Below are 122,748 nucleotides of genomic sequence, written 5' to 3' on the forward strand. Positions count from 1 at the left end.
TAATAATTGATGCTATCTAAAATACTTTAAATGAATCCACTGTATTGGCTCCTGACTGTTTAAAAAGGTGATTGTATTTTGTGTTATGTATTTCTTTTGTGATTGCATAATTAGTTTTCTTTCATATTAATTAATATGCCAAAGTTTATTAAATTGAGCTACATGGCATACAGTATCCTGCAGGTAACACACAGTTGGTAAGTCAGTTCTTTCAAGTTGTTGACATAGCAAACCCAGAAAATAAATAATCAATCAATCAATCAATCAAATGTATTTTATTTAGCGCCTTTCATGCCAAGGCATCCCAAAGCGCTGCACAGTAAAAACAAGTGCAGTATACAATATAAAAATAAAAACATTAATATTAAAACATTCAAAGTAAGTACTTACATATTAAAAACAATCTAAAAACAATCCAATGCACAATACAATATAACAGCGCATGTAAACAGTCTGATACACAAAACAACAATATAACCATGTATGTAAATAGTCTGATACACAAAACAACAATATAACAGCACATGTAAACAGTCTGATACACAAAACAATCCAGTACGCAATACAACAATATAACAGAGCATGTAAACAGTCTGATACACAAAACAATCCAGTACACAATACAACAATACAACAGAGCATGTGAACAGTCTGATACACAAAACAATTCAATACACCACCCCAGTCTACAAATAGGCCTTTGTGTAAAAATGTGTTTTAAATTTAGATTTTAATGTAATTAATGAATCAGCACTATGAATTTCTAAAGGGAGAGCATTCCACAACACTGGTGCATAACGACTAAAAGCTCTTCCACCAAGAGAACTATGCTTAACCACTGTAGACACCAGTATATTTTACTAGAAGCCAATGTAACTGGGCAAGAACTCGTGTAATGTGTTCAGATCTTTTTGTTCCTGTCAGAATATGTGCTGTTGCATTCTGTGCTGTAAACGATTGATAAGCTTACAGGGCAGACCATCCAGGAGGGCATTACAATAGTCGAAACGGGACAAATCAAACACATTAATTAAAATTTCAGCATCAGATTCAGCAAGATAGACTCGAGCAATGTTCCGCAGATTATAATAAGCAGACTTAACTACAGCTGAGACATGAGGCTGGAAGCTAAGGGTTGATTCCAACAAAACTCCAAGACTTTTCACAGTTTATGAAGAGCTGATAGAGGGGCTGCTTAGGGTCAGTAATAGTAGTGTTTTGTTTAGTACTGTTTTGGAGCCAGTCACTAGCAATTCAGTTTTCTTTGCATTTAGCTCTAAAAAAAACTTTCAGACATCCAAGTCCCTATTTTGTTAAGACAAGTCGACAGTGTGGAGTTTGTGGTTGGATCATCAGAACTTATTTTAAAGTAAATCTGGGTGTCATTGGTATAAGAGTGCAAATCTAACCCATGTTGTCTAATCACATTGTCCAGCGGAAGCATATGCAAATTAAAAAGCAAAGGACGAGCTCAGGGCTTTGAGGAACCCCAGAACCTACAGGAGTATTGGCTGAATGTGATCTTCCAAAGGACCCAGAATGATATTGAGAGGTTAAATAAGACCACAGCCAAGAGAGTACTGTACCAGTGATGCCAATATGATGTGATCAAGGTGATCAAGAAGGATTTTATGGTTGATAGCATCAAAAGCAGCAGATATAGCCAAGAAGACTATCCCAGATAACAATCCATCATCTGCATTCAGCAGGATATCATTTACATTTTTTACAAAGGTTATTAGCAGAAAGATGCACAGACACCTGAGCAACAACCACTTTTTCCAAAACCTTTGCAAGGAAAGGTAAGCTAGAGATTGGACGATAATTTGACAAGACAGCAGGGTCCAATGTAGGTTTTTTTAAGAACTGGTGTTACAGTTGCCAACTTTAGGATAAAGGGAACAATTCCAGATGCTAAAGAAAGATTAACAATGTTACATATCACAGGAGCGAGCTCATCTGCAGACTGATGAACAATATTAGTTGGCCAGGGATCAAGAGAACACAAAGTTGAACAAGCTTTACGGATAATATCAATAGTCTCAGTTTTAGCAAAATGTGAGAGTTTTAGAAGCTACTACAAATTTGACATCCACGTCCCCTGTATCTCCTGTAGAGGGAGTAAGATAATTCCTTCTTGTAACGATCTTGTCAGTGAAAAAGTTTACTAAATCATACAATTGAGTACTGAAACAGCTGCATCACATTTTGGAGTTATAAGATGATTCGATTAATAAATTTAGATTAATATTCTGGGGTTTCCTTGTCCCTCAGCTGTAATAGCAGAAAAATAATTGGACCTAGCAGAGTTTAGAGCAAGTGTGCAACCAAAAAGGTGTTGTTTCCATATTTCTTTGTGAACAAAAAGACCAAACACTTCCATTGGCGCTCCAGTTTTCTGCAGAGCCCTAATCTCATAATTAAACCAAAGAGTATAATGTCATTTTGTACCAGTTCGAGTTTTAAGTGGGGCGACATGGTCAATTATGTTTGTCAGAGTCAGATTGTAAAGTGCAACTGCATCATCAACATTACTTTGGACTGAACTTACAATGGTGAAGAGGCAAGACATAAAGGCCACTGGATCTAAGAGACTCTTGGTACGAAAAATAATTTCCTTAGTTATTTTAGGTTGGTCAAAGGAAGATTAATTTTTGCAGTAATTAGACATGATCAGATATAGTTATATCTTGTAACATGAAATCTGAAAGTTCAAACCTTGAAAGATAAAAAAAAAAATATCTAAAATATGTCCGTGAGCATGTCTGGGAGACTTAATCGCTTGGGAGAACCCAAATGAATCAAGAATAGTCTTCAGTTCTACAGCAGTAGTGGAAGAGGAGTCCATATGAATATTGAATTCACCAAAATGAGCAGTTTCTTAGAATCAGTAAACAACATAGAAAAAAAATCATTTATCTCAGAAAAGAAAGAAGGATTGTGTTTGGGTGGCTGATAGGCAGTACACAGAGTTAGCAACAATGGTGCAGGAAATCTAACTGCAAGGTGTTCAAATAAAGAAAAGTCTTTCAGCGGCAAAACCTTAGCATTGAAGTGAGATTTATAGATAACAGCTATACCTCTTCCTTTCCCAACGCGACTTCTCATAAAATGTATACCCTGAGGGGTAGTTACATACAGTGAACCAAGATTAGCAGATTCATTTTTCGGTGAGACTCATCAAGTCTCTTATTATCTGCAGTTAATTAGTTTAAAAAACCTGTATGCTTCTAAGGGACATGTTTGTTTTATGAGTCTTGGTTGCTTGTCTGCTAATTTGGATTTTTACACTGGAATTTGGTCATTATGTCACATCTCAGTAAAAAGATAATGTCCCAGGTGCACTCATTAAAATTGATTGACATTAACCGTAAGACGCAAGGGCCCTATAGAATTTAAAGTAACAGTTCCGGGACTTTAACTTGTAATCATGTAAGTCACACAGTTATTCAGTTCCATTCTTGCAGAGACCAACCATTATAAGTAGACTAATAGAGGGTAGCTTGAGTGATTTTACTACTTCTGATGAATATAATAATGAGCAGCAAAGCGCAATCCAAGCTCCCATTTGCTACTACAGTATAAACAATCATAAGTAAACCACAGCATACTACAGTATGTGTACATACAGTACAGCAGCTGTGCTGATATATATGTCGTATAATATATATATATATATATTATATATATATAATTATATATTAATAAATATATATATATATTATATATACAAACACATACACATACATGCATACTTTGGAATACACTATAAAATGACTTGGGCCCTTGTTGTGGGTACTGAACATTTTAGAGCCTAAGGGTTGAATTCATTAAGCTTTAATATACTGATCATTTCAGTGCATTCCTGTGTATTTACTGACATGTTAATGCTTTGTGAGTATGATCCTTAGTGTAGTAGTGTAAGTAAAAAGCTATGGATTTGAGCTGTGAATTTCAGCTGTGGCCTTTTACCGACAGTATGTACTGTAAAGACTAACTTCCTTCTGAAACCTGTGTAAAACCAGCGTCTCATCATGATGCAACATCACCCATTCCAATTCACAATACAATCTGCATTCACACATTACACAGACGGTCAGAAATTGCATATATGTATCCCATTTATTCCCATTTACTGTATACATTTACCAAAATTATTTGCCACTGTTATAATGAAAACGATTAAATTAACCATGTCTATGCTGCCTAATGTATCTCTCACATCCTCAAAAACGCTTGCTCAGTGAGCCAAATGTAAGAGTTACGTCATAATTAAAAACATGTTTTAAAAAAAAACAAACAAACATTGGATTGACGTTTTTTCACTAGAGACCGATCATCTAGAAGCTTTTACAGATAATATGTGGTCATTATGTTACAGTGATAAAATACCGTCTATGTGACACAGTTGTTAGATCTAACTTACAACCTGCTTGAATGCTAGCGCTGGCCTCCCCCTCTAAGATTTTACATATGGCAAGAAACATAATTCAAAACTATCTTGATCTCTGCATCAAGTACCTTCACTTCCTGTGCAGCTTATTCATAAAATTGACCATAATTAGCAGTCTGATGAGAAATTAAAAGAATAAATACATGTAACCCATTATCAGAGTATCATCCAATTTAGCTTCACTATACCTAGTAAGAAAGAAAACAAAAACATTTATTAGTTCTACATTTAGGCAATAACAAATATTTTCATTCAAAGTCTATAGTATGCAAATAACTGTTGTGTTATTATACTGAAGATTTTTTTAAGCAGCAACAGATTAGCTTTTTTTAAAAATCATAATGTAGATCACACCAATAGCAAGTGTTCAGCTCACACCAGAAATAAAAGCTTAACATAAATGGATGATGAGGTCACGTGTAACAAGGACAATACCTCACACACAAATGAGACCCTAACTTAGAGCAACCCTAATAAACTATGAATTACACAATAATAAAGGGCCAACCAATTCATCTGAAGGATCGGGAAAGACAAAGAAGTACATAGTTGAAGTGTTGTTGTAGTTGTTTGCCCAATATTAAATGTTAATAGCAAAATATCAAAAAAAAAATGTTGACAATGAATTAATAACCAATTAATTGAATCACTTGAGGGCAGTAGCATCTTTTTTTTTTTATTACAAAATATGCACATGATTTTACGTACCAGCGTTTTAAACTCTCAAGCTCAACTCTTTCCTTTTTTCTTACCTGTCTAGTCATTGCAGATTTTATTGTCAGGTTAGAACTCACAAACATACCTGCATTTGGCAATATCAAGTAGTGTGGTTGTGTGTTTTCAGTGATTCTGTAATCTGGTTTAATTGAGTGTAATAGAACTATTGTCTTCATAGCCTGTATAGATAGTAAATAGATGTAGCTGTTTGCTGGTATATACAATGTTTACTCTGTTTATAGGAAAACAGGATTTTGCCAAGCGACAGCAGTAGTGGTTAATGACTGCATGTCTGGTCTGCATTGTCACTATTGGAGATACTGTATAAAAAATATACACACACACACACACACACACACACACACACACACACCACACCACACAATTCTATACAGATATTATCACTCTAATATCTTTGGATATATTTACAATGATATATATATATATATCTATATTATATAGTGGAGCAAAAAGTTTTTGATCCCGAAATGTGTCTGTACATAAATGTTACTAACAAAAACACATGTGTCATATTGAGGAGAACATATTTTACAGTTGTTTTGTAATACTGAGAGAAAATGCTGTGGTAGCACTGTGGCAGCAGGAGGAGATAAAAGACTGAGCTTTAGGGCTTACATAAGAACCAGCCCTGTGCTGAGAACCCCACTGTCCAATGAGAAGAGAGATAAGTAAAATCTGTTGTAGCTTTCTTTCACTTTCAATCAACGTTATCCTCTTTGTGTTCTTAAGGGAAGGGAGTTATGACAATCACGTTTCACATGTAGTCTAACTGCACCTATTTACATCTTCAGCCTGCTGGTGCAACAGCCCCCTGCTTGAAAGTGTAATAATTAACAGCTGCAGTGTTGTGACTTGTGACTTGGCAGAAGATAAAAAATACACTTTTTTTTTTTTTTCTGGCAGTGAAACAAAGCACAGGTAAGGGACTGAGATTCTAGAGACACTGCATTGCGTTTGTTAATAATTGACATTAAATGTTGCTGATTTTGATTGTTGATTTTTTTTTACTTATTATTTTTGTAATAATAATAATACAAAAATGTGGTAATGCTTTGGGCATCATAAATAAGTATTTAATGAATATGTAATTAACCAATTGCTGACATTTAGTTATATGCTGATAAACAGTCAGTAGATACGCCAGGCACATGTGTATCTATCAGCAGAGTGCCATTTGAGCTTGTATTTTGTATGTATGTTGAGTATGTTTTTTTGAGACCTGGTAGTTACCTGCTCCAGTAAAAAAAAATATATTACCCACACTAACTAAATAATTTGCTTTTATACCACGAGAATGCCATCACAATCATGTTTTCAAATTGTGATGTTCACATTAATAGGATATTGGTAGTTTTACATACCAGTCTTTGTTTGTCTTTTTTCAATGAAGCAGGAAACTACCAAGTCTCAAAAAAACGCTCACCATACTTATGAAATATGAACTCAAATGGCCGTCAGATAGATACGCACACACCTGGCATATCTGTGTATCGACTGTTCATTAACATGTAGGCAAACTACATCAAATGGTTGATTTTATATTAATTCAATATTTATTTATGACACTAAAAATAAAGCGTTACCAAATTTGTTTAGCCAGTATTAACCAATTACAAAAATATTCACACCCACTATCTTTGTTTAATCATGTCAGTGTTATTATTTGTTGTAAGTTTATTTTTTAACAATTAAATTTAAACTTCTGTATTTTTTTATCTATTACCTTTTTTTTGGTCGGGGGCAGATGAGACACAGGAAAACTGTAATAACTATGTATAATTACTAAGAATCAGAGTAGATATTTCACTTTGCTTTTTTGGAGGGTGGAGTTGGATGATTTCATTGTCACTGAGGAGCCTCTGCATTCTGAAGGCCATCAGTTGACACTGCCTAACATCACACATAGCACATGGGGCTGGGGTACTTGAGAGTACTTGCATTATTCTGCTTATCCTCAGATTTCTCCCAGTCTTTGATGGATTAAAACTTCAAATCTGCAGGCTGTTTTTTGTTTGTTTTGGTGTTGACATTGTTTTGTTGTGCTCATGTACTGGTGGCATAGTTTGTTTTAAAAATTGAGACTAGAAGTTTTATCAATCTTATTGTACAAAGGCAATCTTATTATAGATGGGATCATGCCACCACTATCTTATTATACAAGTGTTGCGCCACCACCATGTATAACACAGAAGTGAACAGGAAAATTATCATTCACCATGTATAATAATAATCTTTATATAGTGCCTTTCATAGTGGACCACCCTCACAAAGCAGTTTACAAGATCTGAGACAACGGTGTGTGAACTGTACATCAGCTGCAGAGTCACTTACAAGAACGTCTCACCTGAAAGACTGAGCACAAGGAGGTTAAGTGACTTGCTTGGAGTCACACAATGACTATTATTATTATTATTATTATTATTATTATGATTATTATTATTATTATTATTATTATTATTATTATTATTATTATTATTATTATTATTTTAGTTAGCAGACAACCTTACCCAGGGTGACTTACAGTTGTATACAAAAAATACATATCAAGAATTACAGTACAATTAAGAGCAACATACAAAACACAGTACGATTTGATATCGGGGCTGTTCAAGAGCAGATAACAGTGTTGATAGTTACATCAGGGTTAGATACGGTGCAAGTGGAGTACAGAATACTACAGATTGGGTTAAGTGCAGGATTATATACAGTAAAATAGGGAGCAGATAAGTGCAAGTTAAAGTGCATTAAAGGCAGAGTGCTATATAGTCCAGAAGGGGAGAGTTGAGTTTTACAGGTGTTGTCTGAAGAGGTGTGTCTTGAGGAGACGCCGGAAGGTGGTCAGGGACTGGGCAGTCCTGACATCCGTAGGAAGATTGTTCCACCACTGCGGGGCGAGGGTGGAGAAGGAGCGGGCACTGGAGGCAGGGGAATGTAGAGGAGATACAACAAGTCTTCTATTGCAGGCAGAGCAGAGAGGCCGGTGGGGTGTAAAGGAGAGATGAGGGTCTGGAGATTGTTGGGTGCGGTCTGGTCAAGGCATCGGTAGCCGAGTACAAGTGTCTTGAACTGGATGCCAGTGGTGATCAGGAGCCAGTGGAGTGAGCGGAGCAGTGGAGTAGTGTGAGCGAAGCGAGGCAGAGAAAACACCAGGCGAGCAGCAGAGTTCTGGAGCGGACAGGTGGCGAACACAGGGAGGCCCGCCAGGAGGCAGTTGGAGTGGTCTAGGCAGGTGAGTTCCAAGGCCTGGATGAGGAGTTACGTGGAGTATTTGGTGAGGAAAGGGATAGCGTAGAGGAGAAGGAGGACAGGAGGGAGTGGCAGAGGTCTAGGGCAGCAGGGATTTTGGTTCTCTTCCATTTCTTTTCAGCACAGCACAGTTTGGTTCTTGCTGAGTGGAACACAAAGGAGAGCCAGGGTTGGGGAGGGGAGAGGTGGACAGGTTGGTAGGTGAGGGGACAGAGGGAGTCAAGGGAGGAGGTGAGGGAGGAGAAGAGGGTGGAGGTAGCAGAGTCTACAGAAAGATTGTGAGAAGGAGTCAATAGGAGGGAGGTGAGAGAGTGGTGGAGGCAAGGACAGGGGGAGAGAGAGCGGAGGTTATGGTGGGAGATGACAGTGGGGGAAGGTGGAGTAGGGAGAGAGGGGAGAGACAGATAAAAATAGATGAAATAGTGATCAGAGAGGTCCAGGGGGGTGTCAGGGTGGAGGGGTGGGTCGTCCTGGAGAAGGTGAAGTCCAGTTGACGGCCAGCTTTGTGGGTAGGAGGGGATAGAGAGAAAGACAAGTTGAAGGAGTGAAGGAGAGGAAGGAATCTGGCAGAGTGGGTGGGGTTGGAGAGATGGATATTGAAATCACTTAACAGGACAGTTGGGGTACACAGAGAAGGGAGGGAGGAGTTGCACAAGTTGTTTTAGACCTGTTCTGCCTTACCTACAATAGGGTTTCCCAACCCTGGTCATGGTCATGGAGATTACCATGTGTCTTCTGGTTTCCATTCCAACTGAGCTCTCAATTACTTAACTAACCCCTTAAATTGAGCTAATAACTTCAGCTCTTAAAAAGTTGCAGATTTCAAGTTAAATATTTTATAAGCAACTTGAACTCTGCAACTTTTTTAGGAGCTGAGAACAGTAAAAAAAAAAAAAAAAGGTCTAATTAAGCAAATTATTAGTTCAATTAGGGTCTAGTAATTGAGAGCTCAGTTAAAATGAAAACCAGAAGACACATGGGGTCCCCAGGACCAGGGTTGGAAAGCCCTGCACTACAGTGTCAGTCTCATAATGACTTTTGCAGCACAGTTTGAGATTTTGCCTTCATATTTTATACACAATTGTATTTTACAGGTATGATTCTCTCATATTGTAGGTTTCAGTAAAAGTGTTATGTGGCCGTTAATTTAATGTAAATAGCTTGTGTGTGGGAATGTAATGTAGAGATTTGGTTAAATCTGTCCCTGCCATCAATCACAGGTGTGGCCATTCCCCAAATAGGTAATTGAGTGCTAATCGGTGAGTGGCCACATGTGTATAAAGAATGAGAAGAACTCTTTGTCTGGGTGAGGGACTAGGTGGTGTTTAGGTGAGTGAATATACTATGTTTTTGGAGAACTTGGTCAGTGAATATATTGTGTTTTTGAAGAACTTGGTGAGTGAATATACTGTGTTTTTGGAGAATTTAGTCAGTGAAGGCAAATGCCCATCCCGACAGCAGAGTTGTTTTGTTTAACCTATTATTTTGGCCCGTGTGCCTGTTTATTTGTTTGTGTTTTGTTTTGGGATAGCGCCACACTGGAGACTCAGAGTAGAACTGCAGTTGCTAAAAAAAGAAGCTGAAGGGGCTTTCATTTGCGTGGCTTGCCTAGAGTTTGGGCACCACAAAGAGGAGTGCTCATACAAATACCCCTGCTTTATTATGGCATAGGCAAGGGATCAGGTGAAGTCCCTGGACAAGTGGCTCCGCCTTAAAGGTCCAGGGCCCCTTTGTCTCCCAAGCCACCTGGGGCTGTAGTTTGGACGCCCTCCTTGCAGGCCTGGAGGACCAAAGTTTATTTATCGCCTGTGAAGAGTTTGGGCGCCCTACAGTGTGCTGCCCCCTTCTGGGTGAAGAGGAGGAGCAGTTGTTCCCAGAGGCGAGCAAAGGAGCTGGTGCCATCTTCAATTGTTTTGTTTAACCTTTAGTTTTAGCCCTTGTCTATTTGTTCTTGTGTTTTGATGTTTGTGTATTAAAAGTGCGCATACGCACTTAAACTTCAACTTTCTGTCTCTGGTTCTCTTTCCTGCCGGTAACAGCTTGAGCCATGATACTACATGTTAAATAACCCTTTTGTGGTCACATTTGCTTTAACCTTTAACGGTCCATTTATTCAGCGATTGTCAGGCGCGTCAGGTCCAATTTATTTTCACACGCGCTGTTTCAATTTTTTCAGAGTAAATCAGGTTTAACAGGCATTGAATCGCAAAAGGACACTCAATACTGTATCTCCAGCCAGGCCCCACCCCTTGTTCGCTGTATTTTTCACATACCTCTTTATAGACTATTGATAAATCCTATCCTGATCACTCTTTTTATCACCAAACTCCACAATAATGCGATCCAAGTCATTATTTTATTACTATAACATCTCAAAAAGCTCTGCAAATGTCCATGATATTCTTTGAAAACTGGATGCAGAAGCAGCTATCTCCTTTGTTTATGTCCATGTTATCTCTGTGGTGCATGGTTCTATCAGAACGCCCTTTTTTTCTCGGCTTCATTCCTATCGGTCTTTTCCCTGAAAAAAACCCACTAGAGACCTGTGCCTTATGCCTTTTTCATGATGTCGGACAGGGTACGACATCATACTAGAAACGGAAAGTTGTAATTTTGGACGTGGTTCAACATAGGACCGCAAAGGGTTAATTACAGTGGCTTCTGGCACACATAATGGAATGTCATAATACTATCATCATGCTCTAGTTTTCTAGATTTTGGAAATGTGCGTTCCAAGCGTAGAATGCCTAGAGGTAGGCCAGTGCTGGTTTGGTAATATTAACATCATTCTGTGGGTCAAAATTCATCAAATTCGAGACAAACTGAAGAATTGTCATTTTACTGAGACAGAAATATACTTACTTATCTCCTGTAATCCTGTTGCAAGTCTCATCTTCAGAAATGCGTATCATAGTACACTGAAACAAATATTGCCAATGAAATTTGGTATCAGAAATACAGTAGCCAAAATACAACATATTGTAGCATACCAAACTTTTCAGGAACAGTAGAAGGGATGAGTCTAGACACTAGCTTTGGTCCAGAACTGCAGTTCTTTTTTGCAATCGCATTTACACACACCACTCACAGTGAGCTTCAGCACACTGCTGTCCTGAGGATCTTGCAGGCTTCCTTTAACCCTTTGAGTAGTGAATTCTAAAATGCACTGCCAGTCCTATGAGAGTGAGTTTTTTTTTTTTTTGTCTTCTGCATGCGCTTGATTATTATGAGTACAGCGTACAGACCAGCTGAAAGCTAAATGTAATTATTAGGGCATCAAAATGGGTAGTGGGAGGAGAGAGGTTGGCTTCTGGAATGCGACTACCATCAGTTAGAGCATACATGGATGACATGACAACAATGACTACAACAGTAACCTGCAGTAATCAGTTATTGCGTAAATTAACCAATAACATTGAATGGGCACAAATGCAATTCAAGCCCACTAACTCAAGGAGCATATCTATAATTAAAGGTAATGTAGTAGATAAAAAGGCTCTACATTAATGGTGAGGCAATACCAGCAGCGTACGAGAAGCCAGTAAAAAGTTTAGGGAGATGGTACGACTGGGATCTAAAGGACACAGTTCGTGTGGGAGAAGTTAGAAAACAAGCAGTAGAAGGGTTGAAGAGCATAGACAGCAGCGCTTTACCGGGAAAACTGAAACTCTGGTGCTTTCATTTTGGTCTACTGCCAACACTGCTGTGGCCACTGACTGTGTGCAAGGTTTCCTTGATGACAGCTGAGAAGCTAGAAGCTTTAATCAGTTCATAGGTCAGGGAATGGTTGGGAGATCCACGCTGCCTCAGCAGAGTGGGACTTTATGGTAAAGGAATACTGCAGCTATCAATCTCTGATCTAACCGAGGATTTAAAGTGCACCAAAGTCCGACTGGAAATGACATTAGTAGATTCACGCGACAAATGCATAAGGGAAGCAGCACTTGTGTTGAAAACTGGAAGAAAATGGGTGGCAAAGAAAGCTGTGGAAGATGCTAAGGCTACCCTTCGAATCGGAGATATTTTGGGCCAAGTTCAGCATGGAAAAGGAGGTCTTGGTCTCAGTTCAGCTCCTCCTACATGGCACAAGGCAACCCCAGCTCAACGGAGGAAGCCGGTAGTCAATGAGGTGCAAATGCAGGAGGAGAGGATCAGGTGTGTAACAGCCATTTCCCAGGCCAAGCAGGGAGCATGGATGAGATGGGAGAGTGTGGAACAATGCAAGATGGGCTGGCAAAACCTATGGACAATGGAACGGAGCAGGAACAATTTCCTCATCAGATCAACATATGATATTCTCCCATCACCACAGAACCTAAACCTCTGGGTGGGTGAGGATCCCTCGTGTCCTTTGTGTTCATCACCTGCAACATTAAGACACATTTTGACAGGATGTAAGATGGGTCTTAGCCAAGGATGGTTTACTTGGCGCCATGACCAGGTGCTGCGATGTTTGGCCTTAGTTGGGGAAGACAAGCGTACCCTGACCAATAAGTTGCCACCAGTTCCATCAAAGCATTACACTCAAAAGACAATATTCCTCCGTCCAGGAGAGCAACCACCAAGAAAAGGTGTTAAAACCAAGCCTTGCCCAGAACAACTGGAAGCTGCTGGCACATATTAGTCAACAGCTTATTTTTCCACCTGAGATTGCCACCACTAACCTTTGGCCAGACATTGTCTTGTGGCCTGGATCAGCACAACTTGTCTATCTGGTAGAGTTAACAGTGCCATGGGAGGATGCTGTGGATGAGACTTATGAGAGGAAGAAAATTCGGTATGCTCAACTAGCTGCTGAAGCGGAACAGTGAGGATGGAGAGTCTGTGTTTACCAAGTGGAGGTGGGTTGTCAAGGATTTGTGGCACACCCTACAACCCGGTTTCTCAGAGATGTCGGGTTCAGTAGCCAAGAGTTGCATCACACAGTGAAGAACTTATCTGAAGCAGCAGAAAGGAGCAGCAACTGGCTGTGGTTGAGACGGAAAGATTCCAGATGGTGATCTCAAGCACAATAGAAAGCAACTCTGATGTACAGGTAAGTAAGCTGGGCTGAGCTGAGTGGGGATGGAGGGGGGTGATGCTGGTATGCCAGAATCACTGTTGGGCCCTCTTGAGGTGTCATGGGCTTGTTGATGAAATACAGAGGATGGAAGGTGCGCACTTGAAGACCCCAGAGATGTACCCTACTTAGCTCAATCCAGATGGTTGTCATGCTGATGAGCTGGGGAGACCACGCTGGGTTGATCCCCAGAGCCAGCATCTCAGCCTGTGTGTGCTGATGCACTGGGGAGGCAAAATAAGCTGATCCCTGGAGCATGCATTACACTTTAACAATCAACACCAGGCAAAAGGATACCTACATCATCAGATGGAAAGAAACGCAAATGGATGAGATGCAGATGGATCACATTAGTTTACTGTAAAGCTACATCTTAGTTGGTGCTTATCTTAGCGAGAGCCGAGTTCAAATCAGAATGAAGTTTAACATCTACTTTCATGTAATGGAAATCATTTTTATGTAGTGAATACTAATGTGATACAGACAAATCATTTTTACTGTAAAATAAACAAAACCAATAAATGTATATATATTTTTTATTTAGTCTTAAGGAAAGGTTTTGACAAAAAAAAAAAAAATGTTGGCAATAAACAATAAACAACAGGGTGGAACAACCACAATAACACGTCGTAACAAAAAAAGACTGAGGGAGATCTGAGATGAGAGAGAGAGAGAGAGAGAGAGAGAGAGAGAGAGAGAGAGAGAGAGAGAGAGAGAGAGATATGACTAAATCATAACTAGGTAAACAGGTTGTGGGGGCAGAGGGAGTGAGTATCTGATGCTTCAGCGTATGAGATATTCCTTGAAGCATGGAGCAACGCACAGAGCTTGGCTCAGGGGTTTTGTAGGCTTAGTAAATCAAGTTTAAAGTTGTTGAACTTACCAGTACGTTCATACTCCCTGGGACCAGAGAGCAGCGAGCTTACTGATACGTTCATACTACAACAATTGTTAGACAATTTCCCGCCCCTGTCCCCCTGTCCCCCTGTCTCTTCTTTTAGTCCAGGTGTGTCACTTGACTGTTGTCTGTCAGCTGCTGCCCTGGTGTCCCTGACTGTGGCTGATGCCACAGAGCTCGCCCCCGGCACACTCTCTGCCACAGGGCTTGCCTTGGCACACTTTCTGCCGCAGGGCGCGCCCCGGCACACTCTCTGCCACAAGGCTCGCTGCTAGTACACTCTCTGCCACAGGGCTCGCCCCGTCATACTCTCTGCCACAGGGCTCACCCCCGTCACACTCTCTGCCACAGGGCTCGCCCCCGTCACACTCTCTGCCACAGGGCTCGCCCCCATCACACTTTCTGCCACAGGGCTCGCTCCTGGTACACTCTCTATCACAGGGCTTGCCCCCGTCACACTCTCTGCCACAGGCTCGCTCCTGGTACACTCTGTCACAGGGTTTGCCCTGGCACACTCTCTGCCACAGGGCTTGCCCCCGGCACACTCTCTGCCACAGGGCTCGCCCCCATCACACTCTCTGCCACAGGGTTCACCCCCGTCACACTCTCTGCCACAGGGCTCGCCCCCGGCACACACTCTGCAGCTTGCCGTATTCCATCAAAATGATTAGTTTCAAGATTAAATATTTCCTTCTGGATATTCCCAGGTACATTCAAAAATAAGCAACTAGGCTTTCACTGAGTTGACATCTTGACAAATCCACTATCATAGTGTAACCGTTTAAAACTATACTAAATAAATAATAATTCTCCTAGCTATTTGTGGTCTTATGCTGCCATCTAGTGGAGTAATAAGGTTATGTATTATATGGTAAGGGAAGCAGAAAGTGTGTATTTTTGGCTGAAAAAGGAGAATAAAGATTAATCTGCCATTGTTGATTTCACCTCGCAAGCTTGTCTCCCTTTGTTTTTGTTTTGGAAGCCTATAATTCACCTCAATGAGGGCAGCTCTCTGAGCCAGAGATCCCCTTTTCTTCCTTCCTTTCAGGTTCTCAAGCCTCTATTTATGTGCAGGGGAACTCCCCTATGTGTCTGGTCCCCCAAACTGTGGGGACCCCTCTTCTATGTGATTGGGCCTTGGCAAATGGCGGGCCTTTTCTTATATGTTTTCAATCTTTGCTAAACTCTAAGAGGTAGCCTGGCTCCCACCCCATGAAAGGACACTTAAAAGAACAATAGTTCCCTCTAAACGTCTTATGCTAACGAAGAGTAACATATTACTGAGCCCCTGACACTTGTGTTTCACATCCACTCAGAATGTCTTCATTGCCTAGGATACAGTGTTGTTGAGAGGTGTTTCCTGCATCGTTAATTTCCAGCTAAGGGAGGGATTTCCATAAAAGGACTGAAGCATTGTGCCACATATAGACGACAAATTAAAAACATTAAGCAGAACATGTTGTGGTCATGCATCATTATCGATGTACTAAAACTAGAAGCAATCAGGATAAGTCTCCATTGCACCTGCAACATGATAATAATTTCATAATAATAATAGATTTTAATTTAAAAAAAAAAAAAACATAATTTGTAAAACAGTTCATAATAGTTATGACTAATATTAGACTACCATTTTATAATAAGCAGACACAACAGGTTCTGTGAGTGTGTTTACCGGTATCATTTTTTGTGCTATCTACAGTCAAGGGAAACTGCAGCTGCAATCATGTGACATGTTCTGAAGCAGCGAGAGAGACTATTCCTGTACTGTAGCTGAAAACATTATTCCTGGAAAAGAAAAGGGGGATAACAAACAAAACACATTGAAGGGGCTAGTAAAGGAATAGAAGGGATCATTTAAATAAAAGGCTCTGCAGTTGCCAGGCTACTGACACAGTTGATCTGGTGCTCTAGCTGATTGTATCATCCGGTAAGCCTGCATTAGTCAATGAACAAACTAGGTCTCCTTGTTCGTTCTTCATGTTTAAGGGGTAGGAATTAAATCAATTTATCCAGACGATTGTTGAGACAACCCTGTAAAAATATAGAGGACCACAATATGGAGATGGAAGTACTCAAATGGTTTACAAAAAACGATACCGATATTAAGGTAGGAATTGTCACAGACCAGACATATCTATTGTTGTTGAAGCAATAAACTGATCTGTAAACTCATACCATGTTTAATGTCTATCTTTCAGAAGAACATTTGAGAGTTTTGTATTGAATTGATGAAATTAGAACATGCCAACATCTCATGCTGTTGGAGCTTTGCTGTAGTAATTTAACAGCTTGGTTTAATTTGATTTGTCATCTGAATATATAACAAGCTGCTTTTTGAGGAATGGCATTGCTTTTTATTGCTGTATATATATATATATATATATATATATATATATATATATATATATATATATATATATATATTATATATATATATTATAAAGGAGGAACAAAGGTATTGAAGTCTAGAATTATTTTTATATGTACACAAATTTTAATGTCTCCTATTTTTTATTTTTTTTTTCAATTTGCTGTTAAGAATTAAGCTGTTAGATTAGCATTTTGATGCTATCATTGCTTTTTTAGTGGACTGCCATTTTAAGCATATACTGTATGCTGTTTCAATTTGGCAACTGTAGCTGAAATGTTACTAGCTCAAATTTTGATTTGTTTACCTGCTCAAACCTGCAGCTTACACAGACATTGAAAATGTAAAACACACACACGCATTGTCAAACATATATGTCATGATGAAAAAACATTGTATTTTTGATTGTGAGAAATATATTATTTGAGTCATGGTTTGGCCCACCTGAAAACACTGGGTTTCTTTATTTTTATTATTCCCTTTGATGGGATAAAGAGGAGGCGTTGTACACATGTACTATATGTATTCAGATTCTGTTGATATAGGGTTTGCCTGTCTGTCTGTATATCAGTCTATCTGTATGTCACACTTACTGTAGTGCACATTTTTGCATAATGGGTAAATCTGGAAAATCGTATCCACTTGACTCTTTACTGTATGCGGCCCCACATTGTGAACATTGAGGTACAAAATTACTAGACAGCTGTGTGGAGCATGTTAATAGTACAAAAAAAAGATACTTTTTTTTCTTTTCTTTTTGAATTGTAAAATTATGATCTGAGTTCAACTGAGAATTGCTGTTCTAACTACAAAATTGTGTGGTGTTATCAAACTAATCGTCAGTTCATATTAATATTTGGTTATCATGGGAGTAGGCTTTTCGATTAAGTTAAGTCTATGCTAGTTATCTTTAACCCTACCCTATCTTTAACCCTAAGCAGTGTTAGCATTAAATAATTGAACACAGCTATATTTTGCTTGTGATTTGAAACTTGTTAGCGGCACTACTGTAAAAATGTGATCCTGAACTTAAGTCACATTTTTTATGTGGTTTATGTCATGTCATGACAGGTCATGCTTTCTGTCCAATTATTTAAATAGTTTTTTTTGTTTGTTGGTTTGTTTTTTTATTGCAGGCAAAAATGTCACAAGTTAAACAAGTTGGTCTTTTGGCTGCTGGATGTCAGCCGTGGAACAAAGATGTCTGTGCTGCAAGCGGGGACCGATTTGCATATTGTGCTACACTTGCTATTTATGTCTACCAGGTAAGATTGAAAAAACTAAATGTGGTTGATTCTAATTAAAACCTTACATTTTGTTTTGTCGGAAGAGGTTTGTTAAAACCAGTTAGAAGTACTGTATGTATTTTAACGATTTACAATATTTTGAAATTACAGTGGGGACAACAGTATAAAGAAAGTTTTCACTGCGCCTTAAAAACAATGTCCAATACGCAGTACCTAACAGATGTGTCAATATCCATCAATGCACAGGTAACACGCCACAGAAATGTTCCGCATACCGAGGAAAATAGCGTACCAATCTTAAATTCAATGAAAAACAACCAGCTGTATTTATTAATGACAGGCTAGTGTGCAAAAAGTGCAAAGTGCAGATGTTTCAGTCAAACATTGACCATCATCAGTGCTTCCAGAAACAAAGAACAAAAATAAATGGTTGTTTCAATTAACTTAATTGATGTGATACTAATTATGAGCAAAACAAGCAATTGAAAACAATTAGAAAGAAGTGTTGGAGTATCAACATATATTGACCATGCATGCTATGCATTATGTGCATTAACAGAAATAATGTAATAATGAGCAGTAGAAGGATAGACATCATGTTCACAGCTAGCAGGACATTACAATAAAGTCATTGTGACAGGCTGGCGAGTGGATAGAGGCCCAGAGACAGACTGCGGTTCAAATTTTTTTTTTTTTCTATAATAAATAAGCACAAAACAAAAGGGCACAAGGGCCAAAACAAAGGTATTTAAACACAAAAAAACAAAACACCAAGCAAAACTGGGAGATGCCTTTACTGGATCAGCAAATACAAAAAACAAAACAACAAACCAAAAACCAGCAAGCACAACCCTCAGCTTGCTCCCTCAGCTTGCTCCCTCAGCTTGCTTCCTCAGCTCCCTCCTCTCCCTAATGGCAAGCTGAGGCCTCATTTTATGTCAGGTGGCTGGGTGCTGATTGATCAATAATTACTCCAGTCAATCCCCACGTTAATTAATCCAGTCAATCCACCTGAACGCAATAAACCCAGGCAGGTAGAGTAATTTAACCCCATACCTGCCAATCTATACAGGGCAGAGCTCTGCTGTGCCACACACCTCCCCGCATTCGGCCAACCCCCCCCCCCCCCCCCCCTTTAAATCCAAGCCCTCTCCCCAAGAGTCCCATTATGTCCATTAGGTGGGCTGTTTCGGTGGGCAGTGGTGTGTGGGGTTGATGTCGGAGCCCCCAAGCCTTCTTTGGTTGAGGGGGCCCCGGACCTCCAAAGAAGTAAGGCGACTCAGGGGACCTGGACCCTCCAGCAAATACAACGCTGGCGGGCAGGCAGCACCCCTGGACAGTGCGGGTATGGCCTCCTCGGACGGTGTGGGTCCCCCTAGCAGCGCTGACCCTCCGGCGACGCAGGACCCTCCAGCGGAGGCGGGAATGACGGCCCGGCTCCCTCTGTTAGCGGAGGCAGGAACGGCAACCAGGCTCCCTCTGGTGGCGGAGGCGGAAACAGCGGCCCGGCTCCCTCTGGTGGCGGTGACGGGAACGGCGGCCCAGCACCCTCTGGTGGCGGCGACAGGAACGGCGGCCTGGCTCCCTCTGGTGGCAGCAGTGAGAACGTCGGCCCGGTTACCTCTGGAACAGCAGATGGGACCACCGGACCCTCGGGAACAGCAGACGATGACTGCGGCCACTCTGGTAGTGGCAGTTCCAGCTCCTTGGCAACGCCAGCGGCACCAGTCTGCCGGTGGCCCTTCTGGGCAGGACCTGCAGCGGTAGTCCTCCTTCCCGCACCAGGAACACCAGGGGAAGAGGCTGGCTGGGTCCTCCAGTGGTGGCTGTTGTTGCAACATCTTACATTTCTTCAGCTGCTGCATCTCCGTCTGCCTTTGCCGCTGTCTGCGCTTCTTTCCCTGCAGTACTGCTCTCAGCCTCCTGGAGGCACTATATCCCACCATGTGTGACAGGCAGAATTTAACCCCATCCCTGCCAGTCTATTCACTCAGAGCTCTGCTCTGCCACAGTTAATATTAAAAAAGTTAGTTAATTACATCATTCTAGCGCATTGTTGTCATTTTCAATATATAATACATATTCATAGCTCATGATTAAATTAGATTCATTACACAGTTTTGACCATATCAAAGTTAAAAGAAAAGAAAATAGCTTATAGCTTATTAGGGCCTATAGGAATTCAGACAAGTATAACAGCACAGTAGTCTATAGAAAACACAATAATGCAAGTTCTTCGTTCAATTGTGTCGGTTGAATCGTGCATAAATAAAAATCAATTTTGCTTAACACTGTAGCTATTTATTTATCAAGATTTCCATCCCTACGTCCTTGGAATAATTGTTGTGTGCCCCAAAATTTAAGATACGAAACTGAATGTCTGGCATCAAAAAAGTGTCTCGCTATTGATGAATGGATGTCTTTTCTTTGGATTGAGCTCTTGTGTTCATTAGTGTAATCTTAACTGTCTGGTGGTTTTTTCAATGTACTGTAAATGGCAAGAACAGGAAATCAAATAAATGACATTAGTCGAGGCACAGGTAATAACCTGTAAAATATTTTACTTATTCTGTGTTCTGTTGCTTGTGAAATTATTAGTTTAAACTGCATTATCATGACAAGGAAAGAAACCAGTCTATTTGTTCAGTACACTTCCAGTTCTTGAACATTTAAACGAATCAGACCTAACCAAATTGTCTCTCAGATTTCTCCCTCTGTAGTGAGTAAATAACAGTAATTTATTAAAAATCCTACTGCCAATAGTATCTGCAGACAGAACATGCCAATGCTTCCTAATTATTATTCTTATTTTCCAGGCTTGCGTAGTATAAGTTGTGCAGCACATGACAGAGTGTTCTTCTTTTTTTATCTAGATGAGGGAGCTCATTAATAGCTTTGCATGGAACCTGGGAAAGAGCTTTATCTAACCAGGCTCTTGGATAGTTTCTAGATAGAAATTGATTGTACATCTTCTGTACCTCAGATTCAAAATCTCTAGGTTTTGAGCAGATCCAGTTAACCCTTAAAAACTGACTGTATGGAAGTCCCCATTTAAAGGGGTACAAAATGAAAACTTGATGCATGGAAAATGATATTTTTATCAATCAGTTTTATATACAGATTAGTATATAGATTTCCCTCAGTGAAACAGACTTGTGTATCTGGAAAATTGCCCATACTGGTGTAATATTCTAAATTAAATTTAATGGAAGGAATCAAGCCATTAACAAAGGCTTCCAAATCGATAGATATATCAGTCCAGATGATAAAGATGTCACCAATGTAGCACTTCCACAGTGTAGTGTAATTAAGAGAAGGGTTTTCTGTGTATATGTAATGCTGTTCTAGAAACCCCATGAAAAGGTTGGCATGATCTGGGGCAAATTAAACACCCATAGCCCTGTATCTGTAGGAAAAAGTCTCGCTTATATAAAAAGTAATTTTTCTTGAGAACAATCTATGTCATATCCAATAGGAAATCTGTAGATGGGGTCTGTGAATTAGCTCTCTGATCTTAATGCCTGTAGACAATTTGCATGCGGAATATTAGTGTATAAACTAACATCAAATGTGGCTAAAATTATATTCTGACTATCCAATTGTATATTTGAAAGTTGGTCAATAATATCACCTTGGTCCCTAATATAGGAGGGTAACACGTGGTCTAAGAAAATGGTCAACATAGTTAGATAAGGATTCAGTAAGTGAGCCTGTACCAGACTGTTGGACAACCAGGTGGATTGACCAGTGTTTTGTGAACTTTAGGTAGCAGATATAATACAGGTTTTATAGGGTAATTGCTCTTCAGATAATTAAGCAAATTGCCAATTAAGTAAAGCCTGATTGAAATGCAGATTGTAAAAAAGTATCAATCTCAGATTTAAAGCTCATAGTGGGATCACCAGTAATTTTCCTATAAAAATCATTATCGGAGAGTTGTCGTCTCACTTCTGTTTCATACAGTTGTCTAGGAATTAATAATACCCCCACCCTTGTCTGCTGGTTATAAGATTACCCTCCTGTTTAATACTTTGAAGAGCAACACGTTCATCTTTACTGCATTATAAACATATCTTCTGCAATCCAAAAACTAGCTATTTGCTAAAACTAAAAAAAAGAAGACACTTATTGGATTGGGAGAAAAAGAAGGATTTTGAGAAAAGAAACATTTTCATTGGAGCAGTCGTGAGATCAATCTTTATTTGTAGTGGTTAATTTCTAAACGGAGAGTTGAATGGACATAGAACATCCCATGTTACTAACCAGCCATTGACCTTACCTAATGATTGATACTAGGCTGCTAGTGTAGTCATTGAACACAGAATATATGTTCAGGGAATGAAACTACAAGTCATGTAAACATTTCTAACAAATTGTGAAATGTATTTAACATAGCATGGCACTATTTTTTCTTTATATACAATCAATATACAGTACTTTTTTTATTAATTAAAATCAAAACATAAATATTTCCATAACAGTGCCAAGTTTATCTTCTTTTGGATGCAACTCTAAAATTAAATATGTGCCATATTTATTTCTCTTTTTTTTACAGCGTGATCACAGGTTTAATGAATTCAAGCTCCGAGCAATCATGTCTGAACATAAAAAGACTATAACTGCTATATCATGGTGCCCACATAACCAGGACGTATTTGCAAGTGCCAGTGCAGATAATCTGTTGATAGTTTGGAACGTGGCTGAACAAAAAGTGGTGACAAAATTAGATAACACAAAAGGTAGGCTAAATGTATTAAATAAATAAAAAAAAAAAAAATTCTGGGGCTTACTTAGAAAAAAAAATACAGGACTAACTTGGAATGAAAACTTGTAATGATTTTTGTGTAACATGTATTAATGCAGGAGTACTGGGTTTTCTCTCATTATTTTATACCAGGGAGCAGGTTATAAGGGAATAGGGTCCTCATGGCTCATATTTGCCCCATAATACCATTGTTATTACCTGTGCATTTTTTGCAATTGGTGTCTGCGAGATCCACATTGTAAAACAAGTGAACAGCATTTCAATGTACAGATTTGCGTTGATCGCTGAAATATGCAACCTGGTCTAAATGCCAGCTCCATACTTCGTTGTATTCACAGTGTCATTAATGTAGCCTAAGGGCTACAGACTGATCTAATCAATGATTGATAAAAAAAAAAAAAAAAAAAAACAGGCTACTATACTGTATACCCACATTTTTTTTTTATATATACTGTACAGCCTTTTCCTTTGTAGTCAGTGGCCCCTATTTCGTTAAGATGCTCCTTATCTTCTGTGGTAAGGCATATCTTAATATGTTAATGATTTCCATAGCACGCATCTTAATAAGCAGCATTCATATGAGTAAATACCAACTTATTTATAGTTTTAAGACCCATGTTATGGGATTGTGTTAACACGTATTATGGCTACTTTTAACAACCTTTAGTAAATCAGGCCCATTGTATCTCCTACACAATCAAATACCTATATTTATTTGCTGTTATTCAGTATGAAGTCATTTACTGAATGTTGTGTCTGATCCCAAGGTATCCCTGCCACTCTGAGTTGGTGCTGGAACTCAGGAGATGCTGTTGCTTTTGTCTCGCAGCGAGGGCCCTTGTATATATGGACTATCTCAGGACCAGATAGTGGGGTAGCAGTGCACAAAGAAGCCCACAGCTTCTTGTCAGACATCAGTCTGTTCAGGTGGCATCCTAAAAAGAAAGGGAAGGTTGTGTTTGGGCATACAGATGGAAGTCTCTCTGTTTTTCAACCTGGTAAAAGTCTTCTTTTGTTATCAAATTCTATACAATATAAATAAGGATCAACAGTTGTTTTAATAATAGTAATAGTAACAGTAAGACAAGACAACTATAAAATACAGCTTGTCTCACTGCTGTTCTATAGTCAATTTCATAATGTATTCAGTTTAACAGCATTTTAGCTAGATTTCTTAGATTTAATTTTACAAACTGCATCTAGATTTTGGTATCTGTAACCATCTAGCTTACACACACATCACCAACCATATCATTTAGACAATGGCAAGCAATAGAACTTCCATTTAACACATTTTCTTAAAAATCTAAAGAAACTTTGTTCATACATGTGACAGGGTACCCCGCCCATGTGTGTAATTTGTGTTATATGTTGTATGTGGTGTGTTAATGTTGTCGGTTATGAAGATTATTATTGAAGTGGGTTATGTAGAACAGGTAATGTAAAGTGTATAACAAGTATCGTACTGGTTTAAAAGCCAGCACGCTAGCAATTGTTAGTTCTACTTTTTAATTATTTTCTCCTCTCTCTCTCCCATACCTCCCCACTGTACACCCAACCCTCAGTGAGTGAAACTGACTATTTTTATGCAACTGTACTCGATTGCTCGATTGCTAATCAATCATTCAATTGGAATCTCGGTACATCGGCATGTGAACTAATTGTGCTCCCTGTGCTTTCATCCTACCCACTTTAATCTGCACATGGAGTGATTGTGCAATCCCTTTGCCTAAATACAAAAATAGACTTTACATCACCTGTGCTACATAACCCACACTCTGTGCACCACCTACATATAACAGACATATAACACAAAGTACACACAGGGGCGGGGTACCCTGTCACAATACCTAATTATGCATTTGTACAAATTTTGTATTCAAAATTACTTATCGGTAGTACACCTACACCTGTCAAAACCTACAGTACTTCCAAAACAATACTTCAGAAACAGTATGAACCAAGTGTATACCTCTGTATGTATATATTCATTATTGTGTTCCATTGTTATGTTTTAAAGGTTCCAAAAGTCAAAAGCATGTTTTGAGACCAGAATCTTTAGAGGGAACAGATGAGGAAGATCCAGTCTCTGCGTTAGAATGGGACCCTCTGTCCACTGACTACCTCCTTGTTGCTAATCTCCACAATGGAATTCGATTAGTTGATTCAGAATCTCTATCATGTATTACAACATTTAGTTTCCCAAGTGCTGCAGCATCTGTGCAGTGTTTAGCATGGGTTCCTAGTGCTCCAGGCATGTTTATAACTGGAGGTAAGTTTACAGCATTTGATGTCTTTCATGAATCACAAGCAAAGTCTCAATTTTCAACCCAGTGTTGCTTATTTCCAATGCATAGTCATACTTTTTTTTTTTTTCCAAAAATATATAGGTGGCACAACCTAAGGTTGCTTTCCACTCAAAACGAACAGATTACTACCATATACTACCACGAAATTATATCACCTGCTTTATTTTGTCAGTCACTGTTCACATGTTAATTAGAGAATATTTGAATCCAAGTGCTAGGTTAAATACCATTTTATATGCATGTTGACTTCTTTAAGAGCTTCAATGTCAAACTGTAAACTTTAATCTAGCACTTGGAAATAAAGCAGTTTGGCTGAAAGAGCCACAAAGTAAAGGTAGGTGAAACAAGAAAACAGCACAGGAGCAGAGTCTTATGCAATAGGTATTAATACAACACACAATTGAAGAACCTATACTGAATGTACTGTAAATTAGTTTATAGTTTTCTTTATATTGATGTATTAATAATTTACAATAGGGTTACATAATATGATAACATGTAAACATCTTGTGTAGGGGGTGACCCAGTGTATTCTACAATAAATTATTATAATTTTTTTTTTTTCTCAGATTCCCAGGTTGGTGTGTTGCGAGTTTGGAATGTATCAAGAACAACACCAATAGAGAACTTCAAGTTAAAGAAGACAGGTTTTCATACATTGCATGTATTGAACTCTCCTCCAGAGAAAAAATGTATGTAACATTGTATTGTTTTGATGTAGACATGCAGGCAACACTGCAACCTATTATTATTATTATTATTATTATTATTTATTATTATTATTATTATTATTATTATTATTTATTAGCCGACACCCTTATCCATTGTGACTTGCAGTTGTTACAAAATATCACATTGCAAAATATCACATTACAGATCAAAGCAGTTATAAATTAACAGCGCGTAGTAAATACGATAACTAAATAAGAACGATTTCAAATAAGAGCAATTACAAAAAGTATGAATGCAGATGCCTTTAAGAGTTAGATCAAGCACAAGATACAGAAAATTGTTATAATTTACAGCAGTAGTAGAATATGGCAAAAATTTGGAGCAGCTCAGGGCAAGTACAAGAGGATGCAAGTACTGGTACAATTGGGTGCCATATAGTCCAGTATAGTGGAGAATTTTGAGGTTTACAGATGCTGTCTGAATTGGTGTGTATGGAGGAGGCGCCGGAAAGGTGGTCAGGGAATGAGCAGTCCTGATAACTGTGGGTAGGTCGTTTCACCCTTAAGGAACAAGGGTAGATTAGGAGCAGGCTGTGGAAGCGGGGGAGTGGAGGGGGTGGGGGAGGGGGGTACAGCTAATCTTTAAGTGATAGAGGAGCAAAGGAGGCGAGGGGGGGTGTAGGGAGAAATAATAGTCATAATAGAGATAGGAAGGAGTAGAAAAGTCGAGGCAGCAAAAGGCGAGTACAACATTTCTTAACTGGATGAGAGCGGCAGATAAACATATTCAGTAGCTGCTGTTTTTTTTTTTTTTTTAAAAAGCAGAGCCACTATGATGAACTACAGTATTTACATTTAGGGGGAAAAAAGAACAACCAGGTTTGTTGATACCATCTGGTCACTGGGCTGACAGGAAAAATAAAGTCACAAAAAATAACTCTAGTATTTGTATATTCTCAGGAATAGAAATGGGGGTCTACATTAAATGTAATAATCTCAGGGGTGCTAAGAACATTATGTTACATCAATTCCAGCTGTTCTGTTTAAATATCATAATGTTTCTTTGTTTGTTTTGTAAATCTAGCATTTTCCACACAATCCCCAACAAAAAATCATCATACCTCTTCTACAAGTGAAGCAGTACCACCACCAACTCTGTCTCAAAACCAGGCATTCTCCCTTCCACCTGGTCATGCCGTTTGCTGCTTTATGGATGGTGGAGTTGGGCTATATGACATGGGGGCTAAGAAATGGGATTTTCTCAGAGACTTGGTGAGCGAAAGTAATTGAAAAGAACAGCGTCTAGTGTTGCACAGTGCAAATCAGTAAATTTACTTATGCATGTTTATGTTCCTAATAATTATCATACAGTAGTTTAATTTTCTTTTGTTTAATTTAACCATTTGTATATTGTTGTAAGAACAAACAAAACAATATAGAGCAGGGTTTCTCAATCCTGGTCCTGGGGTCCCCCTGTGTCTGCTGGTTTTCATTCCAACTGAGCTCTCAATTACTTAACTAGACCCATAATTGAACTGATAATTTGCTTCATTAGACCTTTTTAATTGTTTTCAGCTATTAAACAGTTGCAGAGTTCAAGTAACTTATAAAATGTTACAGCTCTTGAAATATGCAACTGTTTAACTGCTGCAAACAATTAAGCAAATTATCAGTTAAATTAAGGGTTTAATTCAGTAATTTAGAACTCTGTTGGAATGAAAACCAGCAGACACAGTGGGTCCCCAGGACCGGGATTGAGAAAACCTTTTCAGCTTACCCCAATCCAGTCAGCCAGGATGTGACAGATATCTTGTGAATTGTCTGAACATTTAGGTATTTTCCACTGACCTCACAAACCAGATAAGCCATCGGCTGAAATAATTTTGACTCAAAAGACCTCATTTACAAAAGGGTGCTAAACTATATGGTGCAATGTAATTGCAATTAGTGTGCGCGTTAATGATTTCCGTATTTACTATTGAAATTTTATTCATTATCGCTCAAAATAGTGGACATATTGCACACTGATTTTTTTGAGCCATACAATCGTAATCGGAATGAATATGTGATTTGCATGGTAATGCATGATAAAGTATTTAAATGAGCATCCAGCGTAGACTAATGAGATGAGCTGTATTCACATGGAATTTACTAAAGGATGTTAATTTTAGTGCACACATTAAAGTAATAATTTATTAGTGCATATGGGAACCAGACTTTAACCACTGATAGGCGCGCTATTAGTGCGTTTGGGAACCAGGCTGATAGGCGTTCTATTTTTCTTACCTTGATTCACTGATTCGTGCTGAATTACTTGGTTATGAAAATTTGTATGAAATGGAAATCTAGAAGCAAGGGCCATTTAAGTTAAGACTGTTCACTTGTTGGGCACATCGTAACAAAATGGAAAATGTCTATATAAATTGTATGTAGGTAAATATACTACTTTACACAAAAGACTACAAAAGATTACTCCCACTGCACAATTCCTAGTCACCAATAAGTAAGCAGGCAATCAACATATTACTTATTGTATTTTATACAGAAATAGGCAGATATAACTGGAAGCAGCTTTCCTAGAACACTAAGAAAAAACGTAATATCACAAATGTAATATAATGGCAAGTAGAAGTATTTTATTTCAATGGAAATCTCAAACAGTAAAACAAAAAAAGATGTCAGAGTTGCCTATATAATGATAAATCTCAATATTTAACTTATATTCCATAATATAACATTTTTAACAGCACTGACAAAAAGATACTGACAAGCTGTGGAAATGTGAAATAGTGAACAGTGCCACTATGAAATGTATCTATTTATGGCTTCTGTCCAGACACGAGGCACTTATTTTCTGGCACACTTGATAACAATGTTCATTAAGTGTTCTTTTAATTCTGCAAATTTTCCACATAATGCCTGGTAATGCAGAATCCAGTGTAAGAAAATTGGCTCTTCTGCGTTTCTTTCTTTATTTTTTTTCCAGCCAGTCCACTCTTTTGTCCAGTCATATGGTGCACCCTCTGTTGTAATCCCAGTTACTTTCTCTTCCAAGGTAATTCTCCACTTTCCATGGCTTGAAGTTAAAAATAGTCTTTTTTCTGGTTGTGTTGTTCATAGCAGCCACAGCACTTTCCAGAAAAACCTTGACTCCATAACTTTCATTTCCAGTAAGCTCAAAATACGTTACTTTGTGCAGCTCGTCATAGTGATGTTGTATGTTATAATCTTTCATAACTTTAACCCTTGCACTGCAAATCAGACATACTGCCTTGCCGTCAAAATTATTCATTGAACAAATCATCTGGCTGACGATTTTGGAATTTTCCATGTTTTATCTCCACCTTTCGCTTCCATGACATCTCCAACTACTTTTTTGCTACTGATTTAAAATTTTACACAAAGTAAAATAAATAGTTTAAACAAGTCTTTACTTTGCTATCCTAATCAAAATTATGTGTGCTGTGTATGTGAGGAAACGGATCCTGGGTGCTGTTTGATTGGCTATTTTACTGCCTCTGTGAGCTGTGATTGACTTAATGGGAATGTCACTCATACAATGCAGACTGCACATGTTGAAGATGCGTGTTATATTAAAGAGGCTGGTTGTTTTGAAGAATTCCTAAACAATACAGTAATTTTGGAAACTAATGGGTCAGGCCGTATGTATTAAAGGAGAAAGGAAAAAAGGTTCTTTATTGTATTTTTTTGTAAGTTTTACTTTACGTTGCCTCTGTCTGTCCCCTGCTGAGTGCTGTGTCTGTTTGTTCATTTTCGGTCAGTGTAAGCCATCTCCACCTTCACAATAAGCTACTGACCAAAAGATACGCCAGAACTGTTGGGGCTGTTGATATTACAGTGGTTACTTGTAAGTCTCTGATATTATTGTGCACATTAAATTATTGCTCACAATACATGTAGCGTTCATGTTATGGTATTTAAATTAGACAAATAATGTGTGTGTAAATTAATGTGTTCTCTGTTAGCAAATAGGGCAGTAAATTTAGATTTATCCCGCATGTTAGGCTCGCTACATACGCGGTAACTCCAAATTTAGGGTCCTTTTGCAAATGAGGCCCAGAGTCAGTTAAGACATATTTATGATGAAGTATAATCTCAATTTTAACCAAAATCTGATTGACAAATACAACTTACCAGTAATGTCATAAAGTCATACTATAGGCCATATTTGTTTTGTATGTATTGCTTTGATTGTTTGGTGCCTTAAGTGAATAACTATTCTTGCTGCATGTTCTTGTTTATATTACTTTCAGGGACACGTTGAGACAATATTTGACTGCAAATTCAAACCAGATGATCCCAACTTACTAGCTACAGCTTCGTTTGATGGAACAGTAAAAGTATGGGATATAAACACACTAACAGCTGTATACACTACACCGGGCAATGAAGGAGTGATCTATTCACTTTCATGGGCTCCAGGTAAGAAGTTGTCTTTAGTAATAAAGGTGGGTGTATGTATAAAGGTTTACATTATACCCAGGTTTAATTTAATAACTACTGTTTTATTTTACAAAAGGAGATTTAAACTGCATAGCTTGTGCCACATCTAGAAATGGTGCTTTAATATGGGATCTAAAGAAAGGCAAACTGATAACAAAATTTGAGGAGGTAAGTCGATTTTTGTTCAGTTATTAAAAGGTAATAAAAAGTAGGATAATGTAATGTATGCTTAGGTTTTAAAATGCTGTCTGTTTTTTTTTTTTTGTTGGTTTTTTTTAAGCACATCAGATAGCCATCAAAATATGGAAATCCACATACTTGCTGTTTGATAGAATGAGAAGCTTCCTTTACGAAATTGTTCAATTTAATAGACTGCATCTTTTTAACATTTACAGCATGCTGTATGCTTATGTTAGCTGATATTAACATTTTATTTTTTATTTTTTTAAGCATGGAAAAAATGGAATCTTCTGTATTGCATGGAGTCACAAGGATGCTAAAAGGATAGCCACATGTAGTGCAGATGGATACTGGTAAATCTTATTCATCAACATAATCTCGATTTTTTTTGATAATGTAGCCTGACAAGGCAGATGAAAGTACACTTACACATACACTGTTGTGCAAAAGTCTTAGACATGTTGCATTTTTTTTTGGACTGTTGATGGATGGACAACGACAATTGTGCCTTCTGCCAGTTTTGTTGTCAATTATTGAATGTACCGTGCTATTTTTTGATCTGTACGTGTAGAATGCTTGTTATATTTTAAGTATGAAAAACAGCTCCTTCTTGTTACTGTACAAGAATTTTCGAAATATCTGCAATTTACCTAGCATTTGTTTGCCATTTTTTGGTTTTACAGATTACTGATATAAATACAGTTCTCTTATTAATATGAATTTTATTATCAAGAATTCAAGCCAAATGCATACTGTCAGTTTTTATTGAAGTTACAGTAACACAGAAATCTAATTTCAATTACAGTACAATGAAAATTATTATACATTTAAAAGTACTGACCATTCTATAGAAAATATAGTTGTAAGTGAACATGTAAAAAGTATACATTGCAAATTAACTGCACTTGAAAGCTGCATGTCCCATTCTGATCACTGCATTTTTAAACCACAAAAGCAAAGTGTCCTCAACATCAGGGTATTAAGGAAATCAGAAAGGCTGATGAATTGCATCCACAGATTGCTGGTCATATGTTGATAAAGTGTTTGCAGTAGTATTGAAATCTGCAGCTATAGTTTTCATTTTCTTGTATGTGATGCATTATCCACAGTTTTCAACACCTCCACTTTTGTCTGCAGGGATAATGCACATATTATTGCGTTGCTTCATGGAAATATAATTGGTAGGTGAGCACTATGGCAACTCGAAATGCATCGTAGGATTAGTAGCCCCAAACCATCAATAAAATACAGTACAGAGGCGCTAATCTGGATGGAAGTTAATACATTTCCCAATATCCTTTACAGTCAGCTGTTCGAACTTTGTATGATTACATTTTTTCTTCCCTGGGAGGGCTCCAATATAATTATTATTATATATTTTTTTGAAAATTTCAGCCTAATTCATACAGTCGATGGAAGAATATTACATAAATATAAGCACCCAGCTGCAGTTTTTGGTTGTGACTGGAGTCAGAACAACAAGTAAGTATGAATGTGTTAAACAATTTGCATTGTTGCTTACATAGCAAAAGCATACAAAGAATGATAAAAATGTAGTTATCATCTGGTAAATACGGTACCTCTTTAGGTACTTCTGTAAACACTTCTCCAGCAGCAGGTTCCAAAATGTCAAATGAGGGAAAATCATGTAAATTAGTTTCTGATTTTAAAAGCAGGAAAATTCAATTTCAGAGCAAGTTCCAAGCTCACCACCATCTTTGTGCATGCCCATGTTGTTTAAATATATTTTGTTGCATGTTGTGCAAAGCTCTGATTGGCTAAACAGGCATTGAAATTCAATATACAGAGTATTGGTAGAGGTAATTTGCAATTCTTAGTAACTACTGTAATGCTTTGTAATGCTTATTAAGTCTGACCACTTAGGCCTTCAGAAAACAGTAAATCGATTTGATTAACAAAGATAGTCTACTAAATCATGCTTAATTATGCAGTGAAATTATTACTGCGTACATGTCTAACAAATTAAATGTATCATTGGTACTGGCCTATAATTTGTGAGATCTACACTGCTTCTATATGAAGTGGCTCAATAATGTGTTGTTTTTGGAAGCAATGCTGCCACATGACCTACAACTAACTATCCCTTTATTATTTATTTGCAGAGATATGATCGCCACTGGCTGTGAGGACAAGAATGTTAGAGTGTATTATTTAGCAACCAGTTCTGACCAGCCATTGAAGGTATTCACTGGGCACACAGCCAAGGTGTTCCATGTCAGATGGTCCCCTTTGAGGGAGGGCATCCTCTGCAGCGGATCAGATGATGGGTAACTTAGTCTAAGAATAACTTTGGTGATTCATGAAGTCCTTCAAACGTTATTATTTTTGTCAAACTGTATTTCAGATACAATATAAAAATGTTAAGGTAAAACCTTAGAGAGCGTTGATTGTAAAGCATAGGATTACTCAGTCATGGATAAGGTGAGACACAACAGGACACATTTCATTAAAAAAATAAAAATAAATCTTGGTTCATCTATTTAAGAAACAGTGTCTTATTCACCCTTTATGCAATAGTTGTGTCCAGGATCGTCTTATTAATTGCATCTGGTAGTTTATGTTGTATGCTTTTTGCAAATAGACTGGCACAAACTAGAGGTTTTGTGAAAATACAGTTGCTTAGTCATTTGCGATTATTTCCTTTACAGAACTGTACGAATATGGGATTACACACAGGATGCCTGCATTAATGTTCTAAGTGGACACACAGCTCCTGTAAGAGGGTTGATGTGGAACACTGAAATCCCTTATCTGCTAATATCAGGAAGCTGGGACTATACAATCCGAGTGTGGGACACAAGAGATGGGACATGTCTAGACACTGTGTATGATCATGGTGCTGATGTTTACGGTAATATGTTAAAATTTGTTTCAAGATGTAGTATTAGTAATTGAGTGTATCCCTTGTAAAAGTAAAAGCAAAAGCATTGCATTAGCTGCATGAATGTAGACAAAAGCTTTTAAATAGTACACAAAAAACAATAATACAAAGACTATTGCTTTTGACTACTGACAAGTTTAAATGTTACTTTAGAGTACAGAACTTACAGTTAGAGTCTTCCACGATTCTTGAACGGCGTGTTGTAAGAAAGTCTCTTAAATCGGTAAAGTTCTGTTCTCCGATTCATTTCTTCTGTATTTACAGAAAACCGCTCACTCATCGTATTTTGTATTTTAGCTGTCTTTCCTACTGCAGATTCAATGGCTTTGTTGCTTTTGTTTATATAAAACATCATGCCACCACTCATGAAATGTTCCATTTGGATATTTTTCAATTCTCTGCTAAGCAGTGATATTTGCCACTTTGCTCGTACTTCTGTCACCATTTTGTCACCTCATAAACTTCCACTCCACTCATTTACATGCTTGCTCGCTCAGGTACAAATCTCATTCACTGACCTACATTTGGAGGAAGGAGGGGGGGTGAGTGAAAAGAGATGGTGAGAGAAAGATTGACTGAGACAACAATAAAAAGTTGGGGAGCTATCTGGTAACTGTGTGTTACTGTAAGTGGGAATGCAGGAGGGAGGATACAAAAGAGAAAGAGATGGATGCAGGATAGGATTGAGTTTTTTTTAAGTAGGTTTTCTTGTTTGGATGGTGTGGTGCTGGCCCAAACAGGGACCGTTAGTGTGTCACGGAGGGCATTAAAAAGGGCTCCACGGAGCGTTGCACCTGTGTCACTGGTCTGTCTATTCCTTTCAGGAGTTAAAAAAAAAAGAAATCCAAGTTCAACTACATCGACCGCGGTCATTACAATATATACATCACCTTTCTCTTGCCTTGTCTGCGTCCATTCTTCCTCTGTGGGTTTCTTTGCTGCAGTTCGTCTTTCTGTTCGTTTTCCTTTTCACCATCAGTTTTCTCTTGTGCCATTCGCTTTCGTTCTTCTCTTCTCTGTCTCTCTCTGCTGCTATCACTGTCACTGTTTCTGTTTCATTTGCTGTCTTTTGTTTTCTTGCCTGTTTATGTGCCTGTCCCATTAGTTTTCATTTTTTTGTTTCTGTTCTTTCTCTGTATGTCTGTCCCTGCTCTCCTTTGTTTTTTTTTTGTTTTTTTCGTTTCCTTCTCCTTTCTACCTGATCTGTTGCCTTTTCGTCACTGCATACCTGTCAATTAATTGAAATTGGCTGCCAGTGCATAGACTAGCCAGCACAAATGCTGCTGCTGACACAAAACAAAATTAGTGCACATGAAAAATAATTCAATCAAATACAAACCAATTACAAAACATGATCACAAGTGCAGACTTCTGCTAGAAAAAAATAATAATAATTAACCCACATATGATAATTAATTATACAAACAACACAAATCTACAGTGAATAATTAAATACATACACATAAAAAAACATACAGACTTTATTTAAATTCAAGATTTCTGTGATCACTGTGACAAAATCGTAGCCTTAATGATGATGCATATGTCAAGTTTTCATCTATAGAATGTTATTTGTGCATGTTTTCTTTTCTAAATTTCATTTTTTTATGCTGCTGTAGGTTTAACTTGTCATCCCAGTCGTCCTTTCACTATGGCTTCGTGCTCTCGAGACTCCACTGTGAGACTGTGGTCATTAACACCTCTAATTGCTCCACTTCAGATTAAAATTTTAGTTGACCGTAGCTGGGACGAAATCATTGGCAATAGTGGTAAGTCTATTAAAAAATGTATAGACAAGTTTGAATGATGCTTCACTAAAAGAACCCTGGTGTTTGTCACAAGTCATATTACTTACCTTAGCTAGTCTGTAAAACCAGGTGATATTTATTTAGGAAGTACATTATGATATATAATATATATATATATATATATATATATATATATATATATATATATATATATATATATATATATATATATATATATTTTTTTTTTTTTTTAAGGAGTGTACGTTTTTATTTGATTGCCAGTAGTGACCACCTACATTTATTTTCATCTAAATACTCTTTCAAAACAAATATACTAAATAACTGTTCTAAACATATTGCTCTTTAGATCGTGCAATGGCACCTGGTGCTCCCCCTCTCCTCTGTGGCAAAGTTTCAAGAGATATCAAGCAAGAGCTAGATAAACTGACGAATGATGTACGAGTGAAGAAGCTGAGATGGTTTTCAGAATGCTTTTCTGTGAGTATATTTTGTAAATTGTAGAGATAGCTCTTTATTCAACCCCCATTTAAGTAGCTGTTTCTTATTTTTATTTGTTTTTAAACAAGTGTTGCTCAGCAGACCATATCTAATTTGAATCCTATGCCTATGAAAATCAGTGACAGAGTTACACACTATGCAATAGACAGACATTTTGTAAGACTGCATTTTGTAAGACGTGGTGTGAAACAAGTTTCATCTAACTTAGTGGTACCCTGGCTCTAAAAGTGCAAAATAAAATGAATAAATACATCTTTCAAGTTGACCAGCTTAACCTGGTTTGTGCAGAACATATATCACTGGACATTGAACAAGTATGTAATGTGTTTCTTGTATTCCACATAGCCACCAGGAGGAAGTAAAAACCTTTGGGATCTTGTTGCTATTATTAAAGGTCAGGATGACAGTTTGCTTCCTCAGAACTATTGCAAAGGAATCATGCACATGAAGCACCTTGTTAGATTTAAAACTGTAAGTAAAAACAATGCTTTTTCTTTCTTTTTTGCATATCTTTTGTCAGATTTCCCACATACTCTTTTTATTTTAATTGAATCTGGGTCCATCAAAGACCCACACACCGTTGCAACCGAGGCCTTCCATGCAAAAGGATCTAATGACTTATAACACAAAAGGGACGTAAAAAGAACTAAAAACACTTTGTGTCAGGGGTTGAATTTTACTGTGTGGGGTTATCAATGGCTATGCCTTGTTATCCATATTTTCTGTACAATGTTATTAATTTGATGAAAGCAATTATAGTCATAATAATTAAAATGAATGATGCATATAATCTTGATGCCCATTGTAGCAGCTCATTATGCACAGTCAATAGGTGTTAAATCCAACACTACTGTAGCCTCTAAGTTCTTATCTAGACTGCTTGCCAGTTACAGTAAATAGCAATAGTTATTATAATGTTAGTGTGAGTCAACCCTTAAAGTTCACTGTAGTATTTTGCACTGTATTTTTTACACTTTTACCATGGTTATACTATGCATTTACCATAGTTTTTTTTTTTTTTTTTTTTTTTTTTTTGTTTTTTTTTTAATACGCTTTACTATACTTATCTGTACTTTACAGTATTTACCCATGCTTTACCATGCGTTCACTGGGCTTTATTACACTTTGCTATGGGGAACTTTTATAAGGGAAACAAGCTGAAATGCTGGTTGCTTTGAAGCCTGTTAAGTGAAGGAGACAGAGAAATATTACAGCACAGACCTGTGTGTCTATAGAGATTGAACAATAATCACTTCACAGACTAAAACATTACATTAAAATGTTATATTTTTTAAAATTGTATTTTGTCTTTTTATAGTCAGAAGCCCAAGAGTTAACTATTGTGAAAATGTCTAAGTTTGGAGGTGGCATTGGTGCACCAAGCAAAGAGGAAAGGCTAAAAGAGGCAGCAAAAATTCATCTGGGATTAGGCCAGATCCAAAGGCACTGTGAACTTATGGTGGAGCTTGGCGAGGTATGTTCTAAACAGTGAATTACTCAAATAACTATTTACATCTTGTACTTTTCTTGAAAAACTGTCAGAAATCTAATACAAGAGTAAAAAATCATCTTCATCATTATCATCGTCATCATCAACCATCCTTAAATACCATTATGCATTTTGACCTGGAAAAAAAGTGTAATAAAAACAATAATAATCGTAGCATTTATTGTCCTCCACGACCAGACGTTTAAACTACTGAGTACTGAACTAATCACTGTATTTCCCCTGGACAATAAAACGGTATATTCTTGATTGTGTTTTCAAAGTGTAAAATAAGATACACAATTCACAAAAGAAGGAAGATGGATCAGGTTGATTTAAAGACGTTCATGAAGTTGTTCTATAAGTTCATGTTTATAGATATGCACCCTGTGATAATGTCATGATGAAGCAGGAACTAGTGATTCAGTCTTCATGAGAACAACTAGACCTATTTTGTTTATTGTCCTTTCCAATCTGCTATGACATCACATCAGAAGAAAAAAAACAAATGTAATAATAAGAGGAAAGGGCCCTTTATTCATAATGTACAAATACATATATTTCAGTGGGACAAAGCTTTATCTGTTGCACCCGGTGTGTCAATGAAGTACTGGAAAAAGCTTATGCAAAGGTAAGAATTTGTTTTGTACATTTAACAAAATTCAGAAACAAAAATAAGCAGAGTTAAACAAAATGGGTTGTATTCTGAAAGCTATAAACATTCTTAAATACATTTTTATTTTCTGCACCTGAACATATTTATAAGGTTTGAAAATGTATGTCTGTTTTCATAGGTTTTTTTTTTTTTTATGTTTAAAGAGCAAGAGGCTGCCGGAGGGAAACTCTAACTTTATTTATTTTTGTTTTCAACTGATAGTGAGCATGCTGCAGTAATCTTGTTTCATAGCATTATATAGTATAGTCTTACTGTTTAGCTGTGTATATTAAAATGAAAACTAACATTTCATTACCAGATTTATTCACTATTTATTTTGGTCAAACAGCACTTAAAAAACTATCAATAACATATCAATTAATATATAAAACCAGGTAAAATTGGAAACGTTGGCATGACACCATTAGCAGAAAGCATATTAAAGGTAGTGATCCTGGCTGAAGAACTAGAAGTGCATTTGGTGCAGTGCACTGGGTGTAAGATCTGGTGGGTGACAGGATAACAGGTCTTTGTACAGACAAACAGCTTGGTAGGTTGTGCACTAGCTGCAGAGCAGAAAGCAAGTACAAAGATCTGATAGCTGGTCTGACAGAGCAGCTAGACCAGCAGCGGGCATCAAGGAGTTAGAGCAGTTTGTAGACTCCCAGATGGAGTTGCATGTGGCCCCACTAGATACACAGAGGGAGGTGGGTGAACCAGACAGAGTGGACAGTAGTTAAGGGGGAAAATGAAAAGGGGGAATAGGGTAGAACAGAGTTCAGCAGCACACAGGAGGAGAGTAAGGGAGAGTCCAGAAATGCAAACAGGTTTCTTGCTCTTGAGCCACAAGAACAGGAGTCAGGTAGTGACCAGGTGGAGGAAAGTGAAGTATTGCAGCAGGCTACAGAACAGGTCAGTAATACAGTGTGTTGGTACTACTAGTAAGCCTGCTGATTAAGAATGGGAACAGTCAGAGGCAGACAACCATAATGGGGGATTCAATTATAAGGCATGCTGACAGGACATTTTTTAGAAGGGACTCAGTAAACAGGAGTGTTAACAGTCTCCCTGGAGCTAGAGTTGAAGATGTGATCGACAGAGTTGATTACAAACAGGGCAAGTACAGAACCAACAGTGATTGTCTGTGTAGGGACAAATAACACACGTGAGAGGAGGCCAGAGGTACTGAAAGAGAGGTTCACTGAACTCTGCCAGTCTTTAAAAGGAAAGGAATGAAGTCATCATCTACGGGGTGCCCCTGGTTCTGAGAGCAGGGAAGGAGAGGCTTAGCAGAATAATGGGTTTAAATATATGGTTAGAGAATACATGCAGAAGGGAGGGTTTAGGGTTTGTAGATAACTGGAGCAACTTTTGGGGAAAAAGCAAACTTTATAAGAAAGATGGCTTACACCTTAATGATAGGGAAGCAGATATTCTGTCATGGAGCATAGAAAGAACCCTTAAAAAGGCCAAAAATGGTTTAAACAGGTTACCAAAATTACAATATGATCTCTATCTTTAAGGTAAGATACTTGTTATCTAATCACATACACGTGTGTGTGTGTGTGTGTGTGTGTGTATAATCATACCCCGATAAGCATTAGCTTGATACTTGCGTGTCATTTCTGTTCGTATAGTTCCATTTTAGAGCCGTGGTACCCCAACACGACAGCTTTGCAGCCATTTTGAAGGGACAATTTTGAGTTGCTAAACCCTTGTCTTAAAGGGATTTTTGGAACAAAGGGAACCCAGAGAGAGTTTCTGATTAGCCTGTCATATCAGAACCCACTCTTCCTTTGAAATGAAGGTGCAAAGCTCTGTCTCCTGTCAGCCAGGCTCAAAGTAATATAGTCAGTCTCCCCATGTTGTGCTGAGTGAGTGAGTTACCTTGATTAATTTGCTGACTTATTCATTAATTACTCAGACTACTTAACTGTTAAAAATAAGCCAATATGACTTACAAGGGCCTTTTCTCATTCTCAAACTGTTTATTAATTTAGTGTGGCAGTTTCCTGTAGAAACACATATACAACCAAGGTCCACAGCCCTGTTAAAAAGTGGTTACATTTCAAGTTTCTATAAAAATGATCACACTCTGTGGGTATCTGTTAGCACTGATTAACTATATATTTTTATTTTGTAGGCGAGCTGACCAGCTTATACAAGAAGAAAATGATGATGTCATTCCTTACTGCATTGCCACAGGTGATGTGAAGAAACTGGTCAGTTTTTTCACTTCAAGAGGACAGCTTAAAGATGCTCTGCTTGTTGCCCAGGTAGCCTAGAAAATGTCATGCGATTTTAGAAATGTTTATATTCTTTGACTGGATGCATGTACCTAAACATTACCTTGATAAGTGATGCTGGGTTCAGCACCTACTATATAATGCTTAAAATGTGCCTGAAATTCAGATTCCATGTAAATGCAACAGAACCGGACCATCTTGCATTCCCTATGCAGCACCTTGCTTCTGTCTATATAGCCAATGCCAAGCTCTTAAGCCAGAAATAATAATAATAATAATAATAATAATAATATATAATAATAATAATAATAATAATAATAATAATAATTATTATTATTATTATTATTATTATTATTATTATTATTATTATTATTATTATTATTTTATTTATAAATAAATAATAATTAGCAGACACCCTTATCCAGGATGACCTGCAGTTGTAAAATATCACATTAATTAGCAGACACCCTTATCCAGGATGACCTGCAGTTGTTGCAAAATATCACATTACAGCAGTCAGTGGTAAATAAGAGCGCATTCAAAGAGAGAATACAGACAAATTTTAAAATATACAGTAAGTAATTTCGACTAAGAGCAGTTAAACTTATAGTAAAAATATTTGCTTATAAGAGTAAATTCCATTAAGTAGTAGTTTGTACAAGAAATAGACAAGAACGATTTCAAATAGGAGCAATTACCAAAAATGTGAATACAGTTACTTTTAAGAATAAAATCAAGTACAAGGTACAGAAAATAGTTATAATTGAGACAAGTAGTAGAATACAGCAAAGTTTGGAGCAGTTAAGTGCAAGTACAAGGTGTTGCAAATACAATTGGTTAGCATATAGTCCAGTATAGTTGAGGGTTGTGAGGTTTACAGATGCTGTCTGAACAGGTGTGTCTTGAGGAGGCGCTGGAAGGTAGTCAGGGGCTGGTAGCGGAAGCAGGGAGGACGGCCAGGAGGAAGTTGCAGCAGTTAAGGCGGGACAATACCAAGGCCTGAACTAGGAGCTGCATGGAGTAGTTGGTGAGGAAGGGCCGAATTCTGTGTATGTTGCTGAGGAAGAAGCAACAGGAGCATGCCAGAGTAGAGATGTGCTGAGAGTAGGAGAGAGAGGGGTCGAGGGTGACACAGAGTTTATTGATGGATCAGGCGGGAGAGAGAGTGGTGAATTCAAGAGGAGTAGAGATAGATGGAAGAAGTGATGGGAGAAGAGAAGGAGGTCTGATTTGGAGAGGTTGAGTTTAAGATGATGCAAGCGCATCCAGGAGGAGATGGCCAAAAGAGAGGTAGAGATATGGGATGAGGGGACCCAGGGAACGGGTGTAGAGAGAGAAAGGGGGGGGTCCCTTGGGGGACGCCTGTAGAAAGAGAGTAAGAGGTAGATGGTGAGTAGTACGTATGATCGGAGAGGTATAAGGAGAACCGTGCAAGAGAAGTGCCAGAGAGTCCCAGATTAGCGAGGGGGGACAGGAGAACAGAGTGGACGACTGTGTCAAAAGCAACAGAGAGGTCGAGAAAAATTAGGACAGAGGAGAGGGAGGCAGCAAGGGCAAAGAGCAGAGAGTTAGTGATGGAGAGAAGAGCATTTTCTGTGGAGTGTACCGGGCCAAAACCGGAATGGAGGGGGTCGAGCAGAGAATGTTTTGACAGGAAACCAGAGAGCTGGCGATGTACCACTCGCTCAAGGGTTTAGAGAGGAAAGGGAGAAGGGAGACAGGACAGTAGTTCTGGAGGGATATGGGATCAAGGGAAGGTTTTTTTTTTAAGATGGGGGTGATGCAGGCCTTTTTGAAAGCAGAGGGGGAAAAGCCAGAGAGTAGAAAGGTGTTGAGAAGAGAAATCGACAAATTAGATGCAGGTGCTTGTATCCAAATGCTTAGAAAATGTGTACTTTTCTGTATTTTTTTTTTTAACAAAGCCCTACATATTAATTTAAGAAAATGCATAATTCTGAGGGAACAGTTAGAAACTGAAATCATATAAAATAGCATGTACAACTTCACATTGAACCATTAAGTGACATTGTCCTCATTTGAAGACAGGCTATTTTGTACTATATTGTTACTCTTATTACTCTTTAACTAAGTCTAATTTTGTTAATGACAAAAGTTAATTATAAATGTAATGTATCAAATTACATAACACAGTTTGTGTTCTGATTTTTTCAAAGAAAAGCTAATTTGGTACTTAATGGGTTTATATGGCTTTTTTTATTTTATATTTTATTTTCATTCAATAGGCAGCTTGTGAAGGAAACATACAAGTCCCACATACCTCCTTCACAAATAACTCCCCAACTGCTGATGGTAACAACATGGACAATTACAATGGGTAAGTTTAAGACCGTTTTTATAAATGTTGTCTATTGGGGTTGGACAAAAAAAAAAACAGAAACATCTCCCTTAAAACAGTATAAGAGGGTGTAGACCACAGGCAAGGTGTCTGCTGGGTGTGATGTGTTACATCTAATAACCCATAGAGTTCACACCTTTGAGACATGAAACATCAGTATTAAAAAAATGTATATGGAGGCTCCTTTTAATCAAGTGCCTTCTATCATATCGCTTTTGACATCAACCATATCTGTTGTCTTACCCATTTTGACTAAATTAGACTTACAACATGTCAGGCATCCGTTTTGATTAGCTTTTTCTGTGAATTTTAAAGTTCCTTATGGTTTGGTTTTTAAGAGTTCTACAATTTACAAGAACCTGTCAAAAGTATAGAAATATAATTCCAATATGTTCCAAATTGCATGCTTTTATATATTAAAAAAAAACATTTCAAAAAGACTGAAAAGGGAGGGCGGCAAAAATCCGTTGATGTGGGCTCTACTGCGTGGTAGATGGCCGCGACTGGAGTTAGGCGAGGGTGCTAAGGAAAGTCAAGGTCATCGACCACATGATAGAGCTCGCATCGAGAGGGCTCTATCACTATTAGAAAACAATTTATTTATTTATTTCCTCTTTAAAAAAAAAAAAAAAACTTTAAAACCTATATTTACCTTGAACTTCTGATATTTCGCCAGTTAACATTCCGCTGAGGAACATATTTATTGTGGTCTTACATTTTCTTATTATAATTTATCTAGACATGTACAATTGTTGAATAGTCCGTGTAGTATTGACTCGGACTCGAACATGCAGGCAGGGAGTGGATTGGCTGTTGCGTAGAACTGAAACAGGGTTGGCAGTTTGACTGTCTGGTTTTAAAGGAGGGTGTTTGGATCCAGCCGATGATAGAATTGTGGATCAATCGTGGCTTCCCTGTTGATTTGCTGTCCATTACCTGCAAATTGAGCCTTCATTATGGTGTCCTGTCACAGACAAGATTTCGCTTGTCTCTAGACCAGCGTCAGAAAGTATGTTTAAGTAGCTTTTTATGTTATCAGATTAGTTGTAGATTAGAATGTTGAGGGAAAAAGCCGGTATGTATGCCCGGATTGATTTAAAATTTAATTCACAGTTAAGCACTTCAACGTTCCAGCAGACATCTATGCAAAATAGAAGCCCTCTAATCTGGAAGCCGATGGCTGTTCGCATTCAATCGTTTTAATATATATATATATATATATATATATATATATATATATATATATATATATATATATAGGTGCCATATCTTGTTCGTCGGACTATAGAGAGGAGCTTTGTAGAACATAATGCATTACGTTAACGTTGCTATCTATCAGTGTTGCCTGTACTCTCAAAGCTTTTCACTCTCAAAAGTCTTAGCATTTTGTTTCAGATTGTTACACAAAGTCAGCAAAGAGCTCGCCGCGTGGTACTTCCAGGATGGACGAGCAGTGCTGGCAGCATGCTGCCACTTAGCAGTGGACAACATTGAGGTATCATTATTTTTACTGAGCTTCTAAAACTGTCATTAATATGGGTAAAGATGATAAGTGGTCTAATTAACCCTGTGGTCAAGTATTAAATATATGATATACTGACCAGATTGATGTGCATCCAGTGGACGTTTCTGCAAATTATATTGTGAGAGACAGAGATATAGTGGAGGCATGGTGTGAGAATGTCACTTCTTTGGTCATGGCTACCTAGTTTAGCGTGTTCTGTTTGCTGACTGAGGAATGAATTATGCATTATGTCTTCAGAATCATTTGCCGAATTAAGTTTACAATAAGATATTTCACATATTGTTAATGCATTCATGGAGACATTTCTTCTCATGATACTGTCAACAGGATTTGGCCATTCAATTTGTGACATAAATATTTATGTACCATCTTCAACCGAACAACTTGCATGAACCCTATAGATCAATTTACACATAGCCTTCAAAGGTTTATTATGAACATCACAAACTGTACATCCTGGATAACTGTTGCATGCTATTAGTCTAATCTCATTGTCCTGTGTTTAATGTACATTTCGAAAATACTTTACAATGATTTATCACCTAACTACATCAGTTCAATTAAAACCTTATTTGTACAACACGTTATATGAGGGAATCTCTTTCCTTTTGAGAAAGCTAGCAATGGCCAACCTGATTCGTGGCAATGAACTAGAGCTAGCTCTGTGTGTGGGGACTGTGCTGGGAGAAGCTGCATCACAGGCAACACATTACATTCTTGAACTGCTTGCAAGGAAGTACATGACAGCCACTGCATGGTAAGATGTTAACTGTTAAACAGTATTTGAAAGAAATATATGCATTATTGACAGTAATTCTAAATATAGAACAGAAGAATTGTAATGAACTATTTATTGTAAAAAATAAAGAAGTAGAAAGGCAACAAAAACACAGTAGAATATATTGTAACATATATAAATTGTTAACAAATACGCGCATGCTGTAACCTGTTATTGTGCAAAATGTTGCAGCAATACCTTTTGTATGCTGTATTGTTTCACAAGTATTCTGTTATGCATTCATTTTCCATTGTGTTAAAGTGAATTTTGGTGTTTTATTATTGTTTCAATTTTCGTTTTAGCTTTCCATCTGTTGGATACAGGTATTGTTAATACCATCTGGTATAAAAAAAAAAAATGGATTACTCGTGCATTTAGTCCATTTTTATACTAAAACTTTATGTCATTGCATTTTTCTTTCATAATTAAAACCCACTTAATTCCCTTGTCATGTCTTCTAAACAGTCTACTGTTTGTGTAATGAAAGGCAACAAAAAAACAGTATGTTTATAGAGAGTAGTACTACACCTACTCACACATTGTTCAAAAGAGTGAGTGGTAGGGTTTCAAACCAAAGTGACCAGGTCCCAATGGCTATGTTTACAATGAAATAAAGGGACAGGTACGCTGATGGCGTTAATTTGTAATGCAATAACATTTTAGATTTACCTGCAATTTTTGAAAGGTTTACAACAAACTTGTAAGTGGCCTGAGGTGAGAGTCATTATATTTTAATTGAGAAGTGAAAATAAAAATAAATTTCAGACATACGGTATACTAAAATAATAAACATACTGTTAATCATATAGTAAAGTAAAATAGCACCGTATGGTCTCTTAAAATAGCCTATTATAACAATTCAGTTTAAAGGTGTGATGTTTATGTGTACTCTAGATTTACCAGATGTTGTTTTTGTTTAAAAGGCAGATCTTCCACTCCCTATTGAAGTTGTCTTTGGCTTTAACACATTGCATTCTACCTAGTCTGTAAAGCCATGGCGTTTGTAGGCTACGCCGCCAACCCCAGGGTTTATCATTCCTGGTCCTGGGGATCCACTGTGTCTTCCGGTTTACATTCCAACTGAGTTCTCAATTACTTAATTAAACCCTTAATTGAACTAATAATGTGCTTTATTAGACTTTTTTCTACAAAGTTGCTGATTTCAAGTTACTTATAAAATCTTATAAACTTGAAATCTCCAACTGTTTAAAAGCTGAAAACATTTAAAATGGTCTTATAAGGGTTCAATTAAGTAATTGATAACTCAGTTGGAATGAAAACCAGCAGACACAGTGGGTCCCCAGGAACAGGATTGGGGAACCCTGGCCCCATAACATGTGGTTTGAATCCTATCTCAGAGCTAGATCGAAATTGAACCCTTAACAATGGGTTTATACAGGTGCATATTTTACCACTTTATCACCTATTGTCTTTTAAGAACGCACAAAATACTACCTATTGTAAAAGTCAACATCATACAGCCTACTATGGAGCAAGATTGTAAGCAGGATGTCATTAGTCTGTGTGGGCTTTTATAAAATAGATAGCAGATATACAGTAGGAATATTACAAATTAATGTGTCATTGTTACAATCCACAATAGTTTTAACTTCCATTTTCGGGTACGTTATTACCCACTGTCAATGCACTGTTAAAGCCACCTTTAGGAAATATAAAGGTTAGACATTACATCAATGTACAGTTTTAAATTAGTGGAAGAGTTCCACGAAGGAAGCAACCATGTTATATCTTGCAACACCATACTGGTGTATTTGTATGCATGTAAATGATAATATCCTAAAGGTAACAGTAGATCAGCACATACTTACCTTTCAAGTTTTTGCAAGTGTATTTTAAATAAATATTAATAAAAATTCACCCTGTCAAGTGGCACAAAACATTTTGAAAATACATGCCTGCACCTTCAACACAAGTTGTGGATTTTGGAATGAGATTATTCTTTTTGTCTACCTTATGATGAAATGAATGGAATGCCAAAATGGCCAGGAATCCACCCTTTGGGTCATACCACTTTTCATCCCACACTTCATAAAAAAATAAATAAATAAGTGTGTAACAAAATAGTGCATAGTGGGAAGATGACATACTGCTGTGGCTTGTTAAAAGTCGTTGTGAACATAGTCTGTCTTCAGCTGATGGCGCATACTGCAAGTTGTAGGCTGGGTTGTCATGGAGACCCTCACTTGCAAGCAAGGCACCAGCAAGCCCTAGAAAAAACTACTGATTAGAGACGTATTCTTCACTCATCAGCCTAATTATATACCAGTAAACCATTTGATCCGAGTTGGTTTATACATATTAGAGCAGGTAGTTTAGCAATGCCAGTGAATATAATAAATACAGAACTGCTGATCTGCCATAAAGAAACACAACATTAATTACAGTGATTTTGTATTGTATTTTTCTGTTCAGGGACCTTGCAGCACACTTATTAAATGTGATTCCAGATAATGAGTTACTGCTTATCAAGCTGTGTGCTTTCTACCCTGGAAACTCAGCAGAGATTAATGATCTTCATGAAAGAGTAAGTAACAGTAACAGAACCTAACACATTACAGTGGACAAATTGTAAACTGTATTAAAGGTAGTCATTTATTTAAAAAAGACATATAACGAATCTATTTTTGGAAGTTATACAAAATCGACAAAAAAGAGAAATATTCCAAAACACTATAAAATGTTACGTTTTATTGACTCAGTTTTTAAAAAACCATGTGTTATGCAGGTCAGTACACTCCCCTGGATGCATTGGCCTTGCAGTTTTCAGATGAGGGTATTTATGACAAATTGGGGAAAACTGTGGCATTGTCGAGGCAAAATACTTATATCTACATTCGCACAAGCATTTTGCATTTATTATCTGTTTTAAAATGCAGAAATGTAAGAAATAAAAGCAAGTGCCATAGACCGGTGTTTCCCATCCCTGTTCCTGGCAACACACTTGTGTCTGCTGGTTTTTGTTCCAATGCGGCTCTCCATTGCTTAATTGAACCGTATCAACAAATTAAGAGCTTGAAAATAATGGGAAAATGCCCAGTGACTCACTTTATTAGTTCAGTGAAGGGTTCAATTAAGCAATTGAGCGCTGTGTTGGAACGACAACCAGCAGACACGGTGTGCCTCCAGGAACAGTGTTGGGAAACACTGCCATAGACAATAAAACCCTACATAGCTTCCTGATAGTATTACTTTGTTTCTAATTAACACTAATGCTGCTGACCTCCAATTGCCCCCTTGTAAATGACGACTAGGTACATCACCTGGGGTTGACTTCAGAGGGCTAATTCAAATTGAGACCCATGACTGTTTCACTTGGTATAACAGTGATTTTTTTTTTTTTTTTTTTTTTTTTAACTCTTTCAGTGTAATCTTCCAAGTTTAGAAGAATGTTTGGAATTAGCAGAAACTGCACACAATGATGGAGAAATCTTCCAGGCAGTAAAATATTACTTGCTGAGCCCTGAGCCACAGAAAGCCCTTCCAATTGGCATTCAGTTTGTTAAAGGTATATTTCTTACGTGTGAGGTTTGAAATGTAAGTTCTTATGTTAATGAGACTTGTGAATGCATTTATTAACGTGTATCAGGAAATACAACATTATTAGTTGGCATGTTAGATTTATACAATGCTGCATGTTAGATTTATACAATGCTGCCATTAACTGACAGCAAGAGAACACAGTTAAGCGTAAATGTAATTGTAAAATCCCAGGTGGTAACTATGTAGTTAATAACACTGAATACATTATGGTAACACTTTTAAAGAAATGTATGGTGATTCATATGAATTTCAATTGCCTTCCATTGGAGTAGCTGAATAATAGCTTACCATTTTTTTCTAATGAGTTATTTTAAAGTGTTGCCAAATTAGTTGTATTAACTTCACAACCTAACACAATGACACAACAAGCCTCCACATTTAAGTTTATAGAAAAAAAAAAGTCAAAGGCCTTTGTTCGAAATTTTTGTTTTGTATTATTTAAAAAAAAAAAAAAATCTTAATACATTATGTTTTTCTTATTCAACAGAACAAATAAGTAGCTCTGATTGGACCTTGGACTCAGTCTACCCTATTCTTGACCTCCTTAGTTACATTCGTACAGATCGACTGCTTCTTCACAAGTGCAGTGAGTAAGTATCTCAATACAGACCTAAGATAGACGCCAGGTAAACAGGTACAGTATGTTGTATCAGTTGTATATGTTGTATCAATCTAGTACAGCGTTGGGAGCACACTATACAACAGAAGTAACGTTTCTATATAACATTGCTCACACTACTTGGTCGTATTACCTGTCATATTCCACCGACCAATTTACCTGGGGTGCGTTCAACTAGGCGAGCGTTCGCAGTGAACTGTGTTTGGCTAGTTGAACGGTTTACTGAACATTCCACAAACATTTAAAAATGGTGCTTAGATCAACTTCGGATTTAGCTGCACTAATGACTTCATTAGTCATATTGGACAAATTTGTGGACGATAGCGATCTTAGTAGCGTTCAGTTGGTTGAAATTTTTAACGTAATGTCACTTATAAAAGCATCCGCCTAGTAACTATTGTAGCAATCTATGAAATGAGCAAAGCGAGACAGGGATTCAGAGCTAACTCAATTTTTATCTGCCAACACAGCCTATTTAAATAATCCGTAGTCACTTTATTTAAAAGTTTCAGGCAAAGTGTGTCAGGTTTTTTTTTTTTTTTATTATTCTTTATTTGACTGGTTTCTGAGAAATTTGGCTTTCTCTTCTTGGATTTCTATGGCGGTTAACACTAACAGGTAAAAAAAAAAAAACTGAAGACGGTACAGCAACGGACAAGGTTGGTGACCTTAAGAACGTTGATGAATTTAAAAACAGGCGAATCACCACTAAAATAAGTGATTTACTTATTTTAAATTCATAAACGTTCTTACATTCACCAACTTTGTTATTTATTTTTTTGTTTTTTGTTTTTGTTTTGCTGGTATCAGCCTAGGTTGTGGTTTAATTGGCAACTTTGTATTTACTGCAGTATACTATCTTGCAACTTTGTATGTGCTGCAGTGTAAGTCTTGCGGTTTAATGAATAACTGTGTTTGTAACCATTTGTAATCTCAAGAATTATAAAAACGGACTGTGGCAGGCTGGCGAGTGGATAGAGGCCCAGAGACAGACTGCAGTTCAAAAAAATAACTTTTATTATAAATAAACACAAAATGAAAGGGCACAAGGGCCAAAACAAAACAATTTAAACACAAAGAAAGACAAAAAGCAAAATTTACAAAAATAACAATCTCCAGGCTGGGCAATGCCTTCACTGGATTCAAGCTCTCCAAACAACCAAAAAAAAACCAACTTGCTTCCTCAGCTCCCTCTCTCCAAATGAGAAGCAGAGGCCTCCTTTTATATCAGGTGGCTGGGCGCTGATTGATCGTTAATCAACCTAATCAACTAATCAACCCCAGCCACCTGAACATAATAAACCCAGGCAGGTAGGGGAAGTTAACCCCATCCCTGCCAATTTAAAGGGCAGAGCTTTGCTCTGCCACACGGACCCTTACAGTAATAATGAGATATTAGAGCACTTTAGACTAATTAGTTAATATTTATCATCAGCAATATACATAGGACTATATGTTTTACCATTTTTAAACATATTTTAACAATTTTATATTAAAAAACATGCTTTTAATTCACATTATATTATAAACATAACATATAATATAAACATATCTGATGTAACACTTTCTGCTTCTTGCTTTGTCATGCATTGCCAAGTCAAAGAAATGTTCTCCCATCCAGTAGCCATTTTTGTTGGCATTAAACTGCTTCTTTAGAGTGTTCGCCATCATTAGCAAACATTTGCGACTAACAGACCACAAACATGTTTGCAAACATTCGCCTGGTTGAACGCATGCGTGGTGTGTAAATAGGACAGGAGGACCACAGTCACTTCCCATGAACCTTTGAGAAACAGGACTGCTTTTATTTGTATACAAGTGTATTAATTTGAGTATTGCAACATTGTACCAACCATTTTAAAATGTTGCATCCGATGCATATAGTTTTTAATAGGAAAACAAAATTGAGTAGTGGCATTAGTCTTCATTTGAAACAGGGCTGTAGTTTATGTGTAAAAGTTCCCTACAATAATTTTAGTGTGCAAGGGTGATTTTCTGCATACAGCGTTTTGTGCAATACTATTCTTTTTGAACCCTTACATGTATAATTCCAATTGCTTCGTCATTGCAATATAGCTGTGGCATGATTCTGTGTTTTGCTTAAAGATACCATTCATTTCAGACAGCTGTTTTTATAATGGAGAAGGCTAATGCTGCTTGAATTTCCGTTCATGTTACACCTATGTGTGGATCGGCTTGAGTATCACAGTGGTGATATGAGATACCACTACTTTTAAAGTATGTTTAAGTATTGAATTTCATGTAGATACTTAAAATATAAGAGGCTATTAGTAAGTTGTTCTGTACACTTTATTAAAACTAAATACATTGAGCAAGTATTTTGCATTTTATTTGCATTTTAAGAATGCTTAGTAACAAAAAGATCACATTTGTTGATAATTATAAATACAAATTTTTCCCAAACATCACTAAACTAATTTTTCCCCCACTAATTTTCTAATTGTAAAAATAAACATTAAATTAAGAACCCCAAGTACAAATTACTAATGGAAAAATGCATTCTTCAATGAAACTGTAAATTAGTTGGAACCACCGAGAATTAAAATAACCTAGATTATTGAAAAAGCGCTAATTTCTTCCGCTAACATACCACACTAGAATAACTGAGTATTGATGTATCCCTTTAACATACAGCTGCAAAGGCTTTTTTTTTTTACTGTGCCACCAAGTTTTTATTTGAAAAGCTCGATACTGTTTGCAAACAGGCTCCTTTCGAGCTGCTGTTTCATCTCAATGGGGGTTTGCGTTTAAGTTAAACTCAACACCTACACCCCTCATTTCCACTGCAGCATTTTAAACTATGTGGGCTAGGATCATTTAAGGAATTAATTCCATCGCCATTCTGATTACTTTTCTTACTGTACAGCACATACAATTTCCCAATATCCTAAACTGTTTTTTCATCAGCGCATTGCTCAGACATGCAGATGTTAATTAAATGTAAGCTATTACATAAAAATCCATTGATTGATCTACCAAATACGACTCTTATTATTTACACTACATGTAAAAAAGACCTTAAGAAGCTAGAGAAATTATTTTAGACACTTTGCTTATCTTGCTTATAAACTCACACGGCAGTGCTGTTGTAAAAGTACCCTGATATACACACAACGCATGCAAGAAATAGTGTTGCTTTTTTGTCCACATTATCAGACGGTCGATCGACATTTATTTAGGTCTAAATTTAAACAGCAAAGATGTAATCGATTCAGTTCTGAGTTAATATCTTTTTTTTATTATTTATTAAAACTACAATGCCTGAAACTAGCAAACTTTCAAGCATGGCTATTAAGTTAGGAAGTCTGTTTATTTTACAGTATTTTAGAGAATTGAAGCCCCCGCCCATACCCATGTGTTACGAGATAAGAGTTTGCTACCCCACCGTCAGCATCCAAGAAATACCAAATAAATACACTTAGTATTGTGTTTGTCGTTATTATTTATGTTTACTTAAATTTTGTCTTTTTTTTTGTGAATTTTTCAAACTTTTACAAAGGTACTGCTCAATGAAAGAAAGTCACTTATTATTAATCCCTGTTTCTCCATATTATATTGTAGCATGCATTGGGGTGACGCAATCAAATATGAAGACATAAGCCAGATACCAGCTCCTCCAAGGGATCTGGCTCTTTAGTACTGCAGTATTGGTGCTATGCTTCAGTGCGGGAGGTCCTGGGTTTGCGTCCCACCTCCACCTGTAAGAAACCCCTGCCTGCAGGAACTGAGACCGTTACAATATAAAGTATATAATGTATACTATATTCACTGTGTACCTTTTCTATTATTCTAGCAATTGTAACGAGTTACTAATATTTTGTGGATACATTGGAGCTTTGTTAGCAACCAGAAGACAGTACTCTAGCATTGTTCCAGCCCTTTATGAATATACAAGGTAAGGACAAAAATCTGATTAGAGTCTGTTAATCTCGAAAAAATAACATGTTGCTGTTTTTATGGTCATAAATAAGTACTGTTGGGGCAAAGGAAATTTCTACAAACCCCCATTATATATAATATATATATATATATATATATATATATATATATATATATATATATATATATATATATATACATACATACATACATACATACATATATTTGTAAACGATCCTCGCACTCACGGAGTTCGTTGCCCCTTTTAAAGTAGGCCCAAGACACCGAAACGGAATTGCTTTAGCGCTGACGCGCACTTTTAATAAACATAAAACAAAACAGAAATAAACACCTAACTCCCTCTTGGAGCTCTGACTAAACATAGACTGGTTCCTCACTAAACCACAGGACGGCTAAGCCGTTTACCTGACAAACACCAAAACGGGCTTCTCTCAGCACTCTCTTCAATACGACTGGACACACACGCAGTCGGGCTCTTCACTCAGCAGCCCCGATCAGTCTGGCTGCCTCCCCCAAATACCCTGCACCTGTCTCTAATTTATAATTATCATCAGGTGCCGAGGATTAACTAAATCATTAAAACAATTACAATTAAACCCCATAACACCCAAATGTGCATTCTCACAAGGTTTTTAGCAGGGAAGGATTTTAACCCCCTCCCTGGTACCTTACAATATATATATATATATATATATATATATATATATATATATATATATAATATATGTATAGTTATACACTAATGTTGTATTATACACTAATGTTGTATTCTACATCAGATGTTATCTACTTTTGTTTATCTGACCTCCTAATTCTTACAGATCTGACTACTACGTCTTAATTTGTATTGTTTTTAGTAAGTATGTCATGTGCTCCTTATTTTTCAGCCAGCTGTTAAAAAGACGAGAGGTGTCTGTCCCTCTAAAGATTGAACAGCTCTCGGTGGAGCTGGATGCTTGGAGATCATGTACACAATCTTTAAACAAGTAGGTATACATGTACTAATAGAACATGTGACACCATTGGGTTCTGTTCAGAAATATTTTTGTTCATTAAACAGACTTTAAGAGTTATTAAAACAAAGTCAGTTTTATGAACATATTCAGTACTCAGTTTAGTATTAACACAACTGCCCTGGACTGACTTTTTAAACACAACTCTAGGGACATGTTGGACTTGGCTTTTTGATGCTCAGTATGTCACATAGTTGTCTTAGTTATTTATGTTAAAGCTTTTGTGAATAGGGTCTGTTGCACTAGTGCTTTTTTATTTAAAATAGTTTATATATTATTACTTTAGGGCTATCAAATTGATCAGACAACTATGATGTGATAGACAGTGCATGCAGCCTGTTAGATTATTTTATTTTAATTATACAACAGTGGAATTGCCTGTTCCATTAATGGTACTATAGGGATTCTACGGTACTATAGTCATTATATCCTATGGTATGTATAGTATCTGAATATTGCACAATTGACTCAAGGTGACAGAGACTTAAACTTTTTAAACCTCAGCACAGACCTGTACTTTCAAAGGGCCTACCTATTTAATTCTTTAATAAAATTATTATCTGATTTTTGGACGTTTATCTACCCAGTAGCCATTTAAATTGCTGAATTATATTTCACTTATGTCTTTTATAATCATTGCCTGCTTAGATCCTTAGATGAAGTGTCATACACTCCTCCCTCTGAAGCCCAGAAGCAAGTCTATAAGATATTGCTAAACAGGATTAAAGAGGAGCCTCTCATAGGAATGACTGGCCCTGATTATGTGACTGGGTCTAATCTTCCAAGCCATTCAGATGTCTATATTTCCTGTCTAACAGGATCAAGGATACAGGTATGTACATCTGTGTGTTATTTTCTCCAAACTATGAATAGGTTAATTTTTTGGAAGTATTTACCCTTTGTATCACTGCTTTCAATCCCTAAATATGTTCCCTATAATAGTCCCTCGCTAAACTGGAAAGACAATATTTATATACCAGTCTTTTTCTGTTGTAAACATGGCCATTGTTGTTTTGTAAGAAGAATTCTCACATAATATTTCTTAGAAAAAATGTCATTTAAGAAAAAACTTAAATGAAATCTGAAGTTTACAGAACTTGTCTGTTTTTCAGGGTCCTGTATTTTTCCTCGAAGATGGCAAATCAGCAATTTCATTGAATGATGCTTTAATGTGGGCAAAAGTAAATCCTTTCTCACCACTAGGGACAGGAATTCGTCTCAATCCATTTTAAAGGAAGCTTTCTGGTCTCTGCAGTTCACAGTGCCCTGCAGGGATTTCCACAGGTTACTGCAGTGTCATATTAACTTAAGGACAAATGAGTGCCATGTAATGCAAGTTAAGACGTGTTACTGATTTGTTGCAAAGTACAAAGAAAAATATTATTCATAATGTTATTAAACTTGAACAATAAGTTATACAAAGTAAAGATGCATTGCAAATAAACATCACATTAAGCAAATTAGTATGTTTAAAATACAATCTGGCGTGATTTTAGGGACAGATAATCAAAAGAGATACGAGTTTCACAGGGGCAGTTGCAGGGATTTTTCCTCAACTGTGGAGGAGTTGTGAATGAGTCCAATGTTTTATAATGTTGGGGACAAATTTGTTGCATGTATTTGACTTCACTTATCTAATTTAAAGGGTGATTGAGTGTGAATGTTTGTAATTAGTCAAGATAGGATTTTGATATGTGTGTTCTTGAATGCTGACTGAAAAACAGCAACAGTAAAAAAAAAAATAGAGGGAACAAATACTGTGCTGGAATTTTGAAATGTACAAAGTTTAAACAAAAAATATACATACAACTTGTTGTTCTTTAGAGATCTATATATACAGCCGGAACAGCACCAAAAGGTAGGTCTAGCATCACAGTTTCAGATACTGGTACAGTAAAAACAGATGTTGGAGGCACTGCTGGTTTAGCTGTACCCAGAGTGCTCCCAATTATGTAATGGCCTCTAATACCTTCCACAACCTCTATGGAAATTGCTGTAAGACAAGTCATCCACCAGTGGATTTGCAAAATATTCAAATCTGAGAAGTTTTTTCTTTAAATCACATTTCAAATCATACTAAATATATATTTTAATATCATCTATATACTGTGGAACAGTTGAAACAGCATTATGTTATCTGGGGAGAGGAGGAAACCCGAATTAAGACCAAACTGCCCGGGCAGGACACTAAAACAGTGTAAAACTATACCACACGGTTACTCTGCCTTTAAATATTAAAAAACATTTTAGTATTCTATGAGATCATACTTCTTTAATCGTATAGTATAATTACACATTTCTCATTGATTTAGTGTCACGTCTGCAAAGGTTTGTCTTGGGCCGGAAGTGTTTTGATATGAAAACTCATGTAATGATAACTATTTTCAATGTGTACACAGTAATGATGGTGTAATTATGTGGCATAGTTTTGCGTATGTTTTGCATTGTTTAGTGCAAAACAATACCACATAATTGTCACCCTTGGATTTTTTTAGTTTTTCCCTTTCCAAACAAGAATTTTTTTTTTTTTTTTCCCCTAAAACATTGTCAGTTACATTATAATCTCCTTTTCCATAAAGTTGCCCATTCTATGGTTTTGAACACTTTGAGCCATTGGCTCACCTCATACACAAATTGCACTGCATCATTTGGGGTGTAGTCTGAGTTGCGATTAATTTCCCTTTTGAATTTCACAGATATACAAATATATGCAAGATATTCGCAGAGTTGCATAAAAGTTGCATGATTTCGCAGCCTTTGAATATCAGGCCCGTAATTTTTGCTCGAGTTGAAAGACAGTACTTAACAATGGACATACACATGTCTAACAGTCAGTTATCATCAATTACTTATTCTAGTAAATAACCTAATAAAAAGCAGTTTATATAACTTCAATTACTTTGTCAGATATGTAGGCCTAAAGATGTATGTTAAATACAATCATGCATGATCTTAATCTTTACCATCTTGCGATAAAAGAAATCCTTTAGATTATATTTGCATTTTAATCTGACTTTGATCATTAAATTTGTAGCAACAAAGAAGTCAATGTTTAGATTTTACATTCATTTTTTACATTTTATATATAGAATTAGTTTTTATTTTACATCTGCAGGATAACTCATGTAAGTGTTATATAGAGATAAAACAGTAGCTTCTTTGCCTTAGGGTGCAAGATTTACATAATAGCTGTGATCACTCGTGGTATATGCTGATTAGTGTACAGTATATACAGCATATATATTCCTTCACAATGTATATGAAGAAAGGCTTGATACACTAAATTATAAATGTTGAAGATGTGCCTTAATAAAGATGAGACTATTCAAGAGCCACCTTTTCCAGGTAGTTGTTAAGGAACAAACAGCATCACCACAAAATAAAGTTTTGCAAAATTAAAATAATTAGATATAGGGTTTTACATATATGTGCGGTAGTTTTGTTATTTAAAAAATGAAGAGTGCAATGTGGGAAAACAGTTAATAACCTTAATTTTATTTTTAAATAAACATATACTATAGGAGGCAATGCAGAAATACCCTGGCTTAGTCAGTGGGAAGGAATATGAAACTGTTTTCATCGATTGGCATGCTTTATAAAAAGTGTTTTTGCCAAAGAATACTTTTGCTTTGTTACATCATTTATACAGTTATTCAGTAGTTGAGCATTTTTTCTGCAAAAATTCAGCATTTTGTTGTTAATAGAGATAAGATGTGTGGTTGCTGTTGGATCTAAATGTACATTTGTGCTATGTAATGTTTTCAGTGCCCAGAAACTACATTTATTTTCCATGTATCAGAACAAAAAAAAAAAATAAAATCTGAACTATAGATATGTATAATTATGTTATTAATACATGCATTTTATTTTGTCAAAGAGTACTAATAATCTGTATTTTTTCAAATTCATTTAGGAAGATCATTTATATTTTAAAAGTTTTATATCTGATTTTAATAAGTAAAATACATCGCAGTGGCAGTTTCCAAATGTTATAGTTTTAAAGATAACTTTGCATATGATGTGATATATGTTGTATCTTTTTTTGACATCTTCATATTGAGTTTTATAACTACTGTACATCAACTAATTAGTTCATCACTTTATCAGGTGCATTATTCAATCAGGAATCCAACACTTTACAGATGACTTGACTATCTGTGTGTGTGTGTGTGTGTGTGTGTGTTTTATTAATGGGTATCTGCTTATCACATCTGAGCTCTCACAACATCTAAAATGACAGATTCCTAACTGCTTAATGGATCTGAGAAATTCTGACTTGTGTACAATGGAGGTTTATTCAGTCAAAAAATACAGCCTTTAAAACATCTACAAGACAAAGTTTTGTTACAGTCTTTTGACATACCGAAAGCAGTGATACACATTTCAAGTTTTGTCATCTTTATTTCATATATTATGTTGTACAGTTCTGAATATATTTCAAAACCTAATTTCAATGAATGAAAATGTATTTTCCATAAGTTGCATTATACTGTATAATAAACCAGTGAAACAATCAGATTGGAGTTCTTGCACTTCTTGGAAACCATGTTCCCCACCATCCTTTGAAAGCAAGGAAATGAGAAGCAAAGATTTCAGACAACCCCCCAACCTCAATAAAACTTTAAAAGAACCACACATATACATTCAAGGGTGATTTCTTGTTACTCCATGTTGATGAATTCCAAAGTGCTGTAGACCTGGTTCTAATTCAATTGTAGATTCCTTTAATTTGAGATGATAAGCCAGCAGGAGAGATCAATGCATTTTTATTAGTCTGTCTCACATCAATCTCCTTGAATTGAACGTTGCTCTTGCTTCTGATTTCTGAAGGTGATGGCTCTAGGATATGAAATAACAAGATGGAAATATACATTTTAGTAATGTAATAGTAGCACCAATCATTCTTTCAGAGCAAAATAAAAGATTTCTGAGAAATGAAATGTAAAAACACATTATTTCTAAAAACAGACCAACTGACACAAAACTATTTTTTAAAAATGATGCACATTGACTTATCTTCAGCACTGACCTTCCATACTGTATGAATCATATAGAACCATAAAACAAGCTAGTAGATCAGTAGACACCCAAGCATATATGATGATACACCATGTTAATGTTCTATTGAATGGTCATAGAAAATGCTAACAATCTGAACACTATTTTAGTAGAAATTCAAGGCTTTTGTGCTGCATGCTGTACTTAACTAGTAATTCTAAATAGTTCTAGGTTATCTTACTCACAAAATGTAGGATGCCTCTAACTGAAGTTTAAATAAACAGCTGTGGGCTGCCGGTATTTGCATTTACACTGGCAAAAGAAAAGGTTCACATTGCACGCAATTTTAATGCAACGATTCATTTTTTTGTCTGACCTATTCTATACAAAGTATGAAAAAAGTACGAAAGAACATACTTGCCAAGCGCTTGATTTCTCCTTTCAGCTTTGGCAGATTGGTTTCTGGGTCCAAATGCTGAGACTGCAGGGAAGTTGGTGGGAGTCTAACAGCAAGCTCTCCCAGTGTTGGCTTAATATCAAAGCGTTCTTTTAAGAAACAATTAATTGAAAGGTAATGAAAGCAGAATTTTAATGTTGAACTTCAAATAACCAAGTCTCCAAACACATCTCTTGATCAAGGCTTGAAAGTCTGAAAGTTGTGTGTACAATACATTCCAGTATAATGACAAGCCTTTGAAACTGCATCAAATGAACAAATAGGTAAATTACCATATCTGTTGGAACTGGCAGGTAAAATGTTAGGTATTTTAGGCTTGTTATTGTACTTTATACAGCCCTCAGGGTCACTTCAGCCAATTTATTACATCGGAACATCATAACCCTAACCCAAACCATGTAAATAAATCCTCAACCATGCGGCTATTTTGCTAAACATGTATTCATAGCCATGCAGTTACATCTACTAGGGTTGAACAAAAAACATAGAAACAACTACGATAATGCTGTCCATTACTGTAGGGCCAACATGGGCTGCCAGGACTGAACTAATTTCATGTTACAGGTCTGCAAGGAGTGAAATAATTATGGCAGGATTTCTTAGTGAATACCCTCTAATCAATCATGTAAGAAACAACCCATTTACAGAACAAAACGGTTTCTAATATTTGTCCAGCCTGTGTATCTAATTGTCTTTTTTTTCATGCATTAGTCAATTCACTTACTGGGGTTCTCTGCTCTCTCAAACTGCCTCTGTTGCAGATGCATGTGGATGATAGCATGAATTTTCTGCTTATTTGTATTAGTGTCTGGTTCGGACATAAGCTCAGTGATTCTTAAGTTGTTTTTGATAGATTTCGAAGCTGTGGATCGAGCAACCATTGGTAACATCTCTTGGTAATTACGGTCAGTGAAATCAGTCTCCTCTTCATGAGTAGATTTAATCCTGAAATTCAAAAATATTTAACTATATATATATATATATATATATATATATATATATATATATATATATATATATATATATATATATATATATTATATTTAGTAAATCCGTATCAAATCAGTCTAGCCATTGGTTTCCTGAGAAACTCAGATTCTTGGTTGTTACCGAATATTCCATTCTTATTAGCAGAAACAGAATTATCAATGGTTCCCATTTTCATCTGTCTTTTGGCTTGCATGTTATATTTCAATTTGGAATTTTCAAAAACAATGCTTTACATAATGTTGCTTCTGCTTCCTAGAACTGTAGTTCAAACGCACAGCCCTCAGACCTGACCTACAGCAAAGATACCAGGACAGAGCAGGTGATGTATATTTAAATATGTGTATATCTCAAATTAACATTAAAAAAGTGAGAGAAAAAAACTAAAGACAGCACAATAAAGAGGAGCCAGTTAACGCTAAAAAAGCTAGTAAGAGGTGTAAACACCTTTAACACAATCATGCATACTCAAGCTAAGATTACATCATATATAATACTAGGTGAAATGGCTCTGGATTGTTAAGTTTGCAGAAGGAACAGTAATTTAATGGCACTCACTTTCTGTTTGTCAGTATGGTGTAAATCTCCCGAACCAGAACTTCTGCAGCTCCAGGTTTGCAGTGAATCGTCCCATCAATGACTTCCTTGTGGAGGCTGATATTTCTTTTTGCTAGGAACTTGAAAAAGCAGGACACAAACGGAAATGACCGATGTTGTTAGAACTTCAGATCTATTACAGCATAATCTATGATTCAGTTAATATACTTTTAATGAAACAGTATTCAGCAATAAACTGCGTCTATGTTTGCTTTATTCGTGTGGCTATTTAATAATAGGCAGAAGTTTCTGTAATACAAAAATGGGTTTTGTGTTTTGTTTTGTTTTTTTTTTTTGGGGGGGGGGGGGGTCTTTAGCCTATGCAACATTTTCTCACCCTCTCGATCTGTGACCAGTTCCCAAATTTTGTTTGTAATGAAACTCCGTTATCATAAAAATCCATTGGGAAGTCTTCAGGGTAGTACCAAGAGAATATTTCCGCGACTAAGTATCCATTTGAAAAGTCTCTGAAAAGAACACAATTGTACCACAGAAATAATAAAAAAAAGGTTGAATTCTGTATACATATATAGCTATAGTATACATTATATTCACCTGCTTTTCAGAATTGTGTAAAGATTCATAATGGTGTTCTTGAATTCCTGTGTATTTCAATATATACTGTGTACTGTCATATATAAAATAACACCGAAGATAAGGCTCACGGAATGCAAAAACAAGAAAACTATCTATCTATCTATCTATCTATCTATCTATCTATCTATCTATCTATCTATCTATCTAATATCTATCTATCTATCTATATACAAACTCACCTGCGAGCGTTTTTAGGAGAAAACGACAGATCAAGACTTTGTAACCACTTTAGCACTTCTCGAGGTATTCCCGATTTTTTAGGGGTATGCATATAAGACATTGTCAAAATTAAATGTCACAGCATCAATCAAACCTTTGAGAATGTATTTAAATAACCTTTCTATCACGCTTCTTGATAAAATATCAATGCATACTATGCTTAACTTGTTAATAACATCAGACTTCCACGAAGCAAGGTTCCTTAGATCGTGTTGTCGTGTTCCAATGTTTATATCTCCATGACAACAGCTCCATTCAAATAATTGTTTGTAAGAACCAATGTCGTAACATAGTCTTGTCACCAGATGACGCGCTTACGAGTAAATCGCTTGTATCTGGGAAGTTTTAGACGTTGTTAGTTTAAAGCAGAATGAAATCTGGCCAGTGTAAAAGCAGGAGAGATAAAATACAACTTGACACAGCTCAGTACAATTTACAGTCTTTTCTGCATGACTGCTTTACAGGTTTTACATTACAGTCTTTTTCTACATTACTACTTTATCCTGACTCCTAGACCAAAATAATTGATCACCGAGTCGCTCAGTTAAACAAACACTGAAATGTCTATTTATTTATTTATTAAAATCTTAAGTTTGTCTCTTTGCAATGTTTTCCAGGTATCTTTAAATCACCCTAAAGACGAGTTATCAGATTTCCATTTCTGCACCAGGGCAGGCGCTACCCACCCGTAGACTCTGCCCCCGCAGGGACCACGAGGGGAACCAGATTGAACTTTTGTTTTTGTTTTGTTTTGTGTTTTTTTTTTTTTTAATACCGTACATACACAAAATAGAAAATTGCGCGTGTACGGTTCTACCATTTCTCGCAGTTTACGCGTTCTGTTTTTTTATTTCTTTGTGTATTAACTGGTTATATTTGATAAAGTAAATGGCTAGGAGTAACTTACATTAAACAGACATCATAAATAACCAAGGAAGTAAACAACGAGACTATTTGTGAATGGGTTACTTGAATCGTATTTGCACTACTGTACGACACCTTGCAATGTATTGTATTAATTAAAAACTGTTTTTGTTGTTGTTGTTTTGTTTTGTTTTATATATTGACATGCAGCGCACCATAGGTTTTGAAATATGCATATATATATATATATATATATATATATATATATATATATATATATATATATATATATATATATATATATTATATATATATTTATATGTTATATTGTACATTAAAAATACACTACAGTATATTTGTTTTGTGATGTCAACATATAGGGCTGGTTTCACATAATGTGATTTGCAGTAGTTCTAGCTATCAAAATTAACATTTAGTAGACCAAGATTACTGCTTATCAGTGTCTCTAAAACCTTAATTATTGTATTCGTTATTAAGTGTGTTAGTATCACCACATATATGATTGGTCTTTTTCATGCAACCTGCTGAATAATACATTTTGAGTTGTTTGTGGGCTGTATGAATTGTTTGTATTAATCAGGTGTGTGTGTCTGGGGGCTTTTTTTTTTTTTTTTTTTTTTGTAGGGGGCCCCAAAATTTATAGAACCAGCCCTGTTCTGCACATCCCTAAATGTTATCAAAATACAACAGAGGCTAAACAAATAGCACTAAAGAAATTGCCAAGACATTTACAATGTTTAGATATTGTTTGGCGAGCAGAGTGTAAGCAGAGTTCACAGAGTTCAGGTTCACACAGGTGAAGTTACAATACTGAAGGTAGGCTATATAAGACAATACAGCCAAAGTACAAAGATTGTATCAACAGATACCAGCTGGTCACAGTACCTTTCATTTTCTTGGGACAATCCTGTCATTTTAAAATGCTTAAAAAAATAGCATACATTTTTTCTTTTCTCTCAATAATCATCACCAAACCAGCAGATGCCTTAAACAATGGATTAGCACTCACACCAACAATGGGCTGGTTGCATTGGGAGCGATTTTTGTGCAATACGGATTGCACAAATGATCCAAAAAATTGTATCAGGTAAAGAAACTTATTTTAAAATTACATTTTTAAAATGCCATTGCAACATGTCTGCTTCACTTTTATTACAGCAATTGTTGGTACAAGTTTAGATGCTGTAAAACAGGGTCATTGGTGAAATCTAACAGTAAGGCGTATCACATTTTCATAGTATCACCTAACCACAAAAAAATAGGGTTACCAGAAGTCCCGGGTAAACTGGGATTGTCCCATTTTTCAGCTTGCATTTTTTGTCCTGGTTGGAAACAGTGAAGTTGTTAAACAGTCCCAGTTTTGCGATTGTATTCACATTTTCTTTTTACAAAACTGTAGCAGTGTGCTCAGCAAGTTAACAGCAGACTCATGTATTATATTGTGTTGGTGCTATTATTTTTTAATAATTCAAATTAAGTATTTATTAACTCATATTCTGTTTAACGTCCTGGACCATGTCTATTTAAAAAAAAAAAAAAAAAAAAAAGTTTTATCTTGGTAGTGTCACCAGCCAATTTTGTCTTGATTAACACAGCAATTTCAACTGCTTCAGAGTTGCTATAGTGCTAATGAATTGAAAAAAAGTGCACCCTTTTCACTGAAAATCTGGTATACTGTATGATATTTGTCTTGGAAATTTAATTTTAACAGGTTTGTTTGACATTGTGAAAGTAGATAACTTTGACTTGTGATTTGACAGTCTTGAATTGTTTCATATAAAAGAGCAAAATAAACAAATTGCACAATTTTGCTATTCTCTTTAGCTCAAACAAAACTTCCAATCATATCGTGAGGTCTATTAATTATGTTCTTCTTGATAATGTTATAGTATAAATTAAATAATGAAGTGCAAGCCAGGGACATGAGACTAGCAAATTCAATTTGAATATGAAGAAAAATCAGACCGATAATGGTGATCACATGCTTTATATGGTTTAACTTTGAGGTGACATTTTATTACTTTTTTTTTATTATTTTATACATGCCAAAGTTCTTTTTTGTTGATAACTAAAGCTCCCTTTCAATTCGAAGACGACCACCGACATACTTATGGGATATGCCTGCCTTGGGTAGGTATTCACTGAGCATTTTCTTTTTGCCGATAAGCCCCTGGGTGACGTCCTCGGTCCCGCCTACCAAGGGATTAAACAGTCAACCTGTCAAGACCATTTTGTCTTTTGCATCGAAACCGTTAGGGCAACCGATGCAACCTCACTAGTTAGTGGTCATCTTTTCTTTTAGGGAACCAAGGTTATGGTAAGTAACCTAATGTTCCCTTTCAATTCGAAGATGACCACCAACATGGGAAAGTATACCAGAGCAGTCAGAGGGAGAAGGAACGGCAGCATATGAGGGATGCATCAGAACCACATAACCCACTGATTAAACAGTCAACCCACAGAGACCATTTTCCTCTTTTGCCTCTCACCTACAGTAACCTAAGCTTCTGTTACCGAACTGAGTGTGTTTTTGAAAGAGCTTTTACGGGTCGAGTGCAGTTCCCTTGCATTAGTGCTGAAAGCTGGCTTACAGCTTTTGTGTAATCATCAGCTCTAATTGTTAACTTCTTTCTTCTCAATTCTTCACAGCCTGCCTCACTTGCATTACAGGCTATCTGTATACGCTGTCTGTAGTGTGTGAGCGACTTCATGTACAGTATTGATTAAGGGTGTTTGTCTTTTCAGCCTACACTCTTAGGGAGAACACCGTTCCTCCACCAGGACTACGCTTTGCTGTATCCCCACCGTTGTGTGATTCCACCGGCTGCCATTCACGCAGCTTGGGCGAAATAAAAATAAAAACAAATATTATTGAGGAAGTGTTGTTGCGTGTCCACCTGTGTGTTGACCCTGTCACACAAACCCGCTTTGCCTGTGCTTGTACTATGCTTGTTCAGCCTGTGTATCTCCCTGGTGTATGCTGCGCGCTGACCAGGTGTGTGACTACATGCGGTTAGGGTAGGTGCATAATCTGCCCCCTGGTGCTTTGGTACATCAGTGCACGCACAGCCCTTGGCACTTTGGTGCTTCTGTGTGCACAGTGCTTGGTGCACACGGTGCTCGGTGCATACAATGTGTGTAGTGAATCCGTGCACGCAGTGCACAAGGTGTTTGATGTGCTTAATGCCCTCAGTGCTCGGTGCATGCAGTGCCTCGTTGCCTCTGCCTGTAGACGGTGCTCCACTCCGCTGAGGCTACATGCTGCCCCGGTTGTGTGCCTGCACCTAGTCCAGGCTAGACACCCTTGTCCAGTTGCTGGGATCAAGCCTGTTTTATGGTAGTGAGAATGAGACACTGGTGTCCGCTGTACTTGCATGGTGACTGAAACGGTTCCGATCCCAACTGCCCCACATAATGACCTGAGGCACCGCCTTCAGGCTTCCGCGGCAGCGAACAGCTGGGCCTACTCGCAACGACAGGAGGTAGCCGGACTTGGGATTCCAACACAGGCTCAGTCTCGGAGGTAGTTCCAACGCCGCCCCAGACAGCCCCCACTTGGGTGTTCACCACCATACACACTGGATATGCACACTGTCACATTCTCCAGTTTGTCTGGCCGGCTGGCCTCTCACATGAGCGAAGGCGTACGGATGGAGTGATACACAACTGTCAAGTGGTGACGACAGATGCATCCAACTCTGGTTGGGGGGCAGTCTGGGCAGGCAGAGGAGCCCGCGGACACTGGTCGGGCCGCTGGACATCCCTGCAGAAAAGAGAGGTCCACCTCACGCTTCAACATTTCCTTCCATTTGCTGCAAAACAGACATGTCCTTGTCCACACAGACAACATGTCAGTAGTGGTGTACGTGAACCACCAGGGAGGGCTTCCATCCCCGGGGTTACACCGCATAGCCTTTGAGTTGCTGATCTGGGCACAAAGGCACTTACTATCCCTCTGAGCTGTTCATCTCCTGGGAGTGACGAACTGGGCAGCAGACCTTTCTTTCTTTCTCTCTCTTGCTCTCTCTCAGGTCCTCACCTGTCAGATTGGCGACTGCACCCTCAGGTGGTACAGTACATTTAGGAACACTTCAGGGAAGTGCCACGGCAGAGATGACCCGACCCAGTGGTTCTCCCTCCACAGCTCACGAGTGGCCCAAAGCGCTCCAACTGTGGGTCTGGCCCCTGAACAGGACTGTCTGTCCGCCTTAGAGCTTTCAGACACAGTTGTCAGTACACTGCAGAATGCTAGGGCCTTTTCCACAAGAGCATTGCACGCCTACAAGTGGAAGTATTTTTAAAATTGGTGCATGACCAGAGGTCATGACCCCATTTATTACCCTATAGCAACTATTTTGCAGTTTCTGCAAGATCTGTTACAGGTGGGTATATCCCTGTCTACGTTGAAAGTGTACCTAGCAGTAATGTCTGCATGCCATGTCCCCATTGACTCAATGTCCTGGGCACTCATATACTAGCAATCCGTTTTCTGAAGGGTGCTCGGTGGTTACATCCTCCTAAGAAGGTCGTCCTCCCCGGATGGAGTCTAGACGTGGTACTCAATGGAACTAGAGGCATCCCATCCCCCTCCTTTTGCGGAGGAGATGGACTGGAAATTGAATTACTTCTGCCATGTTAGGGCATTGAGAGATCTTCGTCTGTCATGGTGAAAGGACAAGGTCAAGCCTTCTCTAAGCAATGACTGTCCCATTGGATTGTGGATACAGTCTCGATTGAATGTACTAATACCTGCATACCCCAACTGGGAGTGTGGCCGCGCATTCTACCAGAGGTGTGGCTGTGTCATGGGCTATCTTTAGAGGAGCTTCACTGATTGACATTTGTAATGTGGCTAGCTGGGCTACACCAGGTTCTACCACCTTAATGTGGTAGATCCTTCCGTGCTTTCATTAGGCATTAGGGTCCATGAGGTTGCATGCTCTTACCGCTAACTCTTGGGTTATGCAGTTCTGATGCATCCCTCATCTGCTGCCATTCCTTCTCCCTCGCGACTGCTCTGGTATACTTTCCCACGTTGGTGGTCGTCTTCGAATTGAAAGGGAACATTAGGTTACTTACCACAACTCAGGTTCCATAAAAGAAAAGATGACCACTAACCAGCAAGATCGCATCGGTCGCCCTAACGGGTTTGATGCAAAAGAGAAAATGGTCTCCGCAGGTTAACTGTTTAATCCCTCGGTAGGCGGGACTAAGGTAGGCATATCCCAAAAGTATTGGTTGGTGGTTGTTTTCTCTTTCAAGGAACCAGGATTACAGTAAGTAACCTAAGTTTTGGAAATTAAATGTTTTACGGTTCTCAGCCCTTTTATTTGCTGATTTAGCACTTTCTAGAACTTCTGTACACACAGCTATATTTATCATCATCACTACAGTTAGCTACTGTACAATACTTTGTTTGATTTCTTGATCTTAGGGAATTACATTGTGAATGACTTGAATTATTAGTTACAATGAAAACTTAAATACAATTATAGACTTACTAAACTAACAACAATGAACTTATGGCATTTTCAGTTATTTCAGAAATGTATTTGTGCATTATTTTCTTTTGTGATTTATGTCAGCTAGCATTTTATCATGACATCTCTCCAATCCATTCCAGTGAACAGCTGTATATGCAGATGGCCGATATCATGGCAAGTGAAGGGTGGAAGGAACTTGGCTATGACTATATCTGTATTGATGACTGCTGGCTTGCTAAAGACAGAGATTCTCAGAAACGCCTTCAAGCTGATCCCAAACGATTCCCAAGCGGCATAAAAAAACTTGCAGACTACGTAAGTTAATTGAATGGAAACGTGTATAATACACTGTTTTACATAATAGTTGGGTATACTGCACAGTAAGATATCATTATTAGTACACTTCAGTGTGGACACATGTTAAAGCACAGTAAAATGTTAATTAGCATTACATTTTGTATTTATTTATTATCCCAGGTACATTCTAAGGGCCTCAAGCTTGGTATCTATGAAGATGTGGGTCACAAAACTTGCGCTGGCTATCCAGGTAGCCTTGGTTATTATGACACAGATGCTAAGACTTTTGCAGAATGGGGAATTGACCTTCTAAAGTTTGATGGCTGCAACTTTGACAATCTGGATCAGCTTGTTAAAGGTAAAACACCATCTTCAGTTTACTATTTTAAATGGTCTTCAGCAAACATTTCTAAATATGTTTATAGTTTACTTTGCTGACCATATTGCTTCTTGTCTGTTGAACCAGGATATATTGACATGTCAAACGCATTAAACAAGACTGGAAGAGACATAGTTTATTCCTGTGAATGGCCTTTATACACCTGGGAAGGTGGTATGCAGGTATTGCTTCTGATATCAGGGAATCTCTCAATTTTATGACAAACGTACCACCTAAGTACTGAATATAAAGCCTTTCCTCCACTCTCTTATGAGTAATATAAATGTATTAAGATATTTAGTTCTGTAAATTGTATTGTAAAATTATTTGATCCAGTAATTGTTATTATATTTTAAATTTGTAAATGATAACCTGGAAAAAAAATAAAAAATACACATTTTGACAAACAGCTCTTGCATTCATACTACAAACTTTTATAAATCACAGGTATAATTGCATATAACATTTTTGGCATCCATAAAGGTAATAAATACTTTTTCAGTGAGCAGGATGTTTATTTTACACATTTCATTTGGATCAGTATGCAGGGCATGGTGGATGTGATTATTGAGCTATACAGAACAACCGTATTCAGGCAAAAGGGCCATTTGAGCACTATAAATAGCATAAAATTACATAAATGAAGGAGAGGGCTTTAATGTACAATTTTAAATTGCATCAATTGTGAAGTTATACTCCTAGATACATTTAAATATAAAACAGATTGCTATAAGGAACATAGATTTGCATTTTTTTTTTTTCTTAAAGCCAAATTATACAGCAGTGCGGCAGTACTGCAACAGCTGGAGAAATTTTGCTGATATTTATGATTCATGGAGTAGCATTAAGAGTGCCATAGACTGGGCTGCAGATCATCAGGAAATCATTGTGCCTGCTGCTGGACCTGGCGGTTGGAACGATCCAGACATGGTATGTATGAAAAACAAAAGCTTTTTCTTAATAGTTCTGGTATTTGATACATTTGAATTTACAACACTATGTATACATTGTGTTGATTTTTATATACTCTAAATCTTCTGAATCGGCTCTAAAAAACACATGAACTGACTTTGATCATCTTTTACAGCTTGTTATAGGGAACTTTGGACTGAGCCATAACCAGGCAGTGACCCAGATGGCAATTTGGGCCATTATGGCATCGCCTCTGATAATGTCCAATGACTTAAGAAATATAGATGGTTTTTCCAAGTCTCTTCTTCAGAACAAGTATGTAATTGCTGTAAACCAAGATGCACTGGGAGCTCAGGGTCAGAGGATCAGCAAGGTTAGTTTGGTTTTACAGATTTACAGGCTAATTTCAACTGCAAGTGAAAGCTGATATCAACGTATGTTCTCTTCGAACAGCCAAGAGTTGAGCATCGTTGGGTTTGCACTGTATACATTGGAGACATAAAACAGAGGTTGTTCTTCAGTGAATGGTGTTTAATTTGTGTATTTGTGTTTCACAGAGCAACAACCTTGACATTTGGAAGAGGGAGCTATCTGGCAACAGTTTTGCTCTTGTCTTCCTTAACAGGGAGGAAATTGGAGGACCCCGTAGTATTGCTATCATCTTGAAAGACCTAGGGGTGGACAGTACTTGTAAAATGTCTTGCATGGTCACTCAGATCCTCCCGACCTACGAGCAGTGGGGTAGAAAGAATCTAACTGCAGTGTTGCAGTTCACTGTCAATCCCACTGGAAGTGTTATGTTGCGTGTGGAACCATTTTAAAACTAATCGACAATAAGAATTCAAAACACACCTGTGTCCTAATCATTTGAAATATATTACAATGATTTGACATGATTGAAAATAACAAATAACATATCTAAGTCTACAGTACATGGACTGTTTATTTAAATCTAACTAACTGTAACATATAGACAGTGTATTATTTAATCACAAACACCAGTCTTGAATCTTTGACCACCAGGATCCTTTGGGATGAGGAAAGGTACAGACTGTAGGTGAGATCTGGCAGAAAAAACTTCTAACGTTATATTCTGAAGGGTGAAAATCATCAGTTGAGCCACATTGCAACACCACTCTTGAAAACCTTGAAGGTGAATACTGGAGGTTGAAGTTTCAGGAGTGTGGTCTGTGAGCTGAACTGGTGTACACTCTTATGGTGGTTTTAGTAGTATTTACAAAACACCCTGAAGGGCATGTTGCTAATGTTAAACACCCAGATTAATTTTATTATGTAAAATATTGTTATACACTATATAAATACAGCCACCCTTAAACGTGGCAAAACTGGGACTTTACCCACTAATTAATATTACTACATTGAACAAATTATGTTTACTCACATTAAGTGCCAATCAGATAAAGTCCCATTTGCACCATTATCTAACTGGCTGTGGAGGGTTTACTGCCTTGTCCATTTGGCCAGGTAGTGCCCCCTCAAACTAAGCAGGTTTGAGGCTATTCATGTGTCTTCTTTCATGTCACATAATCATCAATAAAAAAAAAAAAAAAAAATCAATCTGTGCAAATGTTTGGTTAGTGTTGTGTGTGTTTTTTTTTTTTTTTTTTTTTCTGAACTACTGAAAAATGCTGGGGAAATAAGTTTATGAATTTTAGATGGAAACACAGAGATATGCCAGATCACTAAACATAGTTGTAACTGAGTGTAGTACCAGGTGAACACAATACACAGTTCAAAAATAAAACATCCATATCAACCAAAAAATAAATAAAAATTATAATTGATAACTTGGTGCCAGCTAAATAGTAGTACAAGTAAAGTTTATATTAAATTGCTGCATTTTAGAATCCTGATAAAAATTTAGAATTCTAACAAACCACTACATGGCTAAATAATTAAGAAAAAAATTGTAGAACAGGGTGGCTTAATGCAACAATAGCAGCCTGTATTAAATGTGGAAGATAATGCCAAAATATATAGCACTTTATTTCAATGTACATGTGTGCTAAAACCTGTTACTAAATGTAGAACAATGTCAAAAAGAATGAAAGATGCTGTTAATATATTACCACAACATAACTGTAAAGTATTTTGGTTCTGGCATAACTGAATGGTTATAAAAAGTAATGAGTAAGAACTTACACTAGTGGCATATGGAAATCTTAAAAGTACAAGAAAATATTTACAATTAAAATTATAGTGCACATGATTATCAAGATGAATTGCCTTTTAGTGTCTGATGTGAGCAGACAAACCATATTAATCTACCAAATTACGTACAGTATATTTTTAATTTTAAAGTGTACACTTTGATATACCGTACCTGTATTCATGTTTATTATTTAAACAGAAAATAAGGCATTGTGAAAAGTATGGCAGTTTTGTTATACACCTGATTTTAAATTAAGTTAAAATTAGTAAAGAGCAATTAGCTTGTCTATGATTTATCTAAAGTTAGAGGAGAAGTTGGCTTTTATTTTTAAAGCATATTAAAGCTTACTTTTTTTAACTTCTGGCACCACCAATAATGAAGTTATTAGCAATTAGCTACAGGCAATATGTAACATAAAGCTTTACTGACACAAAATCATCCAGTGACAATCCAAAATAGCTTTGGTTGTTCATATTCTATATGTTGCATCTGTTACAGCTTTTAAATTGCCTATTGAAAAATATCATTTGATAAATTCTGTCAATTAAATGCATATGTTGTGGAGTTTTGAAATGAAGCACTCACTGTTTACGAGGCTGTATCTACATGGGTAATATTTCAGTTTTATTGTTCTTATACAGTACTGTATCTGGATTAAACCAGGAGTCTATTTGATCTTTAGCAATGATGCTTAGTGCTTTATCTGTACTGTAGGAAATTCTGCAGGATGGTAGGCAGCTGGAGCTGTGAAATGAGATGTTGTCTGGACCTCCCCAGGCAGTTTCTGATACTCAAGCGGCAGAGCTGACGCAGAGAACAGGGAGTGGCTGCAAGAGAAAACTCAAACTGTTAGCACCCTTTTGTCTTTCTTATGGCCACTGCACCTAAACAGCATTAGACAGCAGACATGATAACAACATTGTTTCTGTATATTACTTTTTTAGACCAATCAAATGTCGCTTAATTAACCAGTCACACTCATGAAAAGACTAGAATTCACAATGCATGGTAATAGTGTAGTGATTTTAAAACCTCACTTTTGTGCTGCTCTGATCTTGGTGTCTATGCACAGTAGTTTCATTTGAGTTCCACCACACTTTTTAGATGTTGTCCTTTCTGTGTAAACCCTTTGTACATATTGAAAAACTTGTTTTGTGAACAAGAACATCTATACAGATTTCCTCTGCATATACACCCAATTGTCACAGCAATCTAAACATATCTCTGTCCTTGCGCAGAGTACGTCTATGTTTACTGCAGTGAGTGCAACTGTATTTATAATAAATTGAGTGTTTTTACATCCCCACCTAGACCATTCTCCTGGGGACTGGAGCGCCAAACACTAGTCACGTGCAAAAGTGCATTGCATTTTATCAGCTTTTTCATGGTTTATTGCATTGCCAAAGTAGGCTGCAAAGATAAGATAAACTTAGGAGTATTAGAAAAACATTTCAGCTAATGTTAGGGCATGTTAGAGGTATATAGGTTATGAAAAAGCACAAGGATATACTTGAAATTAGGTTACAAAACTAACAGTTCATACCTTCATGTAGCAATAGGAACTTCTCCACCAGGCTGCTTGGTGCCGCTGCCTCCACAGGTCTCTTCAGGTCCAAGTTTTTTACATTGATGTCTGCCCCAAAGTCCAGCAGTAATTTTACAATCTCAGGGCTGTTTTGTTGAGCAGCAGCATGCAACGGGGTTTCAGGGAATTTGCCTTTCTGAACATTAGCTCCTGTCCAAATGGATGTTGTTTTTTGAGTGTTAAATGAGCATTATAATTCATTACACATTGCAGCAGAAATGATTGCTTTTTTTGATCTTGTACCAACAGTGAACAAATATTATATCATGATTGAACCAATTTATATTGCTACAGTTTTAACAAAGAAAGCAGGTAGTCCTAAATTTATTTTTAGGCATATAAACTGCAGGTTATCCATTAGCCCTCTTCTAAAAGGCTCTGGGAATATCTGAGACTCCCTGAGTATTTTGTGTATATATATATATATATATATATATCTATATATTATATATAGATATTATATATATATATATATTATATGTTTTCCTCAGTATGAAAATTGAGGGACAAGTTGCGTTTTAGTTATACCTCTGTGACGGTTTTCAAAAAACTATATGACCAACTAGTGTAACACAGGCCACAATACACACATCACACTGTACTATAGTTGTTACAAAAAGCTGAAATAGTCCAAAATGATCTCACCTCCATCGAGTAACGTCTGTGTGCAATGCAGTTGCTGAGAGACGCATGCTACGTAGAGTGGAGTTCCCAAGTGAGGAATGTTTTGATCAACATCAGCTCCCCAAGATATTAGGACTGCCACACATTCGCTCCTCCCTGGTTATCAAATACAGAATGCAAGTTATTTACTTCTAGTTATTTTTAGATCACAAGAACCATGTGTTGCTTGAACCTTTAAATCAGATCTATTAATTCCCAGTCAGTTTTATGTGGTTAAGTTTTGAAACAGAGATACTCAGCTACGTTACTATTGTTGTAGTTTGCTTGCAGAATAACATAATTGGAAATTGATATATTGATATGTTTGACATGTATCATCTTTATTCAACACTCAACAGTTACATTTAGAAATACAAAATGAAATAGTATTTTGTTTCTATTTTTTTTTTTTTTGTATAGTAAAATCATATTTTATCTACCTACATTTCTCCCAGGAACTACAACCACCATATGTTCATGTATAAGTGAGACAGCTTTTTAGGTCTTCCAGTCCTGGGTTTGTCAATTACAGATGATGTTTCTCTGTACTTGTTGATTATGCTTCGGATACCACACCTTGAAAATCAATTGAGCTATTTCACTCAATGTTTTTTTCTTCTTCATGCATGTCATGGTTGTTATAATAGTAGAAAACACTAGCAGAGGATTTGAGTATATTTTTAATGCTCATAAAATTGCAACACGTCTTAAGACTTTCGCACAGCAGTGTATGTGTTTCATTCATTTTTAATAATGCTCAATAAAAAATAAATAAAAAAAAAAACTTAAAAAAATGTTCATACATTATGTTTTTTCACTAAATGGAGATCCATGGTTCCCTGCCCTCTGGATCACTGCCTTGTCTTACCTTTACTGGATGCTTCGTGAATTGGTGAAGGCTGGCATGCGTCTGCTTGAGGATTGGCGCCATGTTCTAATAATATCTCTGCACAAGTTGCACTGCCTCGTGAGCAAGCATTAAACAGTGGAGACATTCCATCAATTGTAGTTGCATTCACCTGTGATAGATTAACATTTAAACAGACTCTGGAGACACAAGCTGGTAAGAAACAACTTTTTTCTTAACCATAAATAAATACATAATCAAAACTGTTATTCCTACTGTAAGTAGCTAGCTCCTACTGAAACGACGAATACAAAATATTTTTCATTTCCTTGCCCCCTTTTGCTCTCTGTAGGTACAACTAATATCAACATATTGTGATGATTCAGGGATCTGCCAGCTGGTGGCATCACATTACATCTTATTAATGTCAATGCACTGTAGTTCTGTTGTGGTTTAGCCAATCCAGATTGATGTATGTGAATAAGGTAGAAAAGCTAGATGCATGATGGTAATAGGACAACATTTGTTAGTAATCAGCTGATGTATGTGTTAATTGTGCATTCTGTGGCCCAGGGATATATAACAGGGCTTCAGGGATGTCTTCTGTTGAGTTTAAAAAAAAAATAAAATTGTACCTTCATCTGCTGATGTGCTCTCTATATGGAGTACCTTCCAATATCAGCCATTAGAGAGGGTTTGTTTTGGCTGTGACACTAATAAAGGCGGCTGATGGCCAACCCACCTGACCACTGACTGTGTGAGCTTTGATCCCTGTCCTGCTTTCTGGTGCCACCCCCTTCACATGCTACAATAATAACATTCAACATGTTGTAAGATTACACCGTGTAACAATTTATTTATTTATTTATTTTTGTTCCTGGGTAGTAAGTGTTATTTCCTAATTGCTTATGCCTCAAAAGTATAGAAAATGGCTATTATTCCCCACAGACTTTGCTTTTGTGACCAGGACAGTGATATTTCAAAATATCACTATAAATCTCGAAAAACTACTCACTTCTAAATCTTTTGTAGTCATTTTTGTATTACTTTAGTATAAATACATGTTAATTTGGATTCATATGTTGTTTTTTTCTGACTTTATGTGAACGAAAAGACACACATTTGCCCGTTTTCCCATTGGAAATAATGATATTTTGAAATATCGCTGTCCTGGTCACAAAAGCAAAGTTTGTGGGGAATAATAGCCATTTTCTATACTTTTGAGGCATAAGCAATTAGGAAATAACACTTACTACCCAGGAACAAAAATTGTGTTACATAGTGTTATTAATAATATACAGAAGTATTTGTAAGCAAAAAATTATTCTAAACAACAATGCTTTACATATGTGTATAAAAGTTGTGTGTGAACAGAACATGTTCTAAATATAAATATATACTTACATTGGCGCCTGCTTCAATAAGTGCTCTAGCACAGGCTACATGGTCTCCAAGACAGGCTTCGTGCAGTGGGGTCACATAGTCAATAGTCAAGGTGTTTGCATTATATCCCTTCCGAGTGCAGAAAATAAATAAAGCACAACTATTAGTTTTAATCACAAAAACTTATAGAATCAGTTATATGTATCACTTGTCAATTTCAGTTTCTGATTTATTTATATTAGCAGGACACATTTCATGTTATCTGCAATGATGTTCTGGCAAGATATTGGATCATACATTCACAGACAGTTTCAGACAGCAAAGTCAACTATATACAAAACACCAGATCTTTTCATATTATATTGAATGGAGAACCAGAATCAAAGGGTTTTTGCTCATGGATTTCTTCACATAACAACATGAATACCCATTGACAAAAAAAACTTACTTGTATATATTTCTGAATGGTATGTATAAATAAAAATAATAATAAATAATAATAAATTACAAATAATAATAATTTAAACACAAAAAAATGTGTGACCTCATCTTTATAATTCTTGTATAAAAAGCAATATATTTCTGGGAGGCCTTGTTTTCTTTACCTCTTTAAGCTGCTGTAGTACTGTAATATGAAACTTTGTGTTCTTACATACTCTTACCTGAGAAAGCAGAGTCTTAAGAGCCAGAAGACGGCCCTGACTAGCTGCTTCATGAAGGGGTGACCGGTCTGCCCAAGAACCTATGAAAAAACAATTAGGGTTAATTCTATAATTCAGTGCACAATTTGAGGAAGGAACAACAATTTAGTAATTAGATTAATTCAATGATTTAAGCAATATTATCATTAGAGAACTGTGAAATTATTTTTATTTTTTATAGTTTTTTCGTTTTACTTTTCACAAATTTCATTTTATTTGATTTTATTACAGATACGCATTAATATAATAACTCAAATACATCCTGTTTTAACAATATACTTTTTTAAAAAACATTTTGACAAACAGACCAAGCACAGAAAAATAATTAAGTTACCATAATTTCTCATTAGCAGCAGTTACAGTAACATATGTGAAGTCCCCCACTATTTTTATTAACGGCCTATTTACAGTACATACTGCCCATACCCTCTATAAAAATGCAATAAGATCAAATAAAAATACAAAAATACTTTTATTACTGCACAATGGAAATCAAATCAGCATAAAGGATATTAAATCAACAAACACAAAAAAATGGCTTATATCAAAATGTACAATCCAGCATTAACTCAAATAGCAGGTTACTGAAAGAAAATGACGATATTTTACGCATGTGTTCATAAGGCGATTCAATCTAGCAAAATATTCAAATTAAGAATTAAACACAAGCATACAACATAACTCAACAGGCTGTATTTAGCAAATATGTACGCAGCCACTTTCACTAGGTCAAAAATTATAGCGCTAGTGAACTGCCACGAAAATGCACGAGAATGTGATTTAGAAGTCTGGTCTAATGCTTTGGCTAAGCATATCAAATAGCAAATCATGCGCCCAGCCAATCAAAGCACAGTGGGTGGAGTAAGGTTACAAACAATAAGGATTCAACATTCCCTTTAAGAGGATCTGTGATAGCGAACACATTGCATTTTGAAACCCCCAAAAAAGAAGAAAGGGAACAAAGCCCAAAGAAATTAAAAAAATGCACAGCAGCCTAAATGAGGAGGATGATGAAGCCCCTCAAGCAAGGCTGCAATTTTAATAGTTTTGCAGCCTAGAGGTGGAGACTGAATACAATAAAAAAAGTAATCTATAAGGCTTTGTCAGAGCTGCATGGCACTTCCCTGCTTCCCTCAAACCCTGTAATCTTTCCTCTGTAATTTCAACATCACATCCATTATAGAGAGCTATGTTATGTAAAACACAACCATCCAGAATGATATTACTAACCTTCTGAGGAGTGTACTGTGATGTTCCCTCAAAGATCCAAAATCAGAATCGCATTTTGAGGATTCCAAATGTTCGCTCCCCAATTACAGTACAAACACATTTAAAGGTACGGTTATACCTTTGTTCGGCAGGGGTCGTGGGGTTGAGCAGCAGTGTCAGTAGCCATTGCTTCCATGGATACTTGTTGTCCCCTATCAACCAGCCTCTCAGACTGTCATCCCACTGAAACGCAGCTGCCACCTGCGAATTAGTGAGGATAAACGAGCTGAGCCAGGATGATTTGCAAACACATGTGTGATGTAGTTGTTGGCATCACACACTTCTTGCACATTGACAGAATAGGTCCCTGTAATATACTCACAGGACAAGATCTCACTTCCCAACATAAGAAATGGTGGTGAGACCCCTGTCTTGTGTTTGGTGGCCCGGAAATGTGGAGAGCATCTGAAGAAGGATGGTGTCAAACTGGCAGTCCTCAGAGAGTTATACACGGATAACATCCTTCAGGGTTTTGTTCAAACGCTCCACAATCCCCCATTAGCCTGTGGATGGTACACAGTCGTCCTGATGTGAGTGATGGCATGCTCTTTAAGTAGGTGGTAAACTCCGCCAAGACAAACTGGGGCCCATTGTCTGTGGTGATTCTGTTCGGCAAGCCCCACCGTGCAAATAGGGTGTCAAGGCTGCATGTAATGGCCTGGGTGGTGGTAGAGCTCAAAGGCCATGCTTCTAGCCACTTGGAGTGGAGGTTGTAAATCACCATCAGGTAATGAGCATGAGCAGGAGCTCCATATAATTCTTCACAGATGTTGACCTGCAGATGCTCCCATGGTCCAGCCTGCCACTCTACTGGGAACAAGAGTGCTGGTGTTGGCTGGCTGGCCCTACCGCTAAGGAGGCACGCTGTGCAGTCCTTCACTAATAGCGCCACATACTGGTCAAGGTTAGGCCACCAAACGGTATCCCTGTAGCATTTTTTGAGCTTTATAATACCCTAGTGTCCTTCGTGTGCCATGCGTAGCTCCCGGGCTCTCAGTGTCTCCGGGACCAGTGTGCGATGGCCCCTTACGATGAATACATCCTCCCAACAAGACAGTTCAACACAAACTCTGTAGAATGGGAGCAGCTTCCTGTCCACCCTGGGTGGCCACCCCTCTCTAATCTAAACGCGGAGGAGTCCAAACTGATTGTTGTCCTGTGATGCTTGCTGCAGCTCTGGCATGGAAACAACTGTTTTCAGTGAGCCTTGCAGCAGTTGTACAAAATCCTGATCCCTGTCTGTGACATGACTTACTGGGGGTGGAGACACCACAGCTTGTGACAGGAGATCAGCCACGGTGGCATCCTCGGGTGAACACCAGCTTGAAGTGGTACTGGTTGAGGCGGTTGGCCCATCTGAAGAGCCAAAGTGGTTTGTGTCCTGAGCAATGCGATGAGAGCCAGATGATCTGTCTTCAGAGTAAAAGCTCAACCATAGAGATATAGATGCCATCGCTCACATGCCCATATGCATGCCAAAGCCTCCCTCTCCCCCACGGAATACTTCTGCTCCACCGGTGTGAGGGCATGAAAAGCGAAGGCCACAGGACGTTCCACGCCGTTGTGCAGCTGGGACAGGACAGCACCAAGCGCCACGCCCGACGCGTTGCAGGTGAACACCGTGGATGCCGAAAGACTGAAATGCGCCAGGGTGAGGGTGAGGGGGGGGGCAGGTTCAGAATAGCCTCCACATGAAACAAAATCAGTGTGATGCCCCAACCGGACAGATTGTACCCCACAAACTCAAACTCTGGAACCCGAAACACACATTTCTCCACATTAAGTGTGACATGATGCAGGGACAGCTGGTGAAAAACTTGCTGCAAACAGGCATCATGCTGAGACTGGGTAGCGCCTTGTACCACAAGGTCGTCCAGGTAGATGGAGACGCCCAGGATGCCAGCCAACAGGAGCATCATTATTTTTTGGAAGCAGCTGGGTGCAGAGCAGAGACCAAAAGGCATGCGTTTGTACCGAACACTATGAGGTCCCTGCTGGTGGGTGCCAGGGCACCTGGAGATAGCCTTGGTGCAGGTCAAGTTTGCTGAAGACTGTAGATCCATGGAAATGGGTAGTGAGCTCCTCAGCTGTTGGCAACGGGTATTGGTCTGGCACAATGGCCTTGTTAACAGCATGCAGGTCAACACACAAGCGCAGCTCCCCATTCTTCTTACGTGCTTTGATGGGTTCAATAATGTTGGCATCCAAGAGACGTTGCAGCTCCTAGGAGACCTGGTCATGGAGGGAGAGCGGGACACGCCACAAGGTCTGAATGACGGGGGAGACCATTGTATCGACTGTAGGCTGGTGTACAAATTCAGTGAGACAGCCAAGGCCCTCAAACAGAGCTGGATATTGATAAGACTAAGGAGTTGAGACATGAAAAACACCCAAACCAGCCGAGTCAGCGAGCTTAGCTCCTAGCATAACTTTCTGCTGTATGGAATTGCAGATTCTGTTGTTTGGAATTGCCCGGGCAACGTAACGGTGTCTCCACTCTGGCCGCCTGTTGAAAAACGTAGCAAAGGCATGCAATTGAAGAAATGAAATCCTGATGGAAGAGAGAGAGCAGGCCAGGTCACAGCTGCCACCCTGTGGGGCTCAGTTCACGAGCGGAAACGGAAGGCAGAAAAAAATGGTTATTTTGCAAAACTAGAGAATATGATTTGATTAAAGCAGAGAGAGAAATTGATAATTTAGTACAAAAATTGCTGTCAAATCCATTTAGTGCAGAAGATTATGCGACTAAATAAGAAACAGACCACCGAAACAGATACTGAAGTTAGAGAGCATGTACAAAAGCACAGGGAAAGAGTTGAAACGGTATTTCAGTGAAGCAATGCACAAGTGTAAGTGGATCTGTGTCTGCTTTTCGTTAACAAGGAGTGTGTGGAATAAGGCTGGAAAGCACGATTTAAACAATTTACACGATTCCTGCAAACATCACAAAACTAGTCAGCAACACCCTAACAGTATGTATGCCAGGGGTCTCCAGCCCTGGTCCTGGAGAGCCCCAGTCCAACAGGTTTTATAGGTGTCTTTACATCATCAGTGGCTAAAGATCTTGAACACCTGTTAATCTTGATTAATTAATCCAATAATTGGTTCAATTAAGTAACAGAAATTGGTTGAAACGAAAACCAGCAACCACAGTAGCTCTCCAGGACCAGGGTTGGAGACCCCTGGTGTATACAGTTACGAACATTTGGACAAGCTCACACTGATCTGCAGTTAAATGAACAACAGAGACTTGCTGTCAGACAACACAATGAAAAAGTCCATCAGAATCGTGACCGGATTTCTACAGTTTAGTCATGAGGAGTTTCTGAAAAAAAATTGATTTCAGTAGAAAATTAAGGTAAACACATGCCTTTTGTATTCCCATTGCACGTTAGAAAATGTTTTTATGCCATGTAAAAAGTTGTATCATGGCTCATTAAAGAAGTTACGGCACACCACTGACCCTAACTGATGCATTGTGGCAAAGTGCCCTGCCCCTGTGAGTATTTTGTGTTGTATGTGTGTGTTAATGTTGGTGTATAGTCATTGGTACATGAGATATAAATGGGTCTGTGTAACACAAGTGTTTAAAATGTGTATTTGTATTTAGGCACGAGGATTGCACAGCGTTTCATGTGCAAGTAAAATGCAATAAGTGAGCATGGGGAATTGCACTTTTTTAATTCACATGCAGTTGTACCACGACTCCAACTGAATGACTGATTAGCAATTGAGTCTCGGTACAGCTGCATAAAAGCAACATGTTTTCACTCACTCGGGGTTGTGTGTTCGGTGAGTGGAGAACGGGATTGGAGACGGAGGTAACAATAATAATAATAGTTAAAATATCAGCTCAGCATGTTTGTCTGTGTAGTCCGTTTTGTTTGTCTCTTTATTTTGGCGAAAGTGCTGTGTCCTGTGTTTTTTGTTTGTTACAAACTTTTTATTTACTGTTCTGTTCACTCATTAAATGCTGAGCAAAACCAATCGCTCAGCTCCACCCAACTCCACATCTCTGTTGTTTATTTCCTGGTTCCTGTTTCTGGTCAGAAGTCACCCACTACAGCCGTCTTTGCGACATGCATTAACAAATTTTTTTGCAAATAGTAATAATATACATACAGGTGCACTCCAGTTATAACAGATCCTGTTAGAACAGAGTTCCGTTTACAACATGGCTTTTAATGGGTAATCACTCTGGCTAAAAAGGACTAGTTTATAACATATCTACAGTTTAATACGTACAGTTTCCCTGTTCCACAGGCAGGTCTTTTGCGTCTAATATGTACAGTTTAATACATACAGTACCCTACCATTTAATAGTACAGTTTTCCTGTTCCACAGGTAGATATGTCAAAGATATGTTGCAGAAATTAGGTAAATCCGGGAATGTAAATGACTATTTCAAAGGTGAAATCCGTACCACTCATCAACCCGTGAAAATGACTATGAATAAATGAAAAGCCAGGGCCAGATTAAAGGACGTGGGGGTCCTACGCTAACCCATATTTTGGGGGCCCTGTGCATAATATGGTGAATGGTGTTGTTGGCATATTGGTTAATCCGGCCCTGTGTTGGGGACAAAGAGTGTGAATGGAGCGGAGAGAGACAATTGTATATGGAGCGGGGGAGCGGAGCGGGGTGGTTGCTGGAGCTTTTACTTTATTTTCAATTTACACGTTTTTTTAGTACCAATCAATATGAATATGGAAGAATCTTCAAATTGAATTAGATAACTTACACTTTATGAAGGCTATTTTTCTTTGCTGATCATAGCTGGGCATGAGGCTTGTTAAACTGTATGCGTTTATTGCCTTGTACCATACGACAGAAATCACAGTCGAGTGATAATAACTAAATCTCACTGTTGTTAATAATCATTTTAATTAACATTCAAACATCCGTGGGAACGTAGAACACAAAATAATGCAATATGGATCACCAGCCTGTCATCGCCTTAGTACGGTAAGCGATATGTCAATCATGGATTGGAGGAGACATAATTGAACTAGCTATCTGATGGCCATGACTAAGGGTATTTTAGGGGATGTGACGATGCAATCTGTTCCTTTGTTATGGTTACCGCAAGGACCGAGAAAGGAAACAGACCATTAATTACAATTACATATTTTGTTAAGTGTTTTGTTTGTTTGTTGCTAACTGTCTGTGTTTGTCATTGTTAGACGACTAATACGAACCTGGGGGCTGTCGCTACAAGCCAGCAACAAACCTGGACTACACTGCACCTCTAATACACCATTGCTGTCTTACATCACACCAGCAACAAGACCACTTACTATTAGGAGAAGTGCCTGTATCTGTGTTGTCTGCTTGTGTTTATTACTATTATTTCGGGACTGAACACTGGTTTATACGTTGGCAATACACATTATTAGTTAACAGTCTAAAGCAGACCAAGAGAATTAAAAAGACTGTTTGAACTGAGAACGTTGTGTCTGTCATTGTTTGGCGCACTTGCATCACCACTACAACTGCACACAGCAAACCACATCTTTACAGGTGCAGAAAAAATACATCTTGAGGACATTTACTGGTAGGTATATCCAATCTTTCACAATATCTTAAAGAAAAAAGAGACTGGAACATGTGTGCATTGGTGCTTTCCTTTCATGTTGTGAAACATGATGTGATTTTCATCAAGCTCCAGTCACCAAGCAGTGTTATTAAAGCAATTAAACAAGTTAATCCTTTAATATAATTAGACCAACAATAAACAAGGCTATATTTAGAACTAGTTCTACCTGAAAGACACATGGCAAATCACTCACTCAGAGCATTACCAGTAGCCAGTTACGTTTCATAAACACAGACTGCATAGCATGGCGGGTAAGCCAAACACAGATAAATAATGTAAACACTGGAAAGACATACCAAGATCTCCATCTCCCCAAGGCACATCTAGCCAGCCATACTGATCAAAGATATATGTCATGTCCTGCAAATTTAGAAAAAGCAAGCCTGTCACCACTAAATGGCTTCACAGTTAAATGTGAACAAGTATAGCTATTTTTGGAATGATATCTCACCTCCACCAGAACTTTGACCAAGTGGAATTATATATGCATGCTGTGTATATTATGTTGTACAGTATGTTTATATCCTGCATGTATTCTGCAATGCTCATTTATAGTTATGTTTCTGTTTTACTTATCCAGTATTCAAATTCCCTATTCCTGTATTAAGATATATAAGTATTCTGATCTGTAGTGTGATAGAGTTAGCGTTCATTTTGGACAACTAAAATACCCCAGTTGAATTCTCATCTGCTTGGGGTTGTCAAACAAATACCTTATTATAATGAGGATGTTTAATTTATCAACAATTTAACTTAAACTGCTGGTGTCAGATCATCCCAAATGTAAATGCAGTTTAGCTGTCTTAACCTGCTAAACTACAGAAACTACAAGCAGAAAGCTGTCTTAATCTCTGAAGCGAACAAATATCATGGAATAATGAATGAAGGCAGTGGTAAACATAACACTTTGCCCGTGTGTAACTAAATATGGCAAGATGTAGCTGCTACCCTTCACCCACAGTGTGTACACCACTGAAAAAGGGATGCAGTACTACAGTTGATATTTGTATGCTACACAATAGTTTTGAAGAGCTAATAAAAGATTGAACTCATTAAAGTCTGTTTTAAATCTATTAAATCCAATTTGGTCAAGAAACGACTGTTAAAGAAACCAACAAAAGTTTGAAAGAGGGGTATTTTTTTATTTTAAATCAAGTTAGACATCTGTCACAAGTCAGAACTCAAAATCAATGCATTAACAGACACTGTAACTGGACAAAGGCTTCCTTTAAAAAATAAATATAACGTTTCCCTTGGAATACCCTTGAAGAATGTGGTTTTGTAATGTTTAAATTAGTAATCAGTGCATGTTCAAGTGTAGTGTTACTTTGTATCAGTGCCTATTGTTTTGAGCAATCTCCAAGGATACCCATAATAATGAGATTTTACCAAAATAATTTATTGGTTAAATAGTGTGTGAGATAGACAACTAGTAGTCATTTGTTATAAAGTCATATTTTCTGATTGGATACTGTACAAATTAAAATAGTCATGTATGTTAGCGTGTGTTAAACTGAAGGTCTTGTACTTGTCATGTCATGGTATGGTAATTTGAAAAGAGACTAAAGACACAGAAAAACAACTATAAAATCTATAATGAAGTTTGATTACTTCAGCCACTCACGGTTTTAAAGCAAGGAGCCTTACAGTACTGTATCTTGAACAAGACTTTTAAATTTTTTTTTTTTATTTTATAATTGTAACTGTTTTACACACCAAGTTTCCCAGAACCACATTTTTACTATACATTGCAGTACAATATGATTGTAATTTAACAGCTTCATTCATTCTTACAAATGCTTCTTTCATACACACAGATTTGGGATAGATCCAGATCAGACAAATGGTCATACACTTTACAGAAAGATTATTTTCAGGATATGTAAAGCAGTTGTAAGTGCATAAACAATGAAACATTTCTTGGACAGTGTGGGGGAGGGCTAACATTAAAAGCTCTTAACTTGTTTTGCACACAATAAGCAATAAGCAATTACTATTCCCACACTATTAAGATTATTATTGATCTATACATTTAGAAGATAACACCTATTTTAATAAGCATTCTTTTAGTGTATTCTGTGGTAATATAAATACTAAAGAAATACTGACCTTGGCAAGTAAGTATACCCCAGCTTGATTTCTTTTTAGCAGGAAAACCCTCTGTACTTTCTTGTCTCCTTTTCCTGGAAGTCTGCTCAGTGCAGTTGCTCTCTATGGAAGGAATAGGCATGCTTCTATCAGCCTTTCCTTCCTGCAAGTCCTTGGCAGCATGAGATCTGGCCTGTGTGTTTGCTGATTGGGTGCCCTGTTGTTACAGTGAAATGCGGCTTATATTGACAACAGCACTGAGCTGTGTTCAATAACACGAATGACTAGTGCTCAGGAGAACTGCAGTAGGGGGGTGGGGTGAGAAGGATTGCATAGCCATATTCTATTTATAAAGCAGGTTAAGAATCAGTGTAACCTCTGTGCCAGTGTTAACTATTTAAGTGGCAAACTGCTACCAAAGCAAGTGGCTTAATCTATTTAGCCTCCCAGGATGATTAAAAGAGGTGTTATATTCTTAGCCAGTCTGTTTGTAATGCTGATCTTAAAATATGTTATTATGAAAACATAATAACATAATAACACATGAAAACATATAAAAACAGTATGCATTGGATTTAGCAGGCATTAGATTAGATTATGTGCATACATAAAAAATGGTCTTAGCTGAAATGTGAACGGATCTATTAATGATGCACCACTTCCCCCTTGCTCTAGTTTTTCCCTTTCACTTTCTTCATCACCCTAATAGTCACTATCCTAATGTAATAAATTAAAAAAAAAAAAAAAAAAAAGTTTGTTTCCCTGTGGTCCTTGAATGATTTTGAGGGAGACTTTCAAGTGTAATTTTTTTACATTCAGAATTCAGTCAACTGTACTGCAATTACCAAATTGCTCCAATAAAGAAAGCTACGAAACTACTGTGAAAAGTCATCACAATAGTGCGTCTTTGAAATTCATTGGATGACTGACCAGTAGCAGAGTTTGAAGTGCAATGAGGTGAACAATCCAAGGATGATTTTCCTCCTGCCAAGATCATCAACTCTGCACAAACACTGAAACCACACTCTCATGACTCAGCCCTCTGAGCGGCTGTGTTTTCATTTTTTCCTTACTTTTTTTTTTTTTTTAACAAAACATAATGCAGTTTATTTTAAATACAACACTATAGATCAGCATCTGCTTCTTGGTATAACACATGGTCTGTTTGTAGCTGTAGTATTCTATTTACTTGGAGTGAGACTCCAAAAGTACACACAATAATTTGGTACTGTACCACAAATAAGCAACAGACTTTATTGTGCTGTATTTGATCAAATGTTTTTACTTTAATGTAGATATACAAAAATACCTAAATATCTTCCAGGGGGACAATAATAAATGAATTGCTAGTGCTATAAAAATAAACTGGATAAAGCTGCTTTTTAAGAAACCTGGCATTAAAATGTTGTATTTTGTCTGTACTTTCGAAACTGACATGTCATGAGTTAACATGGCTTGACTTACAGGAAGTTTGTTACTGCTTTACTTTTTAGGTCACTTTACCTCAGCAGTGAATTCGGACTCAAAGCATCTTACTGGTTGCAACGCATGTCAGTCATTAAGGGAGCAGCTAGTTGGATACTGACAAGAATGAAGGCCCTAAAGGGGTGGAGACAATTTTTCTCTAAAGGTGAAATGATTCAGGAAGTGCAAGGCGGTCTGGTTATGCTTTATTTCCCAGGTCATTCCAAGGATTATCATTCTGCCCTTTTGCCGCAATTATATCTGTAACATTTGATTGTTTTCCGGTAATTAGAAAGACTGTAATGTGGTTTTAAAGCATTTGAAAAAATCCATGCAGGACCAGTATTTTTAGTTTGCCTTTGGTAGGCCCATTCAACAACTGAAGGGAAAAGGGCTTGTTTTCCACTACCTCAGCCATTACTTCTTGTCAGGCTTTATAAATGTTTTGGCATGAGTCTGAAGTGTTGATGGTATCATATGCCACCCGCTAGAAATCCTCTTAACAGCTGGGTCTTACATCAAGCAGTTCTAATACCTAACCCTTGACCTACTAACATGATCAAATCAAAGATTGTGTAAGTCATTACAATATTTGATTTGCATTATTATTATTATTATTATTATTATTATTATTATTATTATTATTAAGGTTCAAATTTTGTACCTGTTTAAATTCTGCCTCTGATTTTATTGAGATTGTAAAAACAACAGTTTTCTGCCAGATTAGAAAGACAAGGAATTTGTAAACTCTGAGTGCACTAGAGGGATTGGTGGTGTTTAATGTTGTCAATGACATTTGATAATATTTTGCTTAGCAGGTATCACTTGTAACAGAAATATGGGGACAACAAAAAATAACTAGGTATGTATGACTGTAGATTTAGTCTACATTGTTTAAAATGTAATACAATAAATGTACAGCTAATCAACCATTTACAGTACTGACAAAATGTCAAAATATTGATATATAACAAATATACCATCGGCGATGACTGTGGTGCACCACAAAGTAACCACAAAGTAACAAAAAATAGTTTGTCACGTATACAGCATGCTAATTATCTTTTTGTTATGAGCAAAAAATCTTATAGTCAAAAATAAAAATGTACAGATTTGAATAACTAGCTAACTTAACAATGTAAACAATGTGTTATTTTCTAAGTAAATGATAAATTAATTACATTATGAAAATATTCAGTACCTACGTGATACATATACGTATTTTAAGATACTATTTTGCAATGCTTTTTTTTTTTTTTTTTTTTTTTTTTTTTGGAGAAGCAATACCTTTTAATTTATTTTTCTTGTATGGTTTTGAGAAAATGTAATACATTATGCTAGTGCCGTGTGCTTGTTTTCAGGTACAACATCCAACCCAGATAGGTGGCAGTGCAGTTTTGAGTGGCAAAAACCTAAAACAGGAAATGTATCGGAATTTATGGTTTCAAACATTGTCCTTCCGTAATTCTGCTTCCTGTTAATGTATTAGATAGCCCGGTACAGCGGGTATACAAACTCTGCTTGACAGTATTGCTCATCCACTGTTAACTTTAAGTTATTACACTTGTAAGCTGTCTGTCTAAATCTATCAAAAATGAATACGTTGTTGTCGCGGGCAAATTCTCTCTTTGCATTTTCTCTCAGTGTGATGGCGGCTCTTACTTTTGGCTGTTTTGTCACTACAGCTTTTAAAGACAGAAGCGCACCGGTTGATATCCAGGTTTCTAGAGTAATGCTGTGAGTATTTAAAACGAAATTACATTATTCCTGAAAATCAGCATAATGTTTGAAATTGTTATTTTCTGATTCTAAACTAAATGTGATTGAATGGGTGGCTAGCAACAATGAATTGAACATGTTGTCATGCAATATACGGAACTTACGTTTTATTTATTATTATTATTATTATTTTAAACAGTGCAGTAATTTAAAAAAGTAACGCGTAGTAGAAAATGCTATTTCATACGAAATTAGGTTCCAACATAAGAGTCTACTAGATTTCAATTGCTAAATGTACAATGTGATGCCATATGTGTTTATTGTTTGGCCCTCATCGTTTTAAAAACTAAACAATTAATTGTAAAAGATTGCCTATTTACAAAGGAAAGGTGCAACTGTAATAATTGTAAAGTTATTTATCTGGCGAAACAGCACCCAATTTCCCGAGTTTGCTGTATGATGCGGTCCATCCAGTGGCAGTCACACACGTCAACCACAAACCCACACAATTGATGAACCTGCAGCAGCTCTAACGAGCAGAGTGTGTTTCCATACACGTGGCGCTTCAGTACGGTTCATTTATTCGGCGCGTGCTTTAAACTGGAATAATTAATGATTAAATGTATGGAATATTATGCAAAGTGTGTAGACCACAACGCCGTGCTCTGGATTAACATCCGAGCTGAAGAAAGAAATGTCTAAATTTCGAGAAAAGAAAATGGGTAGTTATGTTTGTTTATTTGTTTGATTTATTTTGGCTGCAGGCTACAAAACAGGGCACAGTTGATTGGAGGATGTGCCTAGCTCTACCAATGGCATTACACCTTGTGTGTGTGTGTGTGTGTGTGTGTGTGTGTGTATGTATATGTATATATATATACACACACACACACATATATATATACACACACACACATATATGTGTGTGTTGTGTGTGTGTGTGTGTGTATATATATATATATATATATATATATATATATATATAGTGTGTGTGTCAGGGCTTGCAAAAATTTGGTAATGGTACTTGCCCTTCAGGCAGTCCATTGTATACATTTGGTTGTCCAAAAAAAGTCAAGTTGCCCATAATTGACCAATGGACTGTGATTTGTACAAAGTACACTGTACTCAATATAGGTACAGTATCTCAGGGTTCATACACTTTTTCAACATCAAGATTCCATACTTTTTTCCAGACTTAAATTAGTTTTTCCCAGACTTGTGTTTTAGTTAGTTTTTTTGATAGTTATCCACACAGGCGGGCAGCTGCAGAGCATTATAGCTTTTTGATCCAGAGCAGAAGTTGCTCCTGGTTTTCTAAAAGTATTTGTCAGAATCTGGAGGTGCATATCTAGCAAGAGACAATGCACGCATGCAAAAGAGCAGTAAGATGCCCAATATTTGAGAACTATGTTGCATTATTTACAAAAAGAATACATAAAGTTGTGTACTTGTGTCAAAATAGAATTGTATAATGGTACCAATAGTATACTAAAACCAGACAATTTTGGCACAAGTATACTTGCAGTATATTAGTTTTTTGTAAGGGATGATATTTATACCCTTTGTTTAATGTTGAACACTGTGGGAGGTGAAAAATAACAAAAATGAAATAACAAATGTGCACACATTATAAATTAAAATGTGCAAATGTTGTATATTAAGCATATAAGTCAAATACTAAATACAGTACACCCTCGCTATAACAACCCTGTTTGGGTCCAATGCCTTTTGTTCACTATAGTAAAAGGACAATCTAAAACAAACAATATAAGCTGCTGAAGTAAGTTAAGGCAGTCACCTTGAATAAAGGCATTAGCTAAATTATTAATACTATTACTACTGTTATTCTTTGATTTTCTTTATTATTACAGTATTTGTCACTACTAGCACTAATAATAATAATAATAATAATAATAATAATAATAATAATAATAATAATAATAATAATAATAGCAGCAGCAGCAGCAGCAGCAATGAGATTGTGAATAAAAGTAGAATTAGTACAGTGCCCAATTTGTGGCATGCTGCACCCACTATTCTGGCTATATCCTATTAATTGAAGAACACAGTACAACCCCACCCTCACCCCCTATCAAAGTGTGTTTTGTTTCAATTGCAAATGTTAATTGAAATCTTGGTTCCTTCAAAAAAAAAAAAAGTTGCTTTGCCGTGCCGTTTGCATAGAGCTGTACGAGCCAACGTCAGAAGCAGTTTTTTTTTTTTTTTTTTGTTACATCAGTATTTTATTCATATAATAAAGACCTATAGCGAGGATGTAAATAACATATATGCACTCGGTTGACTGTTTGGACCTGAGACTGTTGCTGCGCTGGGCACTGTAAATCTGTGAGCGGAATCTCGATTGAGAAACTTCTGTTTGATTAAAGCACAAAACGTAAAAAATCGGATTGCCCATTGGACAAGCAGCCAAAAAAACACATTGTCCGACAGATTTTTTTTTTTGGTTGTCCCGGAATGTCGGGCTAGCTATTTTGCGAGCCTGCACAATCTGTCTGTCTGTCTAACTAACAACAGGGATTGCAATAATAATCCTATTGGATAGCAGCTTCACGGTCACCCATTCCAAGTGTTACTATGATCTTGATTAGCTGCACTGTATAATAACAAGTTAGGTTCTTCTTATTAAACTCGCAGTGAAACCAGGAGTGGATCAAACTGCTATACAATGGGAGTCTTCCATCCTTGTGTGTGTGTGTAGATATAGATATAATGTTTAGAGTGGCGATGTTGGCAGTAACAGGATATTAAACACAGTAAAGTAATTGATATGTATTTAGCCCAGAGTCTGTTGTTAAAATGTGCTAAGCAAATTGAATTGTGTAAATGTAACTTTACATATTTATTTTTTTCTATCAACCATCTAGAGACACCAGTGGTTCTCAAATGCCTTATGTATATGGAGGAGAACAACACACAATCAAAAGAAAAAAATGAAAAAAAAAAAACAGGCAAACTGTTTCAACATGTTTGTTGCATCTTTCCAGCACTTTAACAAGCCCTTTGTGACCCCTTGTATTACTAATTTGACCCACAGTTTCAGAACACCAGAGCCAACTCATTTTTAATATGCTTTTTGTTTAGTTAGTTAATTTCATGCAAAAATATTACAGAGAAAAAAAGTATTTAATTAAGCATTCCTTATAAAAACTCATATACTGTCAAGTTCCTCACTTCTTAGCAATGAATAAAATAAAATATTCTATAGGAAGTATTTTATTTTAAGTTATTTTAATATAAATCTACTGTTTTGTTATTCCATTGCAGAAAAAATGTGGATGACTTCACCGGACCCAGAGAAAGAAGTGACTTGGGTTTCATAACTTTTGATGTTACAGCTGATATCCTTTACTAGCTGGGTGAAATTCAACTAGTGGGCTAAGATGCTATTGTGAGCACTGTTAAGTTGATCTAAACTAGCCTGATTTGTTTCTAAAAAATATAGCGTTTCATGTCCTCATATGTTGCTACAACTGTTTACCATACCTATCCTTTTTCTTTTCATTAATATCCTGACAACTTTTTACACTTAACTATAAAATCTGTTTCAAAGCTGTTTTCAAAATGTCTGCTGTAGTGCACTGATTGGGTCCATGAGTTAGTAAACCCAATTAACTGGGTTAGTTGGATGGTAAAATGTGTATTTGCAAGTAATTCATTATATTATGTGCAGAGCTGAGTGATGTTTTAGGTTAGCAATAATTAGAATTAATAATGGAACACGCTGAACTGGAAAATATTGCCCATCTCACTGTTGGGTGGATTTTGAATGGAAGGTTCCCAGCCCAGAATAAAGAAAAGGAAACTCTCCCATTTTTAAACTGAGGGCTATTCTTGCCTGTTCTTTTGAAATGTTATTTGGCTGCAAGGCTGTATTCGGTGCAACACTGGATTTTCAAAAATGTTAATGCCGGATGTACCCACAGGAAACCATTTGGAAAACAATCTGACTTCACGTTGCCTAACTGGTCCCAAAAAAAATGTTTAAGCATTTTTTTAAATTATTATAAAACAGCTGTTTTATATACACTTAATGTCTGGTATAATTACAGATGTTTAGGATTAGACAATGATTAATTAAAACTTGAGGAGAACAAAGATGTTTCCCAAAATAGAAAAAGCTTGGTATCAACACTGCAGGACATCTGTCAAAATGGCGCACAGTTATCCTTTCACACAGCACAGTCAGTCACAATACAGTATAGCAAAGGAGCTTTTTTAGTTCTTTCAAATAAGACAAGTCCTCAAAATTACCACAATATAGCCTACACACTTAGCATACACCCAATTGAAGAATTGGTATTGCTACATGCCAAACTGTATGTATAACATTTAAAAAAAAAGACATTAAAAATTGGACAAAATAGCAGGTCACAAATAAAAAAAAAAACAAAAAAAAAAAACTAGTCAAAATGTATATAATAAAATAAAAAAGTAAGGCTTTATATTATAACCTAGTAAAAACGTAAGTGGTGTCTTTGTAAACACTGATATGATTAAACAACTTTCACTTTGTATTAATAAGCTTTCACAATTTTATTTAGCAAATAGAGATCTTGCTAGTAAATGAAGGAGGCAGTACCTGTTGTGTGCTGTTTACTTTAGAAATGTAAGTGATAACATTATTTAAAAAAAACTAAAACGTAAAATTCACTTCCGATGCCGCTTGTCAATTTCTGTGCTGGTCTGCCAGAGCAGACGCAAAAGGAAAAGTTGCATCAGGAACATTAAACAAAGTATTGGGGAGAAATAAAATAGGTTACTATTCAAGATCGACAACAATGAAGATGGAGTGTGAAAAATGGTGTCCACCCATTCAGAAAAGAGAGTCGACGCAGTCCACCCCCCGAGTCGAACACTGACAACAAATCTGTCGCTTTGTTTCTGCTTCAGGATGGTCGTTCTGTAAGATTCAATTTTGCCATCAGAAATGGAGTGAAGCATCAAAAACTTACAGTACTGTTACCGTCTACTTAAGACTCCTCTGACTGTAAGTAACACCTGTTTCTTTAAGTTCCACTTTCAAAGTCTCCTCTTTATTTAAGAAAACACATGTTACTTTCTGAAAAATGCAACTTACCTTTCGCAGATAACATGGTGCAGTTTTAGGAGCTGCTAGTACTTGAAAATAAACACAGTTCTCTAAGGATTGTGGCACTATGCATAACATTGTCCAAGGATTGTGGCACTATGCAACACATTGTCCAAGATTTGTGGCTAATTGAGAAACAGTGTGAAACACGAGAAAAACCCTGACATGGACCGGTGCTAGCACTTCATACACAACTGTATACACATACAAACAAGACTCTGGACAATTGGTAAACACGGCGGGAGGTTTGGCTTCATATTGCGTCCTTTACAGTTAAGGATTAAGTGTATATGTGCTGAAATGTAATACTAAGGATCTTTAAGGTTATGTCAGTATTTTTTTGTGATCATGCAACCCCCTTTTGGGGTCAGGACCCCCAGTTTGAGAACACTGATTTAGAGGACAGATCTGAAACCCCGGGGAACTAGAGCGAATTGTTTGAGAAGAACTTTGAAACAGACTTTAAAGTTATAAGTGTAAAAAGTTGTCAGGATTTTAACAATGAAAAGAAAAATTACAGGTACATCATTTAAACAACTGAAGCAACACGCTTTTTTGGAACCCTGCTACTTGCTCTTTAAGTCTCTTAACAAAGTGTGTTTTTGTCTTTTAAAAGTTATTAATTACAGTATTGATCAAAATGTAATATTTTTAAACAATTTAAACTTAAACCTTCAAGTATTTAGGCTAATTGAATGCAGTGTGTTTCTTGTTGGAGTGTATGTAAGGGAACCTAGTGCGTTTTTTTAATGTAAGGGAACATAGCTGCTGTTTTTTTAAATAAATAAATAAATAAATAAAAAAAAATAAATTGGTGCATTCTGTCATGTATTATCCCAGTGTTGAAATGTTGAAGTTTCTTATAAACACCAGCTACATCAGTCAATGGCTTTAGCTCTTGACCATTGCTCTTAGTCTGCACTATAGCAGTGAGTTGTTGCCACTAAAAACAAAACAGTAACTACTGTTAGAATATTTAAGCTATTAATATATGTTATAACAACTACTGTAATTCTTTTTGAATATTTTCCCAAAGCAGCCAAGTAGCTTTGCTTTTAAAGGAAAGCCTCTGCATCACAAATGCAAGTACAGTAAGCTGTGACTTTGCATGGATATGGTTTTGATTTGTTACTTAAATTAAACTATACCAGTGGCTTTGGTAGCAAATAGCTGGGCTTCACCTGCAGCAGCCAGCAGAATGGCTAGTTCACTACACCTTACTACATCCCTTGTATTGGTTCCTGTGTGCTTTTGTAGCAAATATCATGTATACTTTAGCTATTTAGTAGGTTTTAGACTCTTTTGACCTCCAGTCTCAATGATCCAATATGGATAAACTGTTATACAGGTAAAGAGTGAAGTATAAACTTCCTGTTGTGTTTATAGTAAATGTGACACAGAGGTTGAGGCAGCTATAAAAATAGGCTCATCTTCTGTTTTTACTTGTTCTCAAAGTAGGAGTATAATAAACTTGTGTACAAATACAATCCTGTGCAAATGCAGTTCCTATACATGTTAAAAGCTACTTAAAGGAAATATCATTCCCCCCAACTTTTGCAAGGTAATAGTTGTATTTCGGAATCCACAATTATAGTTTTGTATAAAATATTTAGATACAGTATGTTTAAGTTGTCCCATGCTTAGCAAGAGTAAAGGAATGATAAATTGTGAGGTATGTGTTGATTTGCTTTAACTTTTCCCACATCTGAGGCCAATATTTGACTGGAATGTCAAACAACTGTTTCTGTATTTATCAGCTGACTATGAAACGAAAAGCAATGTAAGTACTGGTCTATATTTTGCCTAATAAACGTCTTGTTGGAATTGATTGTTCTTTTCTTTCTTTAGGATAGTTATATATTTTGTTTGGCCTTAATATGTAAGTGATGGTAATTACCTTGAAAAAGCTAGATCTGTCTTCCTTGTAGTACAGATATAATCTGGTTCAATAATGTTATTAAACAGTTGAATGATGGGCGCAATTGTTTTCTCTGTATATAAATTGTCAGCTGATGGATTGATGCACCAAATATCTCAAGTACCTCATCACTGCATAGTTAATGACTTGGTATGTGTTGTCTTGCAGGCCCTGAACCAAGTGGTGTTATGGGATAAGATAATCCTTCGAGGGGAGAACACAAAACTTTCTCTGAAGGACATGAAATCAAAATATTTCTTTTTCGATGATGGTAATGGTCTCCGGTAAGATCAGCTTTATATTTCACTGAAAATATATATCAATTACCAACTTGTAATAAGCTTCAAAATCACACTTCCCTTTTCACTTTAGGCTTTTTTGATAAAACAGTATACTGTACATTTTACAGTATTATTTCCATCCCTGTATTATAAATTTCCACTTGCATGCAGTACCATCTTGTATCAGCAGATGGCACTGTCTTCACGTCACTAAACAGTTGGCTCTCTTTAGGGTTTCTTTGTACCTTTACTTGTGGTGGACCCCTCCTGTGTCACTTTAGCCATAAGTACTTTTTGATACATGTCTTTATTGAAACAAAGTGGTGTTTCACTGAAAAACGTGCAGAGAGTACCTGTTGATGTCCATCGATTTCTAAGATGTCTGGTCAAGGAATGGTGTTTAATACGCTGTCTTTACTGGCAGAGTACACACATTAGTTTACCTAGTAAAGCTAGGTAAATCTTTCTTATAAAGCAATACATGGTTGTGTTCATGGTTCAATATGTAACTGAATTATATATAGTTATACTGAAACTAAAGCATGCATGTTTATTTTTCCAAAATAGACATGTTTTTATGTGTGTTTCCATTGCATTGCTGTATTTGTGGGATTATTTGTTTATGTGTTGCACTTTGTAAAACCAAAACTGTTTCTTGTTACCAGGGGAAATAAAAACATCACTTTGACACTATCATGGAATGTCGTGCCAAACGCTGGAGTCTTACCTCTTGTTATGGGCTCAGGACACAAATCAGTTCCCTTTCCAGATGCTTATGAGATGACAAAGAGCTATTAAATTGTCTGGTATTTGTTTGTAATTGGTGTTCTCTTTTATGGCTTAATAAAAGTTTACAAATTGACTTTGTAGCTGTTTGTTTTGTAGTTGTCTTTTTTTAAAAATAAAATAAGGATTCATGCAGGAAGCTTGAGATAACAGCAGTATTCTGAAATATAAAATATATATTTCATTATCGGTATAATGGGCATCACCTTACGGTAAGCAAGAAAGGTGTTTATGTATCGCAATTTAATTGATTTTCTGCTGTGTAGACAAATAATCTTGCTGAGCATGAATTGTGTAAAAGAGCTTGCCCATTTCTACCTGCAATTTGTAATGTGTGATCAAATATTTTTTTTAATTTCTATTTATGAAGCAGCTATAAAAAGATAGTGTGACTAGACAAGTGTGTGTGATTATCTATCTATCTATCTTGCAGTACCAGTCAAAAGTTTGAGTGCACCTGCTTGAAACCAGGTTTTCCATGATTATATGCTTTTAACTGTATAAACTTGTCTATAAACACTTAATATTTCATTAATTTACTTAATATACTTATTATAAGCTGATAATAATAATTGAATTGCATTCAAAAATTTAACTTTAAATGAAAATGTAAATCTTGTCAATTTCAATGAAATGGTCACCCAGAGCAAGGGGATTTCAGTCTGAAATGTGTATAACATGGTGTTACAACACTGGCCTAAGTATAAAAGTGTCTTTGTTAGATGTTCTCTGAGTTAACTAGCATTTTACCTAATTAACCTTTTGTCACCAATTATTGTTAACTAGTGAGGGTCCATGATTACTATAAATATAGGTAGCATAGGCACAAGTTTGTCATTCCTGAATGTAAGGGAGCAGAAAATGGCAAAATACACTCAAGCAAAGAAAAAAGTTTATAATTACTTTAAGAAATGAAGGTCAATCTTTAAGACAGATCGCAAGAACTTTGCAAGTGTCTGTAACTGCTGTGGCCAAGACCATCAAGCGATTTGAAGAAACTGGCACTCATGAGGACCGAACAAGGTCAGGCAGGCCAAGAGTGACCTCAGAATCAGAGAACAAGTTCATTCAAGTCACAAGTCTGCGAAACCGGTGATTACTTGCTCCTGAAGTACAGATGTTTCAACATCAACTGTTCAGAGGAGATTGCATGAAGCTGGCCTAACTGGAAGATTTACTGCAAAGAAACCATTGTTAATAGTGCAGAATAAGAGGAAGAGACTTCACTAGGCCAAAAAACACAGAAACTGAACGTTTGAGGAGTGGAAGTCCGTCTTATAGACCGATTAATCAAAATTTGAAATGTTTGGGTCCAACCGCCAAGTATTTGTAAGACGCAGAGAGGGTGAGCACATGAGTTCTGCATGTGTGGTTCCCACTGTCAAGCATGGAGGAGGCAGTGTCATGGTCTGGGGTTGCTTTGCTGGTGACAGTTGGTGATCTTTACCAAGTCCATGGCAAGCTCAGCCAGCATGGCATACTTCAGAGGCATGCCATTCCATCAGGATTACGGCTAGTTGGACAGTCCTTCATTCTTCAGCAAGATAATGACCTGGCAAAGAAGGAAAGTGAAGGACAACTCAATCTAATGACCTGGCCTGCCCAATCTCCAGACCTCAATCCCATAGAACTTGTATGGGACAAACTGGACAGAAGAGTCAAAGTAAAGCTACCCACAAGTGCCCTACATCTCTGAGAATTGCTGCAGAACAGCTGATTCCTGCTGAAACTTGTTAACTGAATGCATCGTGTTTGTGAGGCTGTTATTAAGCCAAAGGGTGGCTATTTTGAGGAATCCAAGATTTAGAGACAATTTTCAATTTTCTTGAACATTGCATTGATACTCCTTATGTTTTGTTTTGTATATTGTAACATGTTTTTTCATTTTCAAGTATTTACAGAAACGTATACCACATAAAAATTGTCAATTATGAAAAAACCTAGTTTCCAGCAAGTGTACTCAAACATTTGACTGGTACTGTGTGTGTGTGTGTGTGTGTGTGTCTATATATATACAGTATTGGTGTGCGATAATCAAGTCTTTTGAAAACCAGGCTTTAATCACTGATAATAGGTGCTCAGACAGCGATTCCTTGAGTGCTGCGGGACTCGAGCACAAATTGGGGAAAATAAGGTCTTGGACAGTTCAAATTAATCACCTGTTCTGTCAAATTATAGTGTGGATGCTTCACAAGCAGAACTGTTATTGCAGCATTTAAAAATATAAAATCCATTTATACAAAGACTCCCAGCTTTCTTGAAAAGTTCTGTGTTTCCCTTGTTTTTGTTTTGTATTTGTTTTGCTCTCATTAGTGTCTATAGTAGATACAATGTCCTGTCAGTTCTGGCAGATTCTACTGTACTTGCTGAAGTGGATTTCTCCCACTGCTAATTTAAAAAAAAAAAAGCTACCTAGCTATTTCATCCCGAAGGCTCAACCTTCTACTGTAGGTGCCTTTAACCAGATCCAGACTGCCGTGCTTGATCGTATGCCTGGAGAGGACATTCATCTTATGGACTGTGGACTGCCCTTGTAACTTCCTGAGAAATGTGCTGAAAAAAATAAACACCTACTAGTTGACTGCAGTCATACAGCTGGACTGGAAACTACCATATGAGTCAAAATAGGCTGCAAACTGGTGCTTCACAAGAACATTGACATTGGCACTGGTCTCATCAATGGGGCAATAGCGAAGCTTCAAGGTGTTTCCTACTATCTGAAAAACACAAGTATGGTCAAAACCATAACCATCTAATTTAACAATAGAGTCAACCATACCTTTGAACGTTTACGTGAGAGCAGTTCCCAGCCATTGGTGCTCATGCAATCATCATTCACAAATGCCAGGGTATGACTCTAAAAACAGTTAGGATGGATCTTGGTAACTCCATTTCCTTCTATGGACAAAGTTTCATTGCACTTTCCAGAGATACATCCTTAAGCAGAATTTCACCTCATGCTATGCAAATGCAACTTTGCAGTGCCTTGTGCACTTGCAGCCTCTGAAGGATTCATTAAAACACAGTCAACAAAAGGCTAGCAGGAGCTTTGTTCACAACTGTGGTCACTTGCAATCCACTGCATCTCTAACTATTGTGGATATTTGTCACTTCTTAGGAGAACCCTCTAAGATGTTGCAGTTTCTCACCAAGTTGTCTGAAATTTGTCCTGAAGCATCTCGCATGGTTTCAGTCACAATAAATCATGACATTCTATGTACTATATGTAACTACTGCTCATCAAACTGACAGGTGTTGCTTGGTTACCCTCTAAACGCACCTGCTGGTACAGATTCCATGTGTTTGAAAGAACTCATTTATAGAAATGACAAATGGGCAACAATTCTTGGTAGAAAATGTAGGCAATGCAAAACTTCTCCAATCATGAAACGTGAACTTAGTCAGCAGGACGAATGACTGCACTCCAACTTATGCTTTGGGAAAGCAAACCAGACAGGACTGTTACAAAGCGGCACAATGCCAAGTTTACCGCTGAGCAGAAGAACAAAATTACTGTGGGCAACAGGAATGACCAACAAGCTTCCATTATCATAACCAAGGACAGAGTGTTACTTCAGGTCACTATGTGTCTCTTCTTGCTGTGGGTGCTACTGGAAAATGTATGCAAATGATGCACTCATTGAATTCAAACCATGGCCAAGAAATGCAAAGGACATAGATATGGCCTTTTATAAAGAGATTGAATGTTTTACAAATGCCTTGCATTGGCCTAAGTTCATAACACCTCTATAACAAGGAAAATAATGGGTTTCCTTCAGCATTAAAATGTGTTAGTATACTACCCTTTAGCACTGACATGCATACGTACCTTTTTAACCATTCATAACATTATTGTTTTGTACCTACATAAATATCAATATATCAGTACCTACTAAAATAGACATATTGTTTTCACCACTCATGGATGTACATTTTCAACTAAAAGAATACAATGTTTACACTTTCAATACTGTCCAAAAGTCCCTTCTGCCATTATTTTACTTTAAAATCTTCTCATTTCTCTTATATTACTCTACTTATTACTCTCTTGTCTGTCTATTTACCATACACATTCTCGAATAGCTTTCCCTCGCATTATTCCTTATTTAATGAAGTAAAAAAAGAAGTGATATCTATAACAAAAACATTGTCAGTGTAAAAAAAATAAATTCAGCAGCCGTTTAAAGAGGTGATATCAAACACAAAAGCTCAAGTTAGGAGAAGCAATTGGGGCAACCTTGTCAAGCACCAGGAAGATAGGCACAATTGGAAAGGTGCTGGGGCCCAACATTCACATAATTGTTGCTTCTAACTTGGCTTATTTTTTTTTTTTGATCGCTCCACTTTACATTGAAATGCTCTTTGTACAACTTCAAGGGGACTGTGACCATTCCCTTATCAGCTTAAAAGTCACGTCTGCAACAAAACACATTGACATGATGAAAAAAAGTTAGAAGCAACAATTAAACAGTGTTTTTAAAACTGTATACTTTTATTTGAAAACGGAACAAAAGATTGTGAAAAAAAAAGACGTATTATTATTTTTCGTGAGGTTATTAAAAATGCTTCTGCGAAAATAAATTGAGGATAAAGATCGGGAAAAAAACTGTGCAACTGCAATAATAATAATAATAATAATAATAATAATAATAATAATAATAATAAAGTTTTTTCCTTGGTAACTGATTTGAATATTTCCAGATATCGAGCAGTTATTAAAAATGCTTCAGGGAAAGTTGCCTAGTACTTGGACAACAGAAGCAATGTGACCTTTGGAAGAACTTGATGAAGAAACCGGTTCAGTTTGTCCGACAGTGGGATGTTTTGATTTAACCATTCCTTAATTGACATTTTATTAAAAAGGCTGGAATTTACTTTAAAATGACATTTTGTTAATAGCTGATGGAGTGATCTATAAAACCATTTTTAAACCGGTAACCAAAAACCCAAGACATTTTAATAGTTCCTGATGGAATTGGATTGTAAACCACTCACTTAGTCTTCAGTTTTAAGTGTCATTATTATTTTCACCAGCAGATGTCAGCAGTAATCTGCATTGTGCTACAAAATATAGAAAATTGTTTGGTGTATCTAAGTGGTGATATATACTGTAGATTATAGAATTCAGCTTGCTTAGTTTTACAATGTATTTATTCATGTTAACCCTGTTAAAAAAAAAAAACGTACGTAAAAATCATTAGTCCAATATGCTTCACACAGTAACCAGTTTGGTGCTCATAAGCACTATGGGTAGAAAACTACTGAGAATAAATATAAAGTGGTTCTTGTAAATGAATAATATCTATTTTATAAACTAAGTATTATGTACATTGAACATTATAACATGTTAAAAATTAATAGTAGTTACTATTTTAAGATTTGTGGGAGCCAGTGATTAATGCTGGAAATGGCAAAAAACATTTAGTTTTCATACCAAAATACCATCAAGTCACCAAGTGTAATAGTATAGCACAATGTTTTGAGATAAAGGGAGGAAAAGAGACTGTCAGCTACAATTACACAACCTAACTGGTTCAATTCTTTCAAGTTCCCTTTATAAATTATAACTTCCTGTACTGTGTTGTTTGAAAAACAGCAGTTGCGGCTGCTCTAGCTGGGAAGGGCTGCTTGTATGTATTACGCAAAGAAAGCCTTTTTGAAACAGACTGAATTGAATAAATGAAAGCAGGGTTACCTTGGAAATCGAGACATGTACAAAACCAAAAGCATTGTAATGGAAAACAATTGATGTCATATGCGGGTAAAATGGAAAAAATCCACATCAAAAAGCTCATGAATCCCAACATAATAATCACAGACAAAAAAAAAATATCCATTGTATTGCATACAATAGTAATTTAGAAGCCAAGTCTGTTGACATGACTACCATAGAACAGAATGTGTTGTGCTATAACTTTTTTCAGTGCCTTTGTCTCTTGTCTTACAGATTTTACCACTGCAATATAAAAAAGAATTAGTATGGTCTATTAAATACATTGACTCTTTCTGGTGATATGTAGGTCTTTCATGTGATCTTGTTCAAATCAAAGACTTAACTGGAGGCAGATGTGTTTTGAAATACACATGTGTTTTTTCAATGGTCTGCTTTAGAAAATATTGATGACAGCAAAGTACAGCCTTAACTAAACATATATATACTAAAAGTATATATATTATGCTTATATACTATATATATATGATATCTATATATATTCAACTTACATCATTTGTTTTATACTAATTTGAAATAGAATTGTTTCTAAAACTGAAGATACTAAGCAGACAAATGTTCCAGGAATGTTTCTGGTATCCCATCCAAAAACTTGATGTTATTGTTGCTGTTTTTTCTTGGCTGTCAGCAATTTAATGTGATGTGGTTTCAGTAAGTCTATTTGGAAAGGGACTAGCAAATACATCATGCTGGACCAACAATGATGATAGGAGTGTTGCTATATTGTGTTGTTACAGTGAATCACACGTATAACACCGTGTAACAGGTTTTTTTTTTTTTGTTCCTGGGTATGCCTCAAAAGTATAGAAAATGGCTATTATTCCCCACAAACTTTGCTTTTGTGACCAGGACAGTGATATTTCCAAATATCACTATTTCCAGTGGGAAAACAGGCAAATATGTGTCTTTTCGTTCACATAAAGTCAGAAAAAAACAACATATGAATCCAAATTAACATGTATTTATACTAAAGTAATACAAAAATGACTACAAAAGATTTAGAAGTGAGTAGTTTTTCAAGATTTACGATTATACGGTATTTACAGTATAATCGTAAATCTCGAAAAGCTACTCACTTCTAAATCTTTTGTAGTCATTTTTGTATTGTTTTTTTCTGACTTTATATGAACGAAAAGACACACATTTGCTCGTTTTCCCATTGGAAATTGTGATATTTTTAAATTTTGAAATATCACTGTCCTGGTCACAAAAGTTTGTGGGGAATAATAGCCATTTTCTATACTTTTGAGGCATAAGCAATTAGAAAATAACACTTACTACCCAGGAACAAAAATTGTGTTACATAGTGTAATCAATATATATACAAAATTAGGGGTTTTAAAAAAATGATTACTCACACCTGTGAGCTTTATCGATTAAAAAAATAATTGATTAATTCATCTTGTCTACCTTAGTGCAGAATCAAAAAAATGGTGCACAAAAAATAAAGCTTGAAAAATGGAGAAGGGTGACCTTGGCAAAAGGGCAACTGGATAGTATACCCAATATATCCCAATATCTCAGAATGAAGAAAAAAGACTAACTTGCAACATTTGCTCATCAGTGCTTTACTTTCATGGCAATACTACAAGTTGATGTTTTTATTTATTCAACATGTTTCTTTCATACAGTATCCGAAAATTAATATTAGAAAAACAATCAAATATACAAATACATCTTGGCATTCCAAACAATCAGACACACATCTTCCCCTTGGTTTTGCTTTTAAAAGCATCATAGACTATGCCCAAGTTAAGGCAGTGTTAGTGTAACCCACCCTCAGTTTTCCTTCAGAAAACAACTATGGTCATTATAATCACTGTATGTGTATATCACTATGTGGATATATTCTTTTAGGCATTAAGAGCTAGAACGTCATTTTGTAGCATCAAGGTACACTTACTTACAGCATTCCTCAGAGCTACATATACAAAGTACATGTGGGTAGCACATGTTGGTGTAGTTTACAGCAAGCAAGCCTCACTTGACAGCATAGTGAGAACAGAAAGTCACTTAAAAGAAAATATCAACTCCAGCAAATGTCTTTTTCTTCATCTTCAACTGCCTCAATTCTGTTTTATCTCTGTAATAGCAAGAACCTGCACAGGGATTAGGAGGCTTCGAGACCTGAAGGGGACAGATCTGGCTTTGTGTAACCCAGGATTTTTTAAATTATATTTGTGGCTGCTCAAAACACTCTGTTCAAGTAATGCCTCTTTTCTACTGTACAACCGAGCAGTGCTGAGGCCGTACTGAGCCCTCACGGTGTGGTTAAGGAGAGCCTGGGTTGTTTTTCCACTACAAACCCAAGCCATACTACTATTGTCACATGCAACGAAAGACAGTTGTTATTAATTATTGTTGTTAATTAACTCAGTTTGCCAAAAGACGCACAAATGGTGTTAAAAAATGAATAGGTCAACGGTACAGCTGTTTTTCTTTATAATCCACACATTTTACTGATTATATTGACTTAATACAGTTCATTTAGTTCTGTTGAAGGAGAAAAAAAAGGTTTTAAAAATATGATTTGCCACAGATATCCTGTTTAAGGATAGTTGTTTTTTGTTTGGGTGCTTAAAAAAGAAAGGGGTTGCTTTAAAAAAGGGGGTTGTTAGTGTTTAGTCAGCTAATATAGAAGTGGCATCTAGGTCTCACAGTAAGGTCAAATTAATGGTATGTAATGTTTATGAACTGTCACAAATGACGCTAAAACCCTTCACTTGTACAAGGTGTGACCACCTTTTTTGAGTGAAAGGTGTATGTTTTCCCATTGATGATGGGAATGAAAATGTAAAGATGGTAGCCCAGCTAACAAGATTTAAGTTTTTTGCAGGTATCAAGCTTTTAAAGACTGCCACCCACACCTGTGGTGGCTTTGACAGAGTCACTGAGAGTAGAAACTGAGCCAAGACTGTCACCGCTACTGGAATATTATAATGACTGTACCATATTTTAAAGAATATAAAGCTGGCAGAAATATTAAATAAATTGTTAAAGCACACTGTTCACAAAAAATGTTATAATGTACTCTGCATTAGTCTATGAGAATATTGTAGGATTCTATATTCCTGCTTATTCTAGTATTACACTAGAAATTATTATTATAGAAATCATTGTAAGTCTGAGTAAAAAAGGAGGTGGGTTGGGGTCGCACTGACCAGAAATACCTATGAAATTACTTAAACTATCATTAACTGAGAGCTACAGGTGCCAAAAGGCTTATAGCCTTGATAGAAAAGGCAGAAGCGAGCATTTAATTAATTAAATTAGAAAAGTTCTCTACGGTGTAAGTTCTTATCAGGAAGGTAGCGACTTTAATTGTAAATGTTTGTGAGCCAAAAATACTCAAAGCCTTTTAAGTATTGCAAAAGAAAAAGCAAACCTTTTGACAGGATTATATTTGAAATTCAAAAAGCCACAGTTTATTTTATTTAAATTTCGCTGTGATAGAAAACAGAAGTATTTATTAAGTTTAAAAGTGAAACAATGTAATACAAAGCTGTAACCTAGTGTATTAACTTGGGCACATGCATAAAGATACAAGCTTTTTGTCAGTAAATTTACTGCAGGGTACCCCTCAAATGAATGAAACAATATTGGGGTATTTAAAGTTGGTTTGCTGGTCAGTTGCATCTCCTATCAATACCCTTGCCAATGTAAAAAACTGTTATATTAACAAAAAGTATTGCATGACCAAGACAACTGGACACTAATGGAAAAAAAAAATAACTCTACTTCAGAAACAGGTTTTAAACTAAACATAGAGCCTCTATAAGAATATCAAACTCTATGAAAATAAGACAATATAGTACAGACTGTATTTAATAACTTTAATATACAGTAGATTTACTGAAGGAATATAATTGATTGTTAACCTCACCTTTGCCTTCTTATAGCAAAGCGGTGCCAGGTGTGGCTAAGACAGGAAAAAATTAATTAGTCTTGGCAACTGAAGCGAAATTCACTGGTCATCGTCCATTTAAATACAAGGTCTCTTTTTACAATTAACTAACAAGAAATACAAGGAAAACAAAGTTACTGTCCATCACTTAATTATGTTATAAAATTTATGAGAGCGTGGTAGTTGCTTGAAATTGAAATGTGGACCTCTTATCTGTAGCGATACCAGTCTGAGTCGTCTCTTGAATCTGGCCAAAACATGACTTAATGCGATGAATTTAGAAAAGCGTTTACAGTAGACTTTCATGTTAATTAAAAAACTAACCTTGACCGGTAAACAGGGTGTCGGAAACCTGCTTGCACAAGAGATTTTTGTAGAAACAGAGAGGTCAAAATTACTTTAAGAATTGAAGAAAAAAACTGTATAAGACTATTACATTTAAATATGTTTTTATAGCCTGCAACTACTGACTTAAAAGTTTGTTATGAACCTTTTAACCATCTTTATCCAGTGTTATTTTGTTAACACACATCTATACATGAAACAAATCCAACCTACTGAAAATAATGTTTTTGATGTTAAGAGGGAAATAGATTTTAAATCCTGGTTGGAATAATTAAATGGAGTAGGTGTTATATATTAAAACAAACATATCTATATATGTACTCTCTCTCTCTCTCTCTCTCTCTCTCTCTCTCTCTCTCTCTCTCTCTCTCTCTCTCTCTCTCTCTCTCTATATATATATATATACTTGTATTTTATTCACTTGTATTCTATATTAAGAAACTCCATGGTACTGAGAAAAAATAACATCAGTTCAAAAGTTCCCCTCACATAGTTTGGAAATGAGAAAGAGGTAGGACATATCATATCCAATTCATTTTAAAGGAGTTATCGACACTCTTTAAATATATTATTCATTTAAAAGATAAGGGTTGTAAAACAAACCAAATAATTAGATTTAATTGGGTCTTATGATGTATTAAATGGAGAAACAGTTATATGAAAAGTCCAGGCATCGTCCAGTATCACTCGACTTGCCAACTACAAGTTGTATGGTCCGTGCTCTGAGGATCTTTGAAAAAGCTGGTTGCTGTTTGGTCGTATTGAGGAGTCTGCCTTTGAAAACAGCTCTTTTTATGTTGTATTTTATAACCTACACGTCCATATAGTGGAAGGTAAGAACAATTTTGAATTTATATCTCATTTATATTGATGCATTGCTATAAGGTATAGGAATTATATTTTTGCTTTGGAGAGTAATATATTGTATGTTTTAGGATTTAGCAGTGGGCGTTTAAGTTTTTTGCATGGCTAGCCTAAGGACTAAGCTTACGATAACCATACTTGTATTGCTGTATTGAAGTATTAATACAGATTGTCTATTAGCAAGGATCCAAAGTTGCCTGCAACCACTCAATCCATTATTAAGCATTTAATAAACCGAAGGATAACTAATTCTGCTCTGATTCGTTAAAACCTCAAAGTCTGTGTGATTTTCTTGATTATTTAAAAGTTGTCTGGATATGTTGCAAGCCCAGTGCATGAACAATCCACTACAGGAGTCCAAAACATCTCTGTGTCCTCCTTAAATGTCTCCCCTGAGTTTAAGAGTGTATATATATATATATATATATATATATATATATATATATATATATATATATATATATATATATTATATATATATATATATATATATATATATATATATATATATATATATATATATATATATATATATATATATATATGTGTAACAATGTATGTGTAAGTATGTGTAAATATAACGAGTTTGATTGATGTTTACCTGTAAGGTAAACATCAATCAAGCATTTTTATATACACAATACACAGAAATGCATTATGTTATTTATTCTACTCACCCATTTGAACAGCATGACTAAGCCCAGTTTGTAAGGTTTTGAGTGTCGCCAGAATGGATTTTTTTTTGTTATTCCATTTTTTTGGTAAGTATAATAATTAATTCTAAATACACTCCTAAAATGTTAATTGTAGCCTACTATGGTATCTCAATAAATAAATCTCTGTACAATTAGCAACATTGACATTCAGCAGACTGGACATGCAACTGCATAAAATCGGCCAGAAATTACAGTTAACAGAACTATTTGTCCCGCCTCAGCTAACTTATGATTGGACTGCTGCAGAGAAAATACAGGTCTTTGATTGGTTGATCATATCACCGTTCTGACTTTAGGAAAACATTATCATGCCTTTCAAAGCAAGAGTCGTGTTTGGCTCTCCAAACTGCAGCTGCCCACCCCTCACTGGTAATGCACAGCAACCTATGAATAGCCAAATAAAGCAATGGCCACAAGATGGGTGTATGATGTATCTATACAATTAATTTACAGATGTGTGGCAACACACAGCAAATATACCAGGCAGGACCCCCTTTCTCTCTTCATCCTTCTCTCAATCTACATTTCTATACTTTCATGGTACACACTGGATGCCGACATGCCTGTGGAGCAGTGAAGAACACATATAACTGTATATGTAAACACACTACCGCTGTCCATCATATCAATACAGTGATAAAACACATAACTGATCCACCCATCTAGTGTGTGCGGACGGGGGGTTGGGGTTCTGTACTATTGTATGTTTGTACTAATCTACCCAACTCCAGAGCGGATTGTTACTCTGACACTATTTGAGCCAGCGCATCGCAAATATCGCTCAGATATTGTTATATTCAGATGAATTAGGGCTTCAATATGCACATAGCCCAATTCAAATTTGATTGCACTATGTGCATATTGAATGTCCAATTAGAATACATTTGCATCTCATGTTTCTATTTACCGATGCATTACCATATGCTAGTAGGACCGTATTAAAGGAACAGAAGGAAGGCAGTGTGCTGCAGAGGTGAGTGCATGTTTCCACACTCGTCTGTTGGGCATGAGAATACGCTATAAACGTCACTATGATATGCACATTTTATATAAGTTATGGAAACTTCTGTATATAGGTTTGCATCACCATCAACTTTAGGTAAACTGGACTCGCTATATCATGCAGCATTGAGGTACAATACAAGTACAAGATTTAATACTCATCATTGTATATTATACAATTTGGTAAGCTGGACTTCTTTGGCTTTACGCAGGTTGAAGCACTGGTATATTCTGGTACATAAGGCTATTCAATGTAAATTATATGAATATACTTATTTAACTGAATACCGTATAGCTTCCCATAGTAACCATATTCTCAGATCTCATTCTTTTTTGCATTTTAAAATCTCAAGGCTGGGAAAGGATCATTTGCTTATAATGCCCCATGGTCCTGGAATGAGTTCCGTTCCAAATAAAGCTGCAGACCCAGATATCTTTATTGCAATTTAAGAGTAAATTGCATGATTTCATGACTGAGAGTTGTAATTGTTTTAAATAGTTGACTACTTTTGTGTATTTCGATTATTGTTTTAAATGTGATTTGCCTGTGTCTTAATTGTGTTTTATTGTGTACTTGTTCTTGATGTCTGATTGACTTGTTGCTACTGGCTGGGTCTCACTCGTAAAAGAGGTTTTAATCTCATTGTGACTACAAGGATAATAAAATAAATAAATTATATAGCCAATGCTGCATATTAGTAGGCTGTTGCATGCATAGGGTAGGGGTCAGGACTGGTAGGTGACGCAACAGAACATTATTGATTATTGATTACACTTGTAGGGGTGCGCAAACCTTTCGAATATCTGGCCCTTAGTGTCTAGAATTAACAAGGAAGTGCATCAAGCATTCACTAGACATGATATGGATGTGGGCCATGTATCTGGAGTTACTCATAAAATTGAGCTGGTGGAACATACCCCATTCAAAGAACGCACAAGACGGGTTTCCCCTGCTGACACTGAAGACCTAAAGAATCATCTAAATGAACTATTGGCTATAGGAATAACTGAGGAATCAAATAGTCCCCATGCCTCTCCAGTAGTCTTATTTAAGAAAAAGAATGGAGATCTTAAAATGGTGGTTGATTATCGAAAACTGAATAAGCTAACAAAGTGTGATGCATATCCTCTTCCCCACATTGAGAAAACATTTGCTCCCATAGATCTTTTAGGTCTTAAAAGTGGGTACTATCAAATATAAGTTGAAGACTTCTCAAATCTGCATCCACAACACCTTTTATGCTCCAAAGTCTTGCTAACTCCCCAGCTACTTTTCAAATAACCATGGAGAGGGTTATGGCTGGAATTAATTTGCAAGAGGTTATGATCAAATCATCTAAAAATGCATATTCTCTGATACTCTAGAACAGCAAGAGGAATGTATAATGAAGGTACTCAAAAGGTTTACTGAGTTTGGTTTGAAGCTGTCGCATTCAAAGTGTCTATTTTTTCAAACTTAAGTTAAATCTCTAGGTCATGTAATCTCAGAAAAGGGATTGCAGCCAGATTCTGATAAGACTTCATCCATTGATCTAAAACCATACAGAAGCTCAGATCTTTTCTAAGTTTCTCTGGCTCCCACAGGAGCTTTGTGAAAAGTTATGCTGAGATTGTCAGACTGCTAAATACTCTTTTCAAAGGAGAACCTTTAAAATTTAAAAAAGTCAAATTACCATCATTCTTCAAGAAAGAAAATGGACTGCAGACTGTCGGAATGCTTTTGAGAAAGTAATAGAGAAATGAACCCTGATCTTTGGAAATTCATGTATATATTGCACACTGATGCAAGTGTCACTGGCTTGGGTGCTGCACTGTATCAAATACAGAAAGGGAAAACCAAACTTGTCACTTAAAAGAAAATAGTAACTCCAGTACAGTTCATTAAAGTGTATTTTTCTTCATATTGAAAGTGCCTGAATTCTGTTTTATCTCTGTAATAGGTAAGGAATCTTTTATACAGTCTAGACTGTAAACTAATGGTGATTATAATAACAATTAAGTTTCTGTATTAAAGTTTTTTAATTGCTGTTACTAAATAGGGCGTTTGCTATGCGTTACAATTACTATTATTATTATGATGATTTATTATGTTGGATTCTATAAATGTGTATTTTATGGTTATTTGTGCTTAGATGAAATTAAAAGTTATAGGGTGAACTGCTAATTTTTGTGTTTCTTTATAAAGAAAACAAAAACATACAACAGGATTTAAAATTTAAGCAAATGTTTATAGGCATGTATGTTCTTTTTTAGTACATTTAAGAAAATGTTTTCTTTCTTACAGTCACATTATGACTATTAATGGTTATATTAATGTTAATTGTTATGATAGAGCTATATGTGCAGCGTACATGTGGGTAGGGTATATGATACGCATCATATTTTGATGTAAAGACTATGAATACTTGGTGTGAACAAGTGGTTTGATGTGCACAGGTATAGTGGTGATGCAAGTGCTCCAGACAATGACAGACACAAAGTTTACGATTCAAACAATCCTTTTATTTCCTTTTTGGTCAGCTTGACCGTTGAAATAATAATTCTGTCTCTACCCAGCTATGGGTATTGTCTGCGTATAAACCAAGGAGTTTCAGTCCCAAAATAATAATACACAACACAGATACAGACACGTCTCCGGACAGTGAGTGCTCTGGGTGCATGTGCAGTGAAATAATATAATATACTAAAGAATCAAAATGGGAAATAAGACTGTATACTTCATATTAAGGTACACACCAAGCATTATTTCAAATACCATAAACAATTCCAAAATGTACCCAGTGATTCTAAAATAAGTAGGCGATGTAAGCGTGGCATAGTAGAAAATATACTTCATAATATAACTGGACATTGTTGATGTTACAATAAGGGCAAGGTGAGAAGTGAAATCCCATCGGTGGTGCAAATAGGCATAAGGGGTGCCAATAACAATCACATTTTCAGGGCATTATAAAATTCGTTTTTAATCCATTACTGGCAGATACAATGCTGACCGTGGAACAGGTTGAAAGCAATATGATGAGTTAATGCTATTTCTAGTTTTGAAATATGTCAGAACACAAAAATGACTACAAAAGACTTAGAAGTGAGCAGTTTATCGAGATTTACAATTATACTGCAAATTTACAGTATAATCGTAAATCTCGAAAAACTACTCACTTCTAAATCTTTTGTAATCATTTTTGTATTACTTTAGTATAAATACATGTTAATTTGGATTCATATGTTGTTTTTTTCTGACTTTATGTGAACGAAAAAACACAAAAGCGCCTGTTTTCTCATTGGAAATAGTGATATTTTTAAATTTACCTGTCCTGGTCACAAAAGCAAAGTTTATGGGGAATAATAGCCATTTTCTATACTTTTGAGGCATAAGCAATTAGGAAATAACACTTACTACCCAGGAACAAAAAAAAAAAAAAAAATTGTTACACAGTATAATCACAGCAGGCTATATACGTTAAAACAAAACACACAAAACACAAGTACTGTGCAAACTCATAAAAAGCCAATTCCTTACACAGGCTTAAATGCCAATTTTTTTTAAAAAAAAGTGTTTAGATGTTTTTAAAAAATATCCACATTCTTTAAATCCTTGTTTATCTGTGGAAGACCATTCCATAACTTAGGTGCATAGCAACAGAAAACCCTATCTCCCATAGACCGAAGCCTGTTTTTTGGGACTCTTAAGCGCCCAGCATCAGCAGATCGCAAGTGTCGCTCAGAAGTGTATTCAATTAAAATATCAGGGATGTAACTTGGTGTCAAACCATAGAGGCCTTGTATGTTAGATTTTAAAATCAATCCTCAACTCAACTGTTAGCCAATGCAGGGATGCCAAAACAAGTGTTATATGTTGAAAGGATTTAGATCTAGTTAGGACTCGTGCAGCCGAGTTCTAAACATACTGTAGCCTATTAAGAGCATGTTTTGAGGCACTAGCAAGCAAGGTTTTGCAGTAATCAAGTCTAGAGGAGACAAAGGCATGCACAAGTCTCTCCATATCCGATAGAGAGATAATAGGTGTTAAGCGGGCTGTGTTACGCAGTTGAAAAAAGGACACCTTGGTAACAATTCGAACATGCACTTCGAAAGTTAGACGAGGATTAAAGATAATACCGAGATTTCTCATTTCAGAACTCACTCTAATTTTAAGCCCATCAATAACCAAACTGAAGCTCCCCACATTACTCAACTGAGGCAGAGAACCAAGCAGCATAACCTCTGTCTTATTGCAATTTAGTATAAATCCCCCATCGAAACCACTGTCAGCTGCAATCCAACCAAGGAATAAAAACGATCAGGGAAAGATTATAGCCACCCAGGAAGCTGCAAGGCAATCATTTCACAACAAATGTTTTGCAAAATACCTGAGTTTCAAATTAAGCAATAACCTCGAGTGATAAAAGACAAGACTGGCAAGCAGATCCCTGAACGTGTGTGGGTGGCAATCTGAAATGGAATTCCCCAATGTGGTGGTATTGTTACTGAAAATGAGATTGAGTCATGTGTATGGATTTACTTTTGTTTCTGTCCATGGGTGTTAATGTGCTTTCTAACCTTTTTTTATTCATTAATAATTCACTGCTCATTTTCTGCCGTCCACTTTCCAACCTGCTCTGCCAACAGCAGTCATGTAGCACAGAGCTGTCCAACGGTTTTAGTTAAAACCTCTGATTAAGGAGTTCTTAAAGAGCCTATGACAGGGTAAATGACCCTGTCCCCTGATTTGGTCCATTTAAATTCTACTTTTATGTGCAGTGCTGACTTCTGTTGCTTTCCCCTATGTCTCATTATATACATTTTGGAGGCTTAATTGGCTTACAAGCCTAGAGGCCTGGTACAGAGGTCTTGGCATGAGGTTATGGTTCCATGCTAAAATCACAAGGATTAGGTCATCAGGAGACTTAATTGGTTAACTGGAAAATTTGCACAGGCAGCACTAGTTGCTTGTTAGCGAGAAATTAGTTAGACTTATTGGTCACTGTGTATAAGCTGCGTGAGAAAGAAAGGCAGGAAATGGGGAATTGTTCCATAGAAGCTGCTGTAGTTATACAGGAGTTGGTCAAGTTGTTTGACTCAAAAGGACCTTGCTTCTTGGGTTTCAGTGTTATTATCTTAATTTGTTTCCCCCCTGTTCTGCCACTAAGAAGCAGAGATGAATGTACAGTTATTTTTCTGTATTTGTTGTTTGTTTGTTTGTTTTCCTTGCCCTGATGATAAAGGTATAGGAAAGATAGCTATCTTGTTTGTTGAAAATACAAATAAAAGGATATTATTTATTTTTTAAACTGGCAGAACCCTGTTCTTTTGTACACTTCCCTACAAGGCCTGAAACGAACCTGCTTACACAGCCATATAAACAAAATAACAGACAAACAAAAATGCTGTTTAACAAGAATACACGCAGATACAGTATTTTGCTAATTTGTTTTTGCATTCCGGCTGGTTTCTTTCAAAAACTACAAATTGCCCGTTTTCCCACTGGAAATAGTGATATTTTGAAATATCACTGTCCTGGTCACAAAAGCAAAGTTTGTGTGGAATAATAGCCATTTTCTATACTTTTGAGGCATAAGCAATTAGGAAATAACACTTACTACCCAGGAACAAAAATTGCGTTACATAGTTTAATCTATTCCCTACTGCTTGATCAGATGGTATTGTGGCAGGCTGTCGAGTGGATAGAGGCCCAGAGACAGTCTGCAGTTCAAAAAAATAACAATTTTATTATAAATAAACAAAAATAAAGTGCACACGGGCAAAATAACAAATACTCAAACACAAATAAAGCAAAAACAAAACTCACAAAAATAAAGTTTCCAGGCTGGGCAATGCCTTCACTGGATTTAGAAAATTCAAAAACCACAAAACAAACACCAACCTGCTTCCTCAGCTCCCTTCTCCCAAATGAGAAGCTGAGGCCTCCTTTTATATCAGGTGGCTGGGCGCTGATTGATCGTTAATCAACCTAATCAACTAATCAACCCCAGCCACCTGAACATAATAAACCCAGGCAGGCAGGGGAAGTTAACCCCATCCCTGCCAATTTAAAAGGGCAGAGCTTTGCTCTGCCACAGGTATTAATAAAATAAGCTACTGACTTAGGGTGTGTTCACACTGGGCCATTTAGTGGGTGAACAACAAAGTCCGCCTGGGAAACAAGAGTCTGGTGCACTTGTTAAATGTCAATGTGAACAACTGCTGGACTCGATCCTTTTGCACATAGGAAACGAACCATACAAGGTAACCTAACTCGAAAGTAAATATTTTGCCAGTAGTTCAGCATTGAAAACAAGTAGAGCAAAAAACAATGTTTTTGGGAACTACATTAGGGTTACCAGACATCTCATGAAAACTGTTTTTCACAGTTACAGCCTTATTGTTGTCCCAGTTGGAAACAGTAAACGTGTTAATCGTCCAGGTTTTGCTATTGTGTGTGTATGTGTCTATATATATTTCTGTGAAACAGACTGACGAGGTGAATCCAGATAAAAGCTATTATCCCTTATTGATGTAACTTGTTAAATCCACTTCAATCAGAGTAGATGAAGGGGAGACAGGTTAAAGAAGGATTTTTAAGCCTTGACACAACTGAGACATGGATTGTGTAAGTGTGCCATTCAGAGGGTAAATGGGCAAAACAAAAGATTTAAGTGCCTTTGAACGGGGTATGGTAGTAGGTGCCAGGCGAGCCGGTTTGAGTGTGTCAAGAACTGCAACGCTGCTGGGTTTTTCACACTCTACAGTTTCCTGTGTATATCAAGGATAGCCCACCACCCAAAGGACATCCAGCATGTATGTTAACTTTAATTATATATGGCGATTTCATATATTGAACAATATTGTCGGAGCATCGCAAAAGCTGTATTGTTATTGGATCATACCTTATATGTACAGAGTCAAATATTTTTCCTTTGCAAAACATCTTGCACGAGATTTCTTAAATGTGTGGTTGTCAGCCAGTGTGTCAATAAATCATTAGCTGTCCCTGCCAAACTACATTTAAACTACCAAAAAACAAACACAAATACATTTCAATTATGTAACTGTAAATATTAAAAACAGTAAATAACAATACTACAAACTAATACACAGTGGTGGGGTGTACCTTGTCACATGCCCAATTGTTTTGTTTTTTTTTCAGTTTTCCTCCCTACCTTAGTGGTGCCTTATTGTATGTATATCACTTTCTCAGTCAACCTCCTGTCAGCCCGAGGAGCTTCGGACAAGCCACGTGATCCTAGATTTTTATTTTTTTTTCCACCGAAAAACTCCAGGTGTTAGAAAGTGGTTCGTGGACAATAATGTTGAACATTTGCAGCGGCTGGCACAGAGTGACAACTTAAACTCCATCAAACCACTGTGGAATGTTTTGAAATGCCACTTTAGGCATCACACCACCAAACCTTGCTGATATGTCAAACGCTCTGAAGGAGAATTGGCATAATATTCCACCAGATATCTATCAAAATGTAATGGCCAGTGTTAGTAACAAGGCCCGAGCAACCTACTCTCTATTAGATATTGAGTCCCCTGGTGGAATAAAGGATCAATTGTATGTTTGCTTTATGTAGCTTGAAACTTGTTAATTGTTAACTGTTTCAGTTCTTTAACAAAATACATTTTTTCTGGATGACCTATGAAAATCTTGGTTTGTTTTATTAAAGGTATTTTGTCATTTTAAATTGTGTTTTCCAAATAGAATTCTATTTTGTATTGAAAATACAATGTTTCCAAAGTAGTTTGTACTTGGGATTTGGAGACATTTTACTGAGTATTTTGTATTTCGAATTTCTGTATACAGTATTTTAAAATGCAACACAATTACAATCTACAATCTACTACAGTTAAGAACATGGAATATCTATTCATGGAATATCTATCATTTTTAAATGAAAAAGTGGCATTTCAGACTTCATTATTATGAGATTTAGGAGTTTTGTGCAATAAAACAAGCTATGGATTACATACAATAGTTTTCATAGTTTTTCTTGCTGCTGTCTTCACAAAACCAGGCTGTGCAGTTTTCGCTCAGATCCAGAAAACCTTTTCCTACGAAGGAGGAATAAAACATTTAAATGCAACTAGAAGAGGGCAGTTTTTAAAATAATTTGATTACCAGTGAAAATTAAGATTTCATGTCAAGGCTCTCATAATATGTCACATGTGTTAGAGCTCAATTGAGCCTATATTAAGATCAGCAATTCAGATCTACGGAATCAGGTCTTCTTGCTTTAAGTCTAGGCAAACTGTAATGAAGAAAGGCAAGTGAACACAGAAAAAAATAACATTATGCAATATTATGAAAGTTAACTACAGATATGAACTGTCCTCTTTTCACTAGCTCCTTCAACTCGATCCCGCAGTGCCAAGTGTCTGAACATTGACCTAAATTCGATATCAGTATTATAACACACACTGTATAGGTAGAAATATATTATGCAAATATTAATGTCCCTAAGAGGGGACAGTACTGCAAAAATGATGGAGGGGGGGGTATTTAAACATTGAGGATAGCTGAATAATGAAAGGGAGTATAATAAATGCAAATATGTTTACTACATACTTTTCTGCTTTTCCCATTTTTCATCAATAAATGGAATTAGAATTTGCATGCAATATTACTATTACCAAATATCTTTTTAGTTAATAGTTTCCAATGTGATCATAATGTTTGGCTAGCACAACCCAGCAAAATGAAGGCTTGCATATGTCTTGTTTGAGAATGGAGGCAGATGTGACCATTAGTAATCGTCCTTCATTTTGTTTTTACTTGTTCCTTTGTTTCTTAACTTTTATGATTAGCTTAACATGTTCCAATCTCATACGAAAAAATACAAATACAGTATATGTTTTCCATGGAAATTCTGAGTCATGCCATCTTGGCATTTTAGATTTACATGGTAAATTATATGCTTTGTCAAACACATTTATCACAATTAAAAAACCAAAGATACCTGAGACTACAGGGCAATGATTCAGGACACCCTTCACTGTTTCCATTATATTTCTTTTCTTTCTTTCTCTCCTCATTTCTTCTTGTTCCCTGACAATCTTTGAAAGTTGGAATTTTGGCATCCAGCTGCAATTCTGTTAATGCAGACCATATCTTCTTGAATGACAATATCAAGGAATGGCGTGGGGGGTAATGTGAACATATTAGGGTTTGCTTGACAGAATATATATTTTATATGTATATACAGAAGGGGGGGGGGGGGGGGAGCACTGGTATGACATATAATGGGCGGACACTTTATTTGGGCTTTATTGGCTATTTTGATTGGATCGCCAGTAATACTTCCACCAATTGGAGGGTTGCATACAGTACTCATCAATGGATTAAAAAAAATCTGGAAATGATGATGGGATCAGAAACCCAGAGGCAGTGTAAACTGCCTGCTAGTAGGACTGTCCTTTTTATGTTAAGCATTTTTGTATGTGTGTGTGTGTGTGTTGTAAAAAAAAAAAAAAAAAAAAAAAAAAAAAAAGGGTTTAATTAAGTAACAGCCAAAATTGTTTGTGTCAGGCTTGTTGAAAGTCTGTAGCAAAATGGTTGCTACATTGTAGACACAGCTATTAATACAGGCAGTGCGCAGGTATCACAAAGTCCAGAAATGAAACAAAACATTGAAACTTTTTGCACCAGATAAAGCTTTGCCAGTGCTTGCTAGTCTATTAACCAATTTGAAATGATTTAGAAGCTTATGAAGCATCAGTTTTATTGTTAAAGGTTTCACACGTGGCAATACTGCCCTACAATTACTCCATGGTAGTACTGTGATCGTTCCATTGTGTTATGTTGTGAACTATAGTTTTAAAACTGAGAGATAGCAAATGCTTATCATAAATGTTTACTGGTTGTTAAAATTAAGGGCCATATAAGAGCGATAAATGCTATAACTGATTAGAAGACCTTCTTTGTTGTTCTCCAAGTTGCTGCAGTTACAGTGTAGATGATACAACGAGTTACTGTAAATGAGATACTGTTTTAGCAGACACATTTAATTAAGTAAACATTTATTTTAATGTTTTTGGAATAAAAAATTTAAATGCAAAACTTTTTTGTGAACGTGCGATGAAAAATATCCCCCAACGTAGCAAATCCGCCAAATTTAATACAAGCCAAAATTTCCCGTTATATGGTACATATTAACTTCAAGTACCACAGACAAGAGTTAGGGGGGCACGGCCCAAAAAGTTTAAGAACCACTGACCTAAACTATAGCCCCAACACAAGTCACAGAAATTTTAATAAAGTGCTCAAAGACCCTAGCTGATGGCATTATTGCACCATCAAAGAGTTGACTTTAGTAACCCTGAGAGACAAAATAGCATGATATATTTGTTATATGTAACTGGCAGATATACTGGTATATTTGCTTATTATTAAGGAATAGCTAAATAAGTATATTTAATATAACAATTGTCTTATGATGTCTGTTGAGATCATAAGTTGATCCCATGGTAGTTTTCTATAAAAGCATCTTTGTTGTTTTGTCAAGCCACAAATATGTTAAGGTTTGCAAGAAACTTTTTCTTCAGATGAATCACAAGATGACGTTTTTGCATACTAGTGTTATTAGGCATCGTTATGAAAACTGCACCATTAGCACTGTAGGAAGAAGTGTTATCTAAAACCAAAATTTATAAAAAATACATTAGCACATAATGTTGTCTGTGCTCAGCAACTAAAATGTTTTTAAAGCAGTATAGTACCCTTGCTTTTATTAATTTAAGATATACAATCCACACAATATTGTAGCAGTCTCCACCAAGCAAACATTTTCATAATATTTAATTTCTTAATTGTTTCATTTATTAAGTAAGCAATAACCCACGATGTGCGGCAGTAAGACATATCTTATGAAGTGCAATAAAACATGCCTTACCACAAACCCTAAAGCGGGTTATTGCGCTTTAGAAGCAACACATTTTTGGAAATTTTTTTTTTTTTTTAGGTGTTCAGTGTTATTTTTTTTGTAGTGTAGTTCGAAAAAATAAAAAAATATAACTACTTAGTGACATTTTGTATACACTTTTGTAAGTAAAGTTAACATTTTAAATCACTGTCCGTGTTTCCATGCAGCTTAGAAAGTCATGCTCTCTCTCCACTGTCAACTGTTGGTTCCATGATTTTTTTTTAAAAGACAAATACGGGGCTTAAAATCAGCTTGCTGCAAGATTTACATAACAAAGTTCCAGAAAGTCACGGTAGATTACAACATCTACTGAGAAATGTGTTGAACTCATATGGACTACTGCATTGGTGCCCACAGCTGTAGGCACGTTACGCACAGTGCATACCTTTTGAGCTACAAATTTTCAGCTTCATAAGTGTGGACTCGCTTGTATCTTGTGCGGTCGGTTGAAGCGAAACAGACATTTTAATTTTATAGAATTGTATTGGTTATTTAGTAGTAGTAAGGAGCAAACTGAAGCAGCTATGTTTGGTTGAAGCCTTCAAAAAGAGTAACAATCTCTTCTGATGATCCAGAATGCCAGAGGTGGAAAAAAAATCAGTAAAAGCACCAAACTGTCTGTTTCTGGCAAATACGTTGGTGGCGTCGAATGTTAGTACACTACTACTGCATGATCTGAATTCTGCTGCTCTTCCAGGATTGAGCAGGGTAAGTGCATATTTAAAGTTTCATTTCTAAATTTAAATTTTAAATTTTATGAGTGTCTCCGTTCAGAAGAGCAACCACCAAGAAAAGGTGTTAAAACCAAGCTTCACCCAGGATAACTGGAAGCTCCTAGAGGCTGTTGGTCAACGGCTTATTTTTCCACCTGAGATTGCCACCACTAACTTTCGACCAGACACTGTCTTGGGGTCTGAATCAGCACGCCTTGTTCATCTTGTACCACGGGAGAATGCTGTGGATGAGGCATATGAGAGGAAGAAACTTTGGTATGCTCAACTAGCTGCTGAAGTGGAACAGCGAGGATGGAGAGTCCGGGTTTACCAAGTGGAGGTAGGTTGTTGAGGATTTGTGGCACACTCTACAACCCGGTTTCTGAGAGATGTCAGGTTCAGTGGCCAAGAGTTGCGTTGCACAGTGAAGAACTTATCTGAAGCAGCAGAAAGGAGCAGAAACTGGATGTGGTTGAGACGGAAAGATTCTGACTGGGGAGCTCAAGCACAATAGGAAGAAAGCAACGCTGACGTATGGGTAAGTAAGCTGGGCAGAGTTGAGTGGGGGACGGAGGGGGGTAATGATGGGACGCCAGAATCACTGTCGAGCCCTCTTGAGGTGTCGTGGGTTAGTTGATGAAACACCAAGGACAAAAGGTTCCTACGTGAAGACTGCAGAGATGTACCCTACTTAGCTCAATACAGACTGTTGTCATGCTGATACGCTGGGGAGACCGCACTGTGGTTGATCCCTGGAGCCAGCATCGCAGCCCTTGTGTATTGTGATGCGCTAGGGAGGCAAAATTAGCTGATCCTTGGAGCCAGCATTACACTTCAGCCACCAACACCAGGCAGAAAGATATCAACATCACCAGATGGAAAGAAACGCAAATGGATGGAGATGCAGATGGATCACATTAGCTTACAGTAAAGCTACGTCTTAGTTGGTGCTTATCTTGGCGAGAGCCGAGTTCAAATCAGCATGAAGTTTTAACATCTACTCTCATGTAAATCTTGAAAATGAATAATACATTTTCCTAATCATTAACACGTAATTACCAAGTTGTATTATTATTATTATTATTATTATTATTATTATTATTATTATTATTATTATTAGGAGTAGTAGTCGTAGTATTCGTAGAATTAGTAGTATCAGCCTAGCCGTTTACATCCCTATAGATTATATTATAACTCCCAGAGTTTACAGTCTTATTATGTACAGCTGTAAGATTATAAGGTTTACTATAAAACGAAGTGTTAGAATGCTGCATGCTGATTGGTCCATCAGTGTTCCAAGCCATTACAATATCCAGCACAATCTCATGATTAGGAACAAAGGCAAATCACTAAACCTGTGCTACCCACATATCACTTTCCCCACCAAAATCAAAGAAAACACTTGTCAAAATACCTGCTGTCATGGC

At 36.7% G+C, this 122,748-nt stretch overlaps 5 protein-coding genes across 7 annotated transcripts; 3 read left to right on the forward strand and 2 right to left on the reverse strand.

Moving 5' to 3' along the window:
• Positions 1-17,901: 17,901 nt before the first annotated feature.
• wdr17 (WD repeat domain 17) lies at positions 17,902-57,548 on the forward strand. Of its 2 annotated transcripts, none has more exons than XM_041223629.1 (29): positions 17,902-18,030; positions 22,568-22,751; positions 23,545-23,775; positions 24,798-25,049; positions 25,656-25,778; positions 26,842-27,029; positions 30,032-30,200; positions 30,298-30,389; positions 30,672-30,754; positions 31,797-31,883; positions 32,525-32,689; positions 33,071-33,273; positions 34,923-35,072; positions 35,419-35,549; positions 35,916-36,041; positions 36,889-37,044; positions 37,623-37,687; positions 39,855-39,987; positions 42,201-42,292; positions 43,709-43,808; positions 44,456-44,595; positions 44,919-44,939; positions 47,050-47,161; positions 48,001-48,142; positions 48,665-48,767; positions 52,611-52,712; positions 53,605-53,703; positions 54,379-54,562; positions 54,843-57,548. In XM_041223629.1, the coding sequence occupies exons 1-29, from the start codon at positions 17,908-17,910 to the stop codon at positions 54,960-54,962; spliced, it is 3,876 nt and encodes a 1,291-aa protein (XP_041079563.1). In that variant the 5' UTR covers positions 17,902-17,907; the 3' UTR covers positions 54,963-57,548. The 2 variants fall into 2 exon arrangements, with proteins under 2 accessions (XP_041079563.1, XP_041079555.1); XM_041223621.1 differs by having other exon boundaries at positions 17,905-18,030; positions 44,919-44,944; positions 47,022-47,161.
• A 66-nt stretch (positions 57,549-57,614) lies between these two features.
• On the reverse strand, positions 57,615-61,808 carry spata4 (spermatogenesis associated 4). Of its 2 annotated transcripts, none has more exons than XM_041272484.1 (6): positions 61,546-61,808; positions 61,107-61,236; positions 60,731-60,849; positions 59,910-60,130; positions 59,146-59,274; positions 57,615-58,569 (listed from the first exon to the last, which is right to left on the reverse strand). In XM_041272484.1, the coding sequence occupies exons 1-6, from the start codon at positions 61,644-61,646 to the stop codon at positions 58,439-58,441; spliced, it is 831 nt and encodes a 276-aa protein (XP_041128418.1). In that variant the 5' UTR covers positions 61,647-61,808; the 3' UTR covers positions 57,615-58,438. The 2 variants fall into 2 exon arrangements, with proteins under 2 accessions (XP_041128418.1, XP_041128425.1); XM_041272491.1 differs by lacking the exon at positions 61,546-61,808 and adding an exon at positions 61,325-61,448.
• Positions 61,809-62,473: 665 nt separating this feature from the next.
• On the forward strand, positions 62,474-72,227 carry LOC121326706 (alpha-galactosidase A-like). The gene is made up of 8 exons (XM_041270106.1): positions 62,474-62,483; positions 63,407-63,557; positions 68,094-68,268; positions 68,431-68,608; positions 68,717-68,811; positions 69,398-69,559; positions 69,717-69,914; positions 70,099-72,227. The coding sequence occupies exons 1-8, from the start codon at positions 62,474-62,476 to the stop codon at positions 70,360-70,362; spliced, it is 1,233 nt and encodes a 410-aa protein (XP_041126040.1). The 3' UTR covers positions 70,363-72,227.
• Positions 72,228-72,322: 95 nt separating this feature from the next.
• LOC121297355 (ankyrin repeat and SOCS box protein 5-like) lies at positions 72,323-86,136 on the reverse strand. Its single transcript, XM_041223642.1, has 7 exons — positions 85,868-86,136; positions 76,855-76,934; positions 76,214-76,321; positions 74,831-74,981; positions 73,945-74,079; positions 73,258-73,449; positions 72,323-72,541 (listed from the first exon to the last, which is right to left on the reverse strand). The coding sequence occupies exons 1-7, from the start codon at positions 85,986-85,988 to the stop codon at positions 72,414-72,416; spliced, it is 915 nt and encodes a 304-aa protein (XP_041079576.1). The 5' UTR covers positions 85,989-86,136; the 3' UTR covers positions 72,323-72,413.
• A 2,631-nt stretch (positions 86,137-88,767) lies between these two features.
• Positions 88,768-97,200, forward strand: spcs3 (signal peptidase complex subunit 3). The gene is made up of 5 exons (XM_041223654.1): positions 88,768-89,047; positions 92,315-92,388; positions 95,843-95,919; positions 96,226-96,341; positions 97,004-97,200. The coding sequence occupies exons 1-5, from the start codon at positions 88,905-88,907 to the stop codon at positions 97,134-97,136; spliced, it is 543 nt and encodes a 180-aa protein (XP_041079588.1). The 5' UTR covers positions 88,768-88,904; the 3' UTR covers positions 97,137-97,200.
• The last annotated feature ends 25,548 nt before the right edge of the window (positions 97,201-122,748 follow it).

The sequence above is a fragment of the Polyodon spathula genome, chromosome 2, assembly GCF_017654505.1.
Source record: "Polyodon spathula isolate WHYD16114869_AA chromosome 2, ASM1765450v1, whole genome shotgun sequence".
Lineage (NCBI taxonomy): Eukaryota > Metazoa > Chordata > Actinopteri > Acipenseriformes > Polyodontidae > Polyodon > Polyodon spathula.

What these genes read in the sequence shown, in the direction of transcription:
- wdr17 (XM_041223621.1), top strand. Translation starts at nt 17,908, where the DNA reads ATGTCACAAGTTAAACAAGTTGGTCTTTTGGCTGCTGGATGTCAGCCG. An exon ending in GACTGGAGTCAGAACAACAA is followed by an intron (nt 31,884 to 32,524) that starts GTAAGTATGAAT and finishes ATTTATTTGCAG; the next exon opens with AGATATGATCGCCACTGGCT. An exon ending in TCATGGTGCTGATGTTTACG is followed by an intron (nt 33,274 to 34,922) that starts GTAATATGTTAA and finishes ATGCTGCTGTAG; the next exon opens with GTTTAACTTGTCATCCCAGT.
- spata4 (XM_041272484.1), bottom strand. Translation starts at nt 61,646, where the DNA reads ATGTCTTATATGCATACCCCTAAAAAATCGGGAATACCTCGAGAAGTG. An exon ending in TCTCCTAAAAACGCTCGCAG is followed by an intron (nt 61,237 to 61,545) that starts GTGAGTTTGTAT and finishes TGTTCTTTTCAG; the next exon opens with AGACTTTTCAAATGGATACT. An exon ending in ACCATACTGACAAACAGAAA is followed by an intron (nt 60,131 to 60,730) that starts GTGAGTGCCATT and finishes TTTGAATTTCAG; the next exon opens with GATTAAATCTACTCATGAAG.
- LOC121326706 (XM_041270106.1), top strand. An exon ending in CCTGGGAAGGTGGTATGCAG is followed by an intron (nt 68,812 to 69,397) that starts GTATTGCTTCTG and finishes TTTTTCTTAAAG; the next exon opens with CCAAATTATACAGCAGTGCG. An exon ending in GTTGGAACGATCCAGACATG is followed by an intron (nt 69,560 to 69,716) that starts GTATGTATGAAA and finishes CATCTTTTACAG; the next exon opens with CTTGTTATAGGGAACTTTGG.
- LOC121297355 (XM_041223642.1), bottom strand. Translation starts at nt 85,988, where the DNA reads ATGCCTATTCCTTCCATAGAGAGCAACTGCACTGAGCAGACTTCCAGG. An exon ending in TTATTGAAGCAGGCGCCAAT is followed by an intron (nt 74,982 to 76,213) that starts GTAAGTATATAT and finishes AATCTATCACAG; the next exon opens with GTGAATGCAACTACAATTGA. An exon ending in GTTCCTATTGCTACATGAAG is followed by an intron (nt 72,542 to 73,257) that starts GTATGAACTGTT and finishes TTTCTCTTGCAG; the next exon opens with CCACTCCCTGTTCTCTGCGT.
- spcs3 (XM_041223654.1), top strand. Translation starts at nt 88,905, where the DNA reads ATGAATACGTTGTTGTCGCGGGCAAATTCTCTCTTTGCATTTTCTCTC. An exon ending in AACTTTTGATGTTACAGCTG is followed by an intron (nt 92,389 to 95,842) that starts ATATCCTTTACT and finishes AACTTTTCCCAC; the next exon opens with ATCTGAGGCCAATATTTGAC. An exon ending in ACTATGAAACGAAAAGCAAT is followed by an intron (nt 95,920 to 96,225) that starts GTAAGTACTGGT and finishes GTTGTCTTGCAG; the next exon opens with GCCCTGAACCAAGTGGTGTT.